This window comes from Cucurbita pepo, chromosome 4, assembly GCF_057944985.1.
Source record: "Cucurbita pepo subsp. pepo isolate OVF chromosome 4, ASM5794498v1, whole genome shotgun sequence".
In the NCBI taxonomy this organism is placed as follows: Eukaryota; Viridiplantae; Streptophyta; class Magnoliopsida; order Cucurbitales; family Cucurbitaceae; genus Cucurbita; species Cucurbita pepo.
This window is the reverse complement of record NC_141801.1, coordinates 11,318,274-11,433,405: the sequence shown is the minus strand read 5'-3', so window position 1 is coordinate 11,433,405 and position 115,132 is coordinate 11,318,274. Positions and strand designations below refer to the sequence as shown.

General features: G+C 35.9%; 13 protein-coding genes, 2 long non-coding RNA genes and 1 pseudogene across 30 annotated transcripts; 10 read left to right on the top strand and 6 right to left on the bottom strand.

The window, feature by feature from the left end:
- The first annotated feature begins 797 nt into the window (after nucleotides 1–797).
- Nucleotides 798–12,177, top strand: MAK10 (MAK10 homolog). 3 transcript variants are annotated; one of them, XM_023675315.2, is made up of 16 exons: nucleotides 798–1,119; nucleotides 2,239–2,306; nucleotides 3,109–3,264; nucleotides 4,916–5,083; nucleotides 5,339–5,474; nucleotides 6,290–6,369; nucleotides 7,463–7,735; nucleotides 7,808–7,951; nucleotides 8,598–8,732; nucleotides 9,009–9,107; nucleotides 9,671–9,727; nucleotides 10,520–10,724; nucleotides 11,019–11,137; nucleotides 11,331–11,399; nucleotides 11,537–11,635; nucleotides 11,721–12,177. In XM_023675315.2, the coding sequence occupies exons 1-16, from the start codon at nucleotides 993–995 to the stop codon at nucleotides 11,958–11,960; spliced, it is 2,175 nt and encodes a 724-aa protein (XP_023531083.2). In that variant the 5' UTR covers nucleotides 798–992; the 3' UTR covers nucleotides 11,961–12,177. The 3 variants fall into 3 exon arrangements, with proteins under 3 accessions (XP_023531083.2, XP_023531082.2, XP_023531084.2); XM_023675314.2 differs by having other exon boundaries at nucleotides 799–1,119; nucleotides 5,339–5,489; XM_023675316.2 differs by having other exon boundaries at nucleotides 1,047–1,119; nucleotides 3,106–3,264; nucleotides 5,339–5,489.
- Nucleotides 12,178–13,128: 951 nt separating this feature from the next.
- On the top strand, nucleotides 13,129–18,581 carry LOC111794005 (putative clathrin assembly protein At5g35200). 4 transcript variants are annotated; one of them, XM_087122869.1, is made up of 17 exons: nucleotides 13,129–13,310; nucleotides 13,496–13,742; nucleotides 13,853–13,964; nucleotides 14,044–14,113; nucleotides 14,308–14,405; nucleotides 14,980–15,121; nucleotides 15,209–15,309; nucleotides 15,487–15,570; nucleotides 15,703–15,753; nucleotides 15,848–15,913; nucleotides 15,989–16,054; nucleotides 16,149–16,229; nucleotides 16,301–16,378; nucleotides 16,530–16,700; nucleotides 17,161–17,239; nucleotides 17,433–17,551; nucleotides 17,789–18,581. In XM_087122869.1, the coding sequence occupies exons 3-17, from the start codon at nucleotides 13,866–13,868 to the stop codon at nucleotides 18,143–18,145; spliced, it is 1,662 nt and encodes a 553-aa protein (XP_086978995.1). In that variant the 5' UTR covers nucleotides 13,129–13,310; nucleotides 13,496–13,742; nucleotides 13,853–13,865; the 3' UTR covers nucleotides 18,146–18,581. The 4 variants fall into 4 exon arrangements, with proteins under 4 accessions (XP_086978995.1, XP_086978994.1, XP_023531874.2 ...); XM_087122868.1 differs by lacking the exon at nucleotides 13,496–13,742; XM_023676106.2 differs by lacking the exon at nucleotides 13,496–13,742 and having other exon boundaries at nucleotides 13,130–13,310; nucleotides 16,533–16,700.
- A 3,500-nt stretch (nucleotides 18,582–22,081) lies between these two features.
- LOC111793348 (BSD domain-containing protein) lies at nucleotides 22,082–27,066 on the top strand. Its single transcript, XM_023675193.2, has 3 exons — nucleotides 22,082–22,866; nucleotides 24,721–24,905; nucleotides 26,228–27,066. The coding sequence occupies exons 1-3, from the start codon at nucleotides 22,314–22,316 to the stop codon at nucleotides 26,723–26,725; spliced, it is 1,236 nt and encodes a 411-aa protein (XP_023530961.2). The 5' UTR covers nucleotides 22,082–22,313; the 3' UTR covers nucleotides 26,726–27,066.
- Nucleotides 26,229–31,669, bottom strand: LOC111792154 (vesicle-associated membrane protein 711-like). The gene is made up of 5 exons (XM_087123461.1): nucleotides 31,189–31,669; nucleotides 29,969–30,159; nucleotides 29,124–29,287; nucleotides 27,199–27,518; nucleotides 26,229–26,635 (listed from the first exon to the last, which is right to left on the bottom strand). Exons 1-4 carry the CDS (start codon nucleotides 31,406–31,408, stop codon nucleotides 27,428–27,430), a joined length of 666 nt encoding a protein of 221 aa, XP_086979587.1. The 5' UTR covers nucleotides 31,409–31,669; the 3' UTR covers nucleotides 26,229–26,635; nucleotides 27,199–27,427.
- Nucleotides 31,670–37,052: 5,383 nt separating this feature from the next.
- Nucleotides 37,053–38,102, top strand: LOC111792108 (uncharacterized). Its single transcript, XM_023673443.2, has 2 exons — nucleotides 37,053–37,758; nucleotides 37,930–38,102. The coding sequence occupies exon 1, from the start codon at nucleotides 37,122–37,124 to the stop codon at nucleotides 37,740–37,742; it is 621 nt and encodes a 206-aa protein (XP_023529211.1). The 5' UTR covers nucleotides 37,053–37,121; the 3' UTR covers nucleotides 37,743–37,758; nucleotides 37,930–38,102.
- Nucleotides 38,103–40,324: 2,222 nt separating this feature from the next.
- LOC111792818 (uncharacterized) lies at nucleotides 40,325–48,519 on the bottom strand. Of its 3 annotated transcripts, XM_087123350.1 has the most exons (8): nucleotides 47,944–48,083; nucleotides 47,361–47,463; nucleotides 47,185–47,282; nucleotides 46,991–47,077; nucleotides 43,352–43,525; nucleotides 43,186–43,272; nucleotides 43,049–43,120; nucleotides 40,325–42,563 (listed from the first exon to the last, which is right to left on the bottom strand). In XM_087123350.1, exons 3-8 carry the CDS (start codon nucleotides 47,185–47,187, stop codon nucleotides 40,611–40,613), a joined length of 2,376 nt encoding a protein of 791 aa, XP_086979476.1. In that variant the 5' UTR covers nucleotides 47,188–47,282; nucleotides 47,361–47,463; nucleotides 47,944–48,083; the 3' UTR covers nucleotides 40,325–40,610. The 3 variants fall into 3 exon arrangements, with proteins under 3 accessions (XP_086979476.1, XP_023530177.1, XP_023530176.1); XM_023674409.2 differs by having other exon boundaries at nucleotides 47,185–47,463; XM_023674408.2 differs by lacking the exons at nucleotides 47,185–47,282; nucleotides 47,361–47,463 and having other exon boundaries at nucleotides 47,944–48,519.
- Nucleotides 48,520–48,953: 434 nt separating this feature from the next.
- LOC111793732 (uncharacterized) lies at nucleotides 48,954–52,681 on the bottom strand. The gene is made up of 2 exons (XR_015420587.1): nucleotides 52,507–52,681; nucleotides 48,954–51,213 (listed from the first exon to the last, which is right to left on the bottom strand). It is a non-coding gene; the product is annotated as an uncharacterized LOC111793732 (long non-coding RNA).
- A 3,208-nt stretch (nucleotides 52,682–55,889) lies between these two features.
- Nucleotides 55,890–59,855, top strand: LOC111792975 (putative galactinol--sucrose galactosyltransferase 6). Of its 2 annotated transcripts, XM_023674614.2 has the most exons (6): nucleotides 55,890–55,982; nucleotides 56,095–56,143; nucleotides 56,266–57,659; nucleotides 57,770–57,979; nucleotides 58,616–58,750; nucleotides 58,993–59,855. In XM_023674614.2, the coding sequence occupies exons 3-6, from the start codon at nucleotides 56,338–56,340 to the stop codon at nucleotides 59,609–59,611; spliced, it is 2,286 nt and encodes a 761-aa protein (XP_023530382.1). In that variant the 5' UTR covers nucleotides 55,890–55,982; nucleotides 56,095–56,143; nucleotides 56,266–56,337; the 3' UTR covers nucleotides 59,612–59,855. The 2 variants fall into 2 exon arrangements, with proteins under 2 accessions (XP_023530382.1, XP_023530380.2); XM_023674612.2 differs by lacking the exon at nucleotides 55,890–55,982 and having other exon boundaries at nucleotides 56,088–56,143.
- A 429-nt stretch (nucleotides 59,856–60,284) lies between these two features.
- LOC111793585 (zinc finger BED domain-containing protein DAYSLEEPER) lies at nucleotides 60,285–64,224 on the bottom strand. 2 transcript variants are annotated; one of them, XM_023675536.2, is made up of 2 exons: nucleotides 63,948–64,224; nucleotides 60,285–62,690 (listed from the first exon to the last, which is right to left on the bottom strand). In XM_023675536.2, exon 2 carries the CDS (start codon nucleotides 62,667–62,669, stop codon nucleotides 60,528–60,530), a length of 2,142 nt encoding a protein of 713 aa, XP_023531304.1. In that variant the 5' UTR covers nucleotides 62,670–62,690; nucleotides 63,948–64,224; the 3' UTR covers nucleotides 60,285–60,527. The 2 variants fall into 2 exon arrangements, with proteins under 2 accessions (XP_023531304.1, XP_023531303.1); XM_023675535.2 differs by lacking the exon at nucleotides 63,948–64,224 and adding an exon at nucleotides 63,216–63,368.
- A 4,035-nt stretch (nucleotides 64,225–68,259) lies between these two features.
- On the top strand, nucleotides 68,260–69,203 carry LOC111793747 (uncharacterized). Its single transcript, XR_002814972.2, has 2 exons — nucleotides 68,260–68,609; nucleotides 68,812–69,203. It is a non-coding gene; the product is annotated as an uncharacterized LOC111793747 (long non-coding RNA).
- Nucleotides 69,204–74,173: 4,970 nt separating this feature from the next.
- Nucleotides 74,174–78,271, top strand: LOC111793769 (serine/threonine-protein kinase PBL35). Of its 2 annotated transcripts, XM_023675803.2 has the most exons (6): nucleotides 74,218–75,094; nucleotides 75,779–76,098; nucleotides 76,206–76,341; nucleotides 76,608–76,741; nucleotides 76,820–76,943; nucleotides 77,449–78,271. In XM_023675803.2, the coding sequence occupies exons 1-6, from the start codon at nucleotides 74,974–74,976 to the stop codon at nucleotides 77,886–77,888; spliced, it is 1,275 nt and encodes a 424-aa protein (XP_023531571.1). In that variant the 5' UTR covers nucleotides 74,218–74,973; the 3' UTR covers nucleotides 77,889–78,271. The 2 variants fall into 2 exon arrangements, with proteins under 2 accessions (XP_086979549.1, XP_023531571.1); XM_087123423.1 differs by having other exon boundaries at nucleotides 74,174–75,094; nucleotides 76,608–76,943.
- Nucleotides 78,272–78,539: 268 nt separating this feature from the next.
- LOC111793757 (U11/U12 small nuclear ribonucleoprotein 25 kDa protein) lies at nucleotides 78,540–81,653 on the bottom strand. Of its 3 annotated transcripts, none has more exons than XR_002814974.2 (6): nucleotides 81,062–81,653; nucleotides 79,785–80,111; nucleotides 79,506–79,608; nucleotides 79,307–79,406; nucleotides 78,861–79,200; nucleotides 78,540–78,774 (listed from the first exon to the last, which is right to left on the bottom strand). XR_002814974.2 is itself a non-coding variant. In XM_023675788.2 (5 exons), exons 2-5 carry the CDS (start codon nucleotides 79,990–79,992, stop codon nucleotides 79,174–79,176), a joined length of 438 nt encoding a protein of 145 aa, XP_023531556.1. In that variant the 5' UTR covers nucleotides 79,993–80,111; nucleotides 81,062–81,653; the 3' UTR covers nucleotides 78,540–79,173. The 3 variants fall into 3 exon arrangements, 1 of the variants encoding a protein (XP_023531556.1); XR_015420767.1 differs by having other exon boundaries at nucleotides 79,785–79,940; XM_023675788.2 differs by having other exon boundaries at nucleotides 78,540–79,200.
- Nucleotides 81,654–85,690: 4,037 nt separating this feature from the next.
- On the top strand, nucleotides 85,691–86,982 carry LOC111792191 (auxin-responsive protein IAA5). 2 transcript variants are annotated; one of them, XM_023673532.2, is made up of 4 exons: nucleotides 85,691–86,044; nucleotides 86,121–86,374; nucleotides 86,447–86,543; nucleotides 86,658–86,982. In XM_023673532.2, exons 1-4 carry the CDS (start codon nucleotides 85,806–85,808, stop codon nucleotides 86,707–86,709), a joined length of 642 nt encoding a protein of 213 aa, XP_023529300.1. In that variant the 5' UTR covers nucleotides 85,691–85,805; the 3' UTR covers nucleotides 86,710–86,982. The 2 variants fall into 2 exon arrangements, with proteins under 2 accessions (XP_023529300.1, XP_086979550.1); XM_087123424.1 differs by having other exon boundaries at nucleotides 85,695–86,044; nucleotides 86,462–86,543.
- A 971-nt stretch (nucleotides 86,983–87,953) lies between these two features.
- Nucleotides 87,954–90,806, top strand: LOC111792190 (uncharacterized). Its single transcript, XM_023673531.2, has 2 exons — nucleotides 87,954–88,172; nucleotides 89,296–90,806. Exon 2 carries the CDS (start codon nucleotides 89,390–89,392, stop codon nucleotides 90,506–90,508), a length of 1,119 nt encoding a protein of 372 aa, XP_023529299.1. The 5' UTR covers nucleotides 87,954–88,172; nucleotides 89,296–89,389; the 3' UTR covers nucleotides 90,509–90,806.
- Nucleotides 90,807–91,309: 503 nt separating this feature from the next.
- Nucleotides 91,310–93,531, top strand: LOC111792203 (putative clathrin assembly protein At2g25430 pseudogene; annotated as a pseudogene). Its single transcript, XR_015420583.1, has 2 exons — nucleotides 91,310–91,491; nucleotides 91,563–93,531. The product of XR_015420583.1 is annotated as a putative clathrin assembly protein At2g25430 pseudogene (transcript).
- Nucleotides 93,532–94,426: 895 nt separating this feature from the next.
- On the bottom strand, nucleotides 94,427–112,557 carry LOC111793017 (uncharacterized). 2 transcript variants are annotated; one of them, XM_023674683.2, is made up of 20 exons: nucleotides 111,193–112,553; nucleotides 109,894–110,389; nucleotides 108,303–108,390; nucleotides 107,955–108,136; nucleotides 107,056–107,192; nucleotides 103,815–103,881; nucleotides 102,585–102,717; nucleotides 102,301–102,415; nucleotides 101,217–101,292; nucleotides 100,937–101,119; nucleotides 100,529–100,689; nucleotides 99,661–99,760; nucleotides 99,196–99,379; nucleotides 98,788–99,074; nucleotides 98,431–98,552; nucleotides 96,275–96,419; nucleotides 96,104–96,196; nucleotides 95,707–95,780; nucleotides 95,372–95,425; nucleotides 94,427–95,296 (listed from the first exon to the last, which is right to left on the bottom strand). In XM_023674683.2, the coding sequence occupies exons 1-20, from the start codon at nucleotides 112,188–112,190 to the stop codon at nucleotides 94,993–94,995; spliced, it is 3,999 nt and encodes a 1,332-aa protein (XP_023530451.1). In that variant the 5' UTR covers nucleotides 112,191–112,553; the 3' UTR covers nucleotides 94,427–94,992. The 2 variants fall into 2 exon arrangements, 1 of the variants encoding a protein (XP_023530451.1); XR_015420625.1 differs by lacking the exons at nucleotides 96,104–96,196; nucleotides 96,275–96,419 and having other exon boundaries at nucleotides 95,212–95,296; nucleotides 111,193–112,557.
- Nucleotides 112,558–115,132: the final 2,575 nt, after the last annotated feature.

Genomic DNA, 115,132 nt, shown 5'->3' with positions numbered 1-115,132 from the left:
ACATGCAATAGACATGCAATGGCTTTTTGATTTTTTGATTTTTTTATGGGCAAAAAATTATTTAATTGCCAAATATTAAGAGTTATATTGATTAAACAATAAATATAGTATGATTTAAAATTTCATATCTCTATCAATAAATATTCCAAATATTTACATTCATATTGATAATTATATTAATCAAACTTTTAAATTTGTATAAATTTCAAAATTGCTAATAATTTTGAAAAGGAGTTTAATTTTTAAATTTCAATTAATTAACGAATGAAAATAATTAAGATACTTATAAAAGTTCATAGTTTAAATTCATATCGTTATTAATTTCAAATTTTACTTGATATATCTCAAGAATTAGAGGTATAATTTTATTTTTCCTCACTTTTTGTATGATGTTCTCATCACATTCATATTGAAGCTTATAAGTCAAACACGACTTTATATATTTAAGTTGATTATAATATTAATTATATGTGGAATTTTCACGAATAGATAATTTATGAACTCATAACGATGATATATTTATAAATAAAAATTTAATATCGATATTAAGAAATAAATATTCATATAGTATAAAAAATATATCAATCAGTCATAATTTTATTATTTATAATTAAAAAAAAGTGACAGAAAAGCGATTCAAATAATATAAAACAGAAAATAAATGACAAATTCATTTTAATTATGAAAAGACTAATTAGGTAATTTTATGTGGAATTGGCGATTGTAATTTTGGCTTGTCCTTGGGTTCACGTTCTAATTATTGATCCGCGTGCAGGCAAGAGGCTACAATACAAAGTCAAGCCCTAAGCCTATTTCAGCTTACTCCCTCGACACACGCTGTTAAACTACTGCGAAAGCTGGTCATCAAATTAAACCAAGCCTCCCTCCTGCTGCTGGGGAGACCGACACCCTCCTCCTACATCAGAGCTTCTTCTACACGACGACTTGTCCAAGACCCGAAGATCAAAGCTTCTGAACTCGAGCCGCCATCGATGGCTGATAAAGAAGCAGAAGAGCGAACTGTGGGCGCTCATGCACCTCAAATGGCCTCCCCTATTCCTTCCGGCGAACATACTGTCTGGGCTGATGTGTCGCCTCTTCTCGAAGCTGCTTGTGGAGGTTGTTTTATTTATTTATTTGCATCTTCTTATTGCATCAGACATTGTGATTGCTTCGTTTGAGGAGTTAGATGTTGTTTGTTGTGTCATTGTGTTTCGTGTGATTATTATTATTATTGTTTTTTTGTGATTCGAAATGGCGTTGATTGGTTTACTTAAGTTGAGTTGATTAGCTTACGGTGCGATGAAAGTGAAATTAGCTTTGTTTCTTAAATCTTTGTGGTTGGACATACTAATGTCGTGTGGCCTAGTTTGATCCGTTATTAGAGATGAGACTAAGAACATTGCTTTGTTTGTCTTTACAAGAGAGATCAAATATTATAGCGGGAAAAGGGAAATTGATTATATTCAGTTCAGCCGTTTGATGGTTTTAAGTTAAATGGAGGCTTGGAATTGCGTTGAGTTTATGATAACTACGCTGCCAGAGGATGTAAATAACGACAGGGTTTAACTTTGACAATGGTGTTGTTTGTTGAGCGATAGAGTTTGTGGTTGGTTCATTTGTTTTTGTAGCTCATACTAACACGAAGAAGAAATAAATTCTTATTATTGTGTTTACCTTCCTTCCGAACAATATTTCATTCATCAAGATCATAACTCACTTGGTCAAGGTATAATATCTTCGATCAAAATGTCGAAAGTTTGTATCCCATGCCTCACATTGTCGAACTAAAAAGAGGAAAAAGAAAAAATTGCATTCAACAATGTGCAAAAATTTGCCCTCTCCAGCTGCAATTTATCACTGCTTGAATTTCATCTCATAACTTCTGTCACCCTCTCAGCATTGGAGAGACATTTAATCCTTTACTGCATAAAAGAATTGAATTGGAACGATTAAGTAGATTCATTTAAAAGAATGGCGTGTTGATCTAGTTCTATGTATGAAATAAATTAATGTATTTAATTATTTATATTTCATATTATTACGAAGTTTTCAATTTCGTTTATTATTTTGTTAATTTATTCTGTTTGTTTTCTACTGATATTTCTGTGATCGAAAGTTACTCATTGATACTCAATTTTGTACTTGTCCTAATTAACTTGAATAACTGCATATGTTGTCGTTTTTGGATTCCATTTTTTCCTTACAACCATCTTTACAAAGTATATCTTGTTTCAGATCTTCAAGACGGGGAACTTATTCATGGGGAGAACTTCAATCTTTTTTCTGCCATGTCTGCATTAGAGGTACTGCTTCATAGTTTAGTTTGTACGAAAACATTTATGCGTTAGAAAAAAATGAATATTTGGTGTTTTCTTTACATTCATTATCTATTCATAATGGTGGACTTTGTACGAAACCTATATCTTTGTTTCAAATAAGTTTTGAACCATTTCCCCCTTTGTTATTTGTTATTTTTTTAACGTTGTAATCTACAAGATGATGTTGAATAATGTGCTCAGTAAAGCAAACTTGCACTGTACTGGTTTGAGGTTTTCTTCACTTTTTGATGTTTTATTTATCATCCTTCATATGGTATTTTTATAAATATGCGACCTTACTCATTATGGGCTGATGCTGTCTAGTTTCATGCTTTGACTTCAATGCATTGGGTAGATGAATTTGTTCGGATTTTCTCTGTTCAACAACGTTCTTAGAAGTGAACTTGTATGCATTTCTTGGAAGATTTTCTCACTTTTTGATGCTTTATTATCATCCTTACTTTGGTATATATATGTCTTTGAGATACTACAAATTATGGGTGGATTTTATCTGGTTACAACCTATCAGAATGTTATATGGAAGGCGGCATGTATTTTTAGCTAGTCATATTTGAATGGTCATGTTTATACGTTTCCTAGAATTTGGAAAACCCTCAATCTTAAAGGCCCTGTATAGGTGGTGCATGCTTGGATGCCCCCACTTCCAACATGTTGCTGGTCAGGATTGTGGCACTATTTTCATTTGCTATGTTTCTCTTGTTTTTTTCTTTTCTCTTCCTTTTATACCCACATGTTGCTGATTGGTTTGAATTTGCCATTTTAGTAGATAATGGATCCAAAAATGGACTCGGGTATGATATGTAAGTACTATTCTGTTGATGAAGCTATTGAGAATGGTGCCGCGCCAATTCCTCTGAGCTTTGATGGAACAGTTGATGTTCAGTGCACTATTGATATCATGGACCATCTTCTTTCTTGTGAGGTACTCCCTTTTCCATTATGCTTATTATTATGCTTATTACTTTTAATTGGAAACATTCATATTATTTTACAATTTATTGCTTGACGTAGCCTTGGTTGTTTTGAGAGTTATGCATACAGTTCCCGACTTACTTCTATGTAAGATTTGTTGTACATAAAGAGACATCAGGGAGTATGCCTTCCCCCCACCAAAAAAAAAAAAAAAAAAGAAGTCTTGGAGATGCACTTAGCTTTCTACTCTGATGATTGTTATGAGAATTGTACTAATTTGTATTTGACATGTTTTTTTTTTTCGTTCTTTCTACATAAAACACACCGTTTGGAACAATATAGAGGAAACACCAACTTCCTTAAACAAACATCATTTCAAAGAGAAAATGTGTAGTCTCAATGAGTTATGGGATACCGTTTGGCTCTTTGCAATTCTTTATGTAATTATATCTTGTTCATTTTATGGTCAATCGGGAGTTCTTTCCGTAACCCATTTGGCTGTGTGGGGACATCTCATCTCCCCTTTTGTAATCTTTGTTCAGTAATATATTCTTTTGTTTCTTATTGAAAAACATCATTTGTATCAAGCCATTGGAAAACCAATGGCATTTTCGTTCACATTTTGATGTACTTCTCACTAAGTAAATGAAAAGTATTTCTACTATATATATAAAAAAATCACCATCTTTCAACCTTCCTCTCAAATGCAACCCAACTAAGTTCACCCTGATCCTGTAGGCCGTAAGTCTTGAACTGGAGCTCCTCTCAAGTTAGCCCCTTACTCTAAAATTTGTTCAAAGAACCACTAGCACTACCCATGGCAATGGAAATTTAGAGAATGGATCAAACACTGGAACAAGTTAGCAATGTGAGTCCATGGTATTATATTGAAAGAATGGGAACGTGAGTGTCCTTGTGTGAATTTTCCAATGAAGTCCTTCCCATTTTTGCTATCAATCACTCTATACCGAAGAGAATTAGGTTTTCTAGGAAATGTCCTTGACCATCTGCAATGAAGAACGATTATCTTTCTGGCTGATATTCCCAACGTATAAATGTTCTTCAAATGGAGGAGAATGCAACTTCCCCTTAGTTATTCAAATGCTCCCCAAAAAATTCCCGTTCTTTTTCCACCAAAATTTGGTCATTTGAATAGGAACTTAATGGCCTACAGAAAAAGGGATGGGTAGAGAGACAACCACATGTTCTCCCTTTCATTATTATAACTATTATTTTCTTTTGAAAATAATAAATTTTTTGGGCGTTGTTTGCAAGTACTATGTTTGAATTTTGATAATCCTTATGAAAATTTTCTTTAATATAGATCATGGAAATAAGAATTTAGATGGCATGTAAAAATAGTATGCAAGTTATGTATGATCCTTTGGGCCTGTAGCCCATTGATGCCATGGTTAATCGTTTAGGATTGTGGTCATGTGTCAGGCATGCACTTTGCCTGCCAACCAATAGAAGCAAAGTATATCCAAGATGTAAGGCACAAATTATTTACGTAATCTTCATGACATAAGACCAAACTTATATGCTTGCTTCTTATCGGGTCTTTTACCTATGTTATATTCCATGGATATTGGTTGCACCTGCTGTTTAATTTTCATATTTTTCTGGTCCTTCTTTAATTAAGCTGTGACCTTGTGCAACAGGCAACATGGCACAAGGGTCACTCATTGGCACAGACTGTCTTCTCTTGCATTTATCTTCTGAGGCCTGATAGAACAAGTTCACATGCATTATTGCATTCCTATTGCAGTGTCATACGTGCAACCTGCAAGGCAGTTATTGCTGTTGTCTCAGATGCACGAACACATGAAGTAAAGTATTCAAACAGCTCTTCGTCTCTACTTATCTTCTGTTCAGTTTGAGGTCTCAAAAGTTGTTCTCAAAAGATTTGTATTTTCTTTGAATCTTTTTTCTTGTGAAATGATAATGCTGTCGCTGGATTTATTAGATAAAGAAGAACTGAGAAATTAGTGCAATAATCTTTGTGGAATGCCTTAATCTTTCTATGTGCAAAGTATCATCTTTTACTATTTCCCCTCTAATTACCTTACAATTTTCTTCTTCAGGAAGAGGATCTTTTCATAATGGCATATGGTCTTCCTTTGAGTGGGGATGGAGATGAAAAATGCTTATCAATGCTAAATGCTGTTGAAGAAACAATTTGCCGTCAATTGCGGGCTTGTAAATCCTCATTACCGAAAAGTAGAGCACCCGAAGGCAACTTGCTCATTCCCTGCTTAATTAATTTCCGTTGTTAAAAAGTCATAGTGGTATATTTTGTTTTATTGACCTGATCTACAAGTTTATGTGCCAACAGAATATCTTTCTAAAAAGTTGAAGTATACCATATTATCATATGAACCATAACTAGCTGAACTTAACTAGTGGACTTTAGCTACATAAAAATTAGAATTAGCTACATTTTTTTGATCTCCCTTTAGTTTTTTTTTTTTTTTTTTTTTAATGTTGGTGACTCTATAACATTGTCTTATGTATTATTGTTGACAATGAGGTCGATGATCGTGAGTCATTTTCCCTTTTCTATCTAATGCGTGTGTGTGTACATATAGTTATGTTGTTCATTTATTTAGCTTTTCAACAAGAAGCAAGTAGGTTATTAAACCTAGAACATTATAAAAGAAAAAAGGGGTATAACTGTGTAAGGCATCATCTCTAGAAAAAGTAGATTATAGACTATGCAATTCATTTTCAACCATAATGGGTTGGTCTTATGGTCCCAAAATTCTGCTTGACCTTACTACATTTGGTTGTTGGGAAATATCCCAAGTGGGTGGCTACTATCCAAGTAACCACTATGGGTTTGAACCCATTTCTCTATAGTACTTCCACTTCTTCACTTGATCAATGATCTTGCAAATCCATGGTGGTTAAAACTCCCCTTATTATTTCAAGCTTCATGCCTTCATCATCTCTATTTTCCGCTTTCTCTCACAATTGCAGCTGCTAGATAATTTAGGGATCTCAAATATTCATTTTGTTCTTGGCTTTTTTTGCAGCTGCAGAGCCGTTTCAAAGTAATTTTGATCTGGAAGAAGACTACTGCAGGGCTCTGTTATGTCGCCTGCGCTTCCGTAAGGTCTTAACCAACGTATTCTATTGGTTAATTTTTCTTTGGATTGCTGTCTTGTGCATAACCTAATTAATGCATACTTGATTACCAAGTCGACTTTTGGGATGTTAACATATGATGTTTGTCTTCAAAATGTTTTTGTATTGGCAAATAGCAAGCATATTGGCCATGACGATTGAGTCAAATCCTTGTGTATCTTGTCAAGTTGGTGATTTTTATTTCAAAAGTTAACGTTATTTATTTCACAGGGTTCATAGGTTAATCCTTGTAAAATTGGGAGAATGGAAAAGTTAACGAACTTCTCAAAACTTGGACATTCACAAAAAGAATGTAGAAGGATGAAGAATAACAGGAAAATCACGTTTCCTATGTGAAAAAATAAAAATAAAAGGAAGAACATCAGGCAAGAAATACAACTGCATTTTTTTAATGAGAAACTGAAAATATCAATAAAAAGATTACAAATAACAGCCTAAAGGCCTTAGGGATGAAGGATTCCTAAACCTAACAAGGAGTGTAAGGGTTGAAAAAAATTTCAACCAGGTGCTATCAGTCAACAATCTGTTATTTAATTCTATGTTGTGTAATTGAAGAGGAAAGGTGGCTAATCTATGAAACGTATACAGTTTCTGTCTTCCTGGTGGTCTGCGCTCATTTCCAAGCTATTTTGTTTGAACCTATTTCTTGGGTATTTTATTTATGATGCATTAATTCTGACCACTGAATTATTAGAAAGAAGTCATTCATAGCAATTCTGGTCCATTTATACTTTTTAACTGGTCTTGTTTCTCATTCAGTTAGGATTTTTTGGGAACTCTCTTATCTATTGGCCTAAGCGTCTTCGCTAACATATGCTTAATTCATTTACCTTATTATCAACATGATGTTGCTCGTACGTTGGTTTTTTCTCCTACTGTATATGGTCTTGTTCCTCATTTAAATTATAGAAATGGTAGGTATTTCTTAATCTTGTATTTTTACTTTGGGAATTATATTCTTTTAACTTGACTCATCACTACAGCACTAGATGTCTGCATTTAGTTTGTAATATCTACAATGTGAAATCTGCTCTATTTTCATGTCTTTACTTTTCTTTCAGCATTTCTACCATGTCCTCACTTGTATGAGGCGGCCTCAAGGTAGAGGCTTAGAGTTGGCAAGAAAACATATAGCGTCCTGTTTGTTGGAGCTTGATTTGATCCGCAATTCTTCCACTTTTCTTAGCAATAATGGTTTTGGAATGAGAAAAGATGGTTTAGAGGATATGACAACTGCTTCAGGCCGTCAACCACTAGGATTTGATTCTAGTTTGAATTGCAGATTGTCTGCCCCTACTCCACCGCGGGCAATCAAACTACTAAGCTGGAAAAAGGTGAGAAACTTGACCTATATTGTAGTCTTATCATAACCGCTTATTATATGACATAGTGTAATTTCCTAACAGGCAGTAGATTATTTTGTGAAACTGCTTCATGACCTAGATAATATATGTTCCTATTCACTGGACCCACTTCTGGAAGGTGTTTTCCGCTTTGTGGTTCAGTTCCAGAAAACTCAGCCTGATTTGGTCGCTAGATCTCTCCTTCAGGTTTGTAACATTTGGTTCCTTTATTACTGAGTTTACCACTGATGAGTGTGTAATTTTTTCACTCGAAGAATTCAAGAGAGAATTGGAAAAGACCAAGGTTGATGATGATGGTTATGTAAAATTGATTTAACTGATATATATCTTGTTTCTTTGGTAATTTTCCTTTATTGAATCATTGGTTTGTTGCAAAAAATAATATTGTTTGAAGGACAATCAAATATTTTTTTACTGCAAAAAGCTCTCAACATTATTGCAGCTACATTGCCAGCATCTTGTGTCCTTTTTGTTTCTCTGAGTTCTGACAAACACACATCTTGTATCCTGTAATGGACCAGGTTGGTTTTAATTTCTACATAATTAAATATGGTTTTTTTGCTTTACATTAAGGAGTATTAATCAGAAACCTATGCATTTGAATGAAATATCAATCATGCGTGTTGGGCAAACTGAAATTGTCCGGTTTTAACTTTCCTCAGTCATCTGAGAGAACCACCACTGGTGGAAAAACTTTCCACTTCATAATATTGAGATTTCTCTAGCATTACTTAAAATGTTCCATGTTTCAAAGAAATAACTATATAAATAAAGGTTTCTTGCTAATACGTGTATTATTTCTAAATTCTCAACTACAAAAGTTCTTGATCAGTTCCTTCTGGTTCAAGATGGGAAGCTCTACGGAAGGGATCCTCTCTATGCAGTGATCACAAAAGCTGCGGGATTGCCTGAATCTGCCAAAAACCATGAAAATCAGAAGAATCAATACATTGTGCAACTAGGACAGGTTTGGATGACCATTGTTATGTTATTTGTTTATTATATAATTCGTCTAATTTTAAGTCTCATTAGCTGTTTAAAATTTCTGATTTAGTTCCTACTTCCATGAGAGGCAAAATGTTGTAGCTCTGTCATGTATTTTTCTCCACTGTTATAATTAATGGTTTTTAAGACGTAACTCATGTCTAGATGTTTATCTTATGGGACAACTACAAATTTTGTAACTGTTTTGATTTCTTGGATAAAGCCATAATAAATTGTCGTATATCAACTCCAAATGCAGTTAGTGATAAATTTGCTCAAGGTACTTTGCACAAATTCTGCATGGCAAAGACGCAAGCTTGGCAAGATTTTACAGGATTGGCGTGTTATCTACATGCAGGTATGTTCATTTTTCCTTTTATGTTCGAAACTTCTCGTCTGTTTGTTTTTCCTTCATCCTTAGAGTTCATTAATAGTCTTAGTTAGTTATAAATACAATAGCTAGCTCTTAGGGATTTATAATCTGTCGCACCCTTTAGGAAAGGAAATGTGGGACACTTGAAGATTTATGCTTGAATAATGTTATATTTGATAAAAATTGAAATGTTATATTATTAGCTTGATAAGTTTTCAAATTCATGTTGTTTATCTAACCTATTTTTTATGACTAAAAGATGTTATATGTATTGACCAAGTACCGTAATGTCTTGGGAACAGTGTTATGTAATGAAAAGACTTCCTTTCCAAGAGCTGCTAATTGATGCTCAGATATGATTTTTGCACAAGTGTAGGGGGAACATTTTTTTAAATCTCAATAGAAAAATCGATTGGCAGTCGGTGAAAAGGAATATTATAATTTTTATCTAATAAAGCCTTTTTTAGAAGACTTGAAAGCATTCATAATACATCTTTAACAATGGCATCATGAATGACGATGTTCTTCTATAAATGTTGTTTTGGCAGATGGAGATGGCTTTCAAAAGGGATTTTTCTGAAATATTGAGCATATCAAATGGAGAGGTGTGTTTCAACTTTCTATATTTGTGCATGAGTTAGCCATATCTCTGTTCAATTTTTAGCTCCATCAAACATCAATAACCCTGCTTTCTCTTGTAGGCTTGCTCTATAAAGGAGTGTTAGGTGAATTTATTTTCTTGTGGCATGAACATGTATGCTTAGATTTTAATTCATGAATTTTGCTATGAGAAAGATATTTAATAATTGGGAAGTAAACAAAAGTTCAACAGGAACCTGATCTTGCAATGGAAGGTGATAGAAAGATAGTTTTCAATCCAATTTTTGTCACCTTCAACCCCCTCACCATTCATTATTTATTACTTTTTTTTCACCAACCAACTCCCTAATGACAAACATGCTGTCCTAGTATTCTAAAAATATCTCTAGTATCTGCCTACTAATATTCCTAACAAAGTTTTGGCATGTGGGTAAGCATTAGCAAGGAACATTGCCATTTGCTGCTCACAGCATTCTGTAAACAAAGTTGTACTATAATTGATGTTGCAACAAATGGAAAAATGAATCGTTTCTCTTCTGTATTGTCCGTTTGTATATATATCAAAGTGGAAGCTTCATATTTGCATATCACAAAGGAAACCTCTTCTCTCTCTAAAATACATTTTGTGTTTGAACTTAAGCAGATCTAAACTTTTTGCTAGCTGTATTTTCTACTGTTCACTTTTCGCAATTTTATGATACGTGATAGTAATCAAATGGCCCTTTGACAATAGCTGATTTCTTCGGACTTATAACTTAAGGACACCATGTTGAAGAATAAACGATTTGGTATTGCAGAATGCATGGATGAAGATTTTCCAACACATCCTCGTTTGGGTAGAGGAGCAAACTTATTGGATTTCTACTCGGTTCCTTGTCTTAGGTTTTGAATTAGAGTTGTACTCCCCTAGCGAGTATTGCATGGTATATTGGTACCTTTCTGTTGTCTTAATCAAGCTCGTGGAGAAGATACATCTAAGAGCATTGATGAGCAATGAAACCGGTGAGTTCGCTATCTTGGCTACCATGATAGGCACGGTATTTGTCATATTTCTCTAAAATAAACTCAAAGAAATATCCCAGGGAAAAAAAATCCTGTTAGATTTATAGCTTTATAAGGGAACACAAGTTTTGAAAATATAAATACAATTGGATGGCATTTAAATTTGATTTTGTTTAGGTTAGAAAATTATGTGAATATAATCAGCCATTTGTTGAATTTTCTTTTGTGTGGATATAGCGCCATTTTAGAAAATATTAGATCTGATTGGCTTTATTCCCATCTTATGTCAATCAGGTAAACGAAAAGGAAAGAAAAAAGGAGCCTCCTCAAAAGATATTGGGAAGGATTTTCGAATTCCACCGGCAGTCTCATTTCTTCAGTGCCAAATATGTCTCGCTGAAGGGCTACTAATGGTAATTATACTCCGTTGTTTGCGAAAAAGTAATCTGGTAGGCATTTTTCAAATTAAAAATGGTTAAATTTTGATGATCTTATTTTTTAAAATGAATTTTTCCAGTAGTTTTCATTTCTTAAAAGAAATAATTTAGAGAAAAAGAATGATGAATAGTTTAGAGAAGAAGAAACTAATCTAATCAAAACTTTCAGATGCTTGCTGCTTTGAGGAATGAACATATGATCGTACAGAGTCCAAGCCCCTTCAATAGTGAGTATGAGGTAAGTCTTTCTTTAACTTTATTGAAAGCATAATTATCTGCAAAGCTAAATTTTTGCCGTTCTTTTCAATCAAAGGCTTTGATTGAAAACATTTTATTAAATTTAGTTCAAATTACAAGCTACATGTTCTTCTGCAGAGATTCTTTCAACATTTTGAGCTTCTACAGAAGGCTTGCATTCCTGACAATATCACGTTTGATTCGTACGAGCAATCAACTCGTTTGGCTCGCATTTCTGTGAGTATTCTAAATGTTGCAAAAGTAAGTCAAATATGTAACATTAATGTTGAAAAAAAACTCAACTATCCCTTTTGCCTTACAGAACCTAGTTACATATAATTGCTTTAAGGATGCCCAAAAGATAGCAAAGGAAGTGAAAAGTAGCTTCTCAAACGACCCTGAAAAACTGGCCGAACTCCGAAGGATCGAGCTAGTTGCAGAGCACAACAGCGTCGCCTTGAACCTGATCCACAAGGTAGGGGCTCTTGACCCCTCATTAAAGATTTCATTCGAGTTCAATCACCACCCATATTTTGGCACTGCTCTCGTCAAGAGATCTTGAAGCTTTTCTACCTTATTGGTCTATCTCCCATTTCCGCACGTAAAGGTTGTTTAGTTGGAGGTTTGAAGCACACAATGGTTTAAAAGGTAATGAAATCCCTCCCTCCTTGGTGCCATGAGTGAATTAGTTTATGTATTCTTTTATCTTCCCATTTTCTTTATCATTTGTAATTTATACTCATAAGGTAATAAAACATATAGTTTCAGTTTTGATTTCATTAGTTTCTTTCCCCATTTTTTAAATCATAAAGTCCAGAAGTTTGGTAGAATATTATGAACATGTTCAGGGATAATTTATATTTAGAAAGTACGATGTTAATTTTCTTGAAATATATATATAAAAAATGAATTTCGCATTTGTCGGTGAGCTTTAAGAATGACATAATGTTCGAACCGACGTTTGGTTTTGTAAGGTGGATGAGCTGTCTGAAGGACCATCTTATTCTTGCACCAAAGTTTTCTTTTTTCTTTTTTATTTTCTTTTTCTCACTAATTTCTAAGCAAACTATCCTTTTCCATTTCTGGTTGGAAGCGTCAAGCTACTTACTCCTCGTTTTTTTTGTAATCGGATGTGCTCATCCCCACGCCTTTGGATTCCATTTCCAGCATAATTTAATGAATTAAAACATATAATATCAGTTAAATAGTAAAAAATTTAAACTTAATTTAGTAAAAATAACAATATAAGTATGATATATATTTCCAAATTTAAAATTTTAAAACATAAAAATATTATATTTTAGAATTTATATGAATTATTGAATTCAAAATATTAGTATCTTAACACTTTTTTTTCTAGAAATTGGAATGGAGATCTAAACTTTATTCTTAATTGATTGAATTAAACTAAGGAGATAATTTGAAAATTAATTCAAATTTGTATGTTAACCTTTTTTTTTTCTCGATTAATATGAAATAATTATTTATTTTCTTCCATTAATATATTATTCACAAATAAACATGGCATATTAATGGGTACATTAACTCCAAAAAATTAAACCACCCATGGTCTAATATTTAATTCAATATTTATTCCGAAGTCGTGGATTATGATTCAACACGTGGCAAGATCTCAAGGCAGGGTGCAGGAATGAGATGAAAAAGCGTGTTAGAGAATAATTCCCATTTTAACCTCAACGCAGTACAAATTCTTACAATTCCGTATTTTTCTGACAGCAAAGATTGTAAGAGACAGTTTTAGAAGAAGAAAAAGATGAAAAATAATATTTAAAAACCAGTGGTTTAAGCTCTGTGAGGCCACCATATAGAGAGCTTCACATTTTCGACTTTGCTTTGGTCGCAGGCTATCCTCCAATCGACCTTTCTTCTCTCTTTCTCGATTCATTTTGAGGTATATCAAGTTCTATGATCTTTTATTTGATTCTTATTTTGTGTTTTTCATCTCAGTTCGAAATGTGGATGCGGTTTTGTTTGTGTTGCATTGAATCGTGCTCTACTTGATTAGATCTTTCTATTCAATCAAGTTTTTGTTTGCTTTTACTAATGTATACTTGTTACTACACATTTTTGGCTTAGGTTTAGTGCAGTTTAAGTCGTTCAGTTCGACTCTGGCCTCTCTGAGCTTATTGGCGTTTCATTCTGTGTTTTTAATGACAGTAAATGTGTATTTGTTGATGAATTCAAGCCGTATCACTAGTAACAATTGAGAGAATATTGCTTATGGATATGACATTCATTATGATTCTTGACTAGCCTGATGGATGTTTGAATGGTTCCTTTGAATTGGCAGATCAATTGATGGATAATGCTATTAATTAATTATGTAGGTTTATGAATGATGCAATGTGTTATAAGACATTTCTATGAATCTTTTTTTGTTTATGTAAGTGGAACCATATCAAGTTGCTGAGTTTGCTGCTGCTTTGTTAACAGTGAGGGAGAGAGAATGTCAGGTGGGGGTACACAGAACAGCCTTAGAAAAGCTCTGGGAGCTCTGAAGGATACTACCACAGTTTCATTAGCTAAAGTTAACAGTGATTATAAGGTAACTCTATAAGTTCTACTCTCGATGCATCCCAATAGACTGGATCTATCTCATGTTCTTGGCGCGATGATAAATTCAGGAATTAGACATTGCTATAATTAAGGCAACAAATCATGTTGAACGCCCTGCAAAGGAAAAACATATTCGTGGTGTGTTCCTTGATGCCCTTACCAAGATATTCATTTTCTTGTTCAATTGAACGTGTCAAATCCTCATCTGAACTTTACATTTTTACTTGATAATCTGTTTCTTCTATCTGGTATTGTAGGATAATAGTCATCATAATACGAAAATAAGATAATTTTGTCTTCTTAAAAGAATTAGATGGTTTTGGACTTTGCAGCTATATTCGCGGATATTTCAGCTACCATGCCTAGAGCTGATGTTGCATATTGCATCCAAGCTTTGGCAAGGCGATTATCCAAGACTCATAATTGGGCAGTAAGTCTTCATGTTTTGCCGTCATAAACATTACAAATCAGTATTCTTTGCAAATCAACTGCTATCACATAAGCTATATACCTTCCTGCTTCGAAGTTCTACTAGAACATTCAATCTCTCTGTAGATTTTTGAGCTTATTATCATCTGTATTATTGCGCAAGTTAATGGGATTTGAGTGCTGGTAAATGTTACATTTGACATTGCGGTCTATCATACTTCAATTCTGTCAACTCTTATCAAAATCTTGGGAAAGTAAGATTAATAAGAACTTCTGTCTGTTGTAGACGTGAAATTGATGGTGTTAAAACCAAGGGTTCCTGTGACTGGGGATGATAAGCATTTATCTTGCAACTTAAACAAACCTGTAACATTACTATAGAAACTGTTGTGAAGAATGGTGTTAGACTGATTTATGTACTCTAGGCAAATAGTATTTGCAGACTACAGTTTTTCCATCTTAATGTAAGACGTGATATATTTAAAATTTAGATGGCTTGGGTTTAGATTTCATCTCCAATTAAGATTTGTAGTGCTTATTAAATTTGTTTAACGAACTATGATTTCACTGTGTAGGTTGCATTAAAAACTTTGGTTGTTATCCATCGTGCTTTACGGGAAATGGACCCCACATTTCGTGAAGAACTCATTAACTATGGCAGGAGAAGAAACCACATGCTTAATTTAGCTCATTTTAAAGACGATTCCAGTGCTAAGGGTACCTTCTCTGAGGCTTTAGAATTGAAAAAGACAATTTAAGGAGAATAAAAATCTCAATCTAAAACATTTCATGTGCTGCATGTAGCTTGGGATTATTCTGCTTGGGTACGTTCGTATGCCTTATTTTTGGAGGAGAGGTTGGAATGTTTCCGTGTACTGAAGTACGATGTCGAGGCAGATAGTGTGGTAAGAAAATACTTTCTTTCTTGAACCTCATCTTGTGTTTGGAGAGTATAAGGCGTAAGAAGTCTCCTTGAGAGGCCCATCACCAATTCACTACATCTACTTGCTGTTTGGGTTTCATACAATTGAGAATACTGTTTCAGCTACATTTTGGTAGTAATTTTATGGGTAATGGTGCAGAGAACCAAAGATCTAGATACTGCCGAGTTGCTTGAGCAGATGCCAGCATTACAAGAGCTTCTGTATCGCGTACTTGGTTGTCAGGTAGACATATTTATGTCCCAAGGACTAGGTTTTTATTCCTGAAAATATTATGTGGTATTGCTTCATTTATAATAGAAAAACATTCAGGATTTTTCCTTATTTATTGTGGAATAACGTTCAACTTTTCTGCAGCCACAAGGAGCTGCAGTTCATAATTTTGTAATTCAGCTAGCCCTTTCATTGGTAGGAACCTCTTACAATCTTTCATGTACAGTGAAAGATCTTTACTCCTTTGTGGGATCGATTCTCATCATCCATGTCTTCTATCTTTTTGTAGGTTGCTTCTGAAAGCGTCAAAATTTATCAGGCCATCAGTGATGGTACTGCCAATTTAGTTGACAAGGTAAGAACTGATCTGTTTATCAGATAAGCTTATTGTAAATGCAAAAACTGAAACTAACATGGTCTTAATATTCAGTTTTTTGAGATGCAACCCCAAGATGCAATGAAAGCCCTGGATATATACAGGAGGGCTGGCCAGCAGGTATTGGCACCATAATTGCCATTTTCATCAACTTGTAGTACTGCTCAGGATAAGAGTTGAATAGACATGGTCGTAATTTTCTCCATTTTTGCAGGCAGAAAGGCTCTCTGAATTCTATGAAGTTTGTAAAAGTCTCTATATTGGGCGTGGCGAGAAGTTTATAAAGATTGAACAGGTAGTCCCTCCTCCCCATCTTTCCATAAAAAGAAAAGACTAATTTTCGTGTTTTGTGTGCTCATTTTGAAGCCTCCTGCATCATTTTTTCAAGCCATGGAAGATTATGTACGAGAAGCTCCACGAGTTTCGGCAGCTCGTAAGGATCAGGTAGTGCCTTTTTTCTTTTTCTACTTCTCTTTTATTCATTGTTTTTTATGCTTTCCCAAATTGTTTGTTCTTCACGCTCTCATATAATCGGTTAACACCAAGATATTCTATGAAAAACACCTGAACTCTTTTTGGTACACATCATAATAAGCAGACTGCTGGTAATAAAGTAGCTGCCCCTAAAGAAGTTCTGGCTGTTGAGGACAAGAAGGAACCAGAAGTGCAAACGGAACAACCAGTGGCACCTCCACCAGCTGCGTCTCCGCCACCCCCTGAACCAGTGAAAGTAGAACCAGTCGTGACTGAACAACCTGATTTGTTGGTAAGCTTCTATTGTTAGTGAGTCTACTCCTAATATTAGTAGATTATGACATGATCGTGATTCTTAAGTGGTTACTAATTTACTTAAAATAATTTGACCAATTGTTTTCTTAAAATAAATTACAAAAATGATTTATTTTGAATTCTTAAAATTATTTTTTGTATTGAGCAAAAAATCAACGGCTAAAAGTGAACCTATATATTATTTTTGTCATTTGTTCTTATATAATATTCTTTCTTAAAACGGAGTTTTTTTAAAAACTTATTTTAATGCTTAAAAGAAATCATATAGTCTTCAGATCTCCTGAAGTAAATATGGTCGGTATTCTGAACTTTTCAAATAAACAGATACTGAAGTTTCCCTATTATTATAAGTGTAGCTGTTTCTTTACGAAATTAGTATGTAGTCATATGATTATTCTAGAAATACGTTTTTGGGACAATTATCTGTTTTTGGTCAGGGTTTGAATGATCCTGTAGCTGAGACCACTTCCAATTTAGATGAGAAGAATTCTTTGGCGTTGGCTGTTGTCCCAGTTGGTAGTTCTCTTCTTTCTTTCTGCATTTTTCTTCAAATTTCAATAGCAAGCAATAGAAAACAATTCAATATGTGAAGTTGATATTTAGAATTTAGTAAAGAAAAGGGGAGCAATACTTTAGGCTTTTGTGTAGTAATTGGAATAACCAAACACGAGGAGTCGGCTCACTGTACTTGTACTGCCTGTGATCACAGCCGACCAACAAACCAGTTCTGTTCCAAGCCAAGTTAATGGTACTACAACTACAGGCTGGGAATTGGCACTTGTTACGGCACCAAGCGCAAATGAAAGTGTAGCTGCTACAAGCAAATTGGTACTTATCTTTATTCTATATACTCACTCATTAGACATTAGATTTTGCATTCATATTGGATGTATACACAATAGCGATGTAATCAGTACCATCGCCCAGACTTGTATTCTAGCATTTCATCTTAGATATGTCCAGGAGACCATTAGTCTTCTACTGTTCTATCTCCTAAACAACATCCCGTTCCCTCTTTGCCCAAATTTATGATATTCTGATAATGCTTTGAACTGATTGGCAAAGGCCGGAGGGTTGGACTTGCTTACATTAGACAGCTTATATGATGATGCAATCAGAAGAAATAATCAGAACGTGAGTTACAATCCATGGGAACCAGTTCCAATACCCGGTACCATGATGCAACAGCCAATCCATGATCCCTTTTTCTCCTCAACTGGGGTGACTGCACCTCATTCAGTACAAATGGCAGCCATGGCCAACCAGCAGCAAGCTTTCATATTTCAACAGCAGCAGCAGATGATGATGATGGCACCTTCACAACAGTCGAATCCTTTCGGAAATCCTCACGGGACCAATGCCTACCACTACAATCCGGGTATGCCTGTTCACGCTTCCAATCCTTTTACTGGTCTCATTTAAAATCATCCAAAGAAAACTCTGATAGAAATGTTAATGATCATGACTTCTTCAAATGGGGGGCTGCTAAATCTGGTGTATACAGATGTACAATATCTTGTGTATGAGTAGAAGTTAAGTTAGCTAAGGTGAGATTCTTTTGATCATAATTAGTGAGACAGGCTTTTGATTGATTATTTGTGTCATGAAAGATGGTAATAAGGTCTTAGATACTTGGAAGAATTGCTGGCAACATGCTTCACTATTGTGAATGATTAGGCAGGCAATTCCAAGTTTTTTTTCCCTCTCTTTAAACAGTTTGTCCTTTCTGTCTTATTCATTTCTTCCTTAATGGATCATAGGAATCTGTAAAATCTATCTTTAGCAAATTTATGTAAAACCAACCTCGATATTTATCCTTCAGGAATTGTTGTGGTTGTTATCATTTACTTCCGAATATTCTCATACTGTTTCTGCTAATCCTACCCTATGCTTAAGAGATGATTACTCAATTTCGGACATCCCTCGGCAACAACATGAGCATTCTTCAAATTCTTATGACTAATGCCCCATACATATTCGAATTAGATAGCAACAATAATCAATTTTAGTTCAAACGGTTTCTCAAATGGCTTGTAGAGGAACCATTCCTTCTTTGACCCATTCGATATGTGCAATTCCTTTTTCCTGTCTTGCAACACTTCTCCCGGTCTCGGTTTGAGTTTAGAGAAAGGAACCGACTTTTACTTTTGACTACTAGATTCATATGAGAGAACACCACGCAGAATTAATAAACCACGAAACCTCTCTTTGGATTCCATGCAATTCCTCATAAGACATCATAAGCATTTCTTGTTCCATGTACTGTCAAGGGACTTAGCAACTCATCTGGCAGATCTTCTCCATAAATATGGATCTTATTTGACACAATATCTACCGGAATAGATCTGAAAATATTATTCAACAATACAAATACAGAGTTAAAAATGAGAAATAGAATTGGGACCGAAGGTTCAATCTTCATATTGATATTCACAATATTTAAATAAGATACAAGCTACTAACTAATACCTACAAATAAGGAAAATATCAACTAACTAAGGAAAATATCAACTAACTAAATCTTAACTACAAATAAGGAAAATATCAACTAGTAAAATATCAACTAACTAAATCTTGAGAATAAAATAAAATATACTACTCATCTTCAGATCATTCAGATGAGCTCAATTGATCATTAGTTTTCTTCGGTTCCTCCTGGAGTTGAGAAAGTCATGATTCCAATTCAGCCACTTTGTTAGGCCCTTTACTCTTCTTTTGACAATGTGGACGAACATCTAATAGAAGAGTTTTGTTTCCAGTTGCATGATGAGAATAACCAGAATCGACAATTCATTCTTCATTGTAGTCTATAAAGGCATGAGCATCTGTTGAGACATCATCTTGATGTACAGCTGAAGTCACGTTTGTTGGCTGGTCAAGAACCTCAATAGTTAAACAGGGTTCCCAAAATGGATCTGAAGAATTTTTACTTTCATGTCCAGCATTTGCTTCTAATTCTTGCATTTTGACTCGGCAATTTGACTTAATATGGCCTGGCTTTCCGCAACGATCACACACCACTTTCACTCGACAATCTCGTTTGAAATGGCTAGGTTTTCCACACTTGTAACAAATTTTAAATGGCTTCTTTGACGACCCCTCACTTATGAATTGATTCACGTTGCTTGATGAAGGCTTTGAATGAAAATTTTGTCTCCTTTGACCTTTGACATACAACACATCTTCTGACTTTGGAGAAAGCTCGTTGCGGCTAGTAATTTGCTTAATCAAAGCTTCCTGATTAGAAAGCAAATTCTCCAATTCAATAACTGTAGGCTGATTTGCCAACCTTTGTATTGAGGAAATCAAGGGCATAAAGTCTTTTCGTAATCCACGAATAATATAACGCCGTAATTTAGCATCAGTCACTGGCTCCTCAGCATCTAATTCTGAAATCTCATAACACAGATTTTTCACTCTAAAAAAATATTCTTCAACAGAAAAATTACCTTGAGTTACCACAGCTAGTTCATTCTCTAGAAATTGCAATCGAGCTGTCTTTTTCTGAGTGAACAACTTTTGAAGTGTTTCCCACACTTGCTTTGGTGACTTTAAATCACGAATATGATCAATATATTCCTTGCTGATCAAAGTTCGCAAGATAAATAAAGCTTTTCCACATTTGATCTTCCATTTTCGTCGTAATTCAGCATTCTGGGGAGTATTTGCTGGAATTTCTGTGTCATCACCTTCAATTAAATCCCACAAATCTTGTCCCTGTAGATAAGCTTCCATACATAACTTCCAATAATTATAATTATTGTCATAATTATTGTCAATAAGCTTTTCCATAACTATAACCATAGAAACACTCCCAACATTCATCTGGTTGAGTAATAATGTCAACCCTTGGTTACTAACTTGGCTTTGATACCTACACAATATATACCACTAAAAGATGTGAATAGATTTGAAATATTATTACTCAATACAGAGTTAAGAATGAGAAATAGAGTTGGGATCAAAGTCAATACAAGGAATGAGAAATAGAATTGAGATCGAAGTCAATACAAGGAATGAGATATAGAATTGGGATCGAAGTCAATACAAGGAATGAGATATAGAATTGGGATCGAAGTCAATACAGAGTTAAGAATGAGAAATAGAATTGGGATCGAAAGTTCAATTTCATTAGTCATATTGACAACATTTAAATAGACTAACTAGATGATAAAATAAAATATATTATTAATCAAATGAAAAAAAATATTATATCTAAATATATTCCATAACTAATATATTCTCCTAATATTAGGAATATATAAGATATATTTCTTAACTAATTCAAACCATCACTAGTTATACTAAATTCTGGCATTATTCCAAATATTAACGGATTACGAACGACATTATTTTAAATATTAATGGATTACGAATATATAAGATATATTCCATAATTAATTCAAATTATAATAAGTTGCACTAAATTCTGTCATTATTTGCCACTGACATGAACTTGGAAAAGTATTCTGTCACTCCATCGCCCGACTTCATCTCAATTCCTTCAAACTTGTTCTTCATCGCATCCCATATTTCTGTGACAAATTATTATCATCAACATGCTTCAATGATCGTAGTGAACATCAATCCGTGGAGTTGTTGGCTGTCTAAACCTTCCTTCGTTCTTATTTCCTTCTGTGATCAGTTTCTTGCTGTTGCAGAATTTGAAAGACTGCTGCTTTGAAAATCAGACTCCGCAGAGGCTCTGGTACCGGATTGTTGAGAACACTAATGAATTTGCTCCACAACACTGTGCTTTTTTGAAGATGTTAAGTTTTCAAATAATATAAATCTGCACCCATAGTTGAAGAAAGACAAAAAAAAATAGCAACCCACTCTAGCTACAATTCAGCTAAGTGGTAACTGAAACTTAGAATCAAAATAATATATCCCTAATATATATATATATATGTTTTTAAAAATACATTAAAAAAATTGTGGTAAAAGGGTTTCGACCAAAATAGTATTTAAATTTAATTAGTGAGGACTAAATTTAAAATTTGTAAAGAGTAGAAAGTAAATTGGATAAATTTAAAATTAAAAAAAAAAAAAACAAAAAAAACAAACTATTGGAAGAGAAACAATATTTTAATGTAAAATTAATTTTTAAAGTGAGTAAATGCAGTGGAGGGCATATCGGTAATTAACGGGCGTATCAGGAAGTCGACGTGGCAAAATCCAGGTGGACTAGCCGTGCAAATTTGGTGTGGTAGGGGTGGTTTATTGGAGAAAAGTTCTAGTATTAAAGCCACGTCAGCATCTTTTTATATATGGACTTCGTATGTGGGTCCACCAACATTAAAAAAAAAAAAAAAAAAAAAAAAAACTATTTATAAACTAAAATATATATGTTAACGAAGTACCAGAAATTTCAGATTCGGCACCGCGGGGAAATAGGCGCTTGAAAGAGTTTGGAAACATAGAGATCAAAACAGAATTACAAGATAGAGAGATACAGTGCCGAAAAACGGAGAACGAAGGAACTAGACGAGCTTCACCGCCATTTCCAAAGCTCTCCGGATGCTCTCTTTCTGCCTCTCTTTTAATTTCGTTCAGTAACTATCCGGACGAACAAAACCTGTGAGTAACCATGTCTTGGTTGTTTAAGTCTTTTCAAGCAAGCGATGATGATATATCCGCCGAGTCGCCGTTGAACAGTTCGTTGTCGTCGTCGGAATGTGTCCATTTCACCACTGCCGATCCTTCTGTTAAGGACGACTTCACCGCGCTTGGTGAGACGCTGAGCCGTCAGCTACGTGGCCTCTCCAACTTTCTCTCTTCACAACCATCGCCAGCGGTGATTGTTGCTGCTGATTCTTCCGAATCGAGTTCAGATTCTTCGTCGCTTTCTCAAAAGCTTCAAGGAATTCGCAATGATCTCGCAGAGATAAACGGTGGCTTGAGAAACGGCTTCTCGATGCTTTCTGTTCGTAGCAACAAGGCTGTTGGAGAGATTTGTAGGTTTGCTACTAACTTGCTGCAATTTCAGAGTCGTTCTGATGATGATGAAGAAGATGAGGAATTCGAAGACGAGTGTGTTGATGATACGCCAGGAATTACGGATGAGGTTTTAAATTTTGTTAACGATATTTCTTTGCGGCCAGAGTACTGGACCGACTTTCCCTTGGCGCTTGTTGATACAGGTAACTGCAAGTTTTTTGCTATTCATATTTGTGATAAAACATATGTTCGGTATTTAATCATTGGCCAATGAATTTAGCATAAATAGAGATTAGGATAAAAACATTGTGCCTGCAAATTGCACACAATGTTCTTAAACTAGAGCCAGAAGTGATCATTATTCATTAGAATGCTTCGGTGCCGCTAGCGATAGTATTCTGCATTTTTTCTCCTCAATCGTCTGTGTTTTCTTTTCCTTTTTCTTTTATTATTTTTTCTCTGAGAATTAATTCACATGTTATGAAGCCTAATGTACCAATATAATTTTGTTGGATGCTGAAATCGATCTAGTATTTGAGAGATTAGGCAGGTTGAAATCTATATATCTCGCAACTAGAGACTTGGACATACTTCCTTCAACAATAAATCAAGATCAAGAACTAAACCTGAAAAGAGAAAGCAAAGCTATATATTCTTTTCTCCATCTCTTCAGCTGATTGCTTTAATGCATGGAAAATATATGTTCCAAATTGGTGTTCGCCTGTTCTCTTTTTAGAGAGAAGTAGCGTGGGGCGTTGGTTTCTTCTAGATGAAGAATACCTGTTATCCAAGTATTCTTCCATCTTATCAGGAGCTTATCCAAATATATTTCTGACCATAACCATTTAAAGATCATATAGAAACTAACACTTTCTCCATATATGTTCTTTTATTCAATATGGTATCAAATATGTCAAGTATGTGTCAATCCGAGTGTAGCTTAGAGGATAGGACACAATTATCATCTCAAATATTGATGATTCTACTTTCTTCTCCATTACTATTGAGCTCAAGGAAAAAAAAAGTAGGTCAAGTATGTCTTGTTTCACTTGGTCCTAGGGTAGACGACAAGCAGTCGTCTGAATTTGGTTGTGTACACTACAAGAATTGGTTGCAGGATGGATTAAGATAATTACGAATGTAACTAAGATCGTTTACCATCTTCTGTTAATGAGAATATTCCAAGTGATGATGACACTTTGATGTATACTGATTTCGGAGAGGTAGTTGGGGCATATTCCTACTCAGCTTACTCCGAAAATCCAGGCTGTATTTTCTGTCATCTCCCCCCTCAATAACAAATAGACAAGAAAATTTGGAGAACCTTTGTAGAAAATAATAAATAAAAATTCTAACTCTTTGGTGCTTCTCCAAGAAGCACATGTACTTGTTTCTTTGCAAGTTGGTAATAGCATGTCCTTGGTTGTGGCGTAAAATCTTCAGGTGCTATTTGCTTTATTGCTTTTTGTTTCTCATTTAATGTTTTGGTATAGCCTGAGGACGTAGATACCTGATACCTCTCGTATGATTGAGCTTTTGCTAAATTAGAATTACATCCACCATAACGAAGGTGCAACTCAACCTTTATGTTAATTGGAATTGCTAATTAGGTTAGCAAAATCCATTCATATTTCCAACTCAAATTTTCTTTAACTCTTTTTTCGGAGTCCGGCCACGAGGTCTGATAAGTATGAATCATAGTTCTAATATTTTTTATAATAGTTTGGAATCTATTTCATATATTCTGTGCTCCAGATACTAGCCTAGACTGAATATCCAAGGAGATAAAATCATCTTGATCAAGATGACCGACTTCTTCTCTGTCGTATCCATAGGATCAATTCTAACAAGTCACACACTCATATTCCGGAAATACAGAAAAAAAGAAATTCCACGATCGAACTACCAAAAAAGAGTGGGCTAAAAAGCGGAAACCTACATAACGATAATTATTGAGAAGTTAAATTTCACATTGAGCACTTTGGATACGTAAGTCGGTTTATATGCTTTAATTTTCATTCACTATTAGCATAATGCATTGATTAGCTTTATTGCAGATTTTGAAATGTCTGACGTTCAAAGAATACACACTTCAACTGTTGAGCAATTGATTCCAAATATCTCAGCTCTTAAAATACAGCTTCAGAGTTCCATGAGCAATGAACGTTTCTGGATGATTTATTTTATATTGTTGCTTCCAAGATTCAACAAAGATGATTTCGAGCTTTTAGAAACCTCTGAGGTAAGATTTATTTCCCTTTTAAAATGTCACATTCTTCATTTTTTAGGTTGTTTGCAGATTATTATGAGTGATGCTTGCTGTTGCATTAAAGCCTAACTGGAATTGCTTTAGGATTTTTTTAATCATAAATTGATTTGGTTGCATTGACTTTTTTTTTCTTCATAATTTTGGGTCTTCCTCTTCTGAGCTAGGAATCATCTTGTGGCTTTCTGTCTGACCTTTCTATCCCTGTCCTGCAAGTTGGACGCCTTTACACATTTTTTGTTTTCAATATTTGCGTTCTGTGTGTTTAATGCATTTCAAGCTCATTGTCTGCTGACTGTTATGCTTACTATTAATATGTTATTAACTTTCCCCTCTTTTCTTTCCATTAATATAGTGCATGCTAGAATTGTACGGTCTTTTCATGCTATATTAATGCTAGATAATTTATATAACTTTGACGCATTCCAGTCCTTTATTTGCTTCAAATTGAATATTGTTGGATATTGTCTGCGAATTGAATATTGATATGTATGCCAACGTATTTGTGATGGTTAGATCACCATAATCAAATTGCACCCACACGTGAGAGATCATAATGATGAGCCAAATTGAATTGATCCAAATTTAATGGTTAGGTTCGACCTTTTTGCTCTGTTGGTCTGATTTAGTTCAAATGTTTACAGAACTGATGATAATGTTTGGCTTTTTGCATAAGAAAAATGAATAACGAAACTGTCCATTTATTTGGGATATATATTTAGAACTTTCTCTAAGAACATAGATATGTTGAAGATTAATATCATACAAATTTCAGTTTACTTAAAGGAACCGCATAGTGGAACTGAAAAAAATTGACCAGTTGGATTCAATCAATTTATAGACTTGTTTGTGGTAAAATTCAGATGTAGTTTTCAGAAAAGTACCAAGGACGTAGGTTCAAATCGATTTGGTCAAGTCCAAATTGAACTGATGAACGCCTCTAGTTTTTCACTTTTCATCACATGCTTCTGTAGCTGTTTTTGTGATCTATGACGAGACTAACTTGATTACATAGAATTAGTAGGTTGACTTTAAACATAACTTTCAATTTTATTAGAGAGCGACAACCTTAATTCCACTAATCCAGAGTCTCTTCTGTTTCTGTTGCGATCTTATGCCTTTTTTTTTTTCCGTTTCAGTTGGGTTCTTCTTTGCCTGTCTATAACGTTTAAGTAATTAACTTTGACCGAATGCATGATTGCAAATAACTCAAATTCCCACAATGAATATCTCTATTAACATGACTTTTACTTGAAGTTTCTGATTAATAGTGTGACATCTTTGTTCTTTTTTGGTAGATTGTCGAAGCAAGAAACCTACTTCTGGATAAATTTCAAAGAAAAGAGAAATCACAGGTGAACTCTGAGGATACTTGTGATAACAACAATTTAGTTTGTGGCACTCAAATGGGAAATATGCCATCTGAGGAAAAGGAAAAATCGACTCAAACCACTGAGGGAGGCGAAGGATTGGAAATTATGGATGGAGAGGAAGAGAATACCAATCACCAGTTGAAAATGGCAGATTCAAAAACGTCTGCCGATGTCAAAGAATGGAGTGGTCTTGAAGGTACAATATCATTCAGTGAAATAGAGGATTATGGGACCGATTTGTCTGGAAAGTTCTCTGTAATAACCCCCCCAAGGACTTCTTCATCAACCGAGTCCAGTGATTGGGTTCATCTGCATGAAAATGCAGGCTCGAAGCTGGATCAGCAGCAGAGAACATGGAAGCAGGACACAGAGTCAGACGGTGGGGATTCAAGTGATTGGTTTAATGTGGATGAATTTGACTAAAAAGGTGGACGTAACCTCGTATTTCCCCAACCTCAACCCCCACTATTTTCCCCCCCAAAAAGTTCGAGTTTAATAAAAACGAAAAAACCCTTAGTTTGCCCTCTAGAGTAGAGTAGTTTCAAAGGAATAGGTCTTATTTATCTTCCACTTAGTTTCTTTCAAGGATAAATTTTGTGCATATGTTCTCTTCAGAAGGTGTTGAGATTCTAGTAGAGAATTTCACTCATTGTTATTCCCTCAATTGAACATTCCAAACTAATTCTCTAGATGAGGTCGCTGATTTACGTTTTGGTTTAAAACTAGGCTTACAGTATCCATTTATTATTGCAATTTTTTTTTCACTTCTTAAAAAGTGCCTTTAAAATCTTGGCGATAAAGGGTCGAGATTAAATTGTAATTAAATGTCCTCTAAGAATTTCATCTCAAGGGTAGACAAGGTGTGTGTATAGTGGATATAGACTTGCGTATCTTACCGACATATGCCACAACTTGTGCTAGCCACGAGGAGTTGATGCTTCCAGCGCCTGCGCCAATAGGCAAAGGTTGGATGAAAGTGGATCGAATTGACTCTAATCTGTACAGTAAATTTTGCTGAACAAGATTTGAACTGTATATATTTTAGTGTACGACTACGATACCGTAAAGGCACATGTTCTTGAACAAGTGATAAATAGGTCACTTAGCTGCGTTTTGTGCATTCGTTTAATTGAAGCAGGACGGCAGTAGAGGTCCTTCGCAGAAAAATACTAGCACAATATACAGGACGATCGTGAAAATGAGCAACAACGAACATCTGCAGGATAAAAGCAAACTGATTATTGTTTTCTTTGTTTCTATACGTTCAAAATAATAGTACGGTATGGGCAGAAGAGTGGAGACCATGATGTGTTGTGCCTATTTCCTAGCTCAAAAGAATTTTTGGGTTCCACATGAAAGTGCCAGGGGGAGTCAGTAGGGACCAAACTCCGATGACAATGACGGGACAAGATAATGCGCAAGTAAAATGATTTTTAGGGACATTGCGTTATCTTCCATCCAACTGCCACAAATTGCTGTCTCACAGCTCACTCTCTAATGAAATTGATTGAAGTTGAAATTGAAACCAATTATTATTGATAACAGAGAAGTACAAGTTAAGGGAGATTGGACAGCTTCCGCCTCCCCTTAAGCCTCAAACTATAACAAACCAAAAGCATATCCCTTGGCTACTCTGCTATAGCTATGCACGTACATACTTATTATTTTCCACCACTGTTTTTCTCTTTTCATCATAGATATTAATAATCTAATAAGTAGTTTTCATGAGTTTTAATCAAACCTATTGCACATGACCATAACTTTTTTTAATGAGCATTTGAAGGATAGTAGAGAGTTACCAAGTTACTCACAAAATTGTTAGGTAAAAATCAAATTTAGGATGAATGGAATTGACCTTTCAAGTTGAAACTTTCACCCTGAGAAATTTCAACATCATCTTTGTCATTTCTAAGATTTTAAGTAATTCTTGTGGTAGATTGCATCTGAGTCATTCAATCAAACTTTGATTAAGTTCGAAGGGTAGAATGACTTAATTTAGAACAAGAATCCAAATCTTGATTCTAACTCTTTAATTTTAAAAAGTAATTTAATTCTAGTCTTATCTTTGAATTGATCCAACTTTGGTATAAAGAATGTAATTTAATTCTAGTCTTATCTTTGAATTGATCCAACTTTGGTATAAAGAATGTTAATTTATTGATTCAAGAGTTATTGGTCGAATAAAAAGGATTGGAGTGAGATTATGATTACTCTTTTCACTACCTACAAAGGATCACAATTGGTTGGGCAAATTTTTTTAATTACTAGTTAAAATAAATCAACCACTTATTATCAATAACTAACAAAGAATATATTAAAAAGATGAAACTTACATTAACCAATCATCAATTTAAGTTTTTAAATTTAGTGATGATTTGATGACATTCATACCTATTCTGAGGCAGTTGGCTGGAAGGACAAGTTTTTTTAATTACTAGTTGAAATAAATCAACTTCTTAACAACTGACAGAGAATATATTAAAAAGATGAAATTTACATTAACCTATCATTAATTTAAGTTTTTGAATAAATTTTTAATTTAGTGATGATTCGATAATAGTCATACCTATTATGAGGCAAATTACCCAACTTAATAAGCCTATCATGATTCTACAATTAGAAGGAAAACATGGTCAAAAGCAGAAACCAATGAAGTCTGAATTCAATTTAAGGCAAGACATGAAAGCAGACGGTCATTATCTATGTACTGCATGGAGTGACTACCGAAATAGCCTTATAAACTTATACCTATAATTCGCACTAATAATTTCTTAATTATGTAAGTTGAACAAAATATGAGAATTTTGTCAAAGATACTTACGTGAGTTTAAGGTTTCTCCACCACAAGGTATTTCTGTAGCGACGTGATTGTCTTCTAAATCGAACAGCATTTCCTTGAATATTTGTAGTTTTATCCACCAGCAAAGCCAAGCGGTCACCTCTCTCCAACACTTTCTCAATATTATCCATCATTACACCCCTCACCTGTAATCACATACAAATGTTTGATGAATTTCTATTCCGGTATAATTTATGTATGCTGAAACCAAATACCGACCCAATGTGAACAAGTTTGCTTTAAATACAGTTATTTTAACCATAACATAGTTCTTTTTATCCTATACTGAGTGATGAAACTGAAATGCTAACATAATAATCTGTATCAGGCTCACGTAGATTGATAGTGGTTGTAAGAGAAGAATGTATATCAAAACCGCACCCACAGAGACCATCAGATGTTAATATTCTTATCCATCAACAAATTATTTCTTTAACGTACTCTAATCCTAATTAAATCCATTGCAAAGGATCAATGGTAATAAACAGTAACGATTGATAGCTGGATTCTGGAAAGCACAGAGAGTTACTGTTAGATCAAACGGAATTTGAGAGCTTAACAAACAATTTTCTGAACTTGCCCGACTCAGTTCACCTAACGGTTTAGCCTATTGGCATTTGAATCATTAGGAATATTCTTATCCACCATCGAAGCCTTTCTTTTATGTACTATGAATTATATAGATAATCAAATCCATTGCTAGAGCCGGTAAATATCAGTAACGATTATTAGATAAATTTTGGAAACTAGGAACCAGTATTTCAAATGATCGATAAGATCAACAACTTAGTTGACCAAAAGAGTTTATAAGATAATTTTGAACTTGCCTGACTCATTTCACCTTTTAAGCGGTTTAGCCTATCTGCATTTGGATCATTTGAAAAATGGTCCATCTGTTGGCTAAGAATCCTTGAAAATTCATCGTTCATTGCATATGCAGGAGCTGAAAGAATTGTACGAGCGTAGGTCTTTACAAATCTATGATGAATATCTTCGAGAAATGCAAAAGGAATTCTCCCTGCACAAATATTGAAAGAAGTTTAACTATCATCGGTTAATGAGAATACTCATCTCCGATCAAGGTGACGATGAAACTACGAACTTGGAGAAGAGTTAGATATAGACAATATGAATGCTACTGAAGCAGTCATTTTATACAGGTGAAGAAAATTTCCATTACAAACAAGTAGACTCAAATTGAGACAAATCAACAAGAACTAAAGCAGCGATATTGCAGTAACAGCAAGTACTGTTTAAAAGAAATTGGTTCAATGTTCATAAGCTTAGAGTTCGAAATTTTGAACGAAGTATGATTTGGTTGCATTCTGTTTCAAGGAACTAAACTATCAAACGGAAACCAAACAGAAAATGCACTTTCGCGCAGAAGTTTTCAATCAAAATTGCAATGCAACCTCGAAACCTCGTCGACTAACTTTTTCTTGCAATTCACCATCAAATCCGAGTGACAAAAAAAATGATTATATAGGAAACTATATGTAACGGGACCAATTCTTTACCTCCTCAACATTTATATGGCCTAAAGAGTAAAGTTGAGAGCGCTAATCAAGAAATGATTTAAAACAAATCCGTCCGAGCAAACAGTTACTTCTGTCCTCAAGAACAATAAAATTCGGTCAAAAAATTACAACACAAACAGAGAACCGACCGAATTTTCGGTTTAGCAGCCGATAGAATTGTGTTTTACGCTCGTGACAACGGCATCTACCGTTCTTACGCATCCACTTGGTTGGAACACATAGAATGAGGAAAACAATAAAGTCATCACAAATTTTCCCGCAGTTTCCGATCTACAAAGTTCGTTTGAAATCGAATGGATAGAAATCGATGCAAAGTGCTCAGAATCACTTATCAAAACGATAACATTGCAAGAACTATTGGAAAAAGATTTTCAGAACGCGTTTTCAGTCCTCAAGTCTCACTAAGAAGACCTATTGTTATCTCTATTAGGAACCGTACAACGACGGCTCGTGGATACGAATTTCGAACTAAGTTGCAGAAAACCTCGAAAGATTAAATCATCACTTACTTCCGGATGCTTCGTCGGCCATGCAAAGAACGGTAAGGCCATCGGTCCTCTTGACGTGAAAGATGTAGCGATCGTGAGAAAATGACGCATTGCTATCATCGTCTCCCTGCTTCATTTTCTCCATAATCTGCCTCGCAATGACGCTCGCATTCGTCTGTGTAAAGCTAAACTCCGCCAAAACAACGTGTCCTCTGGCCACCATTCCATAAAGAATCGCCATCGCTCCTCTTAACAACTAAAAACCTATTAGTATCAAGACCTCATTTACAAGAAAAGAGGAGGAGCTCGGAGGCCAGAGGCATCTGGATTTGCAAACCGGAGTTAATTTCACAGATATCGTTGCAGCGGAAGGAGAAGAATGAAAGATTTCTGTTCTTTCCCGAGGCGGAGATTTAAGTGTCGTAGTGCAAAGCCAATGGCATTACGCGATGCCATCCGTGCCTACCCCGAATTTGGCGGGAAAAACTTGCGTTTGTAAATCAGCGGGTAGAATCGTGGTCGGTAGCTGTGTAATTTAAATTTTATAATGATTTAATTTTTTAATTTTAGTACATATTACTGTAAATCTGTTAAAAAAAAATATTATTTTAAAAGGTTTTTTCTAAAAAAATATAATAATAATAACACTTTCGATCTAAAACTACTGTAAAAATATTTTTTTTTTAGATATTTAAAAAATTTAAAGATATTATTAAAGCTTTTCAAATTTGAGTGATTTTTTTAGGTTAGTTGTAAAGTTCAAATGTATTTTTATTAATTTAGCATTTTTATTAAAATTAGACCGACCACTCAAAGGTAAGGTCCAAATTTTCAGAAAAAAAATTCATGCCTCGTTAATTATTAATTGACTTATGAAAATATCATAGTATTATTTATTAGCAAAGTAGCACCACACACGGGCTATTCAAATGGAATTAATTCGACTTACTACATGTTATGAGTCGATTTCGTTAGTGGATTTGAACCTATCCAAGTTGGGTAGGCCTACCTATACCGAAAGAGAATGAAGGTTATTCAAAAACTTGTGAGACCGAATTGAGCATCTCAATTGATTACTTATAAGGAAAATACACTCATAATCGACCAATGAGCCCAAGTTAAAGGCTTGTCAAAGATTTGTAAGACCGACATGAGCGTCTCAATTGATTATTCATAAAGAAAAGACGCCCTGAATCGATTGATGAGCCCAGGTCGAAGGCTCGTCAAAGGTCTGTAGGATCAAAGTGAGCATCTCAATTGATTACTCATATGGAAAATACGCCCCGAATAGACCAATGAGCCCAAGTTGAAGGCTTGTGAGACCAAATTGAGCACTCTCAATTGATTACTCATAAGAAAAATACACTCTGAATCAATCGATGAGCCCAAGTCGAAGGCTCATCAAAGGTTTGTGGGACCGAATTGAGCATCTCAATTGATTACTCATAAGGAAAATACATCACGAGTCCATGGATGAGCCCAGGTCGAGGCATCCAATATCCCATTGCTAACAAAGTTGACCCCTTACACTATTATGACGTTGTTGATGGGACGAGGAGAGTTCACTCTCCATTCAATGAGTGCAATCTAACTTAGAACACAACTCCACTTTGTGTTTTATAACAACTCAAGTATCATATTAATGTTAAAGATCTCATTTATGCAACGAAACTCGAGTCAGAACCTTCAAACTCAACCCCAATAAAACTGAACATTTCACCTCGAAACACTTTATTTTAAAAGACATGTCAAACACGTACTCAACTATAGGCCCTATACTTCAAACCATTTTAACAATCTACCATCTTTTGAGTTAGCTGGTTCTTCACAAGTAGTCGTACTATTATCATACGTTCTGTATCTGCCACTTTCCCAACAAGTACCAAATGGCTCTCCATCCCACACATTTGAATTCAAAAAATAAGTGAACGTTCATGAATCATATCTAAGGCTTCCATCTCTCATCTTTCATCTTTCGTCTTAAAGTTCTTTGTTCATATTTGACAATATATTCTTTCTTCAAAAACATATCTATCGTTCACTAAAACAATTCAATCGATAGTTTTTTTCTTTAAAAAAAAAAACATGTGTTATATATATTATATTTCTTGTAATTGATTAATTTAATTTTGATTCAATATAGTATTATAGTAAAAAATATAAATTAGTCTTACCTTGAAGAGTTTCTAAATACGTTTCAAAAGTATTCTGAATTACGCAATCGAGTACAAAGTAAATTTTAAAAGTTACCTTTTTCTTTTTTTATAAAAGAAATTAAAAAGGTACTTTTAAACGTGAATTTAAAAATAAAAAATAATAAGTTTAAAGGGGAGAGACATGGTGGGGTCCACGGAATGTGTGGTAGAAATCAACTGATGTACTTTCACACAAGTGGGCGTTCATAAAAGGAAGAAGAGCCACTCGATCGTAGATCTCCGTCCTGCATCCACAGCCATCAGTAGGAAAGAAGAAATGTTACTCTACGCGACACCGCACACAACAAAAACCCATTAATAGCTCTGCCATCCCCTTCCCATGCAAAGTCAGGAAACAGCTCTGATTTTGTGTCGTCTCATTTTTCTGAATAATTAGCCAATATAGCCAATTTTTATTAATTACCAACCTCTTGAAGCATCAATATCTCCCTCCATATATACTATATTATATTATATTATATTATATATATCAAAAAGTTCCCTTACATTATTGCCTTCCTTTAAAAGTAAATTGAGATGCTTCTAATTATAGACGCCTTAAATTATTACAAACTACGTCAATTTCATAAAATGTTTATAAAACAGTAAGTATAATATTATTATAGAATAAAAAATTGAATTTATCAACCTAGTATATTAGTAATAACTCCAATCATTTGGTATATATATATTATATATATGTATATATTTTTGTGTGTTAAACAAAATTTTAGAGTTAGTTAAGAAATTATATTTAAAAATTAAATGAGTAAATTAAATAAAATAAGATAAAATGGGAAGGAGAAGATATTGGAGAGGAAAGAAAGAAAGAAGCAATCACATCAATGATGAGGACAGCAAAATCACGGATCTCACAAGGTTACAAAAAACCATACAGCTTGATCTCTTTTAACCTCATTCCACCCATGGCTCACACACCTTTCCTTCACCATCCACCCACATGCCCCTCCCTCTCTCTCTCTCTCTCTCTCTCTCTCTCTCTCTCTCTCTCTCTCTCTCTCTCTCTCTCTCTCTCTCTCTCTCTCTCTCTCTCCCTCTCCTCTCCTCCCTTCTCTCTCCTCTCGTCCTTCACACCAACACTTTCCACTGTACACTCACGTTAATTCAAATAGTATCAGAGTGAGACACCAAATGATGTGCATCGAGAACGCTGGCTCCCAAAGGAGGTAAGAGTGTGGCAACCTCTCCCTAACATGCAAGCTTTAAAATCGTGAAGGTGACGGCGATACGTAACTAGTCAAAGCAGACAATATCGGCTAGCGATGGGTTTGAGTTGTTACATTCTCCCTCTCCCGTCCTTCCTTTATGCAACTCTTTTTTGCTCGGTTTACAAATGAAAATAATGCATCGCCATAGAGGCCTTCAATTTGGTATTTATTATTTCAAAAGTTTCAATACATCGCCATAGAGTCGTTCAATTTGGTATCTATTATTTCAAAAGTTTCAATTTGATCTGTCTATCATTTGTCGTTTACATGTTTTCTCTTATTTTTACTTAGCTCTAAACCCTAATACAATAAATTATTATTTCAAAACGTGATAATTTATTACTCAATACAATAATAGTCAAATAATTTATAAGATTTGATCCAACTATAAATATCTAATTGTATAATAGCTCAAGCCTAAAACTATCAAATATGGTCTTCTTTGCACTTTCCATTTAAAGGCTTCCCCTCATGGTTTTAAAACGCGTATGCTATAGAGAGATTTTCATACTCTTATAATGAATGACTCGTTTTTTCTCTCCAACCAATGTGAGATCTCACAATCCAACTTCGATGGGTTTGGACGATTACAAATTGAACATAATTCAACTCATTGGAATCTTTTCCATCCACGTAGTAAGTTAACGAAAATAAAAATGACATTTGTATCGAGACGAAGCGTTAAAGACGTCGGGATTTGAGGTAAAAAATGAAGGATATTATAGATATGTGGAGACATTGGTTGTTGTAATATACATCTTTGTGGTGTGACCTGTTGTTGTAGCTACCATGCATGGGCACCCCCACATGCCTGCTAGCTGTATGCTATCTCTCAAATCCCTCTCGCTTCTTTGTTTTCGTGTTCCAATTAGGCAAACGGGCAAACAGATTGACACAACAAACGCTAGCTACCTGCCTACCTACATCTATAGCGAACTACAAGAAACGCCGTTGGAATCAGCGGTTTAAGCTTTGAGCTGAACAATTATTGTTCTTCAGAAATTCCCATGCAAAATTATGAAGGAATCGGCGTGAATGAGCTGGTTCACATTAATTGCTACCTTTTTAATTATTTCGCAAAAATCCACACTCTATTTATTATTCGCTCTCAATTGTTCAACTTTCAGTATCATTTTGTTTTTTTTTTTTTTTTTTTATTATTGAAATGTGCAGTGTTCATAGATTTGTATTATCGAGGACCCCATTGCTTAATCATTGCAGGGATAGAGGGTTTCTATTCTCATAATTGAAATGAATTAGGATCCCATTAATCTCTATTAAGAAGATAAAATCGGAAGGAGTAGAGAAAATAGATCGAGATAATGTTTGGGTGCTACAATGTTGAAGTAACTTATAGACATCTAATAGTCTAATCCGAGCGCTAACAGATGTTGTCTGTTTTGACCTGTTAAGTATTATCTTCGGCTTCATAGTAGGGAGTGGTTTCTAGACTCTTATAAGAAATGTTTTGTTTCTCTCTGGACTTTAAAATCCACCTCCTTCATGGTTCAATGTCTTCGCTAGCACACCGCTCGAAACTTGGCTCTGATACCACTTGTAATCGTTATAGTCCATTACATATCGTCATCAGCCTCATGGTTTTAAAACGTGTTTATTAGAGAGAGATTTTCACACCCTTATAAGAAACGTTTTGTTTTCCCTCTTCGACCTATGTGAGATCTCAATTCATCTCCCTTGCGGGCCCCATACCCTCCACTGGCACACTTTTCGGTGTCTGGCTCTAATACTATTTTTAACCGCTCAAGCCCACCGCTAGCAGATATTGTTCACTTTGGGCCCATTACGTGTCGCTCACAGTTTTTTTAAAATGTGTCTACTAAGGAGAGGTTTCCACACCCTTATAAGAAATGTTTTGTTTCCCTCTCGAACTGATGTTGGACCACACACGATAGATTGATCTCTTCTTTGATGAATTATGGGAGAAAAAATCTGATTGTTTTTTTTCAATTTGTTGAAAATTACTAACCCTAGTTTTGGTATTTTGATTATTATTCCGATCTTCCGAGAGAGAGAGGCAAGAAAAATTACCAACTTGACCTTTGTAGGAATAATCCATAATAATGAATTTGAGATATTATCACAAACAAAAGAAATGAGATGTTCCTAATCTTACTTCACCCTTTCATTTAAAGAAAGAAATGATTCCAAAGAATCAACCTTTCGTTTAGTTGTTGATTCGTAGATAAAAAGATTCATTTCGTTGGTAAAAAACAGACAATACAATCCATAGATATTTTATTTTCGATTTATGCGAATGGAATAGAATTTTACAAATGGATAAAAGTGGATAGGTAATGAAATTGGAAGTGCCAATGCCAACTAGGAAGATGTCCTTTAGATCATGGTTGGCAATAGCCCCATGTTCACGTGATTTGTTTTTAGGGCTCTTTTGTTTTCTTCTTTTCCTTACTATTCCTATATAACCCCACCCTTCCTTCCCATTCATTTTAACTCACAGCCCAAAAAAATTTTAAAAATTATAAACCAAAAAAAAAAAAAGAAAAAAAAAATGGAGTCCTCAAAAATTTATTCCCTCTTCCTACTTTGCATGCTTTTCCTCTCCACCGCCACTCCCATTTTGGGCTGCGGCGCCTGCGGCAACCCGCCACCCAAAAAGGGCAAACCCGGCTCCGGTTCCAAGTCCCCTAAAGGAGGCCCCATTGGCCTTCCACCTATCACCCTCCCCCCCATCGTAAAACCGCCCATCGACCTCCCTCCCGTCGTAAAACCGCCAATTTCCCTCCCCCCCATCGTCAAACCGCCTGTCGACCTCCCACCCCTCCCTCCCGTTACCCTTCCTCCAGTCACCGTCCCTCCAGTTCTCACAAAGCCATCTCCGGCGTCGAAGCCGTGCCCCCCCTCAGGGAAAGAGACCTGCCCAATTGACACTCTGAAATTGGGCGCATGTGTGGATCTTCTAGGCGGGCTGGTGCACATTGGGCTAGGAGACCCTGCAGTGAATGAATGCTGCCCAGTACTCTCAGGGCTGGCTGAGGTGGAAGCGGCGGTTTGCCTTTGCACTACCCTTAAAATTAAGGCTCTTAGCCTTAACATCTATGTTCCCATTGCCCTTCAGCTCCTTATCAGCTGTGGGAAGACCCCTCCCCCTGGCTACACTTGCTCCCTTTAGAACAACAAAAAACCAGGTTAAATCATATCTTCCCCTCTTAATTCAAAACTTAGGTTAAATCAATAATTTACTATTTATATGTTTAAATCATGCTTTAAACTATATTAAAATCTAATTAATTTTGTTGAGAGACTTATTATCTTGATTAATCAATATGTTATTTTTTTATTTTTTTTTTATTTTTCAGGTCTGATTGATGGTATCCAAATGGAGTCGACATGAGAGGATGTCGAGGCGAATCTTTGTCTCTTTTTTATTTTATTTTATTTTATTTTTATTTTTGGATTTAATTTTAATTTTCTGTAATGGAATTGCCGATGTTGTAAACAATTTAATTTTAAATTGTGATAATTGTTGTTATGTTGTTGTTATCTCTCTCTCTCTCTCTCTCGTTAAATTTAAATTAAAAGATTTATTAAATAAAGAATTTGTGTTTGACCTAATAAAATCTGAGGACATTAATAAATAATGTGTTCAATTTAAAGGATGGAAGGGAGGGGCTGTCGGGAAAACGGTGGCGTTTTGCATTTACTTCAATAACTTAATTTCCATTTTAGACCATTTTTTTAGCTTTGGTTTCGTTGCTGTGTAGAGAGAATAAGAGAGAAAAGGAAAGGGGTTTTTGGTAATTTCAGTTTGCATATGGAAAGACACTGAGGCTATGCCAAAACGTACTGACTAAGACGTAAAGTATTGAAGGACCCTCCCTCCTTTAAAGCCGTTTGTCTTTGTGTATCTTAATAAGTTTTGAGTTATTGAAGAACATTTTCTTCCACAACAAATTATTCAATTATTAATTTTTTTTTTATTTTACTTCTGAATTTTAGATTCCTTTCCAATGAGTTTCATTTTCTTTAAAAAAAAAAAAAAAAAAAATTAAATTTTTAGTCAAATTTCAAAAATAAAATAAATATTTACAATTTTTTTTTTCAAGCTTTCAAATTTTGGATTGGTGGTTGAAAATATAGATATAAGTAGATAAAAAAAAAAAAAAAAATTATAGGTGGAAATTGTATTTATACGTTTAATTTTTTAGAAAAATGTTTAAATTTTAATTTCTATGGTTTTAGAAATTGAAATTTCATAAATAGTTCTATGGTTTGATAAAATTTTAATATTTAAGAAAGTTTTATGAAACTATAAAATGAATCCTAAGTTACTAAATTCTAACTATTTTATAATTTAAGATTAAAATTATTAGAAGAATTATTATTACTATTATTTGGTAGGAAGTCCCATCTCCTGCATTCCTAAAGAAGACATAGATAAGGATACTATTATAAGATATATTATTGGTCCCTTTGATTTGACAACCTTTATCTTTTTGTTTGACCAAATTCTTATAAACATTAAAATTGTTTTACTGTGTGTGGTAGTTATTTTTCCCCCTAAAAATGACCAAAACAACATCCTTTTTAGCCGGAAAAGCACAATATCAGCATTAAAGAAAATAAATAATTAGATAATCAAAATATAGTTTAAATCCAAAATTAATTTCATAAATGGTCAAAGAATATATATCTAAAAGTTACCAAATACTTTAAAGGAAGTATGAAATTTATAAATAAAAAATGAAGGATGTGTAGTAAATATAGAATGAGCATAGAAGTGAAGAGTTGGAAGCTATTTATCACAATTTTGGTAGAGACACGGAGTTGTGAATAATGGTGTGCTGAAGTGGAGTGGAGGGTAGCAAGGAATAAAAAGAAAAAATGAAAATGGAGGAAGAAGGAAAGTATTAGGGATAAGGAAGGATGGGAGTTGGGAGAAACCAATGAGGGATGAACCACATGGGAGGAGATTTGTCAGTTAGTTTATTACAAAATGAAAAGTTGTAAGATGAGAGAGCACATGACCGACTAACCCCATATGTGGTGTTTTCGTATCATTTCATCTCATGTCCGTCTCTATGGATCTCACGTCTGTTGAAAAGGAGAACGAAAAGGCGTGAAAACATCTTTTTAGTAGACGCATTTTAAAAATCTTGAGGGAAAACTAGAAAGGGAAAGCCCAAAAGAGACAATATCTACACGGTGGGCTTAAGCTGTCATAAATGATATCAAACCTAGACATTGGACGATGGAGGCTGAGTCCGAAGGGAGTGGACACGAGGTGATACACCAGGCGATATGCCAGCGAGGAGGCTGAGCCCTAAAGGGAGTGAACAAGAGGCAGTGTGCCAACAAAGACGCTGGGCCCCGAATGAGAGTGGATTGGGGAGGTCCCATATCGATTAGAGAAGAGAATGAATATCAACAAGGATACTGGGCCACGAAGGAGGTAGATTGTGAGATCCCACATCGGTTCAGTTGGAGAGGAGAACGAAACATTTATTTTTTATAAATGTGTGGAAACATCAAACAATATCAGCTAAAGACTTGGGCTGTCACACTCTCCCTCACCTACCTTACACTACTATCTCTCCCGCTCTCGCTCTCGATACACAGCAAAACTATATTCTCACATTCATGAATGCATAAAAGAAGATTGACCGTCCTTTGTAAATTCTCAAAGACAGAATTCATCAAGAATAACAAGATAGGGAACCTTGTCTCTGGAAAATTATGAAGGCGAGAGAGAGAGAGAGAAAAATACTTCTTTCCAATTCCTTTCTCAAGAAAAACTCTATCAACGTTCAATGTAACAATAGGATAGCATCTCCACTAACCAAAAAACAGATACACAACTACTAATGAACCCTAGGGATGAAAATTAAAAAGAAAAGAAAAAAATTGAACATCAATTTTATTCTCTGAAGTGAGCTATATATCATATGTTCCTCCTAAAGATTACTATCTAGCCGACTAGCCCATTGACTAGCACTAACGTGAGGGCAGGACATTAATACAAAGCCACCAGTTACAACAATCACGAAGATCTTTCCATTGTCAATCCACTGGGGAGGAACCTTACACAACTACACTGTTTTAATTTGGCAATAACTTCTTGAGACTTACCGAGCGCGAGATCGACATAAACTGCAGTCATATTGGCTTCTGGACTGTTCGGTATAATCGATAATGCTTCCGATACAAACTCTTGGGCCTGTTTAAATTCCCCTTGTAAAGCCGAAACTGTGGCAAAATTTGCAAAGAGGACTGCCCGTGCTTCCTCTGGTCTGAGGAACTTCATACCGTGAGGGTCATCCTGAGATGAACTATTAGCGGTTGTGGATCCTCCATTTGCCCCTTCAAGATCAGCAGTCCCGTCTACTCGCCATACCTCGCAGTCCTCTTGATTGAATGGCAATTTGAAATTAGTTCCATCAGATAAATAGTATAGTAAATGCTCGGCAGCTTCTTTTGGTCTATTTAGCAAGCAAAGGGCCTCTGCAGCATAAACGTGGCCTAAGAATGTATAAACTTTAGAACTTTCTGGAAGCTCCAAGAGAGACCTTCCAAGTGTTAGGGCTCTCAATGGGTTTCCCAGTTTCAACTCCACATAAGCCAGGTTAGCAAGAAGTGCTTGCTTAATCAACAGGTTTTCTCTCCGAGTAATCTCATCATAGTAGGAGAGGGAGTTTTGCACAAGTTCCTGAATTGATGAAGCACCTTTCTGTTCTTTCGCATCACCATTTGAACTTATCTGATTAGAGCCTGAAGTTACCAGGGAAGCTTTGGAATCAATACAGTGTAAGTTCTTATAATTTCTCCTTGACGGTGCCACTTCACTTGAATCTTTTTCCTCCAAGGAAGAATTAGAGGCCATGACAGAATTTGAAAAGCTCGTCTTCGAATGGTTTAACAAGTACAGAGCATTAGAGAGACATTGCCGTGCAAAAGAAATTGACAGCTTAGGTTGTCCTTCGCTGCTGAAATGCCCAGCTTCTTTTCCAGAGGAAAACGCACATCCATTTTTCGAAATTCCATCCTCCAATACAAGCTGTCTCCATCTTCCCTTTCCAACAACATGAACCTTGAGATCCGATCTATCGGATTCAGCAAGGTTGTCCTTTAGCAGCCCCATCTCTAAAGCCATTAAGCAGCATTCAGCAAGTCGGAGCCACAACAGAGGGCGATTATAGAAAATCAAACCGGCTTTTTGGAAGCATCGGGCAGCAAGAAGTGGTTTTCCACAAGCCAAGTACTGAACACCACAATTATACACGATAAGAAGAGAGTTGTCTTGTGAAACAGTCTTTGGTTTTCTATCCTTCCAAAGAGCCGAACTACTAGATACAGCTTTGGAAAAGACTACAGTAGATGTATGATACTTCCCCAGTTGATTATATATGCAGCCAAGGTTGTTGTTTAACATACTTGAAATCCCCATGTCTGTCCGATTACCTGATGCCAGTAGTAGCTTCATGGCCTTACGATGGTTGCCACGGGCATATTCAAGTTCAGCCTTTAAGAGAAGAGCCATGGATGAATCTATCCCACGAGCAATGTTCATGGCATGCTTTGCTTCACGCTTTGCTTGCTTTAAATTTCTAGTGAGAAGAAGAAAGCGAACCTTATACAGTTGCAGTTTAAGCTTGAGATCAACAGTAGATAGAGACCGATAAACTGGTGTCTTTAAAAGAACATTCGAGGATGAAAAACCAGCCTGTGCTGGTAAATTCTGTCCACCAATATCCAACGTTGATAACATGGACTCATACTCAAATGTCTCCTCTGACAAAGTTCTTGATAGAGGACTCTCCAAGGAATTGACACTTGCGGCTATATCTGTATTAGAAGGTTCGGAGGCAGAAGCATTGCTAGGAACAGATGAAGATTTTGCAACCACATTTGTGGATTGTTGTGCCCCTGTACTTCCAGTTTCACTCTGGATCGCATTGGTAACCCCAAAAGCTTTTTCCAGATAAAGTAGAACATCCTGACAAAAATACATGAGAAAACTGTTTTGAATATATCGTCACGCATTTGATGGCAGATAACAGTTCCATTAAAGACAACAGAGTAAGAACACATGCCAAGAACAGATGGTACAAATTCCAGAAAATATAGAGAGAGCACGACATTTTCTAACATGAATAGGAAAGATATTGTAGAGGACTATACTGTTTTCAATTTATTTAAATTCAACTTGCAAAGAATCTAACCTTACACGGAAATGAAGGTAGTACAACTGTCCGGGCAGAAGGATAAAACAACTGATGCTCATAACTTTTAGTGCCAGTTTGGTAAAGAAATTAAGATTTAATTACAGGAAATGATAAAGCGATCAACTTGAAAACATGTAACTCTTCTACATAATGAGACAAGTTAACAAGTATTAGCAACATATAAAAATCAGCCACTACAAGACTACTAAAATTTAAGTCTGCAAGCGATAAACAAAAATCTAATACAGCCACTTACTGCAGACAACGATGCATCACGGGAGGCTAATCCAACATCCAGCAGCAAAAAGCAAATACGAAGAGCTGTGGTCTGCATATTAATAGAGCAATTAAAAGCGGATTCCCATCACCAATATAATCAATAAACTCCAGTACCTCATATATGGGTTCAATATTTTGATATAAAGGTTCAAGAACTGCTAACGCCTTTGCATACTCATGAAGATTGAACCATACAATAGCCTGTAATCAGACGTCTTAAAATTGTCACATCTCAATAATTGATTTTTTTTTTTTTTTCCAGAAGATACATTGAACTTACAATGTTTACGGTAGCAATGGAGGCATCGAACTCTTCCATGTACATGACATCGGCATTATTTGCAGCAGTTTGGTGAGCCGATAAATTACTTCCTTTACCCAAAGTATTCTTATTTTCAGGGTTAAGAGCATCTGTTTGTTCTCCAGATGAAATTGCTAGGTTCTCACTCTTCTTCTGAACAAGCACATCCACATACAAAAGAATTTGCAGAAAGATGAGTATATGTATATCATCACGCAATGGCCAAAGATACTAAAAAGGTGAATGGGAGTGGGGAGAGTATTATGGCATTCTCCCTATTCAAAGTGTCAGTCAAAGAACTATACAATGAAGTGATTATAGTATCAAAAATAAATTGTCGACTAATAAGTTTTTTTTCTTTTAAATCTTTCCTAGGCTTCATAGGGTGGCAAACTCTCAAAAGTTACCCATGTCAAAGAAGTATGACGATTGGGATCTTTTCTACAGCAGAAATTGAAGCTGAAATCAACTAATGGAACTTCCTCATTCTTTTGCTTGCAAAAACCTCACCCAAATAACTTGCCAGATTCTAAAACATGGACCGTTGAAAGCAGTGGAAAATTCAGCTCAAGTCTCTCTATGTAGCTCTTACTAAAAGAATGTAATCTCAATTGTAGAAAAAATATGCAATCGCACTCTTCAAATGCATGAAATAAGGGTCATCTGAAAAGCAAAAGTTCCAAAGAAGGTAAAGTTCTTTTGGACAGTTCCTCGAAGTGTCTGAATGCTTGCAAAGCTGCGAAACAAATTTTCTTCATTGTCACCTTCAAACTAAATGCTGGAGATTCCTGTTTAAATCAATCCACACTTCCTGATGTTTTCCATTTATTGGCAAGCTGGCTTTAGTGTAACTTCTGTATGGTCACATTTTCAAAGGCAAAGCTAAAGTCCTATGGAAAAATGTGATCATAGTTTTTGTTTGAAGCTTAAGTTGGAAAGCAACCACAGAGATTTTCAGGTTTCCTCCTTTAGTTCGGATGAGGTTTGGATTCAATTACTTGTTTTGCTTCCAAATGGTGTACTTTGTCCAAATATTTGCGTAATTATAATGTTCCCTTGATTTATGCCAAAAGAGGAGGCTTCTTCTTCTTTTTCTTTCTCCTTTTTCCTCTTTTTGCTAAGTGCCGGTTCATTAAAAAAAGATAAGCCACCGATAGTAATTGCAAGAAAGAACTCCAACAATTACAAATCAAAACAAAAAAAACTCACAAGACCTTTCACCCTCAAGGTTCCCCCTATTCCTTCAAAAAAAAATTGAAATTACTCCATGAGAAGGGGAATCACAAACCATTATACTAACAAGCTTTCTTTCCAAATCATCCAGAAAGAATCTCATAGTCTACCTAGTTATAGTCAGGGATTTTAAGAGAGAGTAATAAAGAGGTTATCAACAAATAATAAGATGATTAAAGCCAGTGGGACCTCCTTTGGGGCAAAATTGTAAGTGAAGAAATAAGGATGTTGTTGTCACCAACATCTAAATGCAGAAAAAATATCATCCCCGGACCCTAGGTTATCCATTTTAGCATTTCTAGAATATAGTCACCGATAACACATATACTCTATATTATCAAGGAAGAATACCCCAGAAAACAATTACGTATGCACTAGGGGTTTGCAAGTTGTGGAATGATTACCAATTTCCTTATACTAATTGATGTGAAACAAATCAAAGAAGAGAAAAGAGATTAAGGGGAGAAGTGAAATGCAAGCGAAGAGAAGACCAAAAATAATCCAGGTTGCCATATTTAGTACAATAAAGGATCACAATCTATCAACCCCAAACACAAAGGGGATAAACTAAGTGTAATAAAGTTCTAATTCACAAAATAGTTCTTACTCGCAATGATTCATATAGCATAGGGAAGGATTTTTCTTTTTTATTCATTAAAATGGAAAAGGAAAGAATAAGCACTCAAGAAATACTTGTCTTTTGGCAATAAGGGGTTCCAATCCAAAGTAATCCAAATTAGTGGGTAATTACAAAAATCTTGGGCAGATAATGCCTAAAGAGAAACAAGACTCCAAAGGACAACCGTGAAACTAGTATGCCACAAAATCCGGCACTTATCACAAAACCTTAGAAATTAAGGACTTCAATACATGCATCCTACTAGTGAACACAAAGCTGTCATGCCAGCATACAATCACGATAATCCTATCCACTTCTTCTACATGTCAAGTCTAGAAGTCGCTAACTCTCTTAGAAGAATCCTAGAAGGAAAGAGGCCGAACAATCGAAGAATGAAAAAGGCCAAATGAAGACAATCAAATTTTCTGGACTCCATAGGCTTAGGGGCTGTTCTCCAGTAAATCAGCTTCTAATTTACTTTTTGGAAGCACTGCTTAACTCCATCAGATTCAAGCTAATTTGGGTCGGGAATAGACCAAAAAAGGAAAAAATATTCATTTGGTCTCTAGCACATAGCAGCTTGGATACCTTAGATAGGGTGCCTAGAAGACATCCAAAATTGACTCTTTCTCCCATTATTTGCTTCCTTTGCAGCTAGAATTCTGAATCTAGTAACCTCCTTTTCCTCCATTGTTGGTTTGCATATAAGGGGGCAGTGCTTCATCCTAAATACTTTCAATCTGGCTAGGCAACCCCCAAAAACATAGTTGATGGCCTTTAAGAGTTGCTTTCCGGCAGATGGTTTAAGGAGAAAGCCAATATTTTGTGGACTAATGCCTGAAGATCTCGCTTTTGGGCATTATTGAAAGAAAGGAGTAGCAGATTGTTATCACATAAGAATTCCTCAAATTATTATTTTTTTTTTTCATGAAAATGTACAGTTTATTTTCTCTACATGGAGTGCCTTACACCATTCTTTTTGTAATACATGGTGCTTTCTCATTAATTTAGATTGGAGGCTTTTTTTTTTTTTCTTTTGACCTCTCAACTTAGGCTTGGGTGTCCTCATTAGGCTGTTTTTTTTTTTTTTTTTTTTTTTTGTGAATATTTGATCATCTATGTTTCTCATTATTAAAAGAACAAAAAGATAAAATAAAGCCAAGAAAGCTACATTTCCCCCTCTCAACTCAGATCTATTATTAAATAAAAATCAAGTTTCACTCAAAGCTGAGTCCTTCAATTATTAATTATGTAAGTTCAAATCCTTGAAATTGAATTTTTAGTCGCATGATAAAACATGAAAAACATTTAATATGGTCTCCACTAAACTAGATTTTAGACAAGGCATGTATTATCTTTCCTTCATAGTTTTCTGCTTGAATTGTAAGACGTGCTGTAAAAAGTTTAGAATTTACATTATAGAAAAAATAAAAGAAAAATTTTACAATGACGAAACAAACAAGAAAGAGATTCCTTAATTAATGAAAAGGTTTGTAATATCATCAATTAAGAATGAAATTTTGATTACCTTTGTACAAGACATCCAAAAATATGAAAAATATATTATGAAACTTATGCCAAATCAATGAATTAAAAGATAGCTACAAAAATTAAATGTTCAAAGTTCAATTAAGCTAGGCAATGGATTGAGGAGATAAACAAGGTTAGGAAAATAGTAAAATATTACAAGGAACATCAATTTATTGTAGCAGTTTACACGGGGACACAAAGTACCAATGGTGAATTACTTTAGTCTAAGGGCATACCTTGACATTGTTTAATACTTCAAGCAACTTCTTTGGATTGGAACAACCATCCCTCAAGTATTCAGAAATGGCGATATTATGAAGCACCTGACAAAAATCCATAAACAACAATTTTTTTTACAAAGTGAAATGTGATCGCAGTTTTATTGAATGGTCACTGGTCAGACTAACAAAAACAACAAAATTCACATAACCATTGTCACTTGGCAGGGTCATTATTATATTATCTCCCTCCCGGAATTTGTCTTCATGCTTTTAAAATGAAAAGCTCCGGAAATTGTAAGTACTGGATCTGGGGATGAGAATGATTATGGGCAGATAATACAGTGGTCACGTATTTTGTAAAACCAATCTTAAATGCTTATGGGACCTTTGATGACGTTGATCACCGTTGCTTGTTAATTAAGCTGCTAAAAACCTAAATATTTTCCGGGCCATCAGTTGCTGGGGAAAGTCTATTGGACGCATGTCACCTTCACGTCAGAGGTTTAGTTAACAATTTTATGACTAGAAGAATGTCTTCAAAGCGACCAATGATAAACAGAAATGAAATAATGTACGAACAGAAACACTTGCACCTGAACCTAAATTCCATCTAATTATCATAAAACCCATTGAAAATGATAACATTCACTGGAAATCACCACCAACTTGCATGTTCTTTCAGAATTAGCCTATGTGTAGCAAACTGATGCAATGAAATTGCATGTGATTCTAGCATGTAATCCTTGAATAATTCAAATCTTGACATTCGCTAAGCTGGGGGGAAAAAGAAGAAAGAAAAAACACCCCAAATTATTTCTGAGTTCAACATTTCACTATCATAGAATTAAAAGTCTAAACCAAATCTTCACATGCACACAAAGAACTGACGAAATCGTAGAATAGATTAAATCGCTTCAACAGCAAGTACAAATACTCAACAAAATTAGATTAAGCATCATAAATCGAACCTTAGGATCGTCTTCTTTCTTCTGCAACAACTGGTTCAAAACCTCTACACACCCAGCATACTTCCCCGATTGGAATAGCGATGCAGCTTCCTTGGCGAGAGCTGCAGTGACGGGTACAGCACCATCGTCCTCAATAGCCGATGAGGACCCATCCCGATTCGGGGTGGCCGAAGAAGATGAATCTCGAGCGTCCATTAACGGATCCAAATAAAAGAAACAAAATCAAGGGCCACGTTCCAAAAAGGAAATGAGATGACGGATAAGAGAAGAACAAAGAAGCCCTAAAATTTCGAAGTTCAAAATTCTTAGTGCGGTAGAAGTAAAGTGAAGGATTTTGAACTAGGAAATCCAGGAGAGAGAGAGAGAGAGAGAGAGAGAGAGAGAGAGGAAAGCTCGAAAGCAATGGAAGTCGGAGGTTTTGAAACCCTAAAGTCTGGATTAATCGTGAAGGAGGACACCTGATTTCTTGTGTTTTGCTGAAATGCGTCTATTTTCGCTGGATGGAAGGAGGGAGAGGGACAGGGACAGGGAGAGAGATAGCGATAGCGAGAGAGAGAGTAAGCTTATAAATAAAAACTATCCAATGGCCGACTAAATTAGGCAAACACGCAATTGAAGTAGAAATGACACTGAATCTGCAAAGTTTCTTATATTTATAAATTTTTACCATCAACACTCTTACTAATGTCATATTTAAGATAACGATATCGTTATCGAGTTCTCTCCGATCTTCGTAAATTTTAATGAAGAATTTCGTGGAAACAGAAATTAAAAAAATGGCGGGCGGGCTGGAATGGAGATGGAAAAGCTATCTCTACCTCGTCCCGCCCTATGACCATTCAAATTTACGAATTTTCTATTTAATTCATCGTTAAATTTTGGTAAATTAATAAATAGGGGATCAAATTTAATTTTCATTTCAGTCTTGAGCTAAAACTTGGTTGAATCTACAATTGATGATTGAGTAATTAATTAAGTTTCATTACAAAAACCAATTAATTAACAAGAGAGGCACAGAAATGGTAATATAAAATTAATTTTGTTCTGTACATTCATTATCTGCGAATGCGGGGTCAAACACTAAACATGTAGTAAATAATTACCAAGCATGCCGTAAAAGACAGGATACTTATGTCAGCAGCTATTATACGAAGCGAATGCTAACTGAGAAAGGCAATCCATTTACAAAATTGCTTAGTTTGTGTGCTTTTGCCATTAGATTTGGTCTTTAGGAGTTTGGGTGCCCTGTCTCTCCTCTGAATCATTACCCACTCTAGAGAGTCCTGTGCTCGTTTTATTACAGGGCATTGTTCAACAGCCAACAAGCCTGCAACCATATAACAGTTCACGCCCATCACTGTGCGATCCCACATCGGTTTGACAGGCAAACAAACGCTCTTATAGGAATGCGAAAACCTCTCCTTAAAAGACGCGTTATAAAACTGTGAGGCTGACGATAATATGTAACGGTCCAAAACGAACCATATCCGGTAGATTTAGCTATTACAAACTATCTCTTTTGAAGTTTTGATTGAGGCATCTGCTTAACAAGCCAAATCCTCAGTGAAACTGATACTTGAGGAATTCTCAAGCTGCAATATGTTCACAGAAGTATAAAACGGCTTCCAAACTTGGACAGCAGATTCAAGCTCAAACTTTTCCAGTGGAGAGCCACACAAGTTTTTAAAAGAGCATACAACAAAAGGATTAGGAGAGGAGATGGCATATGCCATTCACCCCTGCCGTCTCTGACTTGGTTTTCAACGGGAAAAAATTCCTGCTCTCCATCAAACCCTTTGCTATTGCAATCCATGTCTCTAGGTTATTTGAACACTGTTTTTATACATAATTTAATAGCTGCAAGAAGAGTATCTGGAGGTATAAATGAAGAAAATTCAATTTCAAAATATTCGTGCATTTCCTTTGGAATGCAATCTGTCGAAACATATTGTCAAAGAAAACCGTACTGCAACTAAAGCGTACATTACAACTGAATAAAAAAGAGGTGATACCTTGTCCATGTGAGATATTACCAAGAACTTGTGCATAGCTGATGTGATTGACTGATTGGACTCCGTCTATTTCCTTGAAGTCCAATTAAATATCATAAGTGTGAGATCCTACGTCAGTTGGAGAATGAAACGAAACATTTCTTATAAGGGTGTTTAACCTCTCCCTAGTAGATGTATTTTAAAACCATAAGGCTGAAGGTAATACGTAACTGGTCAAAGTGGACAATATTTGCTAGTGGTGAGCTTGGACTAATACAAAATTGTGAGATTCAGAGGAATGAAACATACTTTATAAGGGTGTGGAAACTTCTCTTTAACAGACGCGTTTTAAAATCGTGAAACTAACAGCTATACGTAACGAACTAAAGTAGATAATATCTGCTAGTAGTGCGTTCTAACTCGTTGGTGACAGCAAGGGAAGGATAGCAGGATGCAAATGATGCTGAATAGGCAAATCAGCACTTACATGTTAAGACAGATCTTAAAAACCATAAAATTTTCCTCAAACTATACAATACATCATCATAATTAGCAGACAGCTTTTTCTAGCTCTAATTGGACTTCTTCTAAGACAGATTTAAATGACCTTTGGCATGCATCATATGGGAAAATCCTATTCTCATTGCTGCAGGATTCCATTGTGTTCAAAGCAATAGAAACAGTTCAAACATTCAAGGCAATAGAAACAGATCAATGAGTACCTTGGACAAAACTAGCGGAGGAGATATTGTGAACCTGCTTTATGATTAATGATACAATATATTGAACAAAGTACAGTGCAATGTGTTCATAGTGATTCCGTGAACTCATTTTGTTCATACTTGAGAAGATACCCTATAATGATAATGGTAGGCGCAAGATAAACCACCCATTCAATTCACTCATTCCTTAACAGAGGAACGCTTCCAGGAAATCAGCCTATTGAAAGCAAGTAAGTAATAGGCCCAAAAATTATAGTTAAATCAACTACGTGATACTCGCAATCTCGATAAACAGCTGAACCGAGTTTAAATAAGAGGGAAAAAGAACTGCAACTCAGTAACTCGAAGAAAGCAGTCAACCAATGAAAAGTATGAATCGAAGTAATCCTTACATTTCTATGTCTAAGATTGCGCTGCGGCCTCGATTGAAGTATGATTAGCATTAGAAACCTGTTGGAGTTGTAAATGAGTTGAGTAGACAAGTGGCTGTTTGCTTTAACTCCAGAAACAATTCAGCGTATTAATTTCTTCGACACGGTTTCAGATGACGGACATTGCTGCAAAATGAAGAACGGTGGATAAAAGAAGATACTCAGTTGAAAGAGGAAGAAGAAAAGAATGAAATCCCGAAATTTCGCGCCAAAACGCGTCCGAATGGCCCGATGGCGGGAATACAATTGATATACTTCGGTTCAATTTGGTCATTTGTCACGTGTTTTAAAAATATTTTTAAATATAAAAAAAAAAAATATTAACATTCCTTAACTTTTTTATGAAAAAAATAAAAAAAATTATTACCATAATTTTTATCCATAAAATTTTGAAAATAACATTAGGACGTTTAACTTTTATAGAAAAGTAAAAAAAAAAAAAATGTATTACTATCAATATACATATAAAAATCGGCTATCTACACTTTACTACACTTTACTTTATAGATTGTCTATAAGCTTTTTAATTTTTTTTTCTACAAGTTTACGTATATTAAAGTGCAAAATAGGGATATACAATGAAATCGACAACTCAAACCGACCCAACCTGAAGCATCGGTGTTGAGCTGGGTTAGATAGGTTATAATGTAAGGTTAGATTTTGTTTTATAGGGAGCAAATGGGTCGGGTCTACTGCAAGTTTAGTATGCTTAAGACCAGTGTGTCCCAATCCGAATTGAAAAAAAAAAATATATATATATATATATATATATATATATATAACCACTTGTCACAATCGCACTTTTGATGGTAGCGGACTTGCGATTGTGCGGCACTCGCTTTCCAACGACAAGTGAGTTAAGCCAATTCGTTATTGCATCACCTACGGTCAAACGACTTATGCTCAAGCCTCTGGCTTCGATTTTAAGATAAGGTTTTAGAAAACGAGGGCAGAGAGAAATTTTCGAAAAATAGATTTTTGGAAGAGACGTTATATAAGCCAACAAGAGAGAAATAACAACGGCTCACAGTATATAACTTTGGGTAAGGAGAAGTTGATATATATATATATATATATATATATATATATATATATATATAAAAGTTGTCTTGTTGTCTGCTATCGTGCCACTTCGCAAAATCACAAGCCATATCTTCTCACTATATCTTCGGTTTGTGAGGCAGGTAAATTTACTTACACCAGCAATCCTGTATATGTCTATAGTTTAGCTCATCGTCATCTACCCCACCAGTCGAAAGTTGTCTTTTTTTAATATGCAATAACAACAATTTTTGTCGTTTAAAAATTTTCTTAAAAAAATTAAACTCGAAAATAGAGGATTGAATTACCCGTCGTCTAATTAACTCCCCTTGATCCAAAAAATTTATTCAACCCAATTTGAACAAGACATAGACATACCTGTTGGATGACTCACGATTATGGTGGATTCCCATCAGCACAAAAGGCTTTTGGGCAGCAAATAAAAGGTTCCCGCCGGAGACTTCGCGGCCGACGGCCGCCACCAAAAGTGTGATAATGGGCTGGAAGGCCCAGGGTTGAGTAGTGGGCCTTTTTTGTTAGCTTTTCAGCCCACTACCCGACAACCGAGTCTTAGGAAAGGTACGATGGTCCGCAATATAAAGTCTTAAGACGGAAAGTACTTTTTACTTTTTCAAAAAAATGGTTGAGTAATTCACTCACTGTTAACCACTTGTCACCCACTTGTCTGAGAGTGGGACCCACACTTTGAACATTTTTTTTTAACTGCCGACGGACCAACTTCCTTTAACCCAAGAAACGTCACCGTTCCATCACCATTGGCTTAGCCTTACCCCTCACCTTCGGCTTTTCTTCGCTTCCAAGTTCAACCATCCTTCAAAAAATTACTGTTTTAACCATGCCCTAGTGAAAAAGAAAAAGTAAAGTATTGAAAATTACTGTTACCTAACCATTGATTTTTTTCAGAGAGATTAGGTGAGTGAATGATATTTTCTAAAAAGTAAATATTTGTTAATCAAATTTATAACTATTTATTTACCTTAAAAATTTAATGATGATTGATACAACCAAATTTTAGAGCATTGTTCACAAGAATATAATTCAACTAACATAAAATACGTGTCATAGATATATGAGATTTAATCTTATATTTCATATGCATAAGAAAATAAGAGTATTGGTTTTATTTGAAAATAAAATAAAACTATAAATATTCAGAAATGGTAAAAAGTATATTCCCATAATATGCTTCCCATCATTAAAATCTAGAATTAAATAACTATGTGAATAAAATAATGTTAGAATTTCATATAAATAAATAAATAATATTTTTATTTTATTTAATTACTTCTATAAAATTATTTAATTAACGTTAGTTAGATTATTTTTATTAAGTCAAAATTATTAAATAACTGTAACTTTAAGTATATCATAAACAACCTACCTTAAATTTTAGAGTATTGAATTTATTTAACCATGAATATTAATAATTATTATCAAATAAATAATTTCAATAAAACTGTGCCAACTTGTAATAGCAAATAATTAGTATGGCATGTTATATCTAAAAAATTAGATATAATTGATTTATTTCACTTTTTCCAACCTAAAATATATCTATTATAATTTATTGTCTTCTCCTTTCGTTTCTGTTATATATTAAATATTTGATAGATAAAAATAATTTTTATATATTGGAAAATAAAATAAAAAATAAATAACTAAAAATGATTTGATAAAACCAAAGACAAAATACAAATAATAGAAGAAAGAGTTATAAAATAGAGGAAAACAATGTTAAAACACAAATAATTGAAAGAAAAAAAAATCATATTTAAAAAGGAATAAAAAACATTAAAAAAAAAATAGAAAAGTGAAAAATAAAAGTTGAGAAAAAAAAAAAAATTAACGAATAATAATAAAAAAACAAATAATTTAAAAAACTTTCATAAAATTCATGATTTGGCTGTAGTTTTTTCAAACAAGTTATTAAAAAATCTCTTTTATTGACACGACAGTTTATGTTTTTTTAGTTAAATGAAATGACTTTTCATATTATTCCTTTACTTAAAAATATAAATCTTCCTAATTTTTTTTTAAATAATTATATCGAAAACATAGGGACAGAAAGGAAATTTTAATTTTTTCAATAATTTTTTAATAATAAAAAAGTTGCATTTAAAAATAAAATCGTAATCTCAATAAATAGATAAACAAACATTTAAATTATTCGAATTTAATATTTAAAACGTGACCAATTTTCACTTGAATTGTTAAATATTTTTTTAATTTATAGTTTTTAATTAACAACTCAAGTTTATAATTTGATAATTTTTTTTCGCTTTTAAGTTAATCATCACTTACTCTACAAACTAAAATTGAATTTTGGTTTACATTAAAAAAAATCAATCATTCATAATTTTGTTGGAAGGTGATCCAAGTCATTTTGATTTAGACAATTATTAATATTATAAATTCAATCGTCTAACTTTTTTCACTGTCTATAAATAATTTTATTATCTAGCCGACATCGAAAGAGACCAAAAACATTTTATATAAAACATACATCACAATCATATAGTCACCCAATTAATTTAAAATTATTTAAAATGTTCAATTATTTGTAACTCTATAAAATAAACTCTTCAGTTTAGTCTTATTGTACAAATATGCACTAGCATAACTAGTATTTAATATTAAAAAAATTAAAATAAGTACAAAAATTTCCAACCACAATTAGCCGTGCACGTGTGAGCAACCACGTGCATGGACCACGCATGAATTTTATAAATTAGGTAGTGGCCATTTGGCTCATAAACCGTGGCTGCTTAGTCATATGCATTTTCACCTTATTATATATAAAAATTAGAAAATTTTCACCTTATTATATGAAAATATTTTATTGGTTTGTTAAATGTCACAGTCACTTTTCTGTTGCTTAGATGAAAATAAAGGAAAAAACAATGGCTATTTTTTAATTTGATAATTACCCAACTCGTATACTCCCATAGAAACTACGACATATGTGACAAAGTTTGGTGTCGGCCTGTTTTTTGGAATATTTTTTTAAAAATTATTACATTTTTTTTTTTACTTTTTCACTCTAAATTTTATTTTTTATTTAGCTAATAAATTCAAATTTATAATCTCTTAATCAAATATATAATTAAATTTGTCTTTCATGTTATTTAAAAAATAATAATAAATAATTTACGTATTTTTGTTTGAAATTTAAATTAGTTTTAAAGAAAATTTTCTGATGAGTAAAATATCTTAAATGACCTGTGACGTGGTAATCACGAATGGCAATACGATCTACGGTCATAATTTTGTCAAAAAAAGACGACAAAAATTGAGTATGTGGAGACAGGTCAGCACATTTAATTATTGCACATGGATAACGATTAACACGACAGTAAAATACACTAATTGGCTCAACCAAGCACATAGTAACACGTGTGAGAGGCCGTTAGTTAAATTCAGAATCCCACGTTCTTAGCTTAATCCACGTGTCGTGATTCGCGTATGGTTTGACGGAAATACCTGTGAACCCCCAGTGACTTTAGCGGATTGTGTTCTAAAGGATCCAGATCTTCTATTGGAGAAACATGGATCAACGTGGCTTTCTCATCGGCCGTTGAAGTGACCGATTAACCAGGGCGGATATTTCTGTGCCGTTGGATGACTCTGTAAAAAAGAATAAACGTAAGCTCATTGGAAGACGAAAAGGTTTAGAACAAGAAGGACGTCGCTAGCCATGGCGTTAAATCGTTCGTTGTTTAATTCGCCATTTCTCACTATAAATACGTCTCGTTTCTTTCGTTTATCTGCATTCCCGTCGTTGATTTCTTCTGATTTCAGTTTGCTGAGAGTAAGGAAGAACGACTCTGCTTCTGGTATTATATTTTCCGTATTTTCTTCTGTTTCTGTTTGTTTCGATGTTTGTTTCCGGAGAAAATCGTGTCTCTCAAACTGATGATGATTTTTCCATTTGTTTTCATATCTTAGAATTTGCACATCTTCGAGGCGCCGGCGATTGTCGGTGGAAGCATTCAAGGTAAACTAATTAAATGAACTCTGAACTAATTTGGATATGGATAAACGAATTTAAGTCTCTATTTTCGGATTTCTCATACCATCTGTAATCTGATATTGGACGGTACAAATCTGAAAATGTAGAAACGCGAGGCGAATAATCAAACTAGAAACTCGAACGAAAAAGAACTAGAAGGAGATTTATTAACAGGAGTAATGACGATCAAACCGGCTATCCGGATCTCCGACCGGAAGCTCATCGTGAAAGACCGGACGATCCTGACGGGAGTACCGGATAATGTAATCGCGACGTCCGGTTCGTCGTCCGGACCGGTAGAAGGAGTATTCCTTGGGGCGGTTTTTGAGGAGGAGCAGAGTCGTCAGGTGGTTCCGTTGGGAACCTTACGGGATGTCCGGTTCATGGCATGTTTCCGGTTCAAGTTGTGGTGGATGGCCCAGAAAATGGGCGACAAAGGGAAGGAGATTCCATTAGAGACGCAATTTCTGTTACTGGAGACGAAGGATGGGTCCCACCTCGAATCGGACGATGGAAACGAAGAGAATCAGATCATATACACAGTTTTTCTCCCTCTGATCGAAGGTTCGTTCCGTGCCTGTCTTCAAGGCAACGGACAGGACGAGCTCGAGCTTTGCCTAGAAAGTGGTGATGCAGACACCAAAGCGTCGTCGTTTACGCACTCATTGTTCATCCACGCCGGAACCGATCCGTTTGACGCGATCGCCGACGCGGTCAGAGCCGTTAAACTCCACCTCAAGACTTTTCGATTGCGGCAAGAGAAGAAACTGCCTGCAATAATTGACTATTTCGGTTGGTGTACATGGGACGCCTTCTACCAGGAGGTTACTCAAGACGGCGTCGAAGCGGGACTGGAGTCTCTCTCCTCCAGCGATACGCCGCCGAAGTTCGTCATTATCGACGACGGTTGGCAATCGGTGGGCGGTGATCCGCAGGAGGAGAACGAGGAAGAAGGGGAAACAAAGCCGAAGCAGCCGCCATTGCAGAGACTGACGGGAATCAGAGAGAACTCGAAGTTCCAGAACAAGGAGAATCCGACGGAAGGGATCAAGAACATCGCGAAGATCGCCAAGAACAAGTACGGACTGAAGTATGTGTACGTATGGCACGCGATTACCGGGTATTGGGGAGGACTTCGCACAGGCGTTAAGGATATGGAGGACTACGGATCGTTGATGCAGTATCCAAACGTATCGAAAGGCGTTACTGAGAATGAGCCAACATGGAAAAACGACGCATTGGCTCTGCAAGGATTGGGGTTGGTGAACCCTAAGAACATTTTCAAATTTTACAATGAACTCCATAGTTATCTCGCCTCCGCCGGAATCGACGGAGTCAAAGTGGACGTACAGTGCATATTGGAGACTCTAGGCGCTGGGTTCGGTGGCCGAGTGGAGTTGACTCGGCAGTATCACCAGGCTCTGGACGCGTCGGTGGCCAAAAATTTTGCAGACAACGACATCATTGCGTGTATGAGCCACAATACAGATGCACTTTACTGGTTAGTAAACAGAAACTCTCAATTTCTTGTTGAAATTTTGTTTCGATTTGCTTAAGATTTGGGCAAAATGTAGTGAAACGTCTTTGGTTTGTGGTTGCGTTTAATTTCAGTGCGAAACAGACGGCGGTTGTGAGAGCTTCCGATGATTTCTACCCGCGAGATCCGGTGTCCCACACGATCCACATCGCAGCAGTGGCTTACAACAGCGTTTTTCTTGGGGAGATTATGCAGCCTGATTGGGACATGTTCCATTCCCTTCATCCCGCCGCCGAGTACCACGCTTCCGCTAGGGCCATTAGCGGTGGCCCTGTTTATGTCAGGTTAGACCATCACTCGTCTTTGGTCAATTTGTTCAATTTATTGAGATTTGAAGTTAAGTATACTTTCTTTCTGCCGCAAATTCTTTTCATGAGTTCATAAATTTCTTAGGTTTTGAGGAGATCCATGAAGTAGTGAAGTTGGTGTCTCACTGGTTAAGCCAAAACATACTTTACAATTTGTTAAATCATTATAATCTTGTCAAACTTTTAATCTAGAAAAGGATCCCTGCTTAAAAGTGCTCGAGTTGAGCTAACCAATATGAGTTAATAATAGGAATCATATCTATATTAAACACAAGGACCATTTAAGTGGTAAAGTTAGACATAATCTTTTGGGGAGCTTTATCATGACGAATCTATTACATTCGAATCTATTACATTCTTTAATAAAGTTTAGAGATGTTGGACACGAACTTATAAAATTTGAGGTAGCATTATTGATACGGCAGAATCGATAAAGCATCGATTATATTCTTCATTTGTCAAAGTTTGACTATGCATTTGTTGGAAAAAAACCAAAAATAAAAAAGCTTAGGTAACTATTTGAACTTTTTTATGTGCAAAACTATAAAGTTCAGGATCGAATTTAAACTTTCAAACATGTTAATCTTGATTTTACTTGCTTTTTGCCATCAGTGATGCCCCGGGGAAGCACAATTTCGAGCTTCTAAAGAAACTAGTGTTGCCTGATGGCTCGGTGCTCAGAGCACGCTTGCCCGGGCGGCCAACGAGGGACTGTTTATTCTCAGATCCAGCACGAGACGGCGTTAGGTGAGTGTTTTTGTTTTGGATTTGACTTCCTCTCTTTCCCCCTTCACTTTATGGGAATGGAACCCACAATTTCATGGTGTTTGGTGGCTGTTTTTATGCCTTCGAGATAATGATGTTGGCGGCTTTAGAATGTATTAAGAGAAAAAAAAAGTAGGGATATCATTCAATAGTTTGTTCTTTTCTTCGCTTTTTGCGGCATTTTCTCACCAGAATTTGACTTTGGTCTTTCGTACCACTTTCAGCTTGCTAAAGATATGGAATTTGAACAAGCACACTGGCGTCATCGGCATCTACAATTGCCAAGGGGCCGCCTGGAACAGCCAAGAAAGAAGGAACACTTTCCACGACACCAACTCCGACGCCATCTCTGGTTACGTCAAAGGACGTGATGTTCATCACATTTCTGAAGCCGCAGCGGATCCGGGCTGGAATGGCGACTGCGCCTTCTACTGCTACCGCTCCGGCGACCTCATCAATCTACCTTACAATTCAGCACTCCCCGTTTCTCTTAAAGTCCTTGAGTTCGACATCTTCACCATTACACCGATCAAGCTTTTGGCCCCTGGCTTCAGTTTCGCTCCCATTGGACTCATTGATATGTTCAACGCCGGTGGTGCAATTGAAGGGTTGAAATACGAAGTAAAAGGTGGGGCTGAGGAGGTTGACGGCGGAATTGTTCACTTGGAAGTGAAAGGGCGTGGGCGGTTTGGAGCGTACTCGTCGGCAAAGCCACGGCGGTGCACGGTGGATTCAAGCGTTGTTGAATTTGGTTATGATTCTGAGTCCGGTTTGGTGACTTTCGGAATTGACAAAATGCCTGAAGGCGAACTCAAAGTTCACGACGTTAAAATAGAGTTATGAATATTTTCGCTGTATTGTTTTGTTACCGATCGTATCATTGGCAGCCGGTTATAGGATTCCTTTCGACCATGACAAAACTCTGCCGTCTGCCTCTGTTTTGGGATGGAGTCGTGAAGTATTTGGTGCCGAATTGATTCTAAATAACTTTCTTATGTTATTTTATCAATAATTAGACAACTTTGGGAACCTTTTTCCTTAAAATAATAGAAATATTAAGTTACTAACGGGATACTATTTAAGTGAACTAGTTTTCTTAATTGCTCTCTCTTTATCCATGGGCCACATTTTTTATTAACAGCAATCCTGACCTAAACATAATCGAACATGAAGAACCTTTCTAGTGCCTCAAACGATGGGATTCTTGAGTTATATTGCTTATATTGATCCAAAAAAGAAAAGGTAGGTGTGGGTACAGCTAATCCGTGAACGGCAAGTGATCATCGAACTGATGTGATAGGTTTTCTGTATCATCATTTGTTCCTCCAAAAAAAGATCAACTAAATTCATCCTAGACCATGGTGAGATGTAATATAATATCATAATATCATAATTATGGAGGTCGAAATTCAAACATGGTGAGATGTAAAAACGTTTTTTTTTTAACTCCATGTCCCGTAGTTCGACATATGAATTCCATAAGACGCCAAATGAGAAATGTATGAAGCATGTGATATACATATAAGACAACATTAGCTCAATAATTTACGGCAATTCTTGAACAAGGTGTACCGAACGATTCCTAGAAAGTAGTACATATGATCACAGAGTTAAAACTATTTTCTAGAATCTAGTTTCAAGGATGAATTACAATTGCCTTAAATGGTACAAGAACTGTTAACCTAATACCAAAGTAGAACCTAAAGAGAGATGTCACATAGCAACTTATGAACAAAAGCTAAACAGACCTAAACAAAGACTAATATTCCATTCTTACCAGGGCATTAGACACTTCGGTTAATCCAGACTGCATCCAGTCCTTGGAACATATCATCGCTTCCACCGTCTCGGGACGCAAGGAGCTTCGATACGGATCCAATTTCTTCCTTTTGGTTATAAATACAGAGTCGGGAGGAAGTGAAGAAACTGGAATAGACAAGATATCACGAGCCATCTTTGAAAGAGTAGGATACTTGAACTTGTTCAATTTCCACCATCCCAATAGATCGAAATCTTGCACACGGGGTAACAAAGAATCTTCCAAATACCGATCGAGCTCTGATTTCGTTTGATGGCTAGTCGTCTCCATGATGTAGACATCAAAATCTGTAAATCCATTGTCTGACAGAAGATTTCCCTGGGAATCTTCTGCCTTCATATTACCATCAGCACCTCCATCTTCGGCATAGGTTGGGGTTAAGGGTAGAGGCAGTGCCACATACTCATCAAAGAGCTCATGAATTCCATCATCAACAACCTTAATGTATGCAGGAGCTTCTTCACCATAGACTTTGGTGAAACTAAACTCAACAAGCTTCATCTTGAACCGTGGATCCATCACTACAGCAGCTGCCAAGACTAAGCTACAATCTTTCCAATATTTATCAAACTTTTCAAGCATCCTTTTACTAAGGTTGCTTATGAAGGGATCCTCACTCGTTACTGCCCGAGACAACTCCGAATGAATTCTCCACACTTCATGAAAGACGGTTATAGCAGTTGGGTGAGTTGTGGTGGTAAGGATGTTTGCTGCATCAAAAAGAAGTTTCAGGTATGTGCAGAGAATTTCAACCAACTTCCAATCTTCCATTGATGGAGCTTCCTTATAATCAGGATCAGAGGTACCCAAACAAGAAAATACTTCTTTCATCTCTGAAGCAGCCACCAACATATGATAGGTTGTATTCCATTGCATTTGATCATCAAGGGAGAGATTTCTCTCACTTGGCACTTGAAGTTGTTGCCTTAGCTCTAAAAACTTTTCCTCGTGAGAATCGGAGGTTGTCACGTATTTCACGCTATCCCGAATTTTCCTTATTGTATTTTCTCCTGCATCTAATACATCTTTTGCAATGTCGCTTAAAGTCCAGGCAATACAACTTCCAACCAAAAATTGACCATTGAGAATAAGGGGGTTCTTAATGGCAACTAGGAGCCTGAGATTGTCAAGGGCAGCTTCATTCTGTAGATTAAACGTAAGAGAGAATAACTTCCCATCTAATCTCCAATCAGAGAGACATACAGCAACGGCATGGCTAAGTGCATTAGGTGATTCTGGATATTGTTCCATTACAACATTCAAAACCCGTCTATGCAACTTCCATTCACTGTCAATAAAACTACCCATAATAAACACGTAACCTACTGATCGACTAGAACTCCACATATCAAGGGTAAGGCATATACGTCCCGGGATAGCTTCTATAAACTTACTTAGATTTTGTTTCTCCATTAAATAAGTTCCAACACAATCCCCTTGAACAGTGTTGAAGCTCAACATGTTGAATCGAGGCTGAAGGTTTTTGACAAATGATACAAATCCAGAATCCTCAACCATATGAAGTGGATAGTCATGCATGATGACCATCCGGGCAATGTCTTGACGGCAACGATCCTGATCAAACATAACATAAGGCGAGCTAGAAGTTCGATACCGTCTTTTTGGTGTATCACTAACAGTCCCTTTTGAAGGTGGGGTATATGTAGCCACCAACTGATTCTTATCCTGACCACGCAAAAGTGCAGTACAAGTTCCTTTAGCAATGTGCCTCTTCAAATGGCTAGTGCCTGCAACTTTCGATCCTGTACTATATGCAAAGCTTTGCTTGCATTGTTTACAGTACGCCCGCCTGCAATCAGCACTCACAGACTCTATAGTGAAGTGTTCCCAGACAATAGACTTCTTCTTCCTCCTCTTGTTAGGCTGTACTTCGACTAAAGCGAGCTCATTATGTTCATCTGGTGATCCCAGCTTGTCTGTATCGGGAGTCTCCATTAATTCATCTTCATGAGTTATCATGTTTTCACCATTTGGAGTTGTCATATTATGGTCTTCATCATGATGAACCAACACGATCTCTTTGCCCGGAGTTGCCATGTTTTCTTCATCAGGAGTTGCCATTTCGTATGGGAAGACAATTTCCTGTGCAGCAAAGTAAACATAAATAAATAAATAAACATCGAATGCACTCATTCTTAAAGCAGAAATATGGGTATTTGAACAAGTTAAAATGATACCATATATGTTTAACACGAGTCATGGATCAAATTGCATGGCCAACAAAATTTGCTTGCCAAGAAAACTCGTATCTAAGTAGGTGGGCACAATGCATTCCCTCCAACCCATTTATTATTACATTACCCTTATCAAATGAATTAAATAGGGTGGTAAGAACAATATAAACTAGACACAGCCAATGAAGCATCGAAGGCATAATCGATAGAATCCCACTCTGAAGTCCGAGCGAGTGGAATAATACGCTATTTCAATAGACAAAGCAAATCAAATCAATCGAGACGACAACAAAATAAACCATGTGCCCATTTGTCACGTTAGGAAGTCGGATTCGAACCCAGGTCCGAACGAAACAAGCGCAGGCAGAGTTGAATTGGCTACATTAGTAAGACGGACTCGAACCCAAAAAAACAAAAGTAAAGGCAAAAATACCATTTTCCCAAACCCAGAAAGCATAGGGAAGCGAAGAAGATCCGTCTCAATAGTCATATCAATCAGATTTGTGAAAGTCCCCAAAGCCCAACCGGCAAGCTCAGTTTTAGAGGCGGCTTGAGAGAGAGAGGTCTTTAAAAAAAAGGGTTAAACAAGAAACAAATCCCAACTCCAACCCGAATAATGGGCTTAGCCCGGGCCCACTAAAGAAAATCGGGTCAAATTATTATGAAAAGACATTCGGCCCACCTAGAGCCACTTTCACAATTCAAACTTGAGAGATTTCACCCGAATCACGGTAGTCCACATGGAGGAACCGTGAGGCTAAAATGGGTAATAACAAAAAAATATATCTAAGATGGGCTAGGAAGTAGTAGTCGAAAAGAGACGAGTTTTCAGATCTAGGGTTTGAAGAAGATTTGGGCATTTCAAGCCCAGCTACCCAGGTTTTAATGGAAAAACCCACCAAACACTGAATTTTGAACACAGAATTACCGAATACAAAACCTCATTTCCGGACCAACAAATAACAGAAGAAGAAACGAAGACTTCCACCTTAATTGTTTCCCATCCCGAAATCACCAGAAACAAAAACAAAACAACACAACACAATTCCGAAACTAACAACTCCAGAAAACGAAATTCCATCAAACTGAAAGTGAATACAGGCAAGGAAAACAGGAAAATTCTTCATCGATTACAAAATCGTCAGAAACAGAGCTCGGATTTTACCCGTGGTTTCGAATGAGATCCACGAACAGAGACCCGAGCTGGTCTGGTCTAGCCCTGGCTTGACTTTCCGGTCCGGCAAGCGATGGAGCCTGGAAATAAGCACCGAACTAGAGAGAAAGAGAGAGAATCGGAGATTGGGCTTCAAAACTAACCCGAGAAAGCTAATTGGACCTTAGTTTTTAGCAGAGGGACTCAGTTTCGTAGATAAGGATTCGGAGAAGACTTTCCTTCTTTTCTTTTTTTTTTTTTTAATTTTGGGTTTTTTTTTCTTCTTATGAGTACTGGACTTCGCGGCAGGTCCATCGGCCTTAATTTAATTATTCTATTTTTCTTTTTTTAATAAAATATTGTTGAATTAATTGATTTTTGGGCCATTTTTTATTTTTCCTAACTGGACCAGAAAGCCCACAACTCTCTACCTCAGGGTCCATAAACACAAAGGCCCACCAAATATTATGGACTACATAGAAGTGGGCTCAACTTGGGCTGGGCCCGATTTAGAACCGAACCGATCCAAGTCTTCTGCTCTTCTTCTCTGTGCATTTCTTCCTTCTCCCATTATTCTTGTGTAAAAAATAAAAAAAATTCAAAAATTCAGATAAATAGTAAGTAGATAGAAGAGGAAAAAGAAGGGAAGACGACAATAACGTCGGTGACTCACAGCAGAGACAACGATGATAGATGGCGACGGCGATGGTAGACGATGGGGACCATCCATAGGAGAGAGAAGCGATATCAAAATTCAGAGCAGTTTTTTGTATTTTGTTACCGTTGGAATGGTTGCATTTTTTTTTTTTTTGTCGTGTGATTTCAAAAAACTCGTGTTAACCCTGACAAGACATTATGCAATGATATAAGATAAATTCTCCCAACCTAGTGTAACACGTTGGGATAACTTAGAGCGGTATATGCTATGTGTCGTCGTCGTAGCTTATTTATGACAATGCTACGAGTGCCCCGACACTAGTATAGTCTTTCGTATATGTATATAAAATAAAAATGGAATGAATTAATTGTCAGCAGCCGCAGAGAGCACTATGATCTCCATTCAAAATTAAAGCTGAAGAGTGTGTGTCCTCCATGGGCGTCGTGATCTCATTTTGTCAAGAACCAAAAAGAAAGCCGAGAAAAAAGGAATTTTTTCTTCTTCTTTTTTTTTTTTTTTTTTTAATTCTTTTTTCTTTTTATTGGTTAAATATAAAAATAATTCAACGGTTGTTATGCATGTGTGTTCGGTAGACAGTGTCAGTGATGTATAATTATATATATATACATACATGCATTTCCATGCAACCGTCCCCACACTTTCACACGTGCGCACCCACAACCCTCCAATCACCTCTCTTCTTACCCTTTCTCTATTAAAAAATACTTACATAAATATTTTTAATTTAATTTGTTTATTCGAAATAATTAAAATAAAATTTTTGTATTATGACGCAAATTACTCCCCAAACAGAAATTATATTTATCAAGAGTTTTAATTTTCCCACCAACCATAAAAGCATCAGCTTAATTAATTTTGTCGTGGACAAAGTCAAACGTTAGGATTTTTTTCGTTTTTGGACAGCACAATGTAGCCTATTTTATTAAATGTACTGAGCACTAAATTGAAATCAATAAATGAAATAACAAAAAAAAAAAAAAAAAAACGTCTATTCCTCTATATTCCTAGAGATTTGCCGATGTGTCTTCCATAAAATAAATAAATAAATATTTGCATTATAATAATATCTTAATATTAAAAAAGAATTAAAATTTTATTGTACTCCATAATTCTTTCTTTTTTTTTTTTCAAATATTTTTATGTTAATAGATATTCATTAGATCTAAAATTAATTTTAATTAAAATTCGCGAGTCAACTAATAATTTTTTTTTACGGAAACATATTAGAGAAATAAATTGATATGTTTATGATAATTTAAAATTTTAATTATTATAATTATTAATTTATGGTTTTTTTTCGTAATGACGCAATTATTACGGAGATAAAGTGCCAAAAAAAAGAAAATGGAAATGAAGGGTGAATATTAATTAGTTTAAATTGGAAAAAAAAAAAAAAACAAGATTAATAAGGTGGGATGGAAGAGTTATTAGCTGTCCATGTCCATCACCAACCACTCCAAGGAAAGAAAGCTTTTTAAAAATAATAATAATGATAAATAATTAATATTATTATTTTAATTATTTGGTTATAAATTAAAGGGGTCCATTATTAAAAGAAAAAAGAAAGGGGGGAGTTGAATAATGGCGGTGACATCAAATCAAACAAAACATTTACAAAGGCATGCGATTAGCTACACACAATATTAGAGTGGACTAAGTTAGTGTTGGCCAGCTACCAGCTGCCACCTAATTTCATTTTAATGCAATCCCACCACTAACCTCTAACGTTTCTTTCATCTTTCTCTTTCACCTTTTTATTATTTGTTTTTTCATTTTTACAAAACTATAATTTCTATAATACAAAAAATAACGACGAAAGATTATTTAAGGATGTTTAATGATACGACACCTGATTAAAAAAGGAAATGAATAAATGGATATCACATCAAAATGAAAACGATCTTAATGATAGAATGAGTAGAAAACTTAAGCATTTTGTTTTGAGCAATTCTATGTTGGATGATATCTCTAAAAATATATATGATACATATAAGTAGAGACAAAAATGTTTTACTCGTATATATGGCACCAATTAATGGCATGTATCAATTTGATATAATTGGTTATTATAATGAATTTGTGACACTTTTTTTTAAATATGATAGGGAGTTTTTATTTCTTTCTTTCGTATTAAAAAATATTAAAGTGGGAGTGAACCATTCATCCTTAACAATGATTTATATCTTAATTAATGAGTTATACTCGACTTAGAATAAAATTATAAATTTGTAATCTGTAGATCGAAAATTAAAAGATAATATATACACTAAAGATGAAGATAATTGATACGGTAATAGGTGGGTTTGTTAGCATGTAATGTTTATAAAGTAATATTTTTGGTTTTGTATTATTTGAAAAATGGTGATTAATTTATATAAGTGGTCCGAAGAGCGACAAAGAGAGCTCCGTTCCTGGAAAGACGGGGGTGTACTGTCACACGCACACATGTTCCCACTGTGGGGTCGACCCCATGTGATTCCCTCCACCACTCCCCTTTCATTTTCATTTTCATCCCTTTATTTTTCCGTATTTACTCCCCCACCCATGCTTCTTCAAATTCATCAATCACGCGCACTCCCCCACTCTCCTAAGGGATTATATTTTAGTATCGTTTAATCATGATTCGTTCTCACTCACATAATTTATTGATTAAGTCACCGACAAGTAACATGCTTTATTAGTACATATAGTAACATTAATTTTTTTATAAGTTTTTATCTTGATCATTCTCATTATACATATTGTTTTGATTAATTCATGTACCTGTGATTTATAGAGACGCCATATAAAATAAACCTCTGACATGTGTAAGGGATTACTATAGTACCGCAAGTCAATATAAATCTATATTTTTAATATTTGGTATCAAAAAAAAAAAAAAAAAAAAATTAAACAATATATACCTTTGCCTGAATTATTAATTCCTATCAAAGTACATATAGGTTCAAACATTTTGTATGAATTATTCCTACATTATTGAATTTAAAATTTAAATAAAGTTTTGATTACTTTTAAGGATATAGTTTTGGTCTCTAAAATTTGGAGAGTGGATTTTATTCCAATCTTAATAATTTAATATATTAATTTCTTATAAAATAATTAAAATTTTTAAAAGTATTTAAAAAAAAAAGTGGAAGCCCAATCACAGTGATATAAGCACATGAAATCATGATGGTCATTAAGGCCACCTCTCAATCTCAGATGGTGTATCCACGCGCTGAAAAGAGAGCGTGAAGATAGACTTTAAATATCGAAACGGACAGATCTATCGTGGGACCGAGCGCCATGTCCCCACAACGCCAACCGTCACCGTTAGATCCGGAAAACTGCCATCTCAGCCGCACGTTTAATTATGATATACTACAACAAACATACGTCGTTCCACGCGAATTTGGTGAGATTTTTATTCATTTTTTAAAATTAAAATTCCATATTAAAAATATCGCTCACTACCCGCGAAACTAGCCAGCGCAACATAACAGGCAGCCAGCCGGCAACCAGAAAAATAAAAATTAAAATTAAAATTTAAAAATAAAAAACCCGATCCAAAAATTAAAAAATTAAAAAAATAATAAAAGAAAAAAGCTGAGTAATCCTCCAGAATTAGGCCCAATATTCTTCTCGGGATTGATGAGTTAGAAGAAGAAAAAAAAAAAAAAAAAAAAAAAAAAAAAAAAAAAACCAGACCGCAAACCGCTCTTATTCCCCTTATAAATAGGAAGCCCTTCGTCTTCCCCCAAAACCTAACTCTCTCTTTCCCGCTCCTCTCCCGTTTTCTGGTTCTAGGGTTTGATGCCCTAATTTTATTCCCATGGCTCTGTTCGTATTCTTCCACAGCTTTCTTGAACTGCATCTTCTTGAGCCCGATTCGCTCTTCTCTCTCTTAAAATCGCGCTTTTGTTCATCATTTTCTTTTGCGGTTCAATAAAGCTGTGGGAAGATACACACAGGGCCAACCAAATTCCGCCTCCGCAATCAATCCTCCACCGCCATCGGTAACATTCCTCATCTCTTTCTTACAATTTTCATTCGATTTTCTTTAGATCACATTTTAGGTTCATTTTGATTTAATCGCTAATGTTCTTCTCCATTGATGTCTGGATTCAAACACCGCTTTCGTTTATTTAATTTTACTTTTTGTGTATTATCAGTATTATTATTAGTTTGGTGTGACCCCATGTGTATGTTCCATAGCAGGCAAAAACAGATTTGTGTGAGGTTTGTTTGAAGCAATGGTTTCGGATGATGAATATGATTATTATTATATATAATTGAAGCGGCTTTCAGAGCCTATGGATCTGTACTTTTACTGTGCCCGTGGATCAACTAACAGTTTTATCTGTCTTCACTGCAGCCATAGATTTCATTCCATCGTTTTTTTTTTCTAAGAGTTGGTGGCTTGAATTATTAGAGAAGGATTAATCTGAGTAGCAGAGTAAATGTCATGTATGAAATTATTCTCTTGTATTCAATGCTATGTTTAAGAGTATTTTGACTGCATAACTGAAGGGCCTTTAATTGGCTTGTTTTTGCCTCAAACTTTCCATCAATTCAGGCCACATCCAATACAAACCCTTTTGTTCTTCTCATCTTCGCCTATCATACTCTGAATTTCTCTCTCTTTTGTTCCTTTAGTTCTTCATTAATGCATTGGTCCTTTTTCAGATGAAATTAGGATATAATTATGCGAAATTGGGCAATTACTCATTGGAGATTTAAATTTTATGTACATAATTTCATATCATAAGCCTTGTTCATCACCATCCTTAGAATTTCTACAATTTTCCATTTGTATTCAATGATTAAATACCCCTAGCTTGTTTGACATTCTAAACATCAAATTCTCAGAATTCAAATGTTAATTAAATTTTGTGGGTTTTTGAATTTGGTTGCTTCAATTTTAATCTCAGTATTGTGTAAATTTGGTAAAAATAAAATTAAAAACCAGTAAGTGTTGAAAAATGTGATCTTCAATAACTTACCTCATAAGCATCCCGTGAAGCAAAGGGTAAAACCCTGCAGCGCTACGAATTTGATCACGAAATGCTTTTGAATGTTATATTAATAGCATAAAGTTTATTAAAAAATATATTTGTTTGTAATGAATGAAAATAAAAACAAAAAGGTTTCGGTATTTTAATAAGTTTAGATAGACAGATGGGATTGGGTTCATGGGGTTGGTGGTGTTCTCACAGAGTCACAGGGGCTTCAACTCTTGTAATTAATATACCCCATACCCATTTACAGGTCATACATTCACTTGGATCTACCATTAATTTAATTATTTCTCTTTATCATAAGCTTTTTTTTTTCCCTCCATAACTTATAATATAACATAGTGTTGTCAATTTCCAATCCATGATCTATGATTCGTTGTCACACTATATGGTTCATTAAAATACCTCCTTGATTATCGTTATTAATTTTTTTTTTTTTTTTTTTTTTTTTTTTTTTATTTCCTTTGGATTCTTGTATGCTCTCGATCTGTCGGCACCTTTAGCTTTCCGGAGAGGCATGAAAGATGACAGGTGACCATATATATATATATATATTTAGCATAAAGAGTGTTTTAAAATTAATTAGTTTAATAATTTATGAATTTAGTGGCAATGTTGGTTGCTTTTAAACATGGTTATGTTGGGAAAAAGGGATTATTTTTGTCTGATTTTATGATCCAAATCAAAAACAGGGTTTGGATTATTCGTTTGTCTCAATATGGTTCTGGTGTTGGGAAAAGGGTGAAGATTTCTTGTGCTTTGTGAGATTATAATTCCAAAATTGAGATTAGCCAACCAAATTATGGTTTTTTAATCACAAAATTCCTCGATGTTCATGCACAATCCCATTTTTTTTTTTTTTTTCAGTTACGAGGATAAAGTAAAATTATATTTTTCGTTCGATTACTTTAAATTATTAAGTATGATTATTTCAATTATGTCCTCAACATTGTAAAATATTTTAATTCAGTCCTTACTCAATAGCATTATTACAAGTGAATAACAGAATATTTAACCCAATTTATTGGAGGACCATCACTGGCTGCCCCAGTTCACTCTGTCAACGACAATTCTTTCCAATTTTCTCGGCCAACCCACATTTTCTATGATGATTTCCCAGCAGCCAAACAGAGAGAAACCATTCAACCATATTCTCTTTAAGATCTGAAACAAAATCTTCGTTGTTTCTGATGTGTTCCAAAATTTGCAAGAACACTCAACTGTGGAGAAGAAGAAAGAGAATGAAGAACAGACCCAACTCAATTGTCCAATCAACAGAATACAATATAATAATATATTAATATAATTGCCTAAGATATGAATTCCACAATATTACTTTTATTTCTAAATTTTAAAACCAAAGGAATAATTAGAAACCAAGACCGTATATGTACTTGATGTGGGAGTACAAAAATACCAAATTCCAAGAAAATATTTCCCAAACAAAGTGTATAAATTTACAATTCTCCTCCTGCGCCAGCGCTGGGTTACTGCCTTATTCAAATGCCACCACTTTTAAGCCAATTCCTTCACCCTCGAACCGACCCGAATCAAACCGAACCAGTTGGTGTAGCTCAATTGTGTTGAACAAGGATATGAAAATAGGGTATATATGCATTCTCCAAAATTACCCATTTCATGGTTGAATTGTAGAGAGAGATGAGAGGAAGGTAAAAAGAAAAAGGAAGAGGGGGGTGAGATAGTGACAAGGTTAGAGGCATTTTTCACAGAAATGTAGGAGAATATGAGGGGGGGAAAATAAAAGATGTAAAAAATAGTGGGGGAGGAGAGAGAGGGAGTGTAAGATGAGTAAGTATGATGATTGAAGATAAAAAGGAAAAGTTGGGGAATCTTCTCTGCACACAGTAATTCCCTTTTCACCATGTTTTGAATTCTGATTGAATGAATCTCAATTCTCAACACTACACAACTCCACTTCAAATAATAATTCCTTTTTTTTTTTTTCAATTAATTAATTAAAGCCCTCTCCCCATGCATGCTTCAAACGTGTAGCAGTACCCTAAATAAAACTTCATAATTTAAAAAAAAAAAAAAAAAAGCAGAAAATGAAAATTATAGAAGCAGGAAGCGAAATTACATAGAAAAATTTGACCTGGGCAAGCGCTGTAAGAGAGGAAGAAGAAGAAATTACAAGAAGCCTGAAATGCCATGATGTCCCACAGCTTTCTTGAGCTTCAAAATTGATTAAAATCTTCAGAATTAGAAGAAAATAAAGAGGAAGTTCAAGAAAGCTGTGGAAAAACATGGCCAGGTCCTCCCATGGAGCTGCAATTATCGCAGCTTGCTGGTCTCTCCGTGTAGAGAGAAACTCAGACAGAGAGAAGGGTAGAAATAAAAGAAGAAGAAGGGTAATGGCTGAGGGTCACATGCAGGCATGTGAGGAAGATCCCTTTTCATTTTAATGGGATTTTAAGGTATGGGTTGCTTACGCTGTCTGGTCCCCAACCCCCTGGCTTATCATATATATATATATATATATATTTAAATAAATAAATAATAATAACGAGAATTTTTTGGGTTGGGTTGGGTTGGGTTGGGTTAGGAGGGAAGGAGAGTATGGGGATGATATGATGATGATGTGTTAGGATGTGTATGTTAGGATGTGGAAATGTATGTGTGGGCCCGGAGAGGTGGGTATTGTTGGGCCTGGGGGGTGAGTTATTTCTCTCTCAAAGTGGGCCATAGCCCACTAATAATTTAGGTAAAATAATAATAATAAATAATGAAAATTGGGGATTCAGAGTGCTGCCTGACACGTCAACATCATTTGTATGAGTTTGGATTTGAATGGGGCGCCTTTTGTTTCAAATTTGCAATGTCGCATCATCCATGTTTGTACCTCCTCTAAGTTTATTTATGATCCCAATGCTTTCTTGTATTTCGCCCACAAAATGTAAATAATATCCGTACGCCTAATAATTACACTCTTAATTCATTAATAAATAAAAATAAAAAATATATGGATGGAGAATGGGACAAAATAGGGCAGTAAGTGGCAAAATTACAGGTCACGTCTTTCACATCCTAAAGCCGGATAATCTGCTCTTTGTATCCATCAAAATGGGCCACGATTTTCTGACTCCCACTGCCTTCCATTTATGTGGGCCCACCTTCAAACACGGGCCTTCAAAAGCCCACTTCTTTCTCTCTTTTTTTTTTTTTATTTATTATTTTTTTTTTTATCTTTGCAAATAAATTCCTCGATCTCGTGACCTCGAGAAAGGGTAAAAAATAAAAATTAAAAAAAAAAACTTTTTATTATTTGGAAAATAATGAAATGTCGAATTTGAATGGCCGACAATTGAAATTGGAATCGTGCCGCTATGTCGGATTTTTTGTTACTTACTTTCTTTATTCTTCAACTCTATTGCCATCTTAATCATTCCTAGAAAGTATTTATTCTCTAATTTTTATTTTATTATTTTTTATTATTTTCCTTCCTAACAAAGCCACTTTTATGCTATGTTTTTGTTTTAATTGGAAAAATAAATAAAAAAAACATTTGAATGAGGGCCAAACTGCCAGAGCTTTCCTATCCGACCATACTTAAAAAAGAAAAGAAGGTAGAAAAATGTGTGCCACTGTTTGGTTCCTTCCCAAGCCACCTTTTTCTAGTATTCTGACATTTAATTAACAGGTTATTTTATTTTATATTCTCTAAAATTAAAATTATTTTACTGGCATTGTGAAAGCAATAAAGTGATACAAGACAAGGGTTTTAACATGTTACGGGCATGTGGCCATAGATAACGCGGACAAATATGAACTATGTACATACTAATTTTGACGGTATAAATGAATATAATGAATAATATGATTGAGAGAAATGGCATTATTCAGCTAAGTTATTTAAAATACGTTTTTAAAAATGAGAATATACATATATATATATATATATATATATATATATATGCAAAGTAACCAAGCCCTAATTTAAGAAGCCCAATTACCGTTTTAAAGCCCAAGCCCATGATTACTATTCAAGGCTTAAAGTCCAACAACCGGTTGATGTAGCCCAGATTCCATTTAGGCCCACATACAGAAAAATGTGTTTTTTCTTAATTATTAAGAATATATATATATATGTTTTTTTGTTAAGAATTAGTGAAAAAACACGTGGAGACACGTAAGATAACTATTTTAGAGAATTTAAGTAAAGCCATCAAAAAAGAAAGAAAAAAAAATATATATATATTAGTAATTTTGGGTGATGTTCCGAAATGACTGTGACGGTGAACTTATTTACTTGTGCGCTAGAATAACAGAAGTAGCGAATGTTGAGAAGCAGCGGAAACCATGGCGCCGCATCACCGCCGCAGGAAATGTCCGGCGGAATTTTGGCTTCTCAAGTAAATTCTCTCTTCGATGAGTTCGGTAAATGATTATTTGTATTTGTTTATTTGTAATGTTATGGAGTGGGGGATCGGCCCCACAAATTCCAGACTGCAAATGGCTTCACTGCACAAACTTTCCAACAAGGCCTCGTCAAGTTGCGATCACAGCGCACAGAACGAAAAGAAAAAAAAAAAAAAAAAAAAAGAAAAGAAAAGAAGGAGAGAAGGATTTTGTATTCTGTTTATGAGAATTTGCGATTTAAAACCCTTTGTTGGACACGAAGTCCCTAATCGGCTGCAATCTTGTAGCTCCCACCCATTTTGGAATATATCCAGCCCCATCGTTTTCCTTGCACGTATACAGAGAGAAATCCAAAAGGATTTCATTTAGATATGTTCTTGACTGACTTTCCATTGGATTTGACCAAACAGTGATTAGTATCCGAACTTGTTTTCACTTAGGAAAGGCATTTGGGTGGATGGAAATTGGAATATTAACTTATTTCCAATGCCTTTGCTTTGTAGCTGCCTATTGGCATATTATTAGCTTTTCTCCATTCTTTTTATTTGTTTATTCATTACTTTTGGTTCCAATTTCTGCTTGAAATGAATTGGGAAAGGAAAATAAAACAGGGAGGAACATTACCAAGGAACTGTTTGTTTACAAAGACATTGATGGGTTTCCTCTTTGATTGTCATAACTTCCATAGACAAAGCATTTCTGGTAATTTTGCACTGATCCCATTCCCCACACAAAAGGTGGTGGTAAAGAAAAGTTCTTTTTGTACACACTGCGATGATGGCGATGATGATGCCTGCAATCCCCAACAAACAGCAGCATCAAACCCCGAACAAAATTCCTCTCCTTTTCTCTCTCTTGTCCCATTCCTTTTCGTCTCCCTTCTCCATCTTATCTTCCCCATAATTGTGTGTGGTTAATGTTTTCGATTTCGCCATGCTAATCACACCCCTTTAGAACTGAAACTAACCAGCTGCAGCTTGAGGGTATGGAGAAAAGGTATGGTTGTTGGGCTGTTTTGACTCGTACTGTTTCTGGTGTTTGCAAATCCTCTGCTTCCAGAGACTCTCCCAACACTATTCCTCGAACTAGCCTAGTTTATGATTCTGGTAACAACCCATTTTCTTTTTCATGTTTGATTTCTAGTTGTATCTGTGGATTTTTTCTGAAGTATCTTCTACCAAATTTTGAGTTTTTAGCTCGAAATTCGGTTCCCTTATAATGTTCTATGTCCATCTGTGCCGTAGAGTGTCTATATTGAGTTCATTTGCACTTTCTTCACTTTGTTTTTCTCCCTGTTCTCTCCACTCTCTTTGACGCTTTAAATTGATCTGATTAATTGATATCTTAAAATGAGTGTAAAGTATGCATCACCTCAGTTTCTTGTTCGTCAGTAAAAGCTGCAGGTTTTTAATTCTCTGTCTTGTTAATATTGAAAAGGTGTCCATTTCGTGAAGGAATCTCCATTGATGCATTAGGCATTTGTAGCAAAGATTACGGATCCCGACATGGGTTACTATGATTCCATTACGATCACTTTTTTTCTTTATGGCAACCATTAAGTTCAATCTCTATCTGTTTTTTTCGCTTGCAGAAGATTGGCAATGCCTGCTAGAACTAGTTCAATGCCCAGGAAGTAAATATGTTTTAGATCTGAATTCGGAGGTTGAAAAACTTTAGGTCCTTTGATTGTCTGTTGATATTTATCTAAAGCAAAGTCTTATTGAACTAGTTCTCGAGTTCAAACAATCATTTTTTCTGATTAAGCATATGCTCTCTCTTTGTCATTGCAGCTACCGAAACACGGTATTTAAATGCTAGCAACAGAGATCTCTGTACCCTAAATGAAACTGAGCTAGCCTCTGATAATGCCAATTCAACACGATCAGATAACAATACAACAAGCAAACTTCTTCAGTTCTCTTTTCATGAGCTCAAGGCTGCCACTGGAAACTTTAGACCTGACAGTATTCTTGGGGAAGGTGGATTTGGTTTCGTCTTTAAAGGATGGATTGAAGAGAATGGGACAGCCCCTGCAAAACCTGGATCAGGGATTACAGTAGCTGTTAAGAGCATGAAACAAGATGGTCTTCAAGGCCACAGAGAATGGGTGGTTAGTAAAATTTTCTGCTTTGGGTTCGTAAAGACTTGTGTTATAAAGGGGACCTGTTGGTGAGAATGCTGAAAATTTGCTAACAAAACATGTTTCCTCGGTTACAGGCTGAGGTTGCCTTTCTTGGACAACTTCACCACCCGAATCTTGTTAAGCTTATAGGTTACTGTAACGAAGATGATCAACATTTGCTTGTTTACGAGTTTATGAGCCGTGGAAGTCTTGAAAACCATCTTTTCAGAAGTAAGAATCTCTATCTTTTGCTTTTCACTACTTCTCTCACTTGTGAAGAACTTAGGATTTGTCAAATGATCATATAGCGTTATGTGATACTTAAATTTTTTTATAGGCAATAAGAATTCCATTAATATACTTGTGTTCACGATATGAATAGATCGAGTTGCTTAGTATGGAGAGGGACTGCCTTTTCGAAGTTTCAATTAACTACACTACAGTCTTAGTTTCAGACAAGCAGTAGGTACAGATGCTTATCTTCATGACTGGTGCAGGGACTATACCTCTTCCATGGTCCAATAGGATTAAGATTGCCCTTGGAGCAGCGAAAGGATTGGCCTTTCTTCATAGCGGTCCAGTACCTGTTATCTATAGAGATTTTAAGACATCCAACATCTTGCTTGATTCTGTATGTTCCAAATGGCCATGTTCAAAACGTTTTAATTCATTCCTTTATGTCATTATAAATATGACATTGATTTTACAGGAATACAATGCAAAGCTTTCGGATTTTGGTTTTGCAAAAGCAGGACCCCAAGGAGACAAAACACATGTTTCTACTAGGGTGATTGGAACATATGGCTATGCTGCTCCTGAATATGTAATGACAGGTACATTTCTATAAAATATGTTCTTATCTAGACGAAACCCCTTCATACTAAAACATCTATGCAAGCTTTTGCTGTGAAGAACTAGAACTTAGAAGTTGTTAATGGGTTCTGATCTCTAGATTGGTAAGGATTAAACTGTGCAGACTATTTGGATTTGTTCCAGAGGTCCAAAAATAGTGACTGGATGAACTTTTTAAGCAGCTTGATCAAATGATTAGATAAGAATGGATAATATAGCTCTTAGTTAAGTTCAAAAGGCAGGGAAAAACATTCCAGATCTTTTTTTATCTTGTTTAGGAAGCTCGAGAACTCTCTCATGCCTACGATAACATACAACCAGCTTGAGTTCTGGGAGATGGGAATCCAATACTTGAGGGTTATCTTTTTTGTTCTCCTTGCTGCCTTTATACCCGGTGGCAACTCAAAGAACGTTGCATTTTCCAATTTTCCCAACAGCATTAACTGATATCTGACAAAATTTCAACTTTTGTTCATTTGATCACAGGACATCTGACATCTAAAAACGATGTTTATAGCTTCGGTGTTGTGCTTCTTGAGATTGTAACGGGGAGAAGATCCATGGACAAGAAACGTCCGAGTGGGGAACAAAATCTCGTCTCATGGGCTCGGCCATATTTAGCTGATAAAAGAAGGCTATATCATATAGTGGATCCCCGTTTGGAATTCAACTATTCCATTAAAGGGGTGCAGAAGGTCTCCCAGCTTGCTTGCAGTTGCCTCAGCAGGGATCCAAAACTACGTCCAACCATGGACGAAATCGTGAAGGTTCTGACTCCACTGCAAGATCTCAACGATCTCGCCATCCTAACGTCTCACTGCCGCTTATCTTCACAAGGGAGGCGCAAGAAGAAACCTGATGGCCTCACCTACTCTCAAAGCTTCAGAGCATCTCCACTGAACATTGGAAAGCAGCATATAAGGTGACCAATCTCTAATTCCTCTCTGATGTTGAAAAGTAAACATAGGTCCGAAATGTTCGTGCTTGGTAACCGGATTTGTTAGGATGATATGAACCATGTTTATTTTTCTATATCATTCAAATATTTACCAGAACCAGAGGCAGAATGAGAGTGGAAATGGGAAATATTTAGCTATACTGCACAATTGGATCTTCTTTTGTGGGTCTGCATTACCTTACCCTGTTAGTCATATGTAACTTATAGCTACACGAGATCTTCCATCGTCATGGTTGTCTATTTGCAGTCGCTTTCAGTTTCGGTGCTCTTTTGTGGATGTATCTTTCTTGAACATTTATGGGAAATATGAATGAAGTCTTCCTTTCTTTGAGGAATTCCACCATTAATGCATTGTTTGTTAGCCTAAATTACCACCATTCTTTCTAATTAGCACTTGAGAATATTAACTTTATAAAAGGATGCTAATCATATTTGTTTCTTTAATATGGCCCAAGAATCTTATCTAGCTTTAATTATTCCATCAATCTTAGTTTCAAAGATCCTAGAAACCCTGTAATTGCAGTCTTACCTAATAACCTAAACCATGATCTTTAAGAGGAAAGGAGAAGTAGTAGGTGGTCATTGATGCTCATTCTGATTCATGTTTAAAAGACTAAAGTTTCTAGGCAACTATTTGTTTAATAAAGAAACTATCAAAGCATTAGAATTTATGAATTCTTTCCAAGTCTCAACTTACAATACGAAATAATTTTCTAAGTGCATAAATTAAGGCCACAGAAACATATAATATCAGCTGAAAATCTTCAAAGTTCATAGCTTCACACTGTAGAGCTTGCACTCCCCATAACATCAAGTTGATCGGGCAATAATGACATTAATCCTCTCAGATTCTCCTGCAAAATGTATCAATTTCAGATCACTTGGGCATATCTTCATTGCCATTCTTCCTTCTATTCTATTCTTAGAGCAATTTGAGTACCTTAGAGGCTGAACTAATGGACTTCGTTTTTGGATTGGACGAAAGGAAAGTGAAGTCTTATGTGGCACTAACGAAATGTAGTTCATCTTGTTATATATATATAAACCAAGGCTTCAAATTTAGCATCAGGAAAGTAAAAAAATCAAGAAAAGAAAGAAAAAAAAGAAAAAAGACCCATCTGACCACTTCACAATAATTCACACCCAAAAACTTCCGACAAGTTTATACCAGAAGCCGTTCAACCAGCCTGCCTATATTCCTCTATCCATTCATTCTTTTGGGCCATCTCAAATCCACAGATTCTTGGCGAAAATTAAGCTACACGGTTCACAAAATGCAGCTGCATGGGGGAACATAGAACTCATTAATTACTCGATCAAATACAAGACAAAACTCAAACAGAGAAAACTATAAATTAAGGCAGGTTAAGCATTCGAGGGGAATACCAGATCACCATCCCTGATTCCAAAGCGTTTGATACGCGATTTCTCGTCGATCAGCTTGTAATGTTTATAGCATAAGCAAAAATGACTCCACACATGTGGCCTGCATTTGCACCAACTAATTAAACAATTGAACACATTCTCAATCAAACAGATTAGATTAATATACGCGGTTCAGTAGTCCAAATCCCCAACACTGTACCATGAAATCTTGACATCTTCTCTATTCATCGACATTCCACAGAAAACACTCTCCACCGCCTCTCTAAGCTTTGCCACAGACGCTTTCCTCGCAACTTGCACCTCTAAGCATTCACATTACCAAAGGAACAACCGATGGCAGAACATCCAAACGTTTTGGAAAATAAATCTCAAATCAATATCAAAAACATTTAAAATACACACAGATTATTCACAGAAATGCGCTGTCCAACACAGCAAGATTTGCAAATGCATCCATACAAAGGGGGGGAAAGGTTACCGAAGGAAGAACCGTCCAATTTCAAGACGGAGAGGTGGAGGAGCCGCGATGGAAGCCTCTGGTAGCGAAGACTCCGACGAAAACTGTTGCTCCGAAACCGAGGCGAGATACAACATGAATCCGGAATATTCGGTTCAATGCGAGACATGAATGGACCTGCAGTACAGAATTCAGGTAGTAGAAGGATGAATGGTGGATTTTCAAGCATTGATTTGGGAAGAGCAGAGTCTTGAACTCTTAATGCGATTTTCAGTCAGGTCTAGGGTTCGGAAAACACGAAATGAGGGCGTAACAGAAAAAGCCTTTCTGGCTTGTTCGTTGGTTTCGCTGTGAAAGCGGGAAACAGTTATCAGAGAACCTGAAAACGACAACCCTTTTGACTTTGTTTTTCTGGTCAAAATATTTTTCCCAAATTCATTTGTATATACACACAATTTTATTTGTAATTATATATATATAAAATAATAATAATAATAAATAAATAAATAAATAAATATATATATATATATAATAGATTTTTTTTTTTTTTTTAAAAAGTTGTATAGATAGATGGACGAGAAAGAATTAAAAATTTAAAGAATTATCAGATAAAAAATTGAAATTAAATAATAGACACTTTCTAAAATATAGAAATATATTACATAGAAAATAAAAAAGAAAAGAAGTAGAATTAAATAACTTATTAATAAGATTATTATATCGCTCCGAATAAATATTTATGATAGGTTTGAAATTATATTAGAACAGTTGAACGTATAAATGCAGAATGTGATTGTTACCCTACATTCCCATACATAATCAAAGAGTTAAAAAATGTAGCAAACTTAGAGTAAGTTTGAGTTTAAGTTACCTTGGATTGGCGTTTCTTACACAGGTTAACCTAGGGTTTAAACATAGCATCTCTAATACTTTAATTGACCATAGCCCATGGTGTTTGGTTTGGCTAAGTTCGGTTAGCTTGACCTATCTAATTCAATCTCGCTCTAACTCAGAGTCAATCTTTTATTCCCTTTAAAGTATGATTTTATTGTCGAAATTTAACTATAATACACGTATTTCTATAAATTATTTGTCTTATAGAGCTCTGCATGTAGTTGCATTGAATAAACAATAAGGAAGTAGTTAGGTATTGTGTTGTTTTCCTACTCACCTACCAAGTTCTAGAAAAGGAAGAGCAAACAAAAAGCACTAATATAATTCAACTCCAATGAACATATACTATATTCATGCATGGACATGTATAGAGAGAGTACAATTAAACAGCATCCTACTGGTACCTGATCTTCTGGTTGGTTGAATATCCGACAATTGATGATAAAACCCATTGTGTCGATGACGACGGCGACGAAAACGATGATGATTTTTTGGTCGTACAAAAGAAGAGGCGATAATCGAAAAACAAGAACTAGGGTTTCGATTAAATTGAAACCCTGGAAATATACAAAAGTGATATTGGCGCGGCTCAATCAGAGATCGTACTTTACACGAGTTTGGTAAAATTCGTCTTCTGATTGAACCTCACCAATATCGCTTTCCGAGTCTCGCACGAATTCCTCTCAGCTCGGTCCCTCCTTTGAAAGCAGATGAAACATAGAGAAAGAAGAAGAAGAAGAAGAAGGAGAAGAAGAATGATGAATTTGGTAAAACCCAATGGGAGGAGGATTGATGTTATATAATAAGAAAGGAAAAGTTGTTTTTGGGTATGAAAAGGTGTCCACTGAGGAACCAAAAAGAAGGAAGAATTATTGAATGAAATAAGAGCAGAAATTGGACCCATTTGAAGGCACCAAAAGAAGAACAAAATGAATAATATTTTGGGTGTTATTGTTTTTAGGTGGAGAATGAAGTTAATGGAGTGTTTTTAGAGGAGAAAAAGAAGGTAGGGTGAGTGAGTGGAGTAGGAGGTAGAGAGTTGGTGGTTTTGTTGGTGTGGTGGGGAAGAATATTAAAGAGATAGATATCAATACAACAACCATATATATATATATAGATAGCTTCATTAAGTGGGATTAGTAATCTCTTTCAAAAACAGCCCACCAACTCATAAATTAGGGCAAAAACCATAGAGCAATAGGGGAAGCAAACATAACCTAAGAACTTGCTTTACAACTCTTGCTTCATTTCAACTTCAATTGACTTGTGTATCAAAGTGAGCTCAAGTTTGGTCCCAAAAAAGTCATCATCGATCATCACTCGATTTTTGTAACAGCCCAGACCCACATTTAACAAATATGGTCCATTTTAATTTTAGGTTTCTTTACTTTTATAAGGAATGTTTTGTTCCTCTCTCCAACTGATGTGTGGTCTCACAATCTACCTCCTTAGTGGCCTAGCATCCTTACTGGCACACCACCCGGTGTCTCGCTCTGATATCATTTATAACAGCTCAAGCTTACCGCTGGAAAATATTGTCATATTTGGGTTTTCTCTTCTGGGGCTTCTCCTCAAGATTTTTAAACATCACAGGGAATGAAAATTTTCTATAAGGGTGTGAAAATCTCTCCCTTAAAGACGTGTTTTACAAATTGTATAAGAGGAGGAGATGGGGGAAGGAATAGGGTTGAAGAAGGTGAGGGAAATGATGCGAAGAGGGATATGATCAAGACACTTACTTTAGGGTGGGTTTTGGTGTGATGCTTAGTTTGTACTCAATAAAAACCAATACACTTTCTTCATTCATATGCGCATGCAGCTGAATGATTGTTCCACCAAAACAAAAGAAAACAAAAACAACTCCCCTTTTGATTGTGCCTCTCTTTGTAGGACTAATATTATTTTAAAGTCCATATTTTCATAAGTGGTTGTTCTCCATAGGAGGATTTGAGTTTGAAAGGAAGACACACACAGACACACAGAGGAAGGCATAAGTGAAGGCCCTTGTTCAACCTTAAGCGCAGACACAGCCGGGAAACCAGCCCTGCCTTGAGCCTCCTCCATTAGGGAACAACTCTCCCCTTTTCTTTCTTTCTTTATCCTTCAAACTTCTAAAAACTTGTCATTTTTCTGTGTGTTTGAAGCAATGGGTGAAAAGGGTAATGGGAATTCGTTTCAGATGCTGATTTTAAGACAGGGTTGCTTCAAGGCTTGCACCCTTTTTCAAACCCTTCTCAACGCTCCAACACACACTTTCTTTCTCTATTACTTGGGATGCACAATTCAGTTTAATTTGCATATCCTTCAATGGGCCGCCCACGACGCAATCGCTCTCATTGGACCTGCGTTCGTACACTGAATCGGTGAAGCTTTTTAACGGCCCACACTTCTCTCCTCGGGTTCCTAGCACACACCATTACAGATGTCTATGGGGGAAGCGGGGACGGACAAGCCTTTCCTGTCTCTCTATCATCCACACCTATTTTATTCTTCATTTCTACAAAAATTTTCATTTATTTCTTGTCGACAAAGAGGCGGGGATTCTCCACGAAAAAATTTGTAGGGATCGAGTTGGAAAGTTTTCATTTTTTTAATATAATCTTTATTAAAAAAATCCTATATATTTATATTAAGCGAGGCATGGCGGGGTAGTGAGGGTAATTGGGCGGGGCGGGGACTGAAAATATAATCCCGTCCCCAACCTCATTTATTTAACGAGGAAAAATGTTTACTGCTCCCTTCTCCATTTCCTATCTAAATAGAGAATTCCCTGCTCGTTTCAGGTGGGTCCCGTAAGTAATTAGAAATGTATCTCACCTAATATAAGCATATTTGTGTAAACTTCTCACTCACTGTGTGTTTATACTCGAAAAATATCAGGTGTAGTATCGTCCTCTCGATATCGTAAAAAAGTTGGATAGAAGTCAGAAGGAATGAATTGGGAGTTGAATTTGCTTTCACAATCTCTAACCCAACTGATTGTGTTTTGTGCTAAAACCTAACCTCTCTACCCTTCTTCTTTCTTCTTCATTCCACTTTTTCAAAACCAACCCTTTACAATATCTTATGGAATGGATTTTTATGGCCCACCCACCTTTTTATTTCTTTATTTAGAATAATAATAATTAAAAAAAAAAAAAAAAAACAAAGTAAAATGAAATTATTATGCTCAAATATCTTATCTGCACCAAATTTTCAAAAAGACAAAAAACACTATTTGTATTAAAGTTGAATGATTCTGAGAGATCAAGCTTCCATTCCTTTTTGAGATTTGCTTTATTCAAATCTATTATTTCACGTTTTTAATATATTAATCAAAACGGAATGACTCAACTGTTTAAGATATAAAGCTTTCAAATTTAAAATGATTCTAACTAGACGATGAATTTATATTCAACTGAAGAGACCTGTTACTTACCATAGACCGAGTCGGCTCCGACTATCCGCGAAAAGTGACAAGTGAACAGATATGCTAAGGAAAAGAAATGAAAAGGAGTTAGGGTTGATTTTGAAGGTGGTGGAGAATTGAAGACAAAAGAGCGTAAACTAAGCGCAACCACCGCTCCAATAAGGGTTAGTTACCACTGATTTGGACTCGTCGCCTTGAAAATGACATTTATAATAAAAATAAAACGCTAAGAGGTCCAGCTCAGTGGTCCTGTTCAAATGGGCTGGACCAGAAATCCACATGGGCTTCATCACCCCCATCAAATTCCAACGTGGACCAATCCAACCGCCCTGCAATCTCAGTCGACTTTCACAAAACATGTTTTCACCGTCCAATCCATTGTACCTCCGTTATTTACGGCCACCTCATCTCTTTTTATGACACGTGACCCCTCGCCACTCTCTTCCATCCACCGACATCATCCGCAGCTGCTGTTAAATGTGTTCCGTTACGGTTTGTCCCCATTTTTCACCCTCACAAGCCTGACGTGGCCGATTTTTCAGTTGCTTTTATTATTTTTATTATATAGAAAATAGTCAGTAATTTTGTGTTAATATTTTATCCTTTAAATATTAATTAATTTACTACCACAGATCTAAAGGAATTATTAATTAAGAATAAAATTGGTAATATGATGTTTATATATCATATGATAATTAATTTGGTACAAAGTACGTTTTAAAAAAAAAAAAATCATAATCTAGATGCAAAGAACCAAAATAAAATAATAAAAAAACAGAACGGCAATGATAAACATCGACACTAATGATATAAAAATAATAAGAGATTAAAATATTATTTTACGTTTTATTATATTTTAGTCATTAGTTATTGCCTTTCTTTTTTTAATTTGTAAACAGAAGAATAATATGAATATATATTTTTAATTTTTAAATAAAAAAGGTTAATATAGACTATTTTTCTTTTAAAAAAAATAATTAACTATGCTAATAGAAACTAAAATAATATTTTGTAATATTGTTTATGTAGAAAAATAATGGTCAAAATTATAAAAATGATTTTTTACTGGAGATGGACCCCCCAATTACTGGGATTTTGACTATGTTTGTACCCGCCCCGAAGGCATAGGACGCAGAGAATTAAAATCTGTCCACCGCCACCAAAACCACATCTCTCACGCGCACACGGGGAGCGTGTCTACACCGTCGAGACTCGTTCCTTTCCTTTCTCTTTTTTTTTTTTTTTTTTTTTAAATTTTATTTTATAGAATGATTAAAAACTATTTTTATTTTTTAGATTAAATTAACTTTATTTTAATCTCTAAACCTTCAAGTTTCTTTATTTTGTCTCTATTTAAAATTTATATTTCGAAAAAGAAAAAAAAAGGAAGGAAGTGGATAAGGTTGGCGAGTGGGAGTGGATTAAGGGGAAAAGAGAGTGTTGGAGGTACAGAAAACAATGTGGGTGAAAAAAAAGGGACAGCAGGGCAACTGGGTCGGCCAAAGGCAGAGCATTGATACGGACATCTTAGACGTTTTTGGCCTCTCTCCCCAACACATTGTCCCCACCTTTGTCCCACACCCGCACGCACTCCCCGCCTCTTTTAACCCCCGCCCACGCCCTCGCCCTCGCCACCAACAACCCCACACTTGCTCTTCAATCCCATCCATTTTTTTTTTTTTTTAATATTCATCCAATCTTTGTTCTTTTCCTGTTCGGATTTTCTTCCCCCTATCCCTATGGAGCTTCAATTAGGCCTCTCTCTAATCCCCGCCAAGCCCTTCGACCTTAACAACTCCCTTCTCCTTCACGACACTGCCTCTTGTCTCGATTTGAACTCCACCATTCGCAAGAAGCGCCCTCTCCATGTCGACCCCTCTTTGGCATTTCGTCGAACACTTCCTCTGCTTCTCTGGAACGACCATCCCAATAATGGCGATGACGATGACAACGATCCCCATTCCGCCTCGAATGATTCGTACGCTCACTTTTCTCTTTTTCATTTCGGATTTTGGCTGATTTCTTCGGCTGAATTTCTTTGGTTTACTTGACAGAGACGACGAGGAAGAGGATGAAGAGGAAAATAGGCTTGTGGGGTGGCCGCCGCTTAAGAAGAGGAAGACGAGGTCTTTGATGCAGAAGCGCAGAGGTCGGGGACGGCCGGCGGTGAATGGCGGCGGGTTGAATTGGAATTGGAATTCGAGGTACGTGAAGGTGAAGATGGATGGAGTTGGGATTGGTAGGAAGGTTGATTTGAGCCAATACCATTGTTTTGACGAACTTAGAGCCACTTTGATGAAGATGTTTGGTAAGATTGTTTTCTTATTCCTATTCAGAATAGTGAATTCCGGATGGGTGTGAGTTCGTGTACTGATTTTAGGTTATTTGGAAACAGACGAGATGGACCCCGACCGTCACAGACTCACTTACCAGGATATCGACGGTGACTGGTTACTTGCCGACGACGTAACTTGGAGGTAAAGCTAAATATTCAAAGAAATAACCAATATAAAAAAAATAATTTAAATTTATGGGAAAATCAAAACGTGTCCAATAAATTTATGGGTTTTTTTTTTTTGTCATATTGACAGGAATTTCATCGGAACCGTACAACGGATCAAATTGGAGAAGAACCGTGGCTGAATGAGGGGTTACCGGCGTCGTCGGTAGAGAATCAGATGCCATCTAACTAAAAGAATACATTTTCCCCCCTTTTTTTCTTCTTTAGCCCTTGAAGTTTTAATGACTGTATGTATTATAATATATGGATAAAACTTCAGCTATGACTCGGTAACTTTTTTATTTAACCTGGTTAACTTTAGAGTTTTTAACCTGTCAAGATAATTCGATGAAACTAAAGTAATTTTAAGGTTTGGATGTATATATTATTTAATTACTACAGAACTTGGGCCCTCAGATTGAGAGATTGGGCCACTTATCCATGTGGCCCATACACCATATATTTTTTTCTTATTTATTTATTTTCTATAATATAAATTATTTATTATAATGAATAACAAGCTAAACTTTGCATTTAATTCATGTAAAGTTCGTCTCCCTAATATTGCATTCTAGGTTGAGGAGATGTAACTTTTCGGGTCTTTCGTGAGTAATGATCCTCATATGAATTAACTGTTGTTTTTTCATATTTTTATTTTTTCATATTTTTATTCATCGTTCGAATGTCATGTTTTTTTTTTTCTCTCTAAAGACCTTCACGTGATGATATGATAAGTATATAAGGAGAAGAACGTGCCCTACGAGACAAAATAAACCTGCACATTGACATGGTACTTACAACTCAGTATCACTTAAGTTAGGTAGGAGTTAACCAAGAAGAGCTTTAATTTCTGAATAAGACTATTTATATGATTCTCTAAGAGTATTTTTCAATTTATTTTTAAAATAGGTCAAACGTGGATTAAATTGGGTTGACTAAGATGAGAATGCTCAGCATTTGCCTCTTAAGAAGTTGACCAAGGAACTTTGACTCGGGTGACCTAATTTTATTTTGTATTAGATTTTTTTAACAGATTTGATCCATAATGTACCTACAGGTTGTGGCATCAGGTTCATCTTTTTATAAGGAATAACATTTAAAAAAAATATATTTTTGAAAAGGAGGTTGAAATAGTTGAGATAAAAATGAAAATTGATAGCATAAAGTAGGAATTTAGTATGATAATAGGATTTCTATTTAAAGTTTGGAGTCGCAAAGCCTTATAAAATTTAGGAATGGAAGAATTAAAATAGGATTTGGGTGCTAAATTATAGGGACCTCACATTACGGCTGGTGGCCTAACACAGAGTCAACGCCCGGGCAGTGGAGGACCCATGTTGGATGTTACGGCCCCATAATTTCTGCGCTACAGCAATTACAATAACGGATTTATCCAACGCCGTCCCGCCAATTACTTTCCATCCCGGCACTCTAGTGGTTCCCATTACCTTCCCTTTCTTCATCTTAAATCCGGTCGCCATTTTCTTACCTTCCAATTTCTGCACCGCTGAGAAGCCGAAATCCCTTCATTCTGCCTTCTCTCTCCGCCACCGGCAGCGATGTCCCGACAGCCAATTAATTGCAGTTCTTGTGCGATTTCATCCAGGTAAATTGATCGATTGCTGAGGTTCATCTTTTTGAGTGCCGAATCTTGCTGTATAGATATCATTATGGGGGTTTTGAATGCTGTGGTTCTGTTTTCGTTCATTTTCTGGCGATTAATTGAAAATAAGGCCGATTCTTGCTCCAAGGTGTCTTCCTTGATGTTATGAACTTATAGAGTCTTTATGATTAAGATGATTGGGGGAGGTTCTAGTGTAGCTGAGGTTCGGAGACGTTCATAGAAGCTAATAGTATCGAACTTAGAATGATCATGGCAACTAGATGTATTTTTTGGGGATCTGTCAACAAAAGAGTCGATTGATATGAAATTCAGATCGTTGATCTTTTCAATTTCAGCTAACGTAGAGAGGCCATGTTTGAACTTTGCCCAACTGGCGGGATTGTTGATTATTTTAATTGCTTTTAAGTAGTTTGCAAGTCATTATCATGAGGAAATGGTAGCTTCATCTTGGCAAGTATAATATGAAGTTTTTCTCTCTATCCTTTCCTCCAGCCTGCTTATTTTGTTCTCTGTTCTTGACAACGAAATTCATTGTCTACTGCTTGATAATATTCCTTTAACGAAAGTTTTGTTTCATTTGAAAAGAATAGTGGTTTGTTGTTCAAGAAGGTCGGCTAGTCGTGTTCATAATGATTTGATGATATTAGATTTTACTACCTTCATCTTAATTTTTCATCCACAATCTGTCCTCCCCCTACCCCTAGCTAGCTTAATACTACCATTTTTGTGAGATTCCACACGTTGGTTGGAGAGTAGAGAGGAGAACGAAGCATTCTTTAGAAGTGTGTTGAAACCTCTCCCTATCAAACGCGTTTTAAAATTGTGAGGTTGATGGTGATAGCCTAAAACGGACAATATCTACAAGCGATGATGGGCTTGGGCTGGTGTGCCAGCAAGGATGCTGGCCCCAAAGAGGGTGGAATGTGAGATCTTAGTGTGGAAACTTCTCCTAATAGACGCATTTTAGAACTATGAGGCTAACGACGATTCGTAACAAACCAAAGTGGATAATATCTACTATTGACATCGAAAATGGAATTGAACACATAAATGCTGTTCCCCATCCCTTTTCTTCTGGTGTGTAATATGTTGGCAATTTTCTCAGGTAACCAACAGTGGTGAGACCATGACTGCTCTGCGACCTGTACCTAAAACACTGCGTCTGTAGCTTCCTTCCCATAGTATTCTCCCTTAAAACAATGGCTACAAAATCTGTTCGGGTCAATTCTAGACGAATACGACCCAGATATCTTTTTATGCCTCTTATGCTTGTTCCCATCAGTGTCTTTACCATTTTCAATTATGGCCAAAAGATTTCTTATTTCTTCCGTCCACTTTGGGACAGCCCTCCACCCCCTTTTATACGCCTACCACACTACTATGCAGAAAATGTGTCGATGGAACACCTTTGTCGCCTCCATGGCTGGTCTTTAAGATCCACACCTCGTCGTGTTTTTGATGCCATCATCTTCAGCAATGAGCTAGATTTGCTTGAAATCAGATGGCGGGAGCTTTACCCATATGTCTGGAAGTTTGTAATTTTGGAGTCATACAGCACTTTTACAGGCATACACAAGCCATTACTATTCCAAATAAATCGAGATAGGTTTGCCTTTGCAGAAAATAAAACCGTCCATGATGTGTTTTCTGGACAAGTTGACTCTCGTGAGTCCTATAGAAACCCATTTGACCTTGAATCCCAGCAACGCGTCGCTATGAACGGATTACTTCAGCGCGCAGGGATTTCAGTTGGTGATCTTTTGATCATGACAGATACTGATGAGATTCCGAGCTCACATACTGTGAAACTCCTGCAATGGTGCGATGAGGTGCCTCCTATAGTCCATCTTGAAATGAGGAATTACATGTATTCTTTTGAGTTCCCTGTGGACTTCAGCAGCTGGCGAGCCTCAGTTCACATCTATGGTCCACAGAGTCATTACAAGCATTCTCGCCAAACCGATCTAATATTCTCGGATGGAGGGTGGCATTGTAGCTTTTGCTTTAGGAGCATTCAAGACTTTGCATTCAAGATGACAGCTTATAGCCACGCAGACCGTGTAAGGCGGCAAGAGTTCTTGAATTACTCAAGGATTCAGAAGCTCATTTGCCAGGGAGATGATCTGTTTGACATGCTTCCCGAAGAATACACGTTCCAGGAGTTGATTAAGAAGATGGGCTCAATTCCTCGTTCTTCCTCAGCTATTCACCTTCCTGCATACCTGATAGAGAATGCAGACAAGTTCAGATTCCTGCTGCCTGGAGGCTGTGTAAGAACCTCTGTGGACAGCATCCCAGAGTTGAATAAGCAACCATAGAGCCCTTGCTGCCAGAGGATGTGAATATTTAGCTACCAGAAACAATAGGTGAAGACTGATGATTATTGGTGTTGATATACTTATAGATACAAGTTGTGTGGCTACAGGAAAGTTTGAACTGTTAGCGTGAGCGAGTGATGTTATGGTAGATGATTCATTGGGTTAGTCTACTGATTTTTGCATTATCTTGCCACAGATAGTGATAGAATTTTGTGCAGTAATTGCCTGTATCTCTTCATTGTACTGTAATGATATTGAAGTCATCAACAAATTCGGAGCGTAAGTACTTTTTAGACTATTCTTATCAAAATTTCGTCAGTCTTCTTTAAAATAATATAGTCTTTCCAGATAATTGATAGAATTGGTTCGAGTTTCATGACAGGAAGGTAGGAGGTCGAATGTCGAACTTGATATGATAATTAGTGCTTTATCTATTAAATTATGTTCGAATTAGAAAAAAGTGGTAGATTTGTGATGATACTTCATTATTTTACTTCTATTTACCAATCAAACTAATTAAATATCGGTTTAAATACTATTTTAATGAGTGTGTACTTTTAATAAAATTTAAAATTAATCATTATTGTGTAAATAAAGTTAAGTTAAATAGAACTTGGTAAATAAATAATATTAAAATTTATAGAGAATGTCAAAGAGATTAATTAATTTTTAGATATTGACATTTTCAAACATTGCGCTATTTGAATCTTGGGGTGCAAGTAAGATATGAGCCACGTGGCAGCATCTGATAGCGTACAAGTAGAACTGAGCACGATGTCGTTTTAGTGAAATGAGCATCACCGTCCCCTCTCTTACGTTATGGATTTCATCTCTCCGCTCTCTCTCTCTCTCTCTCTGAAACGTCCTTTTGGTTTCAGTACGTCTGAATAAACCCTTTCAGTTCTCTCTTCCTTACAGCTCTTTGGTCACACACGGCCTTCTTCATCATCGCCATTGCTGAGTGTTCTCTTCTACTCCTCAACGTACTTATTACAGTGGAATTGCTGATTTCATTTCAGTGAGACGCGAACTCAAAATTTTTTCATTTTTGTAGTCAATGGCTCAAAGCACGATCAGGAAAGCGCTCGGAGCTGTGAAGGACCAAACGAGCATTAGCATCGCTAAAGTCGCTGGAAATACGGCGTCGGAGCTCGAAGTTTTGGTGGTCAAGGCGACGAGCCACGACGAGGATCCCGCCGACCACAGGTATATTAGGGAGATTGTGAATTTGTGCTCGACTTCGAATGGATATGTGAGTGCGTGTGTGATTACTGTCTCTAAACGTTTGAGTAAGACTCGCGATTGGATAGTTGCGCTCAAGGCGCTTGTGGTCGTGCACAGGGTTTTGATTGATGGAAATTCCTCTTTTGGAGAGGAAATTGTGTACGCTACGCGGAAAGGTATACGAGTCTTGGATTTGTCTGGTTTTAGAGATGAAGCGCATTCGAATTCGTGGGATCATTCTAGTTTTGTGAGGTCTTACGCTTTGTATCTTGATGAAATGGCTGAGAATCTGGTTCTTGAGAAGAGGATGAGAGGGAGTGATGATACTAACTTTGATCGTAGAGATGAATTTGATAATGTGAGACAGAGGAGGAGGCAGAGTCCATGGAGGTCAATGCGACCAGAGAGTGTAGTGGATGAGTTGAGTCAATTGCTTCGAATTCTCGATCGAGTTTTGGCTTGTAGGCCGACAGGGATGGCCAAGAGTAGTAGATTAGTAATTACTGCGCTTGATTTGGTTGTTAATGATAGCTTTGGGTTGTATGTTGAGATTTGTGAGGGATTAGGGTATTTGCTGGATCGCTTTAAAGAAATGGAATATGGTGATTGTCTTAGAGCATTTGATGTTTGTGCTAATGCTGCAAAGAAGATTGATGAACTTGATGAATTTTATACTTGGTGTAAGGATGTGGGAATTGCAAGATCTTCTGAATACCCAGAGGCTCAGAGGATAACTTGTAATCTTTTGGTCACACTTGGGGGCTTCCTAAAGGAGATGTCAAGAAGGCCAAAGGATTACAATGAGAGGAGAAGGGAGGAGAAGGTGAAGTCCCTACCAGCTGAGGAGCCTGAATGTTACATGAATGAGATAAAGGCTCTTCCTCCGCTGGAGAATTGTTCACCTACCCTGCAACCGCCTTCACGACCAATAGACTTGGTGAACTTGAGAGAGGATGGAGTTTCAGCAGATGAGCAAGGGAACAAATTGGCCTTGGCTCTTTTCTCTGGACCCCCAGCAAATCCTAATGGTTCATGGGAAACTTTCTCATCAGACAAGCAGCCTGAAGTGAGTTCGGCGTGGCAAACGCCAGCGGCCGAGGCTGGCAAACCAGAATGGGAACTGGCATTGGTTGAAACTGCTAGCAATCTGTCAAAGCAGAAGGCTGATATGGGCGGTGGTTTTGATCCACTGCTATTAAATGGAATGTACGACCATGGGACGATTAGGAAGCATGCCAATGCCGAGCAATTTGGCGGGAGTTCGAGTAGTGTGGCATTGAAAGGCCAAGGCAAGACTGCTGCACAAGTTCTGGCACTTCCAGCACCAGATGGAACGGTTAAACCAATCGGGGATCAGGACCCTTTCGCTGCATCGCTTACAGTGCCACCTCCTTCATATGTGCAGATAGCTGAAATGGAGATGAAGCAGCAGTTACTTATGCAAGAGCAGCTTCTATGGCAACAGTACGGCAGAGATGGAATGCACGGCCAAGTGGGTCTGGTAAAGCTTGCTGGTGGCTCCGCCTATATTGGCCCAAATCCTCAGCCAATTGCGCCTCAAAGCTCAGCCTACCATTATGCTCCCTTTTGAATTGGCCTCCATGGTTTCTACGAATACGAGTGACGAAGAAAAGCGTGACTAAAATTACATATATGTCAGTAGGCTTCTTTAAGAAACATAGTTTCCTGTTTTTTGTTTTCATTTTTAAAAAACGCCCCCAACAAGAAATGATTATATATATATATATATATACACACAGACATATATATGTATATACAAGATGTTTTTGTGTGTGTTTTAGTGTCCTTCCCATCTTTTATTTCTTGGCTAATAATTCCATTTAGTTAGTAAGTATTTTTTGAAATAAATTTTAGGCAAGGAGAAAAAACATGTGAGGCGAAGAATAGGTTGATTGTATAAATATATAAAGTGAAGAACATAATATATGGCAAATTGATAATAAAAAGTATATGTAAAAGAATTTCTAATAATGAGAAATTTACTCGAACAAAGGGTGAAAGAGGGAATAAGAATAATATGTGAGAAGACATTCATATAATAAAATGTATATTGGAAATATTAGTAGCAAAAAAGAAAAAAATATATAATAATGTAACAAAAAGTCTTCCATAAATTTCCAATTAAAATATATTTGTAATCAAATTGAAAAAAAAAATGTTGATATTTGACTTTAAATAACCACCCACGCTTGCAGAAATTTCTTGCTTTCGTCGTTGTTGGGAGGGAGAGAGAGAGAGAGAGAGAGAGAGAGAGATTGATCCAACGCCACAGAATAATTCCAATTTTTTTATATGTAAAAACAAATTTTTAAAATTCTTTAAAAAATTGCAAACTTAAATTCTACCAATTACACGTGATGTGATATTTTTTTAAAAAAATGTGTAAAAATTAGTCAAATATTATTATTTTGAATTACGAACACCATGTTGTTCAGCAATGGATTGAAGATTCTATTATGCAATTAGTTTTGACTTCTTCAATGAGACTTTTGGGAGCATTTGAAAGTTATTAACACATAATATAATATATTTAATGTTAATATCTAACAGCGCCCAAATTCAAAGTTTCTGGATCGAAATTTGAAGTATTTATGACGTAAGATGGAAGGTTTAACATATTCATAGCTTAAAATAGGATAATAGATGGAAGACCACATCATGGAGAACTTAGAATTCCAAGAAAAAGAACCAACTCAGTGAAATTCATTTGAACATCAAAAGAGATTTCTTTTACAGTCCTATATTTCTGTAAAACAAACACAAAAAACACTGTTGGGTGTGTCGGATTCATGAACACCCAAGATTCCTACCAAACAAACTGATGCCAAGCCATTGCATCCTTCTCATGAATCGTTTATGTTATCAAAAAGCTATTATATACAAAGAGGGAAAACAAAAACAAAAAAGATAAGAGAGGGAGGAAAAGAAAGCAAAACCTCCCTCTGTTGAATGAAGTAATACCGTTATTGACAACTCCTCTACAAAGATTTCTAGATCATAATACAGCACCATTGGAACCCCTTTCCTCTGCAGATTTAGCTTTAAAGCTGGCCGGCAAAAGATTACTCCCAAGATGCTCTCTGCAACTAAGCTTCGATTCATGGAAGTCATTTCTAATTTCAGTTATTTCGGCGTATATAAACTCTGTGTGGTTTCATTTCAGGGACGTACTCGATAAAATAACTCCCTGAAGAATGAATTAATCAAACCAGACTTGGAGAGAAGTAATCCCACAGTCTTCAGTCAGAATACGGCATGGAGTCCATGCAGAGGTGCACCAGTTTTCTCTGGTATTGTCCATAATATTCACAGACTGCGATAACATCTTCGTTTTCCGGGTCCAACCCGGGCAACTTAAGGAGTTTTTCCTTCAAAAAACGAGAATCCGACTCATCGTCTGAATGTTCTAAATTGGAGATGAATTCTGCATGTATTTCTCGACAAGCCAGGACGAACATGGCTGCAGTATCAGGTTGCTGCGATTCACGAAGTGCAGCCAGTGCCTCTTGCAGTGCACCAGCTGCAACGTACAATATCAGCGCCCTGTAAAGGAGCCATTTCAGAACTCTATGTCGCAGGAAAACCTCTACATGTAGCAGGGAAGAAAAATGATGCTACCTCCAGATGTTATGTTCGCTAAGGAAGACATGATTAGCCCACCTTAGAAGCACCCTGAAGAACATATATACAACCAATCAGAGAAATCGACAAAAATAATAGTATTAGAGTATTAGTCTTGAGATATCCCACTAACAGCAACAACGTTTCCTTAAAACTGAGTTAATTTATCATTTAAGGCATCTCAGGCAACAAAGAAAAGAGCCTTGGGGCAAAGTGATGCAGCAGAGATCATACTAATGAAGCCAACAAAAGAAGTTACAGAAAACAGATGCAACATATATGCAAAAAAGATAAATATGGAAATCTTGTAAGTTTAGCAACAAAGAAGCTACCTAGCATAATCAGATCCTTTTAAATGTGTCGCAGCTAAAGTTGCAGCATCCGTCCAGCATCCAGCATCTTGAAGCTGTAAGAGCCAATGCCATTATAGGAATCGAGCCCCCCCAAAAAAATCATAAAATTAACAATAACATCATGATCGAATTATCTATTTTAAGAAATAGTGTCCTAGCATTTACTAAGTTCACCAAAAAAAGAAAAAGAAAATTCACATTAAGAGAGAGATTCGACCACCCCACACAAGTTGCAGAATTTGACTAAATCGAAAACCTCTTCCCAACTCAAACTTCTAATCCTAAAAAATTGTTCCATACATGAAATACGTCTGAATTGGAAGAGAACTTGATTATGATAAAATAAAACATGAGAAGACATCATGATATATTAAACCTGAGAACAAGCTTCTTGATATTTTCCTACAGCGCAGAGAAGATGAGTTCCAGACAGTGACCGGTCAGTTCTCACCATGTTGGCAGCAACAACCTAACGGCAGAAGGGTATGATCTTGACAAGTTCCAAGTTCTTCAAGCATCCGAATTTAATCTATTCAATTAAGCATACCTTGACAGCCAGTTCTAAAAGCGATTTTGACACAGCTGAAGAAAGTGCAACGGCACGTAGAGCATTTGCATAGAAGTAAGAGCTCTCTGGAGGAGTGGAAAGCAGTAAACTAACAGTGGCTTCTAAGTTTCCAACAGATACAAGCCTAATGATAAAGACAGTTAGAAAGGCGAAGGTAATGCAGATTGAATTCTGTAGAAGGAATAAAATAAAGTGTGAGGACACTGAACAGATCAACTCAATTGCAAAGAGAGTTCCAAAGGCTGAAACCAACAAGTGGCCTCATGCATTACTAAGCGGTTATTCCTGATAGCTCCAATTGACTATAAAACTGATGTAGACTATAGTCTGGCCAAACAATCGTTCAAGCAAGTAGAAGCAGAAAAAGAGAGCTTATTTTGAACTAAAAAACTTATAGCCAAATTATAAAGTATTCTTGGAGGATCAACAGATAAAGAGTAGCAATTTCTCAACAACGTAGCAATTAGTTGTAACATTTAGTTTGTGTTCGTTTTAGTCTGTTAGTTGTGAATTGGTTAGTACTTGGATTGTTAAGTAGCATGTTAGCTAGTTCGTGTGCATGTGTTAGTACTTGGATTAGTGGGTTAAATTTTGGAGGCCAATCTCTAGCATTAGCATACTTTTGAATAGGAGAAAGACCCGGGTATTCTTACTTTTAGACTCTTTTGATGCTCGATTGCATCAAACAATCTTAATTATCTAGATTTGAGTGTTATGTAGTAGGATAAGTTCTACTAGTAAGGCACACGTGAAATATGCAAACAACCAGAGTTATTGTTCACTACATTAGAAAATTTCCATTAATGAAAGATGAACATATATGTGTGTGTGTGTGTGTGCAAACACGTGTGAAGATCATGAGAGTTTTATGTAAAAAGCAGAGGAATCAGCCTAACAGACTCTTCTTGTAGTACAAAATGGTAGAGGTGCCATCAGGAAAAAGTAAAGAGTTAGGAGTTTATATTCTTTACTTAAACTTTGACGGACGGAATTGTTGGCAAGAATATTGATGAGTGGAAGTATGAAAATAGAATTTGAGGCAGCCTTTTGTCGAAACAGCCAGATAGTAGATTTTTACCTGATATATTGACGGGTGGGAAACGACAAAAAGGAAATAGAAGGACCTGATTATAACTTGGAGAGGACTTATGATAACTAATAAGCAGATCAGAACGTCTTGGATGCTAATCTTAAAGCCAAAGGTCGCTTAAGGCAGATTTCAGAGGCAATGGATAAGAAAATGTCTTTCTAAAGCTAATTTATCACGGATACCTGAGTGGAAAAATCTAGAGATCGAGGGAATTAGTTAAGGGGATCCTCCTCTCTGTTTTGTCTGCTGGTTGTTGACCGTTTAAGGCCTAGGCTTAAAGTGATTTTGCCAAGGCTTTTGGATAGGAAATGGAGTTCATGGCAACCATTTGCAAACAATACCTTTTTTCCTCGTTCAAAAAGAAAACAAATTCATTGAATCTTGTTTTGAAAAGAGTACCAGCATGCTTCCTAGAAAAGCCCCCTAGGTGCCTCGCTTCAAAGTGAAACACCCTTAATGAACCTCAATGCCCAAAGCCCACTTTTTAGTTTTTATTTTATTTTATTTTAAATTTTTAACTTTTAGGAAGAAACTAAAGGATGTACTTCACAAGTCGAACCCAACAAAAAGATGCTCCACTTGTTAGTAATAGAAAATTAAGGGAGAAAAAAGTCACTGACACTGTAAAACTCAAAGGGACATTGAAATGAACAATACTATGAACCTCCTTTAATGGACCCTCAATGCTTCATCATAGCCCTACAATCTTAAGGAAGGATCCACACCAACCCAAAACATTGCAAGGAAGCTACATTACTTCAGTCCCGTTAGCTAAATTTATTTACGTAATTTAAATTTTCAAATATGTTCTTTTAAGAGAAAAATATTTTCCTACGCAACCAAGCTGTTGGCAAAATATTGTGTGCAAGTCAAAAGCAGAGACCGAGTTGTTTACAAACTAATAGCAACATTGTGCATTCACATGTTAAATTTTGGAACAGCAGCAGCCAATTGTGTGCAGTCAGGTAGGATAAGTTTTCATATCTATGCAAACACAAAACACTAAAAAGTGTAGATAGACAGAACGGAGTTGAGCCAAACTTACTCATGCACACGATTTTGATTAACCTCTTCCCCATCCAATTTTTCATGCCAAGGAATGCGTTCATTTGCACTTTCCCATAACTCTTCTTGTTTGAAAGCCATTGCCATAAGTTGGCCTTGACCCTGCAACATCGAAAGCCAAATCATCAGCAATAATGAAAAAAGGGAGAATTTCGAAAAAGATCATCTAAAGTTTCTATAAGCTTTCAAATAAAAAGAGTACGAGTGATGGATGATTCTTAATGGAAAAAATTATTTGCTAGTTAAGAATTCTAGCAATGGAACTTGATTTTTTTACCCTAAAATAAACAATAATTATAAATAAATAAATAAAAAAACAAATAAGCAAGAGATCTACAAATGCTTTTTTCTTCCCAGTTCTTGGCACTGATTTTCCCTTTGAGGATATCCTATTCAGCATTGAAGCTTCATCAAGATCCACATTAGATGCAGAGGATTTGCCTCTCTGGTGAGATTTATTGGCTAACTTATTCATCAGATGATTGAGAGCACTAGGCAACTGTAGCCAAAAGAGGGCTTCAGATGATTCGCCAAAAATTGCAGCAGCAAAGGCAAACCTCAAAGCAGAGCCTTTATGTACTAACTTTGAATATAATTTTGCCCTCGCATCATCAAGGATGCAACCTTTTGCATTAAAACATTGAGAATTGGTGAGAATAATGAATATCATCATATATTCAGAAAGAAGAGACGAGAGTTTTCAGGGCCATTGGTCATGAGAACAACATATGGGGCAGAATACAACCTTCGATACGATAAGGATCAAGAACCTTGAGAAGCATTTCTGGCACCACAGAGTCACCAACAGGTGGTAAATCAATCATGTGACTCCGAAGGTCACCACCAGCTGCAGAAAATCCAGACATGAGTTGAGGTCTCTTACTTAACCAGGAGGGCTTTACACCTAACTGCAAGATCATCCGTAATGCCTGTAGTGAATAAAATTAACATGAGTTCACTCAACACGTATAAGTTTGGTCCCATATTCCAAAATCTGCATTTAATATGGGTTATTTACTTTTTACACTTCAATCTACATCTCTATTCCCTACAAATGCATCATTCATTGCAAAAACTAGAACCTGCTCAAAATGCAATGAAAAAGAATTGACTGAAGAAAAAATTGAAGTTTCATTTTTCATATAACATCAAGAGATTGTGAAGATGCATAAGGTGTACGTGATGAGAATAATAAATGAAAAATAATTACCAACGCATGTGGAGTGGGAAGTAACATAGGAGAACATATAGGCATTGGCCGAAATCTTTCCCTAACTGTCTTGGGTCCATAGCCATGCTTCTTTTCATTACTGCATAAAATAAGGGTTACAAAAGCGCAAACTAGGATAGCGTTTAAACCATATGGCTTTAAAAAAAATAGTAAGCAGGGTAGCAGGCTCACAACACCTAAGAGGTCAAATAACTTTTAAGACAGTTTCATATACCAGACACCTAGGGTGTTGTTTAATACTTAAGCCGATGGTTTGTTACTTGTAGATTGAATGAGCTTTTCTCTTTCCACTAATATACTGTGCATCAGAAGAAGAAAAAAAAGAGAGAGAGACCCAATAATTGCATATGGATAAGAACCAAAACGGCATGACAAAAAGCTTGATGGCACAATAACAATGTGATTTGAGATTAGTACACTTCTTTTGAAGTGCTCTTTGACCTTGTTGTTTATTATGCTATTTTCTTGGTGTAAATTGTCTACTCTATTTACTTCATACAGCTATGCTTCCCTTTTAATCTCTCATCCATTTTATAAATTTCATACGTCAATGAAATTGTATTTTAAAAGGAAGATATTTCATAGTGCATGGATGCAAGTAACAACAACATTAATCAAATAAATCTTAGATTTCTAAGTTTTTATTTTTAACAGGACAGACAGACAACTTTTGAATAAACAGCCAATTAAAACAGAGGTGAAGGAGACGAGCAATCTTGACATAATTTTATCGAGTAAATAGATCATTGATTTTTAAATAAAATCATACATGAAAATTACCAACAACAAGAAATTAAATAATTCAAATACTAAATTTCAAAGATTCAAAAGGAACTCCAGTACTTACATTATGATCTCAACAAGACGAAAGCTACTATCAGCTCCTGCAATACATAAAACTAGAGGATCTTTTCTATCTATTCGTAGAGGTAACCAATCAAGTTCCAATACAAGGGTCCCTGGAAATTGATGTTGCAAAATGGAATTAGCCAAGGGATCCTGTGAATCCTGCCAGCAAAAAGTATGTATGGCGTTTTAATCAATAACAGAAAATCCCTCCAAATTATCCATTGTATGACACCGTGGAAGAAGGCAAGCATGCAGTTCCACATACCTAATATTCAAGAGAATAAGCACTCTAAAGCTGATAAATTTGAACTAAATGATTCAAATGGGTTGAATGAGCAGGAAAATGTATAGCAGTTTAAAAACTACAAAATCAAATTGAAATTTAAAGTTAATAAATAAAACTTACAAGATCAAATATAGAAAATGTATTATCATAAAAAAGAACAGCTATACGTCCTCTGCTGTGGTCCCCGGAAACTACAGGGGAAAATTTGATTCGCCTGATTCCTTCTCTGTGTGTGTTAAAAGATGAAGAATGTCCAGTTGTTACATCCCACCAGCGAATGTTACCAGTTTTATCACCCATGACCTGAAAAATGTCCAAGTTAGAGTGATCAAGATTTTATCACCCATGATCTAAAGTAACTGACAAAATTTTATATTATTAAATAATGGGTGAAACATACCACATGTGGCAAGCGGTAGGCCATGGCTGTAATTAATCCATCAGATGAAACGAATGAAGATGAGGGCCATTTGGGTCTACAGGCATGTAAGGTGAAATCTTTATGAGAGTTTTTATCATTTGGATGGTAACCAATTTCATTCAATAAGACAGACCTCACAGTTCATGATACACAAACGACAATGAGTTTTTTCAGAGAAAACTCCATATCAGTGATTAACATTTGACTATAGGGAAAATTTAATAAATGCTCTTAGGTAGGGAACATAACATTTCGTTTGATGACATGAAATTACAAAAGGAGAACCTATCCAATGGATTATAAAAACCACTTGCAATTGGTCATAAGATTCATAAAGCTATAATTACAAGAAAGGGATCTCAGTTTCCATACAAGCCCTTGACTTCAAAAACAACCATTTCTAATGAAGATGCAGATTTGGAAGTTTAGGTGACAACAATGTACGTTAGTCTCTAAGTTACTGTTAAAAACCAACCGACAAAGCAGGACACTTAAATTTAATTAGTATGAGTTTAATTCATCTGAAATTGTATGAGCGAATAAAATGCAACATTGCTGTATTGGGAAATGAAATCCTAGTATGGCACCTTATATCTCTATGAAAGTGTACAGTTATTTTGTATTATCATCTTACTACATCAGCTCACTTTTTATCTTAATAGAATTTGAATGAAAGTCAAATAGACCCATAGATTATTAAATCAATTAGAGTATGGTTTAAACGATGTTTTCTGATTATTATTTTTTTTCAATTAGACTACGGTTTAAATAATATTTTCTTATTCCTTTTTCAGAAAAAAAAATCTCATTCTAATTCCTATAATGAAAGTTGGATGACTCTCGCAGAAGCAAAAAAACCCTATAAGCGTAAGCATTTCATTTATCAAACTCCTTCATGCTCATCTCCTAAAAATAAATTCTCATAAATCTTTATAAATTATCACACAATATATATTTACTGTTTGGATTTGAAACTTGCCACGTATTCTATATATATGAAATCCAAGTATTTTTCATGACCTAGATTTCTATTATACTCCATGATATTCGGAAGGAATTGTACCTGAAGTCCCGAATTCTTCGCCCATGAACTTCAAACACTCCAAGCGCACCATTTACCAGGGCAAAAGAAAAACTTTCAGACGTTTCATCTTGATTACCCTCTGAGTTTGGTGTCTCTGATACAAAAAAATGGTTTCACATGTAGCAAGCATAAGCCCAAGTCTAACACGATTAAAGTAAGTTAAGCCATCCAAGAGACTAAATATATGTATGTATTAGTTGTGGAAGAACCAATTCATTCTTTTGATGATGAAGCAGTGAGAAGTTGCAAGATAACGAGCTTACTAGAATCAGATAATGATGCCTTGGTGGGTGAAGATACAGTATCCGCTGTCATTGTTGTACGCTCTGCAACAGATCGTGGAACTGTTGGAAGCGTCCATTCCAAAACTGTAAATGGAAGAGCTAACGATCTAAGCTACATGGAGATAGAAAATATCATGAGTAGGTGTATCATGCATTTAACGATATTAGCAAAATGATTATTATATTTCAGCAGGTTAATAAAATTTTCCAACCAGCCCATTCCTTCTACACAAAGTAACCAGAATAATTTTCAAAATTTGTGTAACACAATATAGACATGGACAAAACATTACCTCTTCTTGCAATTATTTCTTTTGAAAAGGGCAGCAGTGAGAAGTTTCAAAATGTGATCAAGATAATTCACGCAAAATCAACAGCAAGCACGAAAAGAACACTATAGACTGAAGACAAGAAATTCCTTCTACTGCTAGGGTGGATGTCTGAAAAATGACGCTGGTCATTGAGAAACACTAAAATAGGAGTCCTGGTACAAGAAATGAAGGCTTTGAAATTACTGGAAATTGTATTCTTTTTTTTTTTTTTTTTTTAAGAACCACAACCGATGCCAATGATTGAATAAGAAGAATTTATTCAAATAAAATTAGTTAAAAATCAGGGAAGATAAGGATCATTTGCTTCTGCCTTCCCATTTTGCTGCCAATGGTTGGTTCTCCATCATGAATATCTTTGGGGTGAGTGAGTGGTTGTTTTCCAAGTTCCATAGATAGATGTCTCCTAGAAGTTTATTCAGGGTGGAAAAATGCCCAAAAAGGATCAACATTTTGTGTTCTGGCGCAGTAAGGGAGCATGTTTGGCAGGAAAGAAATCAGAGGATCTTTAAGGACAAGTCTTCTTCTTTCTTTTCTTTTTTTTTTTTTTTTTTTTTTTAATTTTATAAAAGTGTACAGTTTACTGCTTCTAGTTGGGGGTATAGTCAAAGGGGAAAAAAAGCTTATAAAAAACTATCCAATTGCTTGAATAAATAAATAAATAAATAAGGGAAGATAAGTCATCTCTCCACACTAATGCCAAACAAGATTACAAAAAACTATCCAATTGCTTGAATCAAAACATTAGGATAATTAGACAGTTAAGAAACTGAATAAAAAGTCTAATTCTTCCTTCAAAACCAAACTGTGAGAATATTATTAATAATAAAAGTTATGAAGCATAAATGAAAATGGATAGTGTTTGTGAAAGTAAATTTACCATGATAGGAGTCTTTGTCATTGCCCAAACTTCAACCGGAGCATCTCGAAACAGGATTAGAAGATACCTAGAATTAATTAGCATAAAAAGGAAAGAAGATTTATAACTGGAATAAAGCTGCAAGTAGCGTTGCTTAAATTTCATGCAACAACATGAGGGTGTATGGGGAGAGTTTGATTCACCTATGTCCTTACTCTTACATAACACTATCTAAAAATAGATTCATTAAAATTATCTATGACGGACAGAAGCAAATGTATCTTGCCCCAGAATTCAGAAACAAATAGTAGTGTAAGAAAAAGACATTATATTTTTTAAAAAATTCAAAAATATGTTCCTTTATACATATATTAACCATAAATGACTTTTCATTGATATATGGAAAGGAAGGAGTTCAAGGATACAAGTTCCCAATGGGAACGAAAAAAGATAAGACAAGAAGAAATAAACCTAAAAATACAAGACGATAAAACAATGAAAAATAACTAGCAAAGCAAACAAAAAATACAGCCAAAAATCAGCAATACAGAGAAAAGATGAGACAAGAAGAAATAAACCTAAAAATACAAGAGGATAAAACAATGAAAAACAACTAGCAAAGCAAACAAAAAATACAGCCAAAAATCAGCAATAAAGAGCTCCCACTCCGGCTCAAAATGCAGAAACTTCTTCTAGAGGAAAGCTTCATGTCCCACATTGGTTAGGGAGGGGAACAAAACATTCTTTATAAGGGTGTGGAAACCTCTTCCTAATAGACGCACTTTAAAACCGTGAGGCTGGTGGCGATACGTAACTGGCCGAAGCGGATAATATCTACTAGCGGTGGACTTGAACCGTTTGCAAATGGTATCAAAGCCAGACAACGGGGGGTGTGCCAGCGAGGACGTTGAGCCCCCAGTGGGGATGGATTGTGAGATCCCACATTGGTTAGAGAGGGGAACAAAGAATTCCTTATAATGGTGTGGAAATCTCTCCCTAGTAGACGCATTTTAAAACCGTGCAGCTAACGACGATCTGTAACGAGTCAAAGCAGACTATATCTACTAGCGGTGGGCTTGGCAGTCACAAATGGTATCAAAGTCAGGCACACAGTGAGGACGTTAAAACCTCAGGAGGGGTAGATTGTGAGATCTCACATCAATTGGAGGGGAACGAAGCATTTCTTATAAGGGTGTGGAAACCTATCCATAGTAGGCGCGCTTTATTGTAAGATTTCACATTGGTTAGAGAGGGGAACGAAGCATTTCTTATAAGGGTGTGGAAACCTCTTCCTAATAGACACGTTTTAAAAACCGCGAGGCTAATGGCGATATGTAACGGGCCAAAACGGACAATATCTACTAGCAGTGGATTGGGTTGTTATACACATAATTATTGTTGCTTAGAGCCAAGTCCACATGAGATATTGATCTTATCATGCACTTTCTGAGTGCTTTAAACCATGAACCCCTACCATCAAATCATCTTTGTTTGTGGAAGTGAACCCTTTGTCTTCCATTACCAAATTAATTCTCTTATACACTGAATTTGAAAAGACTTCAATGGATAAAATACAATGATTAAAGTTTATTGTGGTAGAACGGTTTAATGCAACAATATCTCCAAAATGGAGGAAAATTTTTCTAATATTACCGTCCTTAATTTCAATTTCTACTAGAATGAATCCACAAATATTTTCCTCTACTTTTATTACAACTGCTAAACAATCAACGAGATTAATTGTTTGGGAGGAAATGCTTACCAGACCACCGAAGTGCTGCCCTATTACTTCAAAGAAAGAACGTTTCCAATATGGCAATGGTAAATTCTTTAAAGAGATCCATCCTCCATAGCTCCTTATAAACTACAGGTGGGAGTGTTTCATGTTGGCCCAATGCTCAATTTTCAAATGAAGAATACCAATAAGTCTCCACATCAAAACATTACAGAAAACCCATCATCAATCTTTACCGAAGTCTCATCATCCATGAATGGATTTAATAAAATTTTGGACTGAAAATAATCTTCTAAAGTGATTCGCACCTCTTTTCAAGATTTGTGAACAAGCGTCCTAGAAACAACCAAGAGGGAATTGAGATTCAAATCTACTACTTCCTTCTCTTTCGTTATCCAAAAGGAATAAGCCTCAGCGTCAATGCTTTTAAAAAGCCCAGACTTTGAAAGTGGCATGGATTTTATCTAATCACGTCTATATAACTACTAGAGGATTGCTTTCTTTTCACCTATTCTTCTTGTGGTGTTGCAGCTTTCTTAGACTAATGAGAAGAGTCGAACACTAAAACTTCATCTCCTAGAGTTTAAAGATAAAATCTCTTATCATTTCCCAAAATACAAGTCATCCTTTCTTGTCAAAACCAACAGGAACTCGGAAAAGCATTCTTCCCCTTGAGGAATGCCAAATAGTATAGTCATAATGCCAGCCAATGATGAACAAAATTTAGACAGTTGAATGGTTCCGAAATCCTCTCTAAATTTTTTACGAAAAAACGAGTAACTGGAATTTGCAAGAGCTCAACCATAGAGCATTCGGACCAGCATAAGAAGCAGCCTCAAAAGGATAGTCTTCTGATTGTTCACATTTTCCATGAAAAACTCATTATTTTCACACACAATGCGGAAATCAATATTACATATGCAACAACTCAACACTTCAATTGAAGCAAAAAATGCAAATCAATCAACTTTGAATAATGAAATCTTGATAGGAAAAACCTACAAGAATAACACAAACTAGGAGAACTGAAGGGTGGGAGGCTGAATGAAGAAAATGCAGACAATAGTAAGAGGGCAGGTAGTGGTTGCAGTCAACAGCAAGGTGGTGTGGGGCGGGGAAGGAAGAGAGGTTGGGAAGTGAGAGAAAGAGAAGAAAAATAGAAAGGAAAAAGAAGAAAAGAGGGTAAATGGACAAAGGCGGAGAGGTTGAAGGAACCGTGAGGAATGGGTGAGGAACAACAGATGGGAAAGACATTGAAGGCCTAGCCTAGGTCAAGGCAGACAGGGATGAAGTTGGAGGTTAGAGAGGGGGAGAGGATTAGGGTAGCAAAAGGTGAGGAGGCGGCACAATTAGGGTTCAGGAAAAGGACCTAAGGTGAAGCGAGAACAAGAGAGGAAGGTTTGATGGTCGGAACTGAGGTTTGAGAGGGGAGGGGAGGGGAGAGGTTAATTGGAGAACTCTTTTAGCCCGCCTTAAGAAAAATCATTATATTAAACATAACAGGCAAAATGGGAGATCAAGGTCAACCTTCCAGATGAAGAAGCCCTTAAAGCTCTGATGGGAGCACGCTCTGGCTTTTGCAAAACACGGAAGGTTCTATTAAAGCCACTTCTAAGACAGGTCACAACAAGACGATTAATGAAACCTCCAGTTTTTTCATTCACCTGAGTTCACAAGAGTAGTGCATGTTACTTTTGAATTGTATAATAAAATAAAAAATGTAAACAGGCATAGGATAATAAAAAGGTTGCATTTTTTTGGGGGCATAAATCAGTTTATACCTTTAAAGTTTTGAGGTTGTATCAATTAAAATTCTAAACTAATAATTGTATCAATGAAAACCGTGAACTTTCATAAGTGTATCAATTTACACTCGGTTAGATTTCGTTTTTCAAACGTTAATTTAAACATATGGGGACTTATAATTCTAGCAATAATACTCCTAAACTTTTGTAAGTGAACCAATTGTAAACTCCTAGTTGTAGCAATGGAACTCCTTTCATAAGTGAATCAATTGTATAAAAGTTTATAGGTTTCATTGATATATTACAACACTCCACAAGTGTAAAAACATACGTTCCTCATGCCAAACAGAGGTGTAAATTGACACACTTTTGAAAATTTAGGATTTTAATTTATACAACCCTAAACTGGGCATAAATTGATTTTTGCGTCTTCTTTAATGAGAATCCAGTGCACTTGGGTACAAAGATGGGATATAACGCAAACATACAAGCAGAAAAACACTGAACGTAATGCATTGTATCATAAGTCTGGAAAGAAATAGATCAAAACTCAAAATATTAACAACATGCTAAAGTATATACCTGACTGTAAGAAAACGACACCAATCTGGAATTCCCTAGCCACCGTAAACCTCTAACAATGCTATTATGTAAAGAAAACGAATATGCTAAAGTATATACCTGACTGTAAGAAAACGACACCAATCTGGAATTCCCTAGCCACCGTAAACCTCTAACAGTGCTATTATGTACAGAAAACGAAGATGCAACAGAATTGGCAGAAACATCAATGACATCAATTGTTCCACTTTGAGTCCCTAAAGCAACCAATGGTACGGCAACAGCAGGATGGTTTCCTCCACCTTAAATAAGAAACCAGGCTAATTAATTTGTTCAAACTAAAAACAACCAGCTCATTCAATTGAATTGGAACCACCTTTTAAATCTCATAAAAATGGTATTATAACTCTGCATTAATACGTGGGTAACATGTATTTGCATTTACACGAGCTTAGTCATGAAACTTACGAGCTAATGTAGCTATTAATGATGGAGATGGCACTGCCAACATCGTTATTGCAGAAGAAAGAAGCTGAAGCTGACCAACTAAGTTGATCTGCATCAATGATTTAACAGTAAGCAGGTGCATATTTCCTGATTCAATTAAAAAATAAGCAACAGCAAAACTAATTACGCAGATTAAAAAACATTAAACAAAACACATGCTACATTTGCAGTCCAATTTGGTGCAAAAAGCTAGACAGATTTAACTTCTAGCCTAATTCAGCACATCAAAATATCTGATATGCCACATGAGACAACTGAAAAAGCTAATTTCATCCAATTAAAACACAACCTGCATCCATGTCAACAAGTTTCCTGCAAGCAACGCTCTTATTCTTGTATTAAGTACAATATTTTGCATCTCCTAGACCCTTAAAAATTGCAAAAGGAAAGGAGGAAGTCATCTAAGAAGGGGTTAATCCTTTAACAGAGAAACTGAGGTGGTCAATTTTTTAAAGATGTTTTACACAGAAAGCACATGCTATTTCTTACCAGAAAGGGGGAAAAGCATAAGGATGAGGAAACCATTGGAGGCTTCTAGTGGAAGGTAATAACTAGAAAAGACAATTCTCGGTCGGAGAGACCTATATGATTAGAAAGAAATTTCCTAACTGATGAAAATCTTGGGGTTTCCTGAAAGACACTTTTTTTAGTTTGGACGATTTCTCCCTGGAATTCTTCAAAACGTGTTGGAACACATCATCATTTTTTTTTTTTTATTAAGGGGCAGAATTCGTCTTTAAAAGACATTATCATCTATCTAATCTGGAAGGAAGTTAAGGCTTCTAAGGTCAGAGGAAACCATTGGAGGCTTCTAGTGGAAGGTAATAACTAGAAAAGACAATTCTCGGTCGGAGAGACCTATATGATTAGAAAGAAATTTCCTAACTGATGAAAATCTTGGGTTTTCCTGAAGGACACTTTTTTTAGTTTGGACGATTTCTCCCTGGAATTCTTCAAAACGTGTTGGAACACATCATCATTTTTTTTTTTTTTTTGCTAGCAAAGAGTTTTGTTATTTACTCCTTGTGTGCATGATGCAAATAGCTCAGGAGTATTGAATGTTGAAAAACGCATAAGATATTGGTATATAAGATAGGTTGCAACCAATATTTGAACATGTAACCACAATAACAATTAAATTTTCAACTTGTTGTTTTGGCAACTGGACTAACGAGCAAAGATTATTATACCCCACCCCACCCCTACCCACCCCTGTACGGTACAATAAGATCCTGTGTAGAGTTGATTGGCCTGTAACAATAGAATGATCTATTGAACAGTGTTCAATGTCAACAGTATACAATTAATTAATTCAAGTTTATTGCCAAGAGCAGCTGGACAAACAACATCAAAGAAACTCAATCTTCCTAATTTAAATGGGTAGTATGCTGAAGAGGTTTATTTTGTAAACATTGCATAAGTTTGTTCTGGCTAAAGAAAATACCAAGAAATTTACTTTCATAATAAAATTGCTGCAGCCTTGAACTGGTTAAGAAGTACATTAACAAACACAAGCAAAGTTTAAAGTGCAATTGTAGATACGTAGACAAACCTTAAAAGACAAATCCACTTTACTGATGTCAGAAGGTGGACGACCACCACTTGTACTGGCACGATCTAGTTGCTTGCCTCCTTCTGAAGTAAATGTATTGGTAGAAGAATTCGAGTGGTCAGTGTTGCTGTCTGAGGCTGGTACTTCACCAATAACAGTGCTCGTACTCACACCTGCATCATCCTTCTGAGTGTCTTCAGCACCTTCGGCAGTTGCGAGCCAGTTCCATACTTTTCCATCATCAGAAATGGATACCAAGTGTGTTGAAGAGACATAATGAGATTCATGAAACAAATCAAATGGAGTATCAATATCTGCATCTGCATCACCATCAGGATAATGAGAATGAGGTATATCAGAACAAAGCTTGCCAACATTTTGGAGGATGGAATCGGACTGGCAGATGACGACAGCAAGAACTGAAGGAGATGGAACAGATGTGCCAATAGAAGGCAGCAACTCTTCCATTGCAGACATTATGTGCACTTGTTCACCTCTGTAAGTAAAAATATAAGTTTCTCTCCTAGAAGTCCAAAAATAAGCGAAACATTTGTGTGTATTACTATTCTTGGAAGTAAAGAATTGTATGCACCAACAAATCCATTATGCAAGCCTGTAAATCTGATTCCTACCTTCAGCAGGCACAAAGAAATGATAAATATTTATGATAGAAAAAACCATGGGCATGAGCACTTAAATTTTAGTAAAACTGGGTGCATTTTCCACTCAAGACTTCTAAACAGTCCTCAACAAATTTATGAAAGTAAAGTTAAATAGATATGAACGTATGCACAGGTCTGAATTTACCAAAAAAGATTATTCAATCCTTAAGAACATACAAGTTTTAAAAGTCCATTCAAGTACAATATGACCTCCCTATGGGTCCATAGTCGGTTACCCACATCCATTCCCAGTCCCACCACAATATCACCTCCCATCTTAAGTACATTTTTTCATACACATAACAAACAATTTCATTACGATCGCATTTATGCAGCTATTCCTATAAATGCTCAGAATTTAAGCATCTTCGATAGCTATCCAGGATGGCAGTTAGATTTTGCAAAACTTGTTCATACATTGAGCAAATTCACAAGATACAATTCGAGGGGGATAAGTTATCATGAAATTTTGGCAAATGGGTAGGCAATTGAACATCAACATAATAATGACATTTACACGAAACATGGGAACAAATATGAGTTACAGTGGTGAAATGCCAAACTCAAAAACGGAAACCATTGAAGTTATTCAACCATTTCATAATAAACCATGCAGATACCCAACAAGAGAACTTACTCTTTTCGCTGCCAGATACTGAGCCTTCCATCCAGGTGAGGACAGTAGAGCAACTCACTGTTCGGATCCGGTAAAACATCAAGGAATTTACCACACCCACGAGGCAATGAGGTACTAAAAAGCGTGGTCTCATACTGCAAGTCGTAAACCACCAACTCCCTGGGAAATGTTACGAATAGAATATGCCTCCACTGAGGCGAAAATGCAAATTTTGCATTGTAAAGAGGAAAAAGGCCGGAGGCCGGCGACGACGATCCGGCAGCAGCGTCCCTTTCTAGCTTCAGCAACTCGGTGCAGTCAGCTCCAATCCGTAGCTCCTTCATGATGACATCACTTTTCTTCGCGCCAAGGACCTGAACCGATAGAAGAAACCCTTTGAGACCAATTATGCAAAAATGGCGCGAATCGAAAGGATCGCTGCGGATGCAAGACAAATATTCAGGGGAGGCATCGTATTTCCAAACACATCGAGCGGTGGCAACACTGTAGAGGGAGAGACCCGAGGTTCCGTGAATTGCAGCAAGGAGGAAGGAGTCGGGTCCAGACCGCACCCAGCACATATCCTGAACACCGAATTTGTAGTCGCTAGTATCGAACCAGACGGTAGGGGACTTGAGGCGGAAATCAAGGAGAGCAATGCGGCCTTGGCGATCGGCAGCGGCGAGATGAAGGTGCGAGGTGGAGGGCTCTGTAGAGAGGAGTTCATGGCGGAGGGGGAGAGGGGTCCACCGCACAGAGGTGACAAAAGGGGAAAGAGAATTAGTAGTGGTCGACGGCGGAGGCATGGGAATGACGGTGATGAGCTGCATAGAACGAGAATCAACGATGGAGACGGAACTGCCGGAGGAGAAAGCAAGGAGACCGGAGGGGCTGATGTCGGCGGATCCGAAGTTGTTACGGCTTGGAGGGCCCGGAAGCATGCAGTCCCAAGAGTCATGGTGCTGTGATGGGGAGTGAATCGGAAGAGGCGGTGGCACCGATGACCGGGGGCTCCTCATTCCGGTCAAAGTAGGATGGGAGAATAAAATGGGAGGTTGTTTTGGCCGGCGTTAAACTACCAACCCGGAGAGAAGGGAAGAGAAAGATGATGAAGGCGGAGCATTCGGTCGGGCGAATCCAGGCAATGGATCTCTGATGAATACAAAAGCAGTGCAGATCACCGGAGCTGAGTTTTGAGCAGCAACTCGCTCAGACTTGGACAATGGCGCCAATGCAACCCCGTCCCGGTCACCCTTCAGATCTTATTTTGCTATTCTAAATTACAGGAATGTCGTCTCTCTAAAATTCTTTTCACCAATTCCACATTACATCTAACCGATTTCTTTTCACCAATTCCACTTTGATGCCTACAATCTTCCTACGTTACCTAATTCCCTTTAACATTCTTTATCCAATATCAGATTAACATTTTTTTTTTTTTTTTCATCTTAAAATTACTTCGCTCTTTCTCACCCTATAAACTTTTTTCTCTTCTAAATAAATAAATAATCAAATAATCAAATTATATCATTCTTTATTGAAATATAATTCATTTGGAAATACTAATAATTATTGTTTTAGGAGAAAAAAAACATAACTCCCATCATATTATTAATTATTATTATGAATCATCTTAATTTATTTTATATATCTTATTAAATTATATTATATTCTAATAGTCTACGTCTATTATTAATAGATATTGTCCATTTTGAGCCGTTACCATAATATATATATTTGTTCAATTCTAACAACTTTAAAATTAAAAAGAAATTATTAGCCGTTCAAGCCCTGTTGTTAGATCCCACATCCGCTGTAGTTGTAGAAAATAATGAAACATTTATTATAAGGATGGGAAAACCTCTCTCTAGTAAATAAGTTTTAAAATTACGAGACTCACGGCTATACTAAAACGAACAATATTTATTAGTAGTGGCCTTAGACCGTTATAAATGAAATTAGAGCCATATAAGTGAAGACACTAAACCTGAAAAGAGGTGCATGGTCGGATCTAGACGGGTCCATTTATTTCACCATACCATCAACACCACTTGTGGATTGTCAGATCTGGGCTTTAGTATGAGCGCAGATGGCGTTTATGCTCATTCTGTAAGCCCAATTAGCTCTACACGATTAGCCCAGCACAAAGACTGTCCAATCGATGTCGTTCATGGGCCAACTTTATTGGGCTTTTAATTAAGTGGGCCTCAAGCTCATGGACCATGTGATGGATGATGTGCCTATACATGAAATGTGAAACCTTTATATATTATCTTCATTCATAAACATACAACTAATAATATGGCTGGTTTTTTTTTTTATTATATATTAAAAAAAATTAGGTAATAATATTTTTTAAAACTTTGATTCAGTATTTCTAACACCAATATAATGTTAACGATTTCTTTTGATATATGTACGACAATTTCATCGACATCAACTAAATAGAAATACATTTCGATATCGTCCTCGTCTAGTCTCATGCAATGATACCAACACACATGATTTATCAATGACGGTAACGTAAAACGAATAACTTTTAAAGGCTTGTGGACACCAAAATCTTATAAAAATTTGAAAAGTTCGATGCAAATGAAAATGTAAATATTACGCGTATAGTTTCACATGGCGAAGATGGAAGGTACGATGATGAATATATGATGACGAGGAAAGCAAAGTTTGATACTTTGGTGAATTGGCATAGGCATCTTTAGGTTTGGTTTGGTTGGGCGATTAAGGGAGATTTTGTATGATAAAAGTTTTAGTTTTTGTTTGTTTTCTGTTGCTTTTTGTGTGTTGTGATAGTGCTTGAAGCTCGACGTATTGGTGAAGTAATTCCATATGCTATCAAAAGCCCACTCTTTGAGATATCAAGGGGCTTTGCATTATGTGTGGTCAAAATCCTTACTCTCTTTTGGAATTCACTTTCGTTATTCATCCTATTGTGTTGTTAAACCGTCCATCAAAATTTGATTCTTCGAGATAGTTTCCGGGTAGATTATGGCACTTAAATATTGATATAACACGTAAAAATGGAAATTCAAACATTTAACCATGTAGTTGAATAGGAGTGTCCATGGGTTGAGTTGAGGTAAGTTTCAGATCAACCTAAGATTTTTTTGTTAGTTGGGTTGCGCACCTGCTTGAATTAAACAGGGTTTACAATTTAACTTTCTACTACTTACGAGTTGAGTCAAGATGGAGACCAGAGGGACGAAGCAGAAAAATTCAATCCAATTCAAATCGAACTCAATTGAACCTTTAGAGTTTGAGTCGGTTAATCGTTATCGAGGAATTTGAATAAGTCTAACAAGAAGGTTGGGAGAGTTTAGTTTGATTAAGGGGATTTGGGTAGGGGAAAAGTGAAGAAGGGCAGGCAGTTGTAGATGCTTGACAACCGTACAGATTGGGCATTGGATAGAGAGAGCTAGTCTGTTGTAGGGCCCAGAGACTTCATTAAATTTAAGAAAGTCAATTAATTTAAAATATGATGTGCCCTCTAAATTTTAGGGCAGAGGAGAGAGAAACTGGTAAAACAAAAATATGACAGAAGAGAGAGATGAAATTAATTGATTTGATATCCAACAGTTATTCCTTTGAAGATGCGAGAAAGAATGTCCTGCCCTGCCCTGCCCTGCCCTAATATATATTTTTTTTTTTAAATGTTAGTAAAATTTGACGCAAATTACGAAAAAGAAAGCTCTTCGCCAAGACTCATTTTTATAGCCATGTTTCGATCATATTTGTCCCGTCCAACTCATTCTATTTTTGTTATATCAATATATAATATATAGTCGTTCGTCAAAATCATGTATAACCAAGATTAAAATGACTCAAACTATATTACAGAGAGATGTGACTAGTTATCATTATAATTAACTTCTAATCTATTATATTACTTTCTTCCCCACTAATTTTAAATGCTTTTTAAAACTTTCATTATTCTAGTTTTCTAAACAAT

Coding starts and splice junctions, on each gene's coding strand:
- LOC111793585 (XM_023675535.2), bottom strand. CDS start 63,272: ATGACTATTGAGACGGATCTTCTTCGCTTCCCTATGCTTTCTGGGTTT. Junction 62,691..63,215: donor TTTCTGGGTTTGGGAAAATG/GTATTTTTGCCT, acceptor TTTGCTGCACAG/GAAATTGTCTTCCCATACGA.
- LOC111792818 (XM_023674408.2), bottom strand. CDS start 48,138: ATGGACGCTCGAGATTCATCTTCTTCGGCCACCCCGAATCGGGATGGG. Junction 43,273..43,351: donor CCATTGCTACCGTAAACATT/GTAAGTTCAATG, acceptor GTCTGATTACAG/GCTATTGTATGGTTCAATCT. Junction 42,564..43,048: donor GTGATGCATCGTTGTCTGCA/GTAAGTGGCTGT, acceptor TATTTTTGTCAG/GATGTTCTACTTTATCTGGA.
- LOC111794005 (XM_087122868.1), top strand. CDS start 13,866: ATGTCAGGTGGGGGTACACAGAACAGCCTTAGAAAAGCTCTGGGAGCT. Junction 15,571..15,702: donor ATCGCGTACTTGGTTGTCAG/GTAGACATATTT, acceptor ACTTTTCTGCAG/CCACAAGGAGCTGCAGTTCA. Junction 15,914..15,988: donor CTGCCAATTTAGTTGACAAG/GTAAGAACTGAT, acceptor CTTAATATTCAG/TTTTTTGAGATGCAACCCCA.
- LOC111793017 (XM_023674683.2), bottom strand. CDS start 112,190: ATGAGGAGCCCCCGGTCATCGGTGCCACCGCCTCTTCCGATTCACTCC. Junction 102,416..102,584: donor GGCATCATTATCTGATTCTA/GTAAGCTCGTTA, acceptor TTTTTGTATCAG/AGACACCAAACTCAGAGGGT. Junction 96,420..98,430: donor AATCAAAATCGTGTGCATGA/GTAAGTTTGGCT, acceptor CTTTATCATTAG/GCTTGTATCTGTTGGAAACT.
- LOC111793757 (XM_023675788.2), bottom strand. CDS start 79,992: ATGCTTGAAAATCCACCATTCATCCTTCTACTACCTGAATTCTGTACT. Junction 79,609..79,784: donor ATTGGACGGTTCTTCCTTCG/GTAACCTTTCCC, acceptor GTGAATGCTTAG/AGGTGCAAGTTGCGAGGAAA. Junction 79,407..79,505: donor GAAGATGTCAAGATTTCATG/GTACAGTGTTGG, acceptor GTGCAAATGCAG/GCCACATGTGTGGAGTCATT.
- LOC111793769 (XM_087123423.1), top strand. CDS start 74,974: ATGGAGAAAAGGTATGGTTGTTGGGCTGTTTTGACTCGTACTGTTTCT. Junction 75,095..75,778: donor TAGCCTAGTTTATGATTCTG/GTAACAACCCAT, acceptor TTGTCATTGCAG/CTACCGAAACACGGTATTTA. Junction 76,099..76,205: donor AAGGCCACAGAGAATGGGTG/GTTAGTAAAATT, acceptor CCTCGGTTACAG/GCTGAGGTTGCCTTTCTTGG.
- LOC111793348 (XM_023675193.2), top strand. CDS start 22,314: ATGTCTTGGTTGTTTAAGTCTTTTCAAGCAAGCGATGATGATATATCC. Junction 22,867..24,720: donor CTTGGCGCTTGTTGATACAG/GTAACTGCAAGT, acceptor GCTTTATTGCAG/ATTTTGAAATGTCTGACGTT. Junction 24,906..26,227: donor AGCTTTTAGAAACCTCTGAG/GTAAGATTTATT, acceptor CTTTTTTGGTAG/ATTGTCGAAGCAAGAAACCT.
- LOC111792154 (XM_087123461.1), bottom strand. CDS start 31,408: ATGGCGATTCTTTATGGAATGGTGGCCAGAGGACACGTTGTTTTGGCG. Junction 30,160..31,188: donor GGCCGACGAAGCATCCGGAA/GTAAGTGATGAT, acceptor ATATTTGTGCAG/GGAGAATTCCTTTTGCATTT. Junction 27,519..29,123: donor TGGAGAAACCTTAAACTCAC/GTAAGTATCTTT, acceptor TTTATCCTGCAG/ATGTTCGTTGTTGCTCATTT.
- LOC111792190 (XM_023673531.2), top strand. CDS start 89,390: ATGGCTACAAAATCTGTTCGGGTCAATTCTAGACGAATACGACCCAGA.
- MAK10 (XM_023675314.2), top strand. CDS start 993: ATGGCTGATAAAGAAGCAGAAGAGCGAACTGTGGGCGCTCATGCACCT. Junction 6,370..7,462: donor GTCGCCTGCGCTTCCGTAAG/GTCTTAACCAAC, acceptor CTTTTCTTTCAG/CATTTCTACCATGTCCTCAC. Junction 11,636..11,720: donor CTCGTTTGGCTCGCATTTCT/GTGAGTATTCTA, acceptor TTTGCCTTACAG/AACCTAGTTACATATAATTG.
- LOC111792108 (XM_023673443.2), top strand. CDS start 37,122: ATGGAGTCCTCAAAAATTTATTCCCTCTTCCTACTTTGCATGCTTTTC.
- LOC111792975 (XM_023674614.2), top strand. CDS start 56,338: ATGACGATCAAACCGGCTATCCGGATCTCCGACCGGAAGCTCATCGTG. Junction 57,660..57,769: donor AATACAGATGCACTTTACTG/GTTAGTAAACAG, acceptor GTTTAATTTCAG/TGCGAAACAGACGGCGGTTG. Junction 57,980..58,615: donor GGTGGCCCTGTTTATGTCAG/GTTAGACCATCA, acceptor TTTTGCCATCAG/TGATGCCCCGGGGAAGCACA.
- LOC111792191 (XM_023673532.2), top strand. CDS start 85,806: ATGGAGCTTCAATTAGGCCTCTCTCTAATCCCCGCCAAGCCCTTCGAC. Junction 86,045..86,120: donor CATTCCGCCTCGAATGATTC/GTACGCTCACTT, acceptor TTTACTTGACAG/AGACGACGAGGAAGAGGATG. Junction 86,544..86,657: donor GCCGACGACGTAACTTGGAG/GTAAAGCTAAAT, acceptor TCATATTGACAG/GAATTTCATCGGAACCGTAC.